The sequence below is a fragment of the Hyla sarda genome, chromosome 8 (genome assembly GCF_029499605.1).
Source record: "Hyla sarda isolate aHylSar1 chromosome 8, aHylSar1.hap1, whole genome shotgun sequence".
NCBI lineage: Eukaryota > Metazoa > Chordata > Amphibia > Anura > Hylidae > Hyla > Hyla sarda.
Window position 1 is genome coordinate 225223094 of NC_079196.1, and position 144179 is coordinate 225367272.

The following is a 144179-nucleotide window of genomic DNA, read 5'->3' on the forward strand; positions in this document are numbered from 1 at the left end:
GGAGAATCATGAAAAGGTCAAGTTCATTGACATGCGCGATCACAGGAGACGTGATAGGCCCAAAGGCAGATCACAAGCAGGAATCATTCTTTAGCAAGTGACGTACAGATGATGTGGAGTATGGGGAATGGATGTTTAGGACACCAAGTAATTAAGGATATTTAAGGAAGTTGACAGAAGCTCGTCCTGACATGCCTCGCGCCTTTGAAAAAGCCAAGTTACTGGTGAAACTTTAGGAGGGAGGAAAGATGCTTTAGCTCGACACTGTGTCATTGTTCTAAAAATCTAATAGCTTGCTGGTTATCACTAGTCTGTGACAGAGAGAGTAGTTAATCATCCTATTATAAAGTAGTCTGTTTCTCAGACGCTAAGAAAATTCATTGTCTGAACCTTAAAGGGGTACTCCGGTGGAAAACGTTTTTTTTTAAATCAACTGGTACCAGAAAGTTTAAACAGATTTGTAAATTACTTCTATAAAAACATTTTTTATCCTTCTAGTACTTTTAAGCATCTGTATGCTCCTCAGGAAGTTCTTTTCTTTTTGAATTTCCTTTCTTTCTGACCACAGTGCTCTCTGCTGACACATCTGTCCATTTTAGGAACTGTCCAGAGTAGGAGCAAATCCTCATAGCAAACCTATCCTGCTCTGGACAGTTCTTGACATGGACAGAGGTGTCAGCAGAGAGAACTGTGGTCAGATAGAAAGGAAATTCAAAAAGAAAAGAACATCCTGTGGAGCATACAGTAGCTAATAAGTACTGGAAGGATTAAGATTTTTTAATAGAAGTAATTTACAAATCTGTTTAACGTCATCAGTTGATTTACAAACAAAATGTTTTCCAGTGGAGTACCCCTTTAATGAACACAGGAGTCATCATTTTAATACACCACTACCATCTAGTGGCCACTGAGCACTATATCACCACATTATTTTATCTATAGGAATAAGGGGGTCTTTAGTCAGGGTTATCCCTGAGGGGATTCATCCCCAAGGAGTGTTGTTATTGTTAATTGGCTCTGGGATCCTCAAGGGAACTTCTGTTATTTAAAATTCTGTAACATGCTCCCCATTTACGTTAGCATCACATTCTAGAAAAACAAGCCCTTATAGGTCAATGGAAAAAGTTAATTCTCTTAGAATGTGGTGACACAAGAATAACTAGAACAAAGGCCAACAGGTGACTACGTTTTTCTGATTTCTTCAATGCATGTACTTTCCATGACTAAAAATGAGGTGTGCTGCATTTCTAAACATATACACTGGCCCTCATTTACTTAGAAAATCGGGTTGTAAGTCTATGCTGCTTTCTTACCCGACTGCTTTTTTCCCCTGGTATTTATTATTATTATGTTGCATCCTGTTTGTCGCACGTGGGTTTTGTTGGTTTTGGTTTCCAACTCCTCTGAGTTGTCAGGAAAAAATCCACAACAATTCAACAAATTCGGGTTGGAAACCTTTATAAATACGTGGGAAAGCTCAGAAATGTCGGGTTACGCCCCTTTTTCGGGTTTCTGAGAATCCACATCGGGTCCGTCGGGAAAAAATGTTGCATCGTGTCGCAGTCTGGCGCACGATGTCTGCGACATGGCGCAGACAAAGATGCGCCAAAAAAACCCGACAAAACAAGTCGGGTTTACAATAGTAAATGAGGGCCATTCTGTAAATGACCCAAATGATATCACAAAATGACTACGTGCAGCCAAATAAAGCCAAAAGGGGCCCATGCCTGTCCGTGCACACATATATTTGGGACCCACATCTCCCATTAGTCTCTGTTCCAGTCATTATTGTTTTGAGAACAGTAACTTTATTTTTTGACGTTGACATAGTTGCCGGGTTCACACAAAGTAACAGCGGCCATTTATCTGCTGATTACTGATGAAAATCTGTACATAGTATTGTATTATATGTCAAATAAAATATCTCAGGTGTAAGAACACAATTCCGCGGCACTCATCTAAGATCCAAACTTTATTAGCAGCTTTGACAGAACACAGGCCTGTGTTCTGTCAAAGCTGCTAATAAAGGTTGGATATTAGATGAGTACCACGGACGTGTGTTCTTACACCTGACATAATTACCTCTACTGCTGCTGGTCCGCTGAAGCATCATCCGGATACTGTCGGGCGTTCCCCCGTGTACCTGCCATACCCCACATAAGAGGGCTTCTAAGCAACGTAGTGCCAGCGTTATTTCCTTTTCCGCTATTGGTAAAATAAAATATGTTGCTGTTTTTTTCTATTAGTTTTTGCGGTACATATAATTATTCAAACGAGCAGACATTCTAATTGCAATAATTATAATTATTATTGTTTATATAGCCCACACAGATTCCGTAGTACAGTACACTAAAATTTGTCCCTGTCCCCATTGGGGCTCACTATCTAAATTCACTTATCAGTATGTTTTGATGTGTGGTAGGAAACCGGAGAACCCAGAGGAAACCCGCACAAACACAGGGATAACATACAAACTCCTGAGCCACTGTTCTTATTGGATCTTTTATATGATCTTTGTAAGTGATCAAATAGATGTTCCAGCATGTATCTACACATTACATTATAGGCTTAATAATTATTAAAAAAATGTTTTTAGCCGCTATAAACAATGTCACATGTCAGCCATCACTCACCCAATAGTTCAATGTTAGATCAAGCAACAAAAATAGCGTTCACCTAAACCATTATTTGCGCCATCAAGGAATCTTTTAGTCCTCCAGTCACTTTACTGATTTATATGAAGTGGCTATTGTACACGCTCGCTCATCATAATGTGTTATTGCATCCCAGAGACATGAGAGCCATTAAAAGCCATGTACACCCAGAGGCAGGTCTGAAAGAGATTGATGGGCAGCGTTCAAATAACATGTCACGGGCAGGGTCACGGAGATCAAAGGATCCTCTCCTTGATCCAGTCATGGCCCCACACACGCGCATGCAGAGTCGTATTGAGGAGAGCTGAGCAAGTGTCTCCAACTTTGTTTGGGTTCGAATTATTCAGATTGTCCGTCCGATTCTTTTCTAATTAAAAGTGCCCCAATCACCCTAAAAAAGTAAGGTGTGACACTTGGAGGTCTCCTATATTTCAGGTTTGTTAAATTTACTATGTGCTAGGTAGGGTAACATAGTTTATAGAGTTTCTAAAAAGACAAGAGTCCATCAAGTCCAACCTATAATTCTACTGTGCTGATCTAGCAGAGGTTCCAAGCAGCGAAAGTACAATATGGAACATGAAGGACAACGGCACCTGGGGTCATGTGATCCTCCTATGGAACCCAAAGCACAACGGCACCTGGGGTCAAGTGATCCTCCTATGGAACCCAAAGCACAACGGCACCTGGGGTCAAGTGATCCTCCTATGGAACATGAAGGACAACGGCACCTGGGGTCAAGAGATCCTCCTATGGAAAATGACGGACAACGCCGCCTGGGGTCAAGTGATCCTCCCATGAAACACGACGGACAACGGCACCTGGGGTCAAGTGATCCTCCTATGGAACACGATGGACAACGCCGTCTGGGGTCAAGTGATCCTTCTACGGAACATGATGGGCAGCGCCACCTGAGGTCATGTGATCCTCCTATGGAACATGATGGGCAGCGCCACCTGGTGTCATGTGATCCTCCTATGGAACGTGATGGACAATGTTGTCTGGGGTCATGTGATCCTTCTTTTGATGCCAGATGGCCTTTTGAGCAATTTCTCTTTATTAAATCCTACAAACTTTAGATCTGCTGAATCAGGAACTTGCGCCAAACTGATTCACCAATGTCTTTAAGTGACCTATTACACCACGCAAAGATTCAGTTCACCCTCTGGGTATTCATAACAGGCAGAGTAGCTTGTTGGTGCCCTCTACATAGAGTTGCCACCCAGCCGGTAATTTACCAGCGCAGCCGGCATTTCTATGTTGCCTCCGGTAATTTTCTATGAAAAATACTGGCTATGCAAAGTTCAGTAAGGAGCGCCCAGGAGACATCTTAACACTAGGTCAGCTACAGGAGACATCTCGCTGCAGAAGATCCTGACAGGACACGCTGAGACGTAGTTTCATGTGAGGCTGTTGTACACTGGTAATACCGCACCTTCCGGAGAAGGAATCGGCTGCAACACACCATGCTTCTAATGTGTACAACACAAACAGCAGCACAGTACAGGATACTGGAGGGCACCTATCTACCTATTGGGGAGCACCTAGCTGCATAAGGGGCACCTACTTATCTATTGGGGAGCACTAAACTATACTGGGGTACTTATCTACCTATTGGAAAACACCTACCTTCTACTAAGGTGTCAGGCCCAAGGCCTGATTATTAAAATCCTATATGTGTATAAGTTATGACTGTGTGTGATGAATTGTCCAGGACATGGGTGAGAGGTCATTCGGACGGTGTGTCCTTTTGTGTATTGCATTTTATTGGGGGTCTGGCTGTTTGTTTGTATCTCCTTAGAAGTCAGAGACTCTTTTTGAAGCAGCAGGATGTAAGGGACACTCTGGTCCCATCATATAATCAACCAGATAAGAGGGCCAGGAAGAGAGAAGACCACCTGGTGGGATGAGAGGGGAGGGGGGAATGGAGTCTCCCTCCAAAAAGGCAGATATATGATATTTAAAACAATGCTAGACTCAGGTGACAAGACCATCCTAAGAACAGCACTCTCACTGAAGGACTGCTATACCATCATGCTGTAAGAACTTCATCTTTTGTTTTCTGAACTTGCCTTGCTAAACTCTTTCATATTTTTGTACCTGTATGTCATTTGTTTATTTTTACATATATAGCACTGTTATACCTTTTATCAGATTAAATGTTTCATTAATCAGCTCTGGTCTTTGATCTCTAAATATATGAGCTCACCTTTCTGAAGGCAGCTGTGGTGGAAACACGTTTATCTCAGGGTTAAGTTGGTGACTTGCTGGGACTAGTAGTGGATTCCCAGAGGTCTGGCGGCTTTAACACTTGCACCATCACTCTCTAGCGTCTTAGCTGGACCGATAGGGTGTGATCGTGACATAAGGGCACCTCTATCTACCTGTTGGGGAGCACCTCTGTTCCCACTGTGGCATTTCTATTGCCCCTCCTCTGATCCCCACCATGTGCCATTTTAATCCATTTCTTATCCCCGTGCCATCCCGTGACGTGTATGGACATGGGCGGAGCTTCCTGTGATGTCACCCATATATAATTAATTATGCAAAGTATTTTTTTTACCTCCCTGCCGGCCCCTCACATTACGAGTGTTTTTCTGATCAATGTTTCCTTTCCTCTTGCTGCGTCCGTTCGTGGTGATCAATGTACGATGCGCTTTCATTCACCTCACACGGTCTTCCACCATTATCCCAGAGTAATATGAGAAGAGGTGGCCTTAAACCACTAAAATAACTTTTATTACATTTTTCCACAATAAATTGTGGTTTTGGAGGTTACGATGAATTATTAATATACAACAAAAACATGGCATCCGAACACCTCACATAACCGGGAACCATGAGCAAAACCACACAGTGTATATGTAAATTATCCCTCTTTGTATGTATACAAATGTATACATCGAGAACAGCTCCGTCAGCCGCCACATTTACCTCAGGGAATATTCCTGTCAGAACGAGTTTGGCGCCAACACGTCCCGCCCACTGCAAACTGACGAGCCTAACACGCCCCGCCCACTGCAAACTGACGAGCCTAACACGCCCCGCCTACTATATACTGCCAAAAGACGCCACACCTACTGTAACCTAACAAGCAAACAAGCCCCGCCCACTGAACGCTGACGTACCGTCACGTAATTTGACAAGCGTCTAACGCTGTAAACTGATGAGAGTTGCATGCCCCGCCCACTACAAAGCGAACAGGACCTCGCCCTCGATGTCAACACGCCGTCGCCATGGAAACAACGGGGCGTAGCCGCCCTGTTTGCGCCTGCGCAGTATGCCGCCCCGGCTGCGGACCTGCTGCTGTCTCCTGTCACGGGCAGGTAGTGAAGTACTCGGGCTCCGCTCTCAGGGCCATCGCCTGCCAACCAATCAACGAGCTCCTGACACTTCCGGCAGGTAAGTGGGGCGAGATGCCAGGGTGGTTGATTGGCATCGGTGTCGACCAATCACGGCAGGGGGTAATGCTGTGGCAATCTGTGTGCCCGTCTGTATGTGTAGGACGCGGTCACGTGACGCCTTATCACTGTGGACTGAACGATCACGTGATGCACCATGAACATAGATGGCACCCACTTTCGATTTCACTACATCAGTGTTTTCCAAACAGTGTGTCTCCAGCTGTTGCAAAGCTACAACTCCCAGCATGCCCGGACAGCCTTTGGCTGTGCGGGCATGCTGGGAGTTGTAGTTTTGCAACAGCTGGAGACACACTGTTTGGAAAACTCTTCACTACATCAACATCTCTACTTGCTGTCAGTGAATAAAACAATGATATTGTTTAGACAGGACACCACTGTAACAAACCCAGGACACCACTGTAACAAACCCTCAGCTGTGAGTAGTACGAGGCTTTCATCCTGTCGTGTGCTTTTGTTCTTTAACAATTTCAGGATCTCTGCTGGCTGTCACTGAATGGGAACCTTCTAGTTTATGCTCCATGACCTCACGAGCTCCTGGTGCCCACTCCAGCGTTTGGAACAGTTTGTTCCAAACGCTGAGCAGCGGAGTACCCCTTTAAAACCCTGCACAGAGATTTTACCTTTCACAGCTGAGTTGTTGCTACAATTGTATCCAGGCGAAACACATCAACAGCAAAAATCCCACTCCGGGCCCATTTGTGCCGTTACAGTGTATCAGTGCAGGTGAAATGTAACAGGCTGGAGGATTGTCTTGGTCTAGACTGGATACAATGGTAGCAAACCCTCAGCTGTGAAAATGTATTCGCATCTTACAGCATTTTCATTTTCATAAAGGCTCCTATTCACTGACAGCAAGCAGAGATTTTGGAGTAGGTGAAAAGTGAAAGCTCCAAGTAAATTATAAGGTGGCAGAGTCCTCCATCCCGTCCTGTGCCCCTCATAGTCATGGTAGCCCCTTGGCACTGTGCCCGCCCCTGGACCTGTGCCATCTGCTGCCGTTTCTGTATTGTACACAGCAGCACAGAGTGTTTGTGTGTGTGATGCCAAGTGATGTAATAACGTACTGTTTCACCTCTTCCCTTTTGAAGTCTTCACATAAGCCGCAGCTAGGCCGAGTGTGCGCCCGGACGCGCGGATGGTGGGTAGTACCCTGACTCGTCTTATTACCACGGCCTCCATCACCGCTGCGGTAGCCGCACTCGCAAGGTGCGCACGTTACGTCCCATCTTACGTGTACGCAGGAGGGGGGGATGGGTCATTGTCTGGATTATTGTCATAATATGTGTCAGTCCTAACTGTGCTTTAGGATTCTATTCATGACCAGAGATGAGCAAATCTTCACATCCGAATCTATTGAATTGGCGATCGATTAGTTTAGTCTGGAAAAGGGTGTTCTGTTTCCTGTAACAACATAGTTTACTCCAGATGTTACAAAACTAGAATTCCCAGCATGCCCGGGTAGCCAACAGCTGGAGGTCCACACTTTGGAGACCACTGACGAGCCCTCATACATAAGAAAGTCATAGGCAGCAGGCTATACAAGAGGATCACCGAAAAGCAGCACTGAGCAGGTGAGGAGTTCCCCGATCACCATCCTTACTCATCAGACCCCCGCAATCGTGCTGCGGCTTCTCCGATGAGTGTCACCAAAGCCCAGCAACTGCTTTAGATGCCATGATCAGTATTGATCACAGCATCTAAAGGGTTAAAGGCGTAAATGTACGTCCTGCTGCATGAAGTCCCAGACATTTAGGTCCGGCATCCTCTAGGGGTTAAAGGGGTGCTCTGGTGGAAAAAAAAAATTTCAGATAAACTGGGGGCAGAAAGTTCTAAATTACTTCTATTTAAAAATCTTAAAGGGGTACTCCGGTGAAAAACTTTTTTTTTTTTTTTTTTTTTTTTTTTTTTTTTTTTTAAATCAACAGGTGCCAGAACGCTTAACAGATTTGTAAATTACTTCTGTTAAACAGAATGTTAAATACCAGAAGTTCCCTAGAGGATCCCAGAGCCAATTAACAATAACAACAGTCCTTGGGGATGAATCCCCTCAGGGATAACCCTGACTAAAGACCCCCTTATTCCTATAGATAAAATAATGTGGTGATATAGTGCTCAGTGGCCACTAGATGGTAGTGGTGTATTAAAATGATGACTCCTGTGTTCATTAAAGGGGTACTCCACTGGAAAACATTTTTTTTTTGTAAATCAACCGATGACGTTAAACAGATTTGTAAATTACTTCTATTAAAAAATCTTAATCCTTCCAGTACTAATCAGCAGCTGTATGCTCCACATGAAGTTCTTTTCTTTTTAAATGTATTTTCTGTCTGACCACAGTGCTCTCTGCTGACACCTCTGTCCATGTCAGGAACTGTCCAGAGTAGGAGCAAATCCCCATAGAAAACCTCTCCTGCTCTGGACAGTTCCTGACATGGTGTCAGCAGAGAGCACTGTGGTCAGCCAGAAAAGAGATTTAAAAAGAAAAGAACTTCCTCTGTAGTATACAGCAGCTGATAACTATAATAAGTCATTTACAAATCTGTTTAACTTTCTGGCCCCAGTTGGTTTAAAAAAAAAAAATAATAATAATTTTTCACCGGAGTACCCCTTTAATCCTTCCAGTACTTATCAGCTGCTGTATGCTCCAGAGGAAGTTGTGTAGTTCTTTCCAGTCTGACCACAGTGCTCTTTGCTGACACCTCTGTCCATATCAGGAACTGTCCAGAGCAGGAGAGGTTTGCTATGGGGATTTGTTCCTGCTCTGGACAGTTCCTGACACGGACAGAGGTGTCGGCAGAGAGCACTGTGGTCAGACTAGAAAGAACTACACAACTTCCTGTGGAGCATACAGCAGCTGATAAGTACTGGAAGGATTAAGATTTTTACATAGACGTAATTTACAAATCTGTATAACTTTCTGGCACCAGTTGATTTAAAAAAATAAATAGATAAAAATAAAAACATTTTCCACCGGAGTACCCCTTTAAGGTTATGGGAACATTTGAAAAAAAAAATGAACACCTTTTTTAAGACTGAACGAATCGATGGCCGACTCATTAGCTTACTGTAGAGTATCTCCTCTATTGGCGGAGCAGGTAGTATTGTGTAGTATCATGGATTACGTGTCGCCGCTCTGATCTAAGTGTTTTCTTTTCCCACAGTATTTTCTTGTCTTACCGGTACCGTAACCGCAGCAGCCGCCCACCTCTTACCATGACCCATGTCAAGGCGCTGACCTCTCCGTACCCCGGCTCCCAGGTGGAGAGGTGGCCTGTTCCTCCGGAGAAGGTCAGCTGGTCAGTAGAGTGGCCGGAATACCAACCGGTCGAGTACACCGCCCCCTCCGTTCTTGCCCGGCCCATCTGGGCCGACCCTCCGCAAAGGTGAGAGATGCACCGACACTGTCAGACCTGTTCGTCTGGTTCAATCTACTGTAGCAGTGGTCTCCAGCCTGCGGACCTCCAGATGTTGCAAAACTACAACTCCCAGCATGCCCGGACAGCCAACGGCTGTCCGGGCATGCTGGGAGTTGTAGTTTTGCAAAAGGGAAGCCTTGATTTACCTTTCATGATCAGTGTGGATCCTCTGGAAGAGGCAGACAAGTGTTTGGCTGTCCCGGCATGCTGGGAGTTGTAGTTTTGCAAAAGGGAAGCCTTGATTTACCTTTCATGATCAGTGTGGATCCTCTGGAAGAGGCAGACAAGTGTTTGGCTGTCCCGGCATGCTGGGAGTTGTAGTTTTGCAAAAGGGAAGCCTTGATTTACCTTTCATGATCAGTGTGGATCCTCTGGAAGAGGCAGACAAGTGTTTGGCTGTCCCGGCATGCTGGGAGTTGTAGTTTTGCAAAAGGGAAGCCTTGATTTACCTTTCATGATCAGTGTGGATCCTCTGGAAGAGGCAGACAAGTGTTCGGCTGTCCGGGCATGCTGGGAGTTGAAGTTTTGCAACATCTGGAGGTCCGCAGGTTGAAGACCACTGCACTATAGTCTAGATATCTTCTGGGTGTGTTCACATGCAGGGGAAATGTTGTCGCTTTTTTTCCTCAAAAGTGACTAAACTGCTTCCCTGTGAAGTAAACTCCTCCGGCAGCCATTGGATGACAGCATCACATGATCTTCCATTGCGTCACAGAGGAGAAAAAGATCACATGACCCCCCCCCCCCATAAGTGTCAGCTATAGGGAACGTCACACAATTTCTATTCTATTATACTATTACATGTATCACTATTTCAATATCTCTGTTTGCTGTCAATGAAAAGAAGCATTTATTAGTTTACATCCGGGGGCTGAAAACGTGTTATGACTTAGTACTTCACAGCAGAGGGTTTGTTACAAATATGTGCAGTTTTGGACCGATACATTGTAACAAGAATTCTGCTGTTGTGCTTAGCTCCAAGATAACTGTCCTAGATCATTGTTTCCCAACCTCTGGTCGGTCGATTGTTGCAAAACTACAGCCACGGGCTTCAGTTCTTCACCTATTCCAAGATCTCTGCTTGCTATCAGTGAATTCTAGAGAGAGGGAGGAAGGCGCCTCATGTGCGGGATCAGTAGATCTTGTAGGTGGGGGTAGGGGACGGTAATTCCCAAGCCGCTTACCAAAGTTGGTTGTGCGCCCACACACAACAAGGTAAAGTGCAGAAGAGATATAAAAGAAGGTCCACTGCAGCCCTTCTGGGTAGAAGTAAAATCAAAACCAAATGACCATGGATTCAGGAGTTTGTCTGGCGCAGAGAGGAACCATCAGGAAGCCAAGTAAAATCAATGGATTTATTAAATGCAACGCGTTTCGCTGCGCATGCGCAGCTTCATCAGGCCTGATGAAGCTGCGCATGCACAGCAAAACGCGTTGCATTTAATAAATCCATTGATTTTACTTGGCTTCCTGATGGTTCCTCTCTGCGCCAGACAAACTCCTGAATCCATGGTCATTTGGTTTTGATTTTGCTATCAGTGAATGGGAACCTTCCTGAAGATTTAAAAAAAAAGAATTTGTGCAAACCAAACCCATTTTCACAGCTGAGTGTTTGCTACCATTGTATCCGGTTTAGACAACCATTTGTGGAATCCTGCCTGTTAAGTTTTACCTGCACTGATACAATGTAACAGCGGACTATCCTTGATACAGATGTAGTGGACACTCACCGGTGAGAAGTCGGGCTGCACAATATGTGGCAATCGCTATTGTTGTGAATTGGTGCATGTCTTCATATAAAATAGAGATAGGTATAAGGCTATCCTTCATATAAGATAGAGATAGGCATAAGGCTATCCTTCATATAAGATAGGGATAGGTATAAGGCTATCCTTCATATAAGATAGGAATAGACATAAGGCTATCCTTCATATAAGATAGGGATAGGTATAAGGCTATCCTTCATATAAGATAGGAATAGACATAAGGCTATTCTTCATATAAGATAGGGATAGACATAAGGCTATCCTTCATATAAGATAGAGATAGGTATAAGGCTATCCTTCATATAAGATAGGAATAGGTATAAGGCTATCCTTCATATAAGATAGGAATAGACATAAGGCTATCCTTAATATAAGATAGGGATAGGTATAAGGCTATCCTTCATATAAGATAGGGATAGGCTTAAGGCTATGCTTCATATAAGATAGGGATAGACATAAGGCTATCCTTCATATAAGATAGAGATAGGTATAAGGCTATCCTTCATATAAGATAGGGATAGGCATAAGGCTATCCTTTATATAAGATAGGGATAGGCATAAGGTTATCCTTCATATAAGATAGGGATAGACATAAGGCTATCCTTTATATAAGAGTGGGATAGGCATAAGGTTATCCTTCATATAAGATAGGGATAGGTATAAGGCTATCCTTCATATAAGATAGGGATAGGTATAAGGCTATTCTTCATATAAGATAGGGATAGGTATAAGGCTATCCTTCATATAAGATAGGGATAGGTATAAGGCTATTCTTCATATAAGATAGGGATAGGTATAAGGCTATCCTTCATATAAGATAGGAATAGGTATAAGGCTATCCTTCATATAAGATAGGAATAGACATAAGGCTATCCTTCATATAAGATAGGAATAGACATAAGGCTATCCTTCATATAAGATAGAGATAGGTATAAGGCTATCCTTTATATAAGATAGAGATAGACATAAGGCTATCCTTCATATAAGATAGGGATAGACATAAGGCTATCCTTCATATAAGATAGGGATAGACATAAGGCTATCCTTCATATAAGATAGGGCCAGGGACTATTCTGCTGACACCTTCTATGTATGACACTGATCAGTATGAGGTTAGTGAAATAAAATATCTCCATGTAATTGGCAGCGATGAGAACTTCTCCCCCCGATACAACGCTCTGGACGGGCAGGTGCAGAGAACCAGTTTTGAGGGAACATACGAAGTGAAGAACGGGTCACCGAGGTGAGTGCGGACGACATGGAGCGGGTCTCATAGGGGTCTCCTATCACCTCTGCACTTAGATCTCATTAGAATTAATATCTTCAATTCCCAGGAACCCCTCAGGGCGGAGCGGGGTAATAGGAAGAGGATTATTAGGGCGATGGGGACCCAACCATGCAGCGGACCCCATCCTAACAAGGTGAGTGCCGCCACTACTCTCATGCTGCAGGTATTGTGTCGGAATCTGTTTGACACCATGCGCCCTCTACAGGTGGAAACGGGACAGTGCAGGGGAGAAGGTGGCACACCCTGAGTCTGGGAAGCACTTGTTACAGTTCGTGGCCATACAGAGGAAGGACTGCGGGCAGTGGGCCATCCCTGGGGTGAGTAAAGGGAAATTCTTCCTTCAAGTGCAGTGTGACATTTTATACAAGGTATTTAACCCCTTAAAGCAGTATTTCCCAACCAGAGTGCCTCCAGCTGTTGCAAAACTACAACTCCCAGCGTGCCCGGACAGCCAAAGGCTGTCCGGGCACGCTGGGAGTTGTAGTTTTGCAGTTCACAGTGCGATTTATGGATAAAATGACCCATTATTTGTATTCTGTAGGTCCATATGATCATAATACTCAATTATTAGGTTTCGTTTTCCCTTACTACTAAATTAGGATACTTAAAATGTACCTGGTCTGCTAGAAGGCAGACCAGAAAAGACTGGTGCAGGTGAGTAGAGGTTCGGCGGCCATCTTAACACATCGGACCCCCGCGATTACCCTGCTGGTGGTCTGATTTGTCTGTACACCCCAGTATTGATCACAGTATCGGGAGGGCTGATGCCCGCCATCAACCCTTCCAATGCAGAGATTAATTCTGAATAATGCAGGGGTGGACAGACTCATCAGACCACCCGCGGTGCAATCGTGGGGGTCCGATGTGTTGATGGCCGCCGAAGCTCTACTCACCTGCTGTGCTCTTCCAATCGCCGTGTTTAGCGATGCAGTGACGGTGGAACCACGCGACGTACATGTGTGCTAAGTACCAGGGCACATCGACGTACTTGTATGTCGTGTGTCGTCCTAGGAGTAAAAATTTGTATTTAAAGAAAATATATATATATATTTTTTTTTATTCTTTTTTCTCATTTTTAAGTTAAGAGTAGTGTAGTGAAAGATAACTTATCCCAGGGGGTCTCTCCGCGATCTCCTGAACGGGGCCCTGGCAGTCTGCAGGAAGGGGGCGTGCTGACCCCCACGCGGAGCGGCGGCCGACACGCCCCCTCCATGTATCCCATATAGATACATGGAGGGGGCGAGTCGGCTGTGGCTTCCTGCATGGGTCGGAACGGGAGCATCCGACAGACTGCCAGGGCCCCGTTCAGGAGATCGCGGGGAGGTCCCACCGGTCGGACCCCCCGCGGTCTATAACTTATCCCCTATCCTTAGGATAGGGGAGAAGTTATTTTTCACTGCACTACTCCTTTAAGGATCATTAAAGGAGTAGTCCAGTGGTGAACAACCTATCCCAAGGATAGGGGATAAGTTGCAGATCACAGGGGGTCCGACCACTGGGGTCCCCCACGATCTCCTGTATGGGGCCCCGACAGCCCGCGGGAAGGGGGCGTGTTGACCACCGCACGAAGCAGCGGCTGACACGCAGAGCCGGAGCGCTACCTTCGGCAATCTCCGGCTCTGCCATAGCGATGTATTGAGGGGGAGTGTCAGCCGCCGCTTCGTGCGGTGGTCGACACCCGCTATCTGGCTGGAGAGCCTGGCCCCCGTACAGAGAGATCGCAGGGGACCCCAGCGGTTGGACCCCCCGCGATCTCAAACTTATCCCCTATCCTTAGGATAGGGGATAACACTTTCACCACTGGACTACTCCTTTAAGCATAACACTGGTCAGTTATATTGGCCATCTGCTTGTACAGGCTAACTAAGGGAAATTGTGCAAGAAGATTCCTCAAGCCGACATCTTCACTCATCGGACCCCTGCCATTGTAACCCAAACCCCCCTGGCAACAGTATTTCCAAGCTTTACATGCCGAGATCAGCATTAAAGGAAATCTGCAGCGAAAAAAAAACGTATCCCCTATCCACAGGATAGGGGATAAGTGTCTGATCTGGGGGGGGGGGGGGGGGGTCCGAACACTGGGACCCCCTGCAATCTGCTGCATGGGGCCGCGGCTCTCCCATGCAGGAGACGTATCGGCCGCAGCATGACGTTGCAGCCAAACGCCACCCTACATGTATATCTATGGGAGAGGCGGGGATGCAGCGTTCATGCCTCTCCCATAGAGCCGTATGGAGTGTGGCGTGTCCGTCGAGCTCACTGAGCTCGACGCTGCGCGCGTTTGCCGGCACATAGCGCGGCATTGCTAGGGGGCCCCGTTCGGCAGATTGCGGGGGTTCCCAGTGTTTGGACCCCCCCCCCACGATCAGACACTTATACCCTATCCTGTGGATAGGGGATAAGTTTTTTTTGCTGTAGATGTCCTTTAATCAAGGAATCTAAAGGACTAAATGCCAGACATCAACGTTATGGCTGATGTCCGGCATTAGCGGTGAGTCCCGGCTGCAGTTAACAGCCATTACTCACCAGCTTTGGAGCGAGCGCTGAACTCTCTTCAAAGTCACTAAGCACTACACTATCCTGTGTTGCCTTGACATGATCTATGTTGGTCGGGCATTCTTGGAGGGGAATGGTGTTTCCCTACCAGGGTGCCTCCAGCTGTTGTAAAACTACAACTCCCAGCATGCCCGGACAGCCAAAGGCTGTCCGGGCATGCTGGGAATTGTAGTTTTGTAACATCTGGAGGTGAAAGGTTTGGCAGCTGGAGGCACACCGGTTGGGAAACACTGCTCAGTAAAGATGGTTTTGTAACCTTTTTCAGCCTGATGTGCGCACATTCCATACATTTGCTCGATCCGGCGGGTACTAGGACCGCTCAGAAATGTGCCATCTCATAGACGGCAATGCATTTCCTTGCCGAGTCCGCAGAAAGAATGGACATGTCGGAATCGGAATTTCTGCGGCAGAAGCATCCAGCGCGGAAATTCTGCTGTGTGAAGAGTGCAGCAGAATCCCAGTAAAATCAATGGCACTCATGCGACCGTGAACAAACTCCCACATACTTGTGTTGTGAAGATCAGACTTTGATAAGTTCCTGTTTGGATAAAAACCGTCGCCCGCTCACTCCTGAATGTTATCCCACTGATCGGAAACATCCGACTCTAATTTTACCTTCAAAGTATACCTAATCCTGAGCGCTCTCCTACACATTTTGCTGCGGCTAATGTGTTAGAGGTAACTACAGGCGGGACCTCAAATTGCTACGATAAACATTGGTAAGTCCAATTACAACCCTAAATTACCAGTAATTACCGGCTAAACCTGGACCTGCCAATGTTTAAAGAGTACCTGTCATTATCTTGTTAACTACTATAATACTGCTCTTATATACAAGAATATAAATACTATAATACTGCCTCCTATATATACAAGAATATAACTACTATAATACTGCCTCCTATATATACAAGAATATAACTACTATAATACTGCTCCTATATACAAGAATATAACTACAATAATACTGCCTCCTATATACAAGAATATAACTACTATAATACTGCTCCTATATACAAGAATATAACTACTATAATACTGCTCCTATATACAAGAATATAACTACTATAATACTGCTCCTATATACTAGAATATAACTACTATAATACTGCTCCTATATACAAGAATATAACTACTATAATACTGTCTCCTATATACAAGAATATAACTACTATAATACTGCCTCCTATATACAAGAATATAACTACTATAATACTGCTCTTATATACAAGAATATAAATACTATAATACTGCTCCTATATACAAGAATATAACTACTATAATACTGCCACTATATACAAGAATATAACTACTATAATACTGTCTCCTATATACAAGAATATAAATACTATAATACTGCTCCTATATACAAGAATATAACTACTATAATACTTCCTTCTATATACAAGAATATAACTACTATAATACTGCCTCCTATATACATGAATATAACTACTATAATACTGCCTCCTATATATACAAGAATATAACTACTATAATACTGCTCCTATATACAAGAATATAACTACTATAATACTGCTCCTATATACAAGAATATAACTACTATAATACTGTCTCCTATATACAAGAATATAACTACTATAATAATGCTCCTATATACAAGAATATAACTACTATAATACTGCCTCCTATATATACAAGAATATAACTACTATAATACTGTCTCCTATATACAAGAATACAACTACTATAATACTGCTCCTATATACAAGAATATAACTACTACAGTACTGCTCCTATATACAAGAATATAACTACTATAATACTGCTCCTATATACAAGAATATATCTACTATAATACTGCTCCTATATACAAGAATATAACTACTATAATACTGCCCCTATATACAAGAATATAACTACTATAATACTGCTCCTATATACAAGAATATAACTACTATAATACTGCCTCCTATATACAAGAATATAACTACTATAATACTGCTCTTATATACAAGAATATAAATACTATAATACTGCTCCTATATACAAGAATATAACTACTATAATACTGCCACTATATACAAGAATATAACTACTATAATACTGTCTCCTATATACAAGAATATAAATACTATAATACTGCTCCTATATACAAGAATATAACTACTATAATACTTCCTTCTATATACAAGAATATAACTACTATAATACTGCCTCCTATATACATGAATATAACTACTATAATACTGCCTCCTATATATACAAGAATATAACTACTATAATACTGCTCCTATATACAAGAATATAACTACTATAATACTGCTCCTATATACAAGAATATAACTACTATAATACTGTCTCCTATATACAAGAATATAACTACTATAATAATGCTCCTATATACAAGAATATAACTACTATAATACTGCCTCCTATATATACAAGAATATAACTACTATAATACTGTCTCCTATATACAAGAATACAACTACTATAATACTGCTCCTATATACAAGAATATAACTACTACAGTACTGCTCCTATATACAAGAATATAACTACTATAATACTGCTCCTATATACAAGAATATATCTACTATAATACTGCTCCTATATACAAGAATATAACTACTATAATACTGCCCCTATATACAAGAATATAACTACTATAATACTGCTCCTATATACAAGAATATAACTACTATAATACTGCTCCTATATACAAGAATATAACTACTATAATACTGCCCCTATATACAGGAATATAACTACTATAATACTGCTCCTATATACAAGAATATAACTACTACAATACTGCTCCTATATACAAGAATATAACTACTACAATACTGCTCCTATATACAAGAATATAACTACTATAATACTGCTCCTATATACAAGAATATAACTACTATAATACTACCTCCTATATACAAGAATATAACTACTATAATACTGCCCCTATATACAAGAATATAACTACTGTAATACTGCTACTATATACAAGAATATAACTACTATAATACTGCCCCTATATACAAGAATATAACTACTATAATACTGCTACTATATACAAGAATATAACTACTATAATACTGCCCCTATATACAAGAATATAACTACTATAATACTACCTCCTATATACAAGAATATAACTACTATAATACTACCTCCTATATACAAGCATATACTCTGTTCTCGCTCTCGCAGGGTATGGTGGATCCGGGGGAGCTGGTGACGGCCACGCTGCGCAGGGAGTTCTGCGAGGAGGCGTTGAACTCCCTGGAGAGCACAGGAGAGGATCAGGACACGGAGGAGCGCATCCGCAGCCTCTTCTCTCAGGAACACTTGCCGGTAATGATGCTAATTATGAGAGGTCTCCAAACTGTAGACCTCCTGTTGTTGCAAAACTACAACTCCCAGCATGCCCGGACAGCCAACGGCTGTCCGGACATGCTGGGAATTGTAGTTTTGCGACATCTGGAGGTCCACAGTTAGAAGACCAAGGGTCTCGCTTGTCTTGTAGACCTGCGTCATGCTTATGTTTTTGGTGGGTCTTCACTTGGCAGGTCTACAAGGGCTATGTGGATGACCCCCGTAACACGGATAACGCCTGGATGGAGACCCAAGCGGTCAATTACCACGATGAGTCAGGTGGGTATCTGCCTGTTTAATACTGATTATACAACCTTCTTCTACTCCTCTCTTGATGCCACTCTCCGCCATCTTTCTTCAGGGCACATCTTGGACAAGTTGGCATTACAAGCCGGTGACGACGCGGGCAAGGTGCAGTGGGTGGACATGAGCAGCAGCTGCAGCCTGTACGCCAACCATGCCCAGTTTATTCAGGTTGTAGCGGAGAAGAGGGGCGCCCACTGGTAGTCATCGGCACAGCTTGGCCGTCTCGCTAAAGTCATGTTCTGCCCATAGGTCACTGTATACGACGATCCGCCATGACGGTACAACCACTGCCAGTGGACAACATGGACTATCTGGTGACAATGGCGTCGGTTGGGGGGGAGGTAGGATATATTGGGCAGTTCTTGATGATGGAAATATACGCATATGTGTTGTGCGTTGTGTGCACCTAAAATGTAGTGGTATTTATTAAAAGTGCCTTCCACCCATGTGACCCCTGTCCGCTACCGTAAGTGTCTGCAATGGCCACATCAGAACTGGAGCAATGGAAGAATGGCTGGGTGCATGTGCGTCATTTACCTGGGGATGAGATGGCACCAGGATGCACTATGGGAAGAAGACAAGATGGCGGGGGCAGTGTGATGGGCTATGTTCTGCTGGGGACCTTGTGTCCTGGCATCATGTGTAGGTCACTGTGACACGTACCACCAACCGACCACTGTACAGACCAAGTCCTCCCTCTTCATGGCAGCGGGACCCCCTAATGGCAGCGGCCTCTATCAGCAGGATAATGCCCCCCCCCCCCCTCCCCCCTCCGGACACACTGCAGACATCGTTCACGAATGAGAAACATGAAACATAGATCAAGGTGGTGACTCGGTCTCCAGGCTTCTCAGATCTCATCTGATCGACCATCTGTGGGATGTGCTGGAGAAAAAAGTCCTATCCATGGAGGCCGCACCTCACACTTTACGGGATCTGATACCACAGGACACAGCACAGGGGTCAGGGACTCGGGTCAAATCATGGGGCTATGGGGACCGGGTCTCGGTGGTAACATCACAGGGCTCTGGGGTCGGGGTCTTAGGGGTCACATCAGAGAGCTTTGGGGTCCAGGCCACATGGGGTTAATGTTACAGGGTTTTGGAGTTCAGGCCTGAGGGGAGCACATCACAGGGCAATGAGGTCACATCGCAGGGTTATGGGTTCCTGGTCTCGGGGGGTCACATCACAGAGCTATGGGGACTGGGCCTCAAGGGGTCACAGCACAGAGCAATGAGGAATGGGCCTCAGGGGGTTACATCACAGGGTTATGGGGTCAGGGCCTCAGGGGGTCACAGCACAGAGCAATGGGCCTCAGGGGTTACATCACAGGGTTATGGGGTCCGGGCCTCTGGGGTTTACATCACAGGGCAATGGGGACTGGGCCTCAAGGGGTCACAGCAATGAGGAATGGGCCTCAGGGGGTTACATCACAGGGTTATGGGGTCAGGGCCTCAGGGGGTCACAGCACAGAGCAATGAGGAATGGGCCTCAGGGGGTTACATCACAGGGTTATGGGGTCAGGGCCTCGGGGTCACAGCACAGAGCAATGGGCCTCAGGGGTTACATCACAGGGCAATGGGGACTGGGCCTCAAGGGGTCACAGCAATGAGGAATGGGCCTCAGGGGTTACGTCACAGGACTATGGGGTCCGGGCCTCAGGGGGTCACATCACAGGGTTATGGGGTCCGGGTCTCAGGGGTCACATCACAGGGCTATGGGGTCCGGGCCTCAGGGGGTCACATCACAGGGTTATGGGGTCCGGGTCTCAGGGGTCACATCACATGGTTATGGGGTCCGGGCCTCAGGAGGTCAGAGCACAGGGGCAGTGACACTATAGGTGGAGGATTGTTTTGCCTGAGCGGTATATACCGTGCTCTGTGAGATTATTACAGATCTTACGTGGCCTCTCCAGTGTATTTTCCATCTGTTCTTGGCTCAGGGAGGAGACGACTTATTTCCAACCTTTGGAATGTAATAAAATAAGAATTTCCTTATTGTCGGTGAAGTTCAGGTCTCCGGCAGAAGAAAGATTGTGCAGCCAACACATTGGAGAAGTGACCCCACCCCAAGTCTACTGCACCCCCCGATGTGCCGCCTCCGGAGATTATACCGGAGTCACTTATTAACCCTTTATGTGAATGAGAAGTTGTCACAGTCCGACGCTCTTCACATGGACGGTTTTTGTGCTCAGGGCTTAAACCATAAGTACTTACCTGAAGCATCTTACACTAATACATAAGTATCATATACATAACGGCTGAGGCCATGACCGCGATCGAGGGCAAAAAGCAAGACCTACAATCCAAAAAGGAATGAAAGTCGGCAACTCAACGGTCTTCTTTATTAGATACTCACATCAATGGTTACAGGAGAGGGGTGATAAGTGGGGGGGTACAGCAGGCAAGTGGGGTGATAAGTGGGGGGTACAGCAGGCAAGTGGGGTGATAAGTGGGGGGGTACAGCAGGCAAGTGGGGTGATAAGTGGGGGGTACAGCAGGCAAGTGGGGTGATAAGTGGGGGGTACAGCAGGCAAGTGGGGTGATAAGTGGGGGGTACAGCAGGCAAGTGGGGTGATAAGTGGGGGGTACAGCAGGCAAGTGGGGTGATAAGTGGGGGGTACAGCAGGCAAGTGGGGTGATAAGTGGGGGGTACAGCAGGCAAGTGGGGTGATAAGTGGGGGGGTAAAGCAGGCAAGTGGGGTGATAAGTGGGGGGGGGGGGGGTAAAGCAAGACGAGTATTAATAGTATTAATGTCTTGTTGGAGAGGCTTAAGCACACTACATCTATACCAGTGTATGTTAGCTAGAGTGCCTCCAGCTGCTGCAAAACTACAATTCCCAGCATGCCCGGACAGCCAACGGCTGTCCGGGCATGCTGGGAGTTGTAGTTTTGCAGCAGCTGAAGGCACCCTGGTTGAAAAACACTGATCTACAGTATACTCTAAACCCTATGGTGACTACTCCAAAGGTAGTTTGGGGCTGTTTCTTGTATGAGGCTTAGATACACTGGCACATCTATATAATGAGTAGGTTTATGTGGTGTGCTGTATCACACATAAGAGGCTTAGATACACTGGCACATCTATATAATGAGTAGGTTTATGTGGTGTGCTGTATCACACATAAGAGGCTTAGATACACTGGCACATCTGTATAATCAGTAGGTTTATGTGTGTACTGTATCACACATAAGAGGCTTAGATACACTGGCACATCTATATAATCAGTAGGTTTATGTGGTGTGCCGTATCACACATAAGAGGCTTAGATACACTGGCACATCTATATAATCAGTAGGTTTATGTGGTGTGCTGTATCACACATAACAGACTTAGATACACTGGCACATATATATACTCAGTAGGTTTATGTGGTGTGCTGTATCACACATAAGAGGCTTAGATACACTGGCACATCTGTATAATCAGTAGGTTTATGTGTGTACTGTATCACACATAAGAGGCTTAGATACACTGGCACATATATAATCAGTAGGTTTATGTGGTGTGCTGTATCACACATAAGAGGCTTAGATACACTGGCACATATATAATCAGTAGGTTTATGTGGTGTGCTGTATCACACATAAGAAGCTTAGATACACTGGCACATCTATATAATGAGTAGGTTATGTGTGTGCTGTATCACACATAAGAAGCTTAGATACACTGGCACATCTATATAATGAGTAGGTTTATGTGGTGTGCTGTATCACACATAAGAGGCTTAGATACACTGGCACATCTATATAATGAGTAGTTTTATGTGGTGTGCTGTATCACACATAACAGACTTAGATACACTGGCACATCTGTATAATCAGTAGGTTTATGTGGTGTGCTGTATCACACATAACAGACTTAGATACACTGGCACATCTATATAATCAGTAGGTTTATGTGGTGTGCTGTATCACACATAAGAGGCTTAGATACACTGGCACATCTGTATAATCAGTAGGTTTATGTGGTGTGCTGTATCACACATAAGAGGCTTAGATACACTGGCACATCTGTATAATCAGTAGGTTTATGTGTGTACTGTATCACACATAAGAGGCTTAGATACACTGGCACATCTATATAATCAGTAGGTTTATATGGTGTGCCGTATCACACATAAGAGGCTTAGATACACTGGCACATCTATATAATCAGTAGGTTTATGTGGTGTGCTGTATCACACATAACAGACTTAGATACACTGGCACATATATATACTCAGTAGGTTTATGTGGTGTGCTGTATCACACATAAGAGGCTTAGATACACTGGCACATCTGTATAATCAGTAGGTTTATGTGTGTACTGTATCACACATAAGAGGCTTAGATACACTGGCACATATATATAATCAGTAGGTTTATGTGGTGTGCTGTATCACACATAAGAGGCTTAGATACACTGGCACATATATAATCAGTAGGTTTATGTGGTGTGCTGTATCACACATAAGAAGCTTAGATACACTGGCACATCTATATAATGAGTAGGTTATGTGTGTGCTGTATCACACATAAGAAGCTTAGATACACTGGCACATCTATATAATGAGTAGGTTTATGTGGTGTGCTGTATCACACATAAGAGGCTTAGATACACTGGCACATCTATATAATGAGTAGTTTTATGTGGTGTGCTGTATCACACATAACAGACTTAGATACACTGGCACATCTGTATAATCAGTAGGTTTATGTGGTGTGCTGTATCACACATAACAGACTTAGATACACTGGCACATCTATATAATCAGTAGGTTTATGTGGTGTGCTGTATCACACATAAGAGGCTTAGATACACTGGCACATCTGTATAATCAGTAGGTTTATGTGGTGTGCTGTATCACACATAAGAGGCTTAGATACACTGGCACATCTATATAATCAGTAGGTTTATGTGGTGTGCTGTATCACACATAAGAGGCTTAGATACAATGGCACATCTATATAATCAGTAGGTTTATGTGGTGTGCTGTATCACACATAAGAGGCTTAGATACAATGGCACATCTATATAATCAGTAGGTTTATGTGGTGTGCTGTATCACACATAACAGACTTAGATACACTGGCACATCTATATAATGAGTAGGTTTATGTGGTGTGCTGTATCACACATAAGAGGCTTAGATACACTGGCACATCTATATAATCAGTAGGTTTATGTGGTGTGCTGTATCACACATAAGAGGCTTAGATACACTGGCACATATATAATCAGTAGGTTTATGTGGTGTGCTGTATCACACATAAGAGGCTTAGATACACTGGCACATCTATATAATGAGTAGGTTTATGTGGTGTGCTGTATCACACATAATAGGCTTAGATACACTGGCACATCTATATAATGAGTAGGTTTATGTGGTGTGCTGTATCACACATAAGAAGCTTAGATACACTGGCACATCTATATAATCAGTAGGTTTATGTGGTGTGCTGTATCACACATAAGAGGCTTAGATACACTGGCACATATATAATCAGTAGGTTTATGTGGTGTGCTGTATCACACATAAGAGGCTTAGATACACTGGCACATCTATATAATGAGTAGGTTTATGTGGTGTGCTGTATCACACATAAGAAGCTTAGATACACTGGCACATCTATATAATGAGTAGTTTTATGTGGTGTGCTGTATCACACATAATAGGCTTAGATACACTGGCACATCTATATAATGAGTAGGTTTATGTGGTGTACTGTATCACACATAAGAGGCTTAGATACACTGGCACATCTATATAATCAGTAGGTTTATGTGGTGTGCTGTATCACACATAAGAAGCTTAGATACACTGGCACATCTATATAATGAGTAGGTTTATGTGTGTGCTGTATCACACATAAGAAGCTTAGATACACTGGCACATCTATATAATGAGTAGGTTTATGTGGTGTGCTGTATCACACATAAGAAGCTTAGATACACTGGCACATCTATATAATGAGTAGGTTTATGTGGTGTGCTGTATCACACATAATAGGCTTAGATACGCAGATAAATGGGCCATTTCCTGGAATGTCTTAGCTGCAGGTCATGGTAAGGTTGGGCATGGGAGGTCCGAGCTCCTTGCCCCCAGGTCGCTGCCCAAACTGGTTCTGGTCATGTGTGTAAGGCTTCAGGTAGATACCTGCCTGGAATGCAGGTAGGTGTGTCGTATAGGGAATTAACCTCTTACCTGCCAGAGCGGCTGCAGCACAGTCAGGGATTAGAGGTCCCTCCATCAAGCAGCAGGTGAGTCTCCTACGAGATTAGACACGTGACACCGAGCTGTCATGCCAGGGGGCACAACCTGCACCCATCCCTGTGAGCAGCGGCCGCCAACCTTTATCTAAAACTGCTGATCGTCAGCTCTCTGTTTGCTGATTACAACATTCCCTTCCAGTCCGCAGAGCAGGTAGAAAGAGGGCGCAGCCCGGGGGGCAGGGTGCCAACTACTGAAAGGCTGCGGTGTCTACAGCGCACAGGGGGGACGAGGACTCGGTGCCCAAATACTGTCCTGTACGGCTAACCACTCCGTGCCAAGAGAGAAGATCCATCATCGGATACAGGTGTACAGATCGTGTGCCAAACCAGACGGGCAAAGACCGCGCCAGAACAGGAGTAGAGGCTGCGTGCCAGGTAAGGAGCAAATTACCTGCGGTGGGATGGGGACGGGAGGGCACTACTCTGTGCCAAAGAGATCGTATCTAAGCTAGAAGTGAGACAGATACATTTATCTAGGAGACGACCCAATATTTGTAGTAGACCAAGTGCCAGGAGAAGAAAGAGCAGTAGAAAGGTAAGGGTTAATGCCTTGTGCCATAGGAAGAGGAGACGTTGAGTACCAGGGCAGTGCCTGGAGGTATCATATGCCAGGAAAACATAAAACACTAACAGTTTAGATAAAAGAACGGAGAATACTTTGTAGGAGTAGTACAGGATGTAGTACAGGACACAGGACCGTTTCACGCTTCACCACTTCTTTCAGTGGCTGGAAGAAATGGTGAAAACGTGAAACGGTCCGTAGCCCTCAGTAGCTCAGTCAGTCTGGGCTGAATGCATTTCTCTCTGCCCCCTGGTGAGTTTTGTGGGTTGATTGAATAAGGGACTGAAGTTGTTAAAGGGATAAGTGCCGCTATGTATCTCCCTGTCTCTCACCAGACTTGGCTGTATACTAGCGTTGAATAGATATTATCCTGTGGCGGTAGAATAGATATTTCTTTGTAGCAGTAGAGTAGATATTTCTCTGTAGCAGTAGAATAGATATTACCCTGTGGCAGTAGAATAGATATTTCTTTGTAGCAGTAGAATGGATATTTCTCTGTAGCAGTAGAATAGATATTACCCTGTGGCAGTAGAATAGATATTATCCTGTAGCAGTAGAATAGATATTACCCTGTGGCAGTAGAATAGATATTATCCTGTGGCGGTAGAATAGATATTACCCTGTGGCAGTAGAATAGATATTATCCTGTGGCAGTAGAATAGATATTACCCTGTGGCAGTAGAATAGATATTACCCTGTGGCAGTAGAATAGATATTATCCTGTGGAAGTAGAATAGATATTATCCTGTGGCAGTAGAATAGATATTACCCTGTGGCGGTAGAATAGATATTACCCTGTGGCGGTAGAATAGATATTATCCTGTGGCAGTAGAATAGATATTATCCTGTGGCGGTAGAATAGATATTACCCTGTGGCAGTAGAATAGATATTACCCTGTGGCAGTAGAATAGATATTACCCTGTGGCAGTAGAATAGATATTACCCTATGGCAGTAGAATAGATATTACCCTGTGGCAGTAGAATAGATATTACCCTGTGGCAGTAGAATAGATATTACCCTGTGGCAGTAGAATAGATATTATCATGTGGCAGTAGAATAGATATTACCCTGTGGCAGTAGAATAGATATTACCCTGTGGCAGTAGAATAGATATTACCCTGTGGCAGTAGAATAGATATTACCCTGTGGCAGTAGAATAGATATTACCCTGTGGCAGTAGAATAGATATTACTCTGTGGCAGTAGAATAGATATTATCCTGTGGCGGTAGAATAGATATTACCCTGTGGCAGTAGAATAGATATTACCCTGTGGCAGTAGAATAGATATTATCCTGTAGCGGTAGAATAGATATTACCCTGTGGCGGTAGAATAGATATTACCCTGTGGCAGTAGAATAGATATTATCCTGTGGCAGTAGAATAGATATTACCCTGTGGCAGTAGAATAGATATTATCCTGTGGCAGTAGAATAGATATTACCCTGTGGCAGTAGAATAGATATTACCCTGTGGCGGTAGAATAGATATTATCCTGTGGCGGTAGAATAGATATTACCCTGTGGCAGTAGAATAGATATTACCCTGCTGCAGTAGAATAGATATTATCCTGTGGCAGTAGAATAGATATTATCCTGTGGCAGTAGAATAGATATTACCCTGTGGCAGTAGAATAGATATTATCCTGTGGCAGTAGAATAGATATTACTCAGTGGCAGTATAATAGATATTATCCTGTGGCAGAAGAATAGATATTACCCTGTGGCAGTAGAATAGATATTACCCTGTGGCAGTAGAATAGATATTACCCTGTGGCAGTAGAATAGATATTACCCTGTGGCAGTAGAATAGATATTACCCTGTGGCAGTAGAATAGATATTATCCTGTGGCAGTAGAATAGATATTACCCTGTGGAGGTAGAATAGATATTACCCTGTGGCAGTAGAATAGATATTACCCTGTGGCAGTAGAATAGATATTATCCTGTGGCAGTAGAATAGATATTACCCTGTGGAGGTAGAATAGATATTACCCTGTGGCGGTAGAATAGATATTACCCTGTGGCAGTAGAATAGATATTACCCTGTGGCAGTAGAATAGATATTACCCTGTGGCAGTAGAATAGATATTATCCTGTGGCAGTAGAATAGATATTACCCTGTGGCGGTAGAATAGATATTACCCTGTGGCGGTAGAATAGATATTATCCTGTGGCAGTAGAATAGATATTACCCTGTGGCAGTAGAATAGATATTACCCTGTGGCAGTAGAGTAGATATTACCCTGTGGCAGTAGAATAGATATTATCCTGTGGCAGTAGAATAGATATTATCCTGTGGCAGTAGAATAGATATTACCCTGTGGCGGTAGAATAGATATTATCCTGTGGCGGTAGAATAGATATTACCCTGTGGCGGTAGAATAGATATTACCCTGTGGCAGTAGAATAGATATTATCCTGTGGCGGTAGAATAGATATTACCCTGTGGCGGTAGAATAGATATTATCCTGTGGCAGTAGAATAGATATTACCCTGTGGCAGTAGAATAGATATTACCCTGTGGCAGTAGAGTAGATATTACCCTGTGGCAGTAGAATAGATATTATCCTGTGGCAGTAGAATAGATATTATCCTGTGGCAGTAGAATAGATATTACCCTGTGGCGGTAGAATAGATATTATCCTGTGGCGGTAGAATAGATATTACCCTGTGGCGGTAGAATAGATATTACCCTGTGGCAGTAGAATAGATATTACCCTGTGGCAGTAGAATAGATATTACCCTGTGGCAGTAGAATAGATATTATCCTGTGGCAGTAGAATAGATATTATCCTGTGGCAGTAGAATAGATATTACCCTGTGGCAGAACATTTCCTCTGATTATTTCTGGGCAGTGCCCATGGCAGACACATGAGGAGGCGGCATCTTCCCTCCTCCCAGCCTCTGTACCTTTCCTATCCTGCAATGTCTCCTGGTTCATGGTTTCCCTCTCCTCCTCAGGCCCTGCTCCCCGGCTCCTCACATCATGCTGCCCCCCTTATACTACCTGGTGCCCGTCCTGGGGGGCTATGCTGCAACCTCCTATTATTTGCTGAAGCATCCTCTCATCCTGCAGAAGAGGAAGAGACTGGCATTCCACTGCCGCCACATCTCCCACCGAGGGGGTAAGTCCTGGTACCACCTCAACATTTAACCCTTCATTATGGGGAGCAAATGTGTCCCCCCCAAACCTATAAATTGTGGGTGATGTAATAAATAGCAGTAGGTATATTATTATATTTATTATTATTATATTTATTATTATAATTATTATTATTATTATGTTTATTATATTTATTATTATATTTATTATTATTATGTTTATTATATTTATTATTATTATATTTATTATTATTATTATTATATTTATTATTATTATTATGTTTATTATATTTATTATTATATTTATTATTATGTTTATTATATTTATTATTTATTATTATTATTATTATATTTATTATTATTATTATTATTATGTTTATTATATTTATTATTATTATGTTTATTATATTTATTATTATTATTATGATTATTATTTTATTATATTGTTATTATATTTATTATTATTATTATTATATTTATTATTATTATTATGTTTATTATATTTATTATTATTATTATGTTTATTATATTTATTATTACATTTATTATTATTACGTTTATTATAATATTTATAATTATTATTATTATTATGTTTATTATTATAGGTGCATCAGGTGCATCCATGGTCACTTTGTTTAGAACTCTTAATTTCTCAGCCTTGTCTGTTTGCGGGAAAGCTGGGTGACAACCACTGAGGCTGCAGCCACAGCGCCCACAAGGCTGGGCACTCAGCTTTTTCAGAGTTCTGAATGGCAAGTCAGCCTGTTTTTGCTGCAGTCTGCTCAACTAGGGAGAAAGGGGGGATTGGGAAAGCTAGGAGGGATAGCCGCAATTTTTTTTGCAACTCACTTTCCCAGACTTCTGAATGGCAAATATGAAGTCACCAATCAGATGATGTGCAATGATGTAACCGTCTTATAACTTTGTCCTCCAGGAGCCGGAGAGAAGATTGAGAACACAATAGAGGCGTTTGAGAAGTAAGTGCAGCAATGTCCTGTAGGGGGCGGTGTTGTCCTGTAGGGGGCGGTGTTGTTCTGTAGGGGGCTGTGTTGTCCTGTAGGGGGCAGTGTTGTCCTGTAGGGGGCAGTGTTGTTCTGTAGGGGGCAGTGTTGTTCTGTAGGGGGCAGTGTTGTTCTGTGGGGGGCGGTGTTGTTCTGTAGGGGGCAGTGTTGTCCTGTAGGGGGCAGTGTTGTTCTGTGGGGGGCAGTGTTGTCCTGTAGGGGGCAGTGTTGTCCTGTAGGGGGCAGTGTTGTTCTGTAGGGGGCAGTGTTGTCCGGTAGGGGGCAGTGTTGTTCTGTAGGGGGCAGTGTTGTTCTGTAGGGGGCAGTGTTGTTCTGTGGGGGGCGGTGTTGTTCTGTAGGGGGCAGTGTTGTCCTGTAGGGGGCAGTGTTGTTCTGTGGGGGGCAGTGTTGTCCTGTAGGGGGCAGTGTTGTCCTGTAGGGGGCAGTGTTGTTCTGTAGGGGGCAGTGTTGTCCGGTAGGGGGCAGTGTTGTTCTGTAGGGGGCAGTGTTGTTCTGTAGGGGGCAGTGTTGTTCTGTAGGGGGCAGTGTTGTACTGTAGGGGGCAGTGTTGTTCTGTAGGGGGCGGTGTTGTCCTGTGGGGGGCAGTGTTGTTCTGTAGGGGGCAGTGTTGTACTGTGGGGGGCAGTGTTGTTCTGTAGGGGTCAGTGTTGTACTGTGGGGGGCAGTGTTGTTCTGTAGGGGGCAGCGTTGTTCTGTAGGGGGCAGTGTTGTTCTGTAGGGGGCAGTGTTGTTCTGTAGGGGGCAGTGTTGTCCTGTAGGGGGCAGTGTTGTTCTGTAGGGGGCAGTGTTGTTCTGTAGGGGGCAATGTTGTTCTGTAGGGGGCAGTGTTGTTCTGTAGGGGGCGGTGTTGTTCTGTAGGGGGCAGTGTTGTTCTGTAGGGGGCAGTGTTGTTCTGTAGGGGGCAGTGTTGTTCTGTAGGGGGCGGTGTTGTTCTGTAGGGGGAAGTGTTGTCCTGTAGGGGGCAGTGTTGTTCTGTAGGGGGCAGTGTTGTTCTGTAGGGGGCAGTGTTGTTCTGTAGGGGGCAGTGTTGTTCTGTGGGGGGGCAGTGTTGTTCTGTGGGGGGGCAGTGTTGTACTGTGGGGGGCAGTGTTGTACTGTGGGGGGCAGTGTTGTTCTGTAGGGGGCAGTGTTGTTCTGTAGGGGGCAGTGTTGTTCTGTAGGGGGCAGTGTTGTTCTGTAGGGGGCAGTGTTGTACTGTAGGGGGCAGTGTTGTACTGTAGGGGGCAGTGTTGTCCTAGGGGGCAGTGTTGTTCTGTGGGGGGCAGTGTTGTCCTGTGGGGGCAGTGTTGTTCTGTAGGGGGCAGTGTTGTTCTGTGGGGGGCAGTGTTGTACTGTAGGGGGCAGTGTTGTCCTGTAGGGGGCAGTGTTGTTCTGTAGGGGGCAGTGTTGTACTGTAGGGGACAGTGTTGTTCTGTAGGGGGCAGTGTTGTTCTGTAGGGGGCAGTGTTGTCCTGTAGGGGGCAGTGTTGTTCTGTAGGGGGCAGTGTTGTACTGTGGGGGGCAGTGTTGTTCTGTAGGGGGCAGTGTTGTTCTGTAGGGGGCAGTGTTGTACTGTGGGGGGCAGTGTTGTCCTGGGGGGCAGTGTTGTTCTGTAGGGGGCAGTGTTGTACTATGGGGGGCGGTGTTGTTCTGTAGGGGGCAGTGTTGTTCTGTAGGGGGCGGTGTTGTTCTGTAGGGGGCGGTGTTGTCCTGTAGGGGGCGGTGTTGTCCTGTAGGGGGCGGTGTTGTTCTGTAGGGGGAAGTGTTGTCCTGTAGGGGGCAGTGTTGTTCTGTAGGGGGCAGTGTTGTCCTGTAGGGGGCAGTGTTGTCCTGTAGGGGGCGGTGTTGTTCTGGGGGGCAGTGTTGTCCTGTAGGGGGCAGTGTTGTTCTGTGGGGGGCGGTGTTGTTCTGTAGGGGGCAGTGTTGTTCTGTAGGGGGCGGTGTTGTTCTGTAGGGGGCAGTGTTGTTCTGTAGGGGGCAGTGTTGTTCTGTGGGGGGGCAGTGTTGTTCTGTGGGGGGGCAGTGTTGTCCTGTAGGGGGCAGTGTTGTCCTGTAGGGGGCAGTGTTGTTCTGTAGGGGGCAGTGTTGTTCTGTAGGGGGCAGTGTTGTTCTGTAGGGGGCAGTGTTGTTCTGTAGGGGGCAGCGTTGTTCTGTAGGGGGCAGCGTTGTCCTGTAGGGGGCAGTGTTGTTCTGTAGGGGGCAGTGTTGTACTGTGGGGGGCAGTGTTGTTCTGTAGGGGGCAGTGTTGTCCTGTAGGGGGCAGTGTTGTCCTGTAGGGGGCGGTGTTGTTCTGGGGGGCAGTGTTGTCCTGTAGGGGGCAGTGTTGTTCTGTGGGGGGCGGTGTTGTTCTGTAGGGGGCAGTGTTGTCCTGTAGGGGGCAGTGTTGTTCTGTAGGGGGCGGTGTTGTTCTGTAGGGGGCAGTGTTGTTCTGTAGGGGGCAGTGTTGTACTGTAGGGGCAGTGTTGTTCTGTAGGGGGCAGTGTTGTCCTGTAGGGGGCAGTGTTGTTCTGTAGGGGGCGGTGTTGTTCTGTAGGGGGCGGTGTTGTTCTGTAGGGGGGCAGTGTTGTCCTGTAGGGGGCAGTGTTGTTCTGTGGGGGGCGGTGTTGTTCTGTAGGGGGCAGTGTTGTTCTGTAGGGGGCAGTGTTGTACTGTAGGGGGCAGTGTTGTTCTGTAGGGGGCAGTGTTGTTCTGTAGGGGGCAGTGTTGTTCTGTAGGGGGCAGTGTTGTTCTGTAGGGGGCAGTGTTGTACTGTGGGGGGCGGTGTTGTCCTGTAGGGGGCAGTGTTGTTCTGTAGGGGGCAGTGTTGTTCTGTAGGGGGCGGTGTTGTTCTGTAGGGGGCGGTGTTGTTCTGTAGGGGGCAGTGTTGTCCTGTGGGGGGCAGGGTTGTTCTGTAGGGGGCAGTGTTGTTCTGTAGGGGGCGGTGTTGTTCTGTAGGGGGCAGTGTTGTTCTGTAGGGGGCGGTGTTGTACTGTAGGGGGCGGTGTTGTTCTGTAGGGGGCAGTGTTGTTCTGTAGGGGGCAGTGTTGTCCTGTAGGGGGCAGTGTTGTCCTGTAGGGGGCGGTGTTGTTCTGTAGGGGGCGGTGTTGTTCTGTAGGGGGCGGTGTTGTCCTGTAGGGGGCGGTGTTGTCCTGTAGGGGGCGGTGTTGTTCTGTAGGGGGCAGTGTTGTACTGTAGGGGGCAGTGTTGTTCTGTAGGGGGCAGTGTTGTTCTGTAGGGGGCAGTGTTGTCCTAGGGGGCAGTGTTGTTCTGTAGGGGGCAGTGTTGTTCTGTAGGGGGCAGTGTTGTTCTGTAGGGGGCAGTGTTGTCCTAGGGGGCAGTGTTGTTCTGTAGGGGGCAGTGTTGTTCTGTAGGGGGCAGCGTTGTTCTGTAGGGGGAAGTGTTGTCCTGGGGGGCAGTGTTGTACTGTAGGGGGCAGTGTTGTCCTGTAGGGGGCAGTGTTGTTCTGTAGGGGGCAGTGTTGTTCTGTAGGGGGCAGTGTTGTCCTAGGGGGCAGTGTTGTTCTGTAGGGGGCAGTGTTGTTCTGTAGGGGGCAGTGTTGTCCTGTAGGGGGCGGTGTTGTTCTGTAGGTGGCAGTGTTGTCCTGGGGGGCAGTGTTGTTCTGTAGGGGGCAGTGTTGTACTGTGGGGGGCGGTATTGTTCTGTAGGGGGCAGTGTTGTTCTGTAGGGGGCGGTGTTGTCCTGTAGGGGGCAGTGTTGTCCTGTAGGGGGCGGTGTTGTCCTGTAGGGGGCGGTGTTGTCCTGTAGGGGGCGGTGTTGTTCTGTAGGGGGCGGTGTTATCCTGTAGGGGGCGGTGTTGTCCTGTAGGGGGCGGTGTTGTACTGTAGGGGGCGGTGTTGTTCTGTAGGGGGCGGTGTTGTTCTGTAGGGGGCGGTGTTGTCCTGTAGGGGGCGGTGTTGTCCTGTAGGGGGCGGTGTTGTCCTGTAGGGGGCGGTGTTGTTCTGTAGGGGGCGGTGTTGTTCTGTAGTGGGCGGTGTTGTTCTGTAGGGGGCTGTGTTGTTCTGTAGGGGGCGGTGTTGTCCTGTAGGGGGCGGTGTTGTCCTGTAGGGGGCGGTGTTGTCCTGTAGGGGGCTGTGTTGTCCTGTAGGGGGCGGTGTTGTTCTGTAGGGGGCAGTGTTGTTCTGTAGGGGGCGGTGTTGTTCTGTAGGGGGCGGCGTTGTTCTGTAGGGGGCAGTGTTGTTCTGTAGGGGGCAGTGTTGTTCTGTAAGGGGCAGTGTTGTTCTGTAGGGGGCAGTGTTGTTCTGTAGGGGGCAGTGTTGTCCTGTAGGGGGCGGTGTTGTTCTGTAGGGGGCGGTGTTATCCTGTAGGGGGCGGTGTTGTCCTGTAGGGGGCGGTGTTGTACTGTAGGGGGCGGTGTTGTTCTGTAGGGGGCGGTGTTGTTCTGTAGGGGGCGGTGTTGTCCTGTAGGGGGCGGTGTTGTCCTGTAGGGGGCGGTGTTGTCCTGTAGGGGGCGGTGTTGTTCTGTAGGGGGCGGTGTTGTTCTGTAGTGGGCGGTGTTGTTCTGTAGGGGGCTGTGTTGTTCTGTAGGGGGCGGTGTTGTCCTGTAGGGGGCGGTGTTGTCCTGTAGGGGGCGGTGTTGTCCTATAGGGGGCTGTGTTGTCCTGTAGGGGGCTGTGTTGTCCTGTAGGGGGCGGTGTTGTTCTGTAGGGGGCAGTGTTGTTCTGTAGGGGCGGTGTTGTTCTGTAGGGGGCGGCGTTGTTCTGTAGGGGGCAGTGTTGTTCTGTAGGGGGCAGTGTTGTTCTGTAAGGGGCAGTGTTGTTCTGTAGGGGGCAATGTTGTTCTGTAGGGGGCAGTGTTGTCCTGTAGGGGGCGGTGTTGTCCTGTAGGGGGCGGTGTTGTTCTGTAGGGGGCTGTGTTGTTCTGTGGGGGGCAGTGTTGTCCTGTAGGGGGCAGTGTTGTTCTGTAGGGGGCAGTGTTGTCCTAGGGGGCAGTGTTGTCCTAGGGGGCAGTGTTGTCCTAGGGGGCAGTGTTGTTCTGTAGGGGGCAGTGTTGTACTGTAGGGGGCAGTGTTGTTCTGTAGGGGGCAGTGTTGTCCTGTAGGGGGCAGTGTTGTTCTGTAGGGGGCAGTGTTGTCCTGTAGGGGGCAGCGTTGTCCTGTAGGGGGCAGCGTTGTCCTGTAGGGGGCAGCGTTGTCCTGTAGGGGGCAGCGTTGTTCTGTAGGGGGCAGCGTTGTTCTGTGGGGGGCAGTGTTGTTCTGTAGGGGGCAGTGTTGTTCTGTAGGGGGCGGTGTTGTTCTGTAGGGGGAAGTGTTGTCCTGTAGGGGGCAGGGTTGTCCTGTAGGGGGCAGCGTTGTCCTGTAGGGGGCAGCGTTGTTCTGTAGGGGGCAGTGTTGTTCTGTGGGGGGCAGTGTTGTTCTGTAGGGGGCAGTGTTGTTCTGTAGGGGGCGGTGTTGTTCTGTAGGGGGAAGTGTTGTCCTGTAGGGGGCAGCGTTGTTCTGTAGGGGGCAGCGTTGTTCTGTAGGGGGCAGTGTTGTTCTGTGGGGGGCAGTGTTGTTCTGTAGGGGGCAGTGTTGTTCTGTAGGGGGCGGTGTTGTTCTGTAGGGGGAAGTGTTGTCCTGTAGGGGGCAGTGTTGTTCTGTAGGGGGCAGTGTTGTTCTGTAGGGGGCAATGTTGTCCTGTAGGGGGCAGTGTTGTTCTGTGGGGGGGGGGCAGTGTTGTCCTGTAGGGGGCAGTGTTGTTCTGTAGGGGGCAGTGTTGTTCTGTAGGGGGCAGTGTTATTCTGTAGAGGGCAGTGTTGTCCTGTAGGGGGCAGTGTTGTTCTGTAGGGGGAAGTGTTGTCCTGGGGGGCGGTGTTGTTCTGTAGGGGGCAGTGTTGTTCTGTAGGGGGCAGTGTTGTTCTGTAGGGGGAAGTGTTGTCCTGGGGGGCGGTGTTGTTCTGTAGGGGGCGGTGTTGTTCTGTAGGGGGAAGTGTTGTCCTGTAGGGGGCAGTGTTGTTCTGTAGGGGGCGGTGTTGTTCTGTAGGGGGAAGTGTTGTCCTGTAGGGGGCAGTGTTGTTCTGTAGGGGGCAGTGTTGTTCTGTAGGGGGCAGTGTTGTTCTGTAGGGGGCAATGTTGTCCTGTAGGGGGCAGTGTTGTTCTGTGGGGGGGCAGTGTTGTCCTGTAGGGGGCAGTGTTGTCCTGTAGGGGGCAGTGTTGTCCTGTAGGGGGCAGTGTTGTTCTGTAAGGGGCAGCGTTGTTCTGTAGGGGGCAGCGTTGTCCTGTAGGGGGCAGTGTTGTCCTGTAGGGGGCAGTGTTGTTCTGTAGGGGGCAGTGTTGTACTGTGGGGGGCAGTGTTGTCCTGTAGGGGGCAGTGTTGTTCTGTAGGGGGCAGCGTTGTTCTGTGGGGGGCAGTGTTGTTCTGTAGGGGACAGTGTTGTTCTGTAGGGGGCAGTGTTGTCCTGTAGGGGGCAGTGTTGTACTGTGGGCGGCAGTGTTGTTCTGTAGGGGGCAGTGTTGTTCTGTAGGGGGCAGTGTTGTTCTGTAGGGGGCAGTGTTGTTCTTTAGGGGGCAGTGTTGTCCTGTAGGGGGCAGTGTTGTTCTGTAGGGGGCAGTGTTGTACTGTGGGGGGCAGTGTTGTTCTGTAGGGGGCGGTGTTGTTCTGTGGGGGGCAGTGTTGTCCTGGGGGGCAGTGTTGTTCTGTGGGGGGCAGTGTTGTTCTGTGGGGGGCAGTGTTGTTCTGTAGGGGGCAGCGCTGTCCTGTAGGGGGCAGCGTTGTTCTGTAGGGGGCAATGTTGTTCTGTGGGGGGCAGTGTTGTCCTGGGGGGCAGTGTTGTTCTGTGGGGGGCAGTGTTGTTCTGTGGGGGGAAGTGTTGTTCTGTAGGGGGCAGTGTTGTTCTGTAGGGGGCAGTGTTGTTCTGTAGGGGGCAGTGTTGTTCTGTAGGGGGCAGTGTTGTCCTGTAGGGGGCAGTGTTGTCCTGCAGGGGGCAGCGTTGTTCTGTAGGGGGCAGCGTTGTTCTGTAGGGGGCAGTGTTGTTCTGTAGGGGGCAGTGTTGTTCTGTAGGGGGCAGCGTTGTTCTGTAGGGGGCAGTGTTGTTCTGTAGGGGGCAGTGTTGTTCTGTAGGGGGCAGTGTTGTTCTGTGGGGGGCAGTGTTGTTCTGTAGGGGGAAGTGTTGTACTGGGGGGCAGTGTTGTTCTGTAGGGGGCAGTGTTGTACTGTGGGGGACAGTGTTGTTCTGTAGGGGGCAGTGTTGTCCTGTAGGGGGCGGTGTTGTTCTGTAGGGGGCGGTGTTGTTCTGGGGGGCAGTGTTGTCCTCTAGGGGGCAGTGTTGTTCTGTAGGGGGCAGTGTTGTTCTGTAGGGGGCAGTGTTGTTCTGTAGGGGGCAGTGTTGTTCTGTAGGGGGCAGTGTTGTACTGTGGGGGGCAGTGTTGTTCTGTAGGGGGCGGTGTTGTTCTGTAGGGGGCGGTGTTGTTCTGTAGGGGGGCAGTGTTGTCCTGTAGGGGGCAGTGTTGTTCTGTGGGGGGCGGTGTTGTTCTGTAGGGGGCAGTGTTGTTCTGTAGGGGGCAGTGTTGTACTGTAGGGGGCAGTGTTGTTCTGTAGGGGGCAGTGTTGTTCTGTAGGGGGCAGTGTTGTTCTGTAGGGGGCAGTGTTGTTCTGTAGGGGGCAGTGTTGTTCTGTAGGGGGCAGTGTTGTACTGTGGGGGGCGGTGTTGTCCTGTAGGGGGCGGTGTTGTTCTGTAGGGGGCAGTGTTGTACTGTAGGGGGCAGTGTTGTACTGTAGGGGGCGGTGTTGTCCTGTAGGGGGCAGTGTTGTACTGTAGGGGGCGGTGTTGTTCTGTAGGGGGCAGTGTTGTACTGTAGGGGGCAGTGTTGTTCTGTGGGGGGCACTGTTGTTCTGTGGGGTATAGATTTGTTCTGTGGGGTATAGATTTGTTCTGTGGGGTATAGATTTATTCTTTGGGGTATAGATTTGTTCTGTGGGGTACAGATTTGTTCTGTGGGGTATAGATTTGTTCTCTGGAGTACAGCATTGTTCTGTGGGGTATAGATTTGTTCTGTGGGGTATAGATTTATTCTTTTGGGGTACAGCATTGTTCTGTGGGGTATAGATTTGTTCTGTGGGGTATAGATTTGTTCTGTGGGGTACAGCATTGTTCCAGTGGTCTCTGTCAAAGTGAAACCTGAGCTGTGATTGGTTGTTATGGGTGAAATCTCAGCCGCATTGCCCATAGCAACCAAATCCATTCCCAGGCTACATTTTCCAAAGGGCCTATGAGAAATGAAAGCTGCGATCTGATTGGTTGCCAAGGGCAACACCTTATCACCTACTGCAAGTACACTCCATCTGCTGCAAATCTACCACTCCCAGCATCCCCCTAACAGACTGAAGCATGCTGGGAGTTGTAGTTCTGCAACATCCGGAGAGCCACAAATTGGGAAACATCGATCCAGACTATGATTGTATGATGTCTGAGCCGCACCGTACGGGTCACTGCGACATATTCCTCTCATTGCAGCGCCGTCGCCCATCACACCGACCTCCTGGAGCTGGACTGTCACATGACCAAAGATGGCCGCGTCGTTGTGTCGCATGATGGCAATCTATTAAGGCAGACGGGACACAATGTCAACATACAAGACGTCACATACGAGGTAATATCACGAGCTAATACATCTCACAGCTGAGGGTTTGCTACAATTTATTAAATCTAGACAATCCTCTCAGACTGTGTTTCCCAACTGGTGTGCCTCCTGCTGTTGCAAAACTACAACTCCCAGCATGCCCGGACAGCCTTTGGCTGTCCGGGCATGCTGGGAGTTGTGGTTTTGCAATGGCCCAATGCATCCTGGTTATGAAGCACTGCTGAAATGCAAAAAATTTGTTACAATGTGTCAGTGCAGGAGGACACAAATCTCTTTATATTGGAATATATATTAATTTTTTAAAATTTTTGTTGGTCCCTAGGAGCTGCCGCGGTATAAGGAGTCTCTGGAGGTCACCTTCTTCCCAGGTAGGTTGGGGTTGAGGATCGGCCTCCGTGGTGTCGTAGAACTATAAGTCCCAGCGCACACTCTGTACCTTGTTGTCTATCACTGTATGGGGTGTCGCAGGTCACATGTCGACGGGCACAGACCACCGAATCCCGCTGCTGGAGGAGGTCTTCCAGAGATTCCCCGGTAAACCCATCAATGTGGAGATTAAGGAGGACAGCGACGAGCTGATAAAGAAGGTAAGTGCGGAGCGGGGCTGCGTACAGTGAGCGGTGACCTCTTGTGTGACCTCGCCCCAGTGATTTCCCCGTCTTTGTGTCATAGGTATCGGAGCTGGTAAAAAGGTACCAGCGCGTGGACAGGACCATCTGGGCCAGCACCAGCGACAGAGTCATGAAGAAATGTCGGAAAGAGGTAACAGGAATGTGGCCTGAGATCAGACTGTAATACTACTACTCACCACACTGTGTGTACTACTACTTCATCATCATCCTCTGTACTACCACTACTCACTGCAGTGTATACTACTACTACTCACCACACTGTGTCTACTACTACTCATCATCCTCCTCTGTACTACCACTACTCACTGCGGTGTATGCTACTACTCACCACACTGTGTCTACTACTACTCCATCATCCTCCTCTGTACTACCACTACTGACTGCGGTGTATGCTACTACTCACCACACTGTGTATACTACTACTACTCACCACACTGTGTGTACTACTACTCCATCATCCTCCTCTGTACTACCACTACTCACTGCAGTGTATACTACTACTATTCACCACACTGTGTATACTACTACTCCATCATCCTCCTCTGTACTACCACTACTCACTGCGGTGTATGCTACTACTCACCACACTGTGTATACTACTACTACTCACCACACTGTGTGTACTACTACTTCATCATCCTCCTCTGTACTACCACTACTCACTGTAGTGTATACTACTACTACTCACCACACTGTGTGTACTACTACTCATCATCCTCCTCTGTACTACCACTACTCACTGTAGTGTATACTACTACTACTCACCACACTGTGTGTACTACTACTCATCATCCTCCTCTGTACTACCACTACTCACTGTAGTGTATACTACTACTACTCACCACACTGTGTGTACTACTACTCCATCATCCTCCTCTGTACTACCACTACTCACTGTAGTGTATACTACTACTACTCACCACACTGTGTGTACTACTACTCATCATCCTCCTCTGTACTACCACTACTCACTGCAGTGTATACTACTACTACTCACCACACTGTGTCTACTACTACTCCATCATCCTCCTCTGTACTACCACTACTCACTTCAGTGTATACTACTACTACTCACCACACTGTGTGTACTACTACTCATCATCCTCCTCTGTACTACCACTACTCACTGCAGTGTATACTACTACTACTCACCACACTGTGTGTACTACTACTCATCATCATCCTCTGTACTACCACTACTCACTTCAGTGTATACTACTACTACTACTCACCACACTGTGTCTACTACTACTCCATCATCCTCCTCTGTACTACCACTACTCACTGCAGTGTATACTACTACTACTCACATCACTGTGTGTACTACTACTACTACTCACCACACTGTGTGTACTACTACTCCATCATCATCCTCTGTACTACCACTACTTACTGCAGTGTATACTACTACTCACCACACTGTGTGTACTACTACTCCATCATCCTCTGTACTACCACTACTCACTGCAGTGTATACTACTACTACTACTCACCACACTGTGTATACTACTACTCCATCCTCCTCCTCTGTACTACCATTACTTACTGCAGTGTATACTACTACTACTCACCACACTGTGTGTACTACTACTCCATCATCATCATCCTCTGTACTACCACTACTCACTCCAGTGTATACTACTACTCACCACACTGTGTGTTCTACTACTCCATCATCATCCTCTGTACTACCACTACTCACTCCAGTGTATACTACTACTCACCACACTGTGTGTACTACTACTCATCATCATCCTCTGTACTACCACTACTCACTGCAATGTATACTACTACTAACCACACTGTGTGTACTACTACTCCATCCTCCTCCTCTGTACTACCACTACTCACTGCAGTGTATACTACTACTACTCACTACACTGTTTCTACTACTACTCCATCATCTTCCTCTTCAATACCACTACTTACTGCAGTGTATAATACTACTACTCACCACACTGTGTGCACTACTACTTCATCATCATCCTCTGTACTACCACTACTCACTGCAGTGTATACTACTACTACTCACCACACTGTGTGTACTACTACTCCATCGTCCTCCTCTGTACTACCACTACTCACTGCAGTGTATACTACTACTCACCACACTGTGTATACTACTACCCAATCCTCCTCCTCTGTACTACCACTACTCACTGCGGTGTATGCTACTACTCACCACACTGTGAATACTACTACTACTCACCACACTGTGTATACTACTACTCCATCATCCTCCTCTGTACTACCACTACTCACTGTGGTGTATGCTACTACTCACCACACCTTGTGTACTACTACTACTCACCACACTGTGTATACTACTACTCCATCATCCTCCTCTGTACTACCACTACTCACTGTGGTGTATGCTACTACTCACCACACTGTGTGTACTACTACTACTCACCACACTGTGTATACTACTACTCCATCCTCCTCCTCTGTACTACCACTACTCACTGCGGTGTATGCTACTACTCACCACACTGTGTATACTACTACTCACCACACTGTGTATACTACTACTCCATCCTCCTCCTCTGTACTACCACTACTCACTGCGGTGTATGCTACTACTCACCACACTGTGTATACTACTACTCCATCCTCCTCCTCTGTACTACCACTACTCACTGCGGTGTATACTACTACTCACCACACTGTGTGTACTACTACTACTCACCACACTGTGTATACTACTACTCCATCATCCTGCACTATACTACCACTACTCACTAAGGTGTATACTACTACTACTCACCACACTGTGTGTACTACTACTCCATCATCATCCTCTGTACTACCACTACTACATGTGGTGTATGCTACTACTCACCACACTTTGTATACTACTACTCCATCATCCTCCTCTGTACTACCACTACTCACTGCGGTGTATACTACTACTCACCACACTGTGTGTACTACTACTACTCACCACACTGTGTATACTACTACTCCATCATCCTGCACTATACTACCACTACTCACTGCAGTGTATACTACTACTCACCACACTGTGTGTACTACTACTACTCACCACACTGTGTATACTACTACTCCATCATCCTGCACTATACTACCACTACTCACTGCAGTGTATACTACTACTCCATCATCTTCTACTGTACTACCACTACTCACTGCAGTCTATACTACTACTGCTCTATCCTTCTCTGCTGTACTACCACTGCTATGTGTACTACTCCATCATCATCCTCGGTACTACCCCTATACTATCATACTCTATTCTCCTCCTCTGTACTTTTATTACCTCTATCCTCCTCCTGTGCACTATAACAACTCTCTCATCCCTGTATCTACAGTTACTACTACTCCATCCTCCTCCTATGAACTACTAATATTCTCTCATCCCTTTATCTACTACTTCTCCATCATCCTTCTCTGTACTACCACTACCGTCTCATCCCTTTATCTACTACTACTCCATCATCCTTCTCTGTACTACCACTACCGTCTAATCCCTTTATCTACTACTACTCCATCATCCTTCTCTGTACTACCACTACCGTCTAATCCCTTTATCTACTACTACTCCATCATCCTTCTCTGTACTACCACTACTGTCTAATCCCTTTATCTACTACTACTCCATCATCCTTCTCTGTACTACCACTACCGTCTAATCCCTTTATCTACTACTACTCCATCATCCTTCTCTGTACTACCACTACCGTCTCATCCCTTTATCTACTACTACTCCATCATCCTTCTCTGTACTACCACTATCGTCTAATCCCTTTATCTACTACTTCTCCATCATCCTTCTCTGTACTACCACTACTGTCTAATCCCTTTATCTACTACTACTCCATCATCCTTCTCTGTACTACCACTGCCGTCTAATCCCTTTATCTACTACTTCTCCATCATCCTTCTCTGTACTACCACTACCGTCTCGTCCTTTTATCTACTACTACTCCATCATCCTTCTCTGTACTACCACTACCGTCTCATCCCTTTATCTACTACTACTCCATCATCCTTCTCTGTACTACCACTACCGTCTCATCCCTTTATCTACTACTACTCCATCATCCTTCTCTGTACAACCACTATCGTCTAATCCCTTTATCTACTACTTCTCCATCATCCTTCTCTGTACTACCACTACTGTCTAATCCCTTTATCTACTACTACTCCATCATCCTTCTCTGTACTACCACTGCCGTCTAATCCCTTTATCTACTACTTCTCCATCATCCTTCTCTGTACTACCACTACCGTCTCATCCCTTTATCTACTACTATTCCATCATCCTTCTCTGTACTACCACTACCGTCTAATTCCTTTATCTACTACTATTCCATCATCCTTCTCTGTACTACCACTACCGTCTAATCCCTTTTTCTACTACTACTCCATCATCCTTCTCTCTACTACCACTACCGTCTAATCCCTTTATCTACTACTTCTCCATCATCATCCTCTGTACTACCACTACCGTCTAATCCCTTTATCTACTACTACTCCATCATCCTTCTCTGTACTACCACTACCGTCTCATCCCTTTATCTACTACTACTCCATCATCATCCTCTGTACTACCACTATCGTCTAATCCCTTTATCTACTACTTCTCCATCATCCTTCTCTGTACTACCACTACCGTCTCATCCCTTTATCTACTACTACTCCATCATCCTTCTCTGTACTACCACTATCGTCTAATCCCTTTATCTACTACTACTCCATCATCCTTCTCTGTACTACCACTACCGTCTAATCCCTTTATCTACTACTTCTCCATCATCATCCTCTGTACTACCACTACTCTGTCATCTCCTCAGCGACAATCTTATTTCCTCTCTACTACTATTCCATCATCTCCTCTCTCCGTAGTCCTTCTCCAATATGTCCTTCTGTGCCGCTACCTCTACTTCATCAGCTTTGTCTGTACTACTGTTATTTTTACTACTACTACCCTCATCTTCCTGTCCCGCTTTTGCTCCTTTATCCCCTTTCTCTTTGCTGTTGTATATTTGAACACTCACTGTGCACATTATGGTGCTATATAAGTACAGGTAGTGTCTAATGAAACTTTTACTACTACTACTCTCATCATCTTCGACCTATTTCCTATCAGAATCCACAGATGCCGTTCATGTTCACTCCACGCCGGGGGATCTTCGTCCTCCTCCTCTATTACACAGGGCTGCTGCCGTTCGTGGATTTACCGGAGTCTGTGGTGGAGACATACATGCCGTCCATTATAAACAGGTGGGTGTATGTTATACACAGGCTGGGGGCGGGTCATTGCTGTATACAGAGGTCTCACTCTCTGTCTCTCTATAGGACGTATTTTCCAAAAAGCTCTTTGATGAGGAATCGCTTCCTGGTCTATCTGCAGGACAAGTAAGTGCAGAGCGGAGCCGTAGCGGTTCTTTAAGGGGAACTCCACACTGCAGCACATGTTACAGCTCCCACAATGCACTGCTGTCTAACTGCGGAGCCGTACAATATAATATGATTACAATACACTGTATCATTATATTATATTACATGACTTGTTTCCCTCACAGGCTGATGGTGAGGAGGAGTCTGTTCCAGCATCTCCAGGCCAGAGGCATCCAGGTAACATTATCATACATGGGATATCCCAGAGCGGCCATGTAATGTACGGAATACTCTGGATCGGTCCTATGATGTGGACCAGTTATGTAATGTGTGTATTGGAACTAAACCAAAAAAGGGAGGGAAAAAAGCAAATAGGACATAATGTCACCAAACTCCAAAATTGGACTGGACAAAATTATTGGCCCCTTAACTTAATATTTGGTTGCACACCCTTTGGAAAAAATAACTGAGATCAGTGTCTTCCTATAACCATCAATAAGCTTCTTACACCTCTCAGCCGGAATGTTGGACCACTCTCCCTTTACAAACTGCTCCAGGTCTCTTATTGGACGGCGCCTTTTCCCAACAGTAATTATAAGATCTCTCCACAGGTGATCAATGGGATTTAGATCTGGACTCATTGCTGACACTTCAGAACTCTCCAGCACTTTGTTGTCATCCATTTCTGGGGCTTTTTGATGTATGTTTGGGGTCATTGTCCTGCTGGAAGACCCAAGATCTCGAACACAAACCCAGCTTTCTGACACTGGGCTGTACAGTGCGACCCAAAATCCATTGGTAATCCTCAGATTTCATGATGTCTTGTACACATTCAAGGCCCCCAGTGCCAGAGGCAGCAAAACAACCCAAAACATCACTGACCTCCCCCATATGTCACTGTAGGTTCTGTGTCCTTTTCTTTGTAGGCCTCATTACGTTTTCGGTAAACAGTAGAATGATTTGCTTTACCAAAAAGCTCTATCTTGGTCTCATCTGTCCACAAGACGATTTCCCAGAAGGATTTTGGTTACTCAAGTTCATTTTGGTAAAATGAACAAAATGTCTTGCTTTTTTCTGTCTCTGTGTCAGCAGTGGGGTCCTCCTGGGTCTCCTCCATAGCGGGGTCCTCCTGGGTCTCCTCCATAGCGGGGTCCTCCTGGGCCTCCTCCATAGTGGGGTCCTCCTGGGTCTCCTCCATAGCGGGGTCCTCCTGGGTCTCCTCCATAGCGGGGTCCTCCTGGGTCTCCTCCATAGCGGGGTCCTCCTGGGTCTCCTCCATAGTGGGGTCCTCTTGGGTCTCCTCCATAGTGAGGTCCTCCTGGGTCTCCTCCATAGTGAGGTCCTCCGGGGTTTCCTCCATAGTGGGGTCCTCCTGGGTCTCCTCCATAGTGGGGTCCTCCTGGGTCTCCTCCATAGCGGGGTCCTCCTGGGTCTCCTCCATAGCAGGGTCCTCCTGGGTCTCCTCCATAGTGGGGTACTCCTGGGTCTCCTCCATAGTGGAGTTCTCCCGGGTCTCCTCCATAGTGGGGTCCTCCTGGGTCTCCTCCATAGTGGGGTCCTCCTGGGTCTCCTCCATAGTGGGGTCCTCCTGGGTCTCCTCCATAGTGGGGTCCTCCTGGGTCTCCTCCATAGCATTTCATTTAAATGTCGACTGATAGTTAACGCTGACACTGATGCTCCCTGAGCCTGCAGGACAGCTTGAATATCTTTGGAACTTGTTTGGGGCTGCTTATCCACCATCCGGACTATCCTGCATTGACACCTTTCATCAGTTTTTCTCTTCCGCCCACGCCCAGGGAGATTATGTACAGCGCCATGGGTTGTAAACGTCTTGATAATGTTGCGCACTGTGGACAAAGGAAAATCTAGATCTCTGGAGATGGACTTGTAACCTGGAGATTGTTGATATTTTTCCACAATTTTGGTTCCCAAGTCCTCAGACAGTTCTCTTCTCCTCTTTGTGTTGTCCATGCTTAGTGTGGCACACACAGACACACAACGCAAAGTCTAAGTGAACTTCTCTCCTTTTTATCTGCTTTCAGGTGTGATTTTTATATTGCCCACACCTGTTACTTGCCCCAGGTGAGTATAAAGGAACATCACATGCTTGGAACAATCTTATTTATCCACAATTTTGAAAGGGGGCCAATAATTGTATCCAGACCATTGTTGGAGTTTGGTGACATTATGTCCAATTTGCTTTTTTTGCTCCTTTTTTGGTTTAGTTCCAATACACACAAAGGGAATAAACATGTGTATAGCAAAACCTGTGTTACTGCAATATATATATATACAGAGGAGAGGAGATCTATATATATAAACAGAGGAGAGGAGATCTATATATATATACAGAGGAGAGGAGATCTATATATATACAGAGGAGAGGAGATATATATATATATATATATACACACAAAGGGAATAAACATGTGTATAGCAAAACCTGTGTTACTGCAATATATATATATACAGAGGAGAGGAGATCTATATATATATATACAGAGGAGAGGAGATCTATATATATAAACAGAGGAGAGGAGATCTATATATATATACAGAGGAGAGGAGATCTATATATATATACAGAGGAGAGGAGATATATATATATATATATATATATACACACAAAGGGAATAAACATGTGTATAGCAAAACCTGTGTTACTGCAATCCTTTCCTGTGAGAAATACTTCATTTTCTAGAAAAATTTCAGGGGTGCCAACATTTACGGCAATGACTGTATATGATTCCCACACCAATCATATAATGTATAGAATAATCCATACCAATTATATACTGCATATGTGATACTTCAGACCAGTTATGTAATGTATATGTTACTCACACCAAGCATATAATGAGATACTTCGGAACGTTTATGTAATGTTTGTAATACTATGAACTACACCCTGTTCCAAAATATTATGCAAAAGTGTCACAAATGATTAAATATTTCTTTTTTTTCCGTTTAACTCATGGATACATTGTGTCTCTTTTGATCACTGAAAACAATCTCGGACACCTGTCATAGCCCCGCCCCCTCATGATGTCGTTATGTCATAGTCCCGCCCCCTCATGATGTCACGCCCTGCCCCCTCAATGCAAGTCTATGGGAGGGGGCGTGACTGCCGTCACGCCCCCTCCCATAGACTTGCACTGAGGGGGCGGGGCATGACATCACTGACTCTGGCATTTGGAACAGTTTGCTCCAAACGCTGAGCAGCAGAGTACCCCTTTAAGCCGAGCACCATTTTCAAGCAATATGGGGAAGAAAAAGGATCTCTCTGCTGCCGAAAGAGTGAAATAGTTCAATGCCTTGGACTAGATATGAAAACATTACATATTTCATGAAAACTTAAGCGTGATCATCGCACTGTTAAGAGATTTGTGGTTTATTCAGAGCTTCTTTTAAGGAAGATTTCTGCCAGATCTATGCATCGGATCAAGAGAGCAGCTGGTAAAATACCATTACATAGCAGCAAACAGATATTTGAAGCTGCTGGTGCCTCTGGAGTCCCACGGACATCAAGGTGTAGAGTCCTCCAGAGTCTTGCAACTGTGCATAATCCTTCTATTTGGCCACCACTAACCAATGCTCACAAACAGAAACGGCTGCATTGGGCAGAAAAATACATGAAGACTAATTTTCAAACAGTCCTGTTCACTGATGAGTGCCGTGCAACCCTGGATGGTCCAAATGGATGGAGTAGTGGATGGTTGGTGGATTGCCACCCTGTTCCAACATGGCTGCGATGTCAGCAAGGCGGTGGTGGAGTCATGGGAGTAGAGCTGGTCGGCCCTTTTAGGGATCCCGAAAGTGTAAAAAATGACCTCTGCAAAGTATGTGGAGTTTCTGACTGAACACTTACTTCCCTGGTACAGAAGTAAGAACTATGCTTTCCGTAATAAAATCATCTTCATGCATGACAATGCACCATCTCATGCTGCAAAGAATACCTGTACCTGCTATGGGGATAAAATGAGAGAAAGTCATGGTGTGACCCCCATCCTCCCCTGACCTCAATCCTATTGAGAACCTTTGGACCATCCTCAAGCAAAAGATCTTTGAGGGTGGGAGGCAGTTTACATCCAAACAGCAGCTCTGGGAGGCTTTTCTGACATCTTGCAAACAAATTCAGGCAGAAACTGTCCAAAATCTCACAAGTTCAATGAATACAAGAAATGTGAAGCTGCTATCAAATCAGGGTCCTATGTTACAATGTAATGAGACTTTTCAGTAAATGCTGCAAACACAACAAATGACAATTTTCAGTTCTTTACAACCTACAAAGTGAAACTTACGGTAAATAATAATTTGGAACAGTGCATTGTAAGTTTATGTTTAAAAAAAATCCTGTTATCATTAGGAGGTTTGTTCAATACAATTTGAATTGTTCTCTTAATAGTTGATAACATGAGAATTATGCTGACTATTATTTTTCATCAGTTTGTTAAGTAAAAAATACAAATATAATTTGCATAATAATTTGAAACAGGGTGAAGTTATATGAGACTCCAGACCGGTAATATAATCTATACAATACTTCAGACAGGTCATGTTTGTGATGTGTGTATATATATATATATATATATATATATATTCTCATGTATCATGTATGTGATGTGTATATATATGTATATTATCATGTATGTGATGTGTGTATATATTCTCATGTATCATGTATGTGATGTGTATATATATATATATTCTCATGTATCATGTATGTGATGTATATATATATATACGTATATTATCATGTATGTGATGTGTGTATATATATATATATATATATATATATATATATATTCTCATGTATCATGTATGTGATGTGTGTATTTATATATATATATATATATATATTCTCATGTATCATGTATTGCTCCCCCTGCAGGTTTACCTCTGGGTGCTGAACCAGGACACAGATTTCCGTCGAGCCTTTGATTGTGGTGTCACCGGCGTTATGACTGACTACCCTTCTAAGCTTCATACCTTCCTGCAGGAATATGAGGGGGGGCAGAGGACTCAGGGGGTAGATGCCCAGGACACGGCATCAGGAGACGACCAGCAGAGGACGCACATGTGAGCCCAAGACTCCTGTATATAAACCTATAGGGACGTCTGATCATGTGATCCCAGGACTCCTGTATATAAACCTATATGGACGTCTGATCATGTGAGCGCAGGACTCCTGTATATAAACCTATAGGGACGTCTGATCATGTGAACCCAGGACTCCTGTATATAAACCTATATGGACGTCTGATCATGTGAGCACAGGACTCCTATATATAAACCTATAGGGACGTCTGATCATGTGAACCCAGGACTCCTGTATATAAACCTATATGGACGTCTGATCATGTGAGCCCAGGACTCCTGTATATAAACCTATATGGATGTCTGATCATGTGAGCCCAGGACTCCTGTATATAAACCTATATGGACGTCTGATCATGTGAGCGCAGAACTCCTGTGTATAAACCTATAGGGACGTCTGATCATGTGAGCGCAGAACTCCTGTATATAAACCTATAGGGACGTCTGATCATGTGAGCGCAGAACTCCTGTATATAAACCTATATGGACGTCTGATCATGTGAGCCCAGGACTCCTGTATATAAACCTATAGGGACGTCTGATCATGTGAGCGCAGAACTCCTGTGTATAAACCTATAGGGACGTCTGATCATGTGAGCGCAGAACTCCTGTATATAAACCTATAGGGACGTCTGATCATGTGAGCCCAGGACTCCTGTATATAAACCTATAGGGACGTCTGATCATGTGAGCCCAGGACTCCTGTATATAAACCTATAGGGACGTCTGATCATGTGAGCGCAGGACTCCTGTATATAAACCTATAGGGACGTCTGATCATGTGAGCCCAGGACTCCTGTATTTAAACCTATATGGACGTCTGATCATGTGAGCCCAGGACTCCTGTATATAAACCTATATGGACGTCTGATCATGTGAGCCCAGGACTCCTGTATATAAACCTATAGGGGCGTCTGATCATGTGAGCGCAGGACTCCTGTATATAAACCTATATGGACGTCTGATCATGTGAGCCCAGGACTCCTGTATATAAACCTATAGGGACATCTGATCTTGTGAGCCCAGGACTCCTGTATATAAACCTATATGGACGTCTGATCATGTGAGCCCAAGACTCCTGTATATAAACCTATAGGGACGTCTGATCATGTGATCCCAGGACTCCTGTATATAAACCTATATGGACGTCTGATCATGTGAGCGCAGGACTCCTGTATATAAACCTATAGGGACGTCTGATCATGTGAACCCAGGACTCCTGTATATAAACCTATATGGACGTCTGATCATGTGAGCGCAGGACTCCTATATATAAACCTATAGGGACGTCTGATCATGTGAACCCAGGACTCCTGTATATAAACCTATATGGACGTCTGATCATGTGAGCCCAGGACTCCTGTATATAAACCTATATGGATGTCTGATCATGTGAGCCCAGGACTCCTGTATATAAACCTATATGGACGTCTGATCATGTGAGCGCAGAACTCCTGTGTATAAACCTATAGGGACGTCTGATCATGTGAGCGCAGAACTCCTGTATATAAACCTATATGGACGTCTGATCATGTGAGCCCAGGACTCCTGTATATAAACCTATAGGGACGTCTGATCATGTGAGCGCAGAACTCCTGTGTATAAACCTATAGGGACGTCTGATCATGTGAGCGCAGAACTCCTGTATATAAACCTATAGGGACGTCTGATCATGTGAGCGCAGGTCTCCTGTATATAAACCTATATGGATGTCTGATCATGTGAGCCCAGGACTCCTGTATATAAACCTATAGGGACGTCTGATCATGTGAGCCCAGGACTCCTGTATATAAACCTATAGGGACGTCTGATCATGTGAGCGCAGGACTCCTGTATATAAACCTATAGGGACGTCTGATCATGTGAGCCCAGGACTCCTGTATTTAAACCTATATGGACGTCTGATCATGTGAGCCCAGGACTCCTGTATATAAACCTATATGGACGTCTGATCATGTGAGCCCAGGACTCCTGTATATAAACCTATAGGGGCGTCTGATCATGTGAGCGCAGGACTCCTGTATATAAACCTATATGGACGTCTGATCATGTGAGCCCAGGACTCCTGTATATAAACCTATAGGGACATCTGATCTTGTGAGCCCAGGACTCCTGTATATAAACCTATATGGACGTCTGATCATGTGAGCCCAGGACTCCTGTATATAAACCTATATGGACGTCTGATCATGTGAGCGCAGAACTCCTGTGTATAAACCTATAGGGACGTCTGATCATGTGAGCGCAGAACTCCTGTATATAAACCTATAGGGACGTCTGATCATGTGAGCGCAGAACTCCTGTATATAAACCTATATGGACGTCTGATCATGTGAGCGCAGGACTCCTGTATATAAACCTATATGGATGTCTGATCATGTGAGCCCAGGACTCCTGTATATAAACCTATAGGGACGTCTGATCATGTGAGCCCAGGACTCCTGTATATAAACCTATAGGGACGTCTGATCATGTGAGCGCAGGACTCCTGTATATAAACCTATAGGGACGTCTGATCATGTGAGCCCAGGACTCCTGTATTTAAACCTATATGGACGTCTGATCATGTGAGCCCAGGACTCCTGTATATAAACCTATATGGACGTCTGATCATGTGAGCGCAGGACTCCTGTATATAAACCTATAGGGGTGTCTGATCATGTGAGCCCCGGACTCCTGTATATAAACCTATATGGACGTCTGATCATGTGAGCCCAGGACTCCTGTATATAAACCTATATGGACGTCTGATCATGTGATCCCAGGACTCCTGTATATAAACCTATAGGGACGTCTGATCATGTGAGCGCAGGACTCCTGTATATAAACCTATATGGACGTCTGATCATGTGAGCCCAGGACTCCTGTATATAAACCTATAGGGACATCTGATCATGTGAGCCCAGGACTCCTGTATATAAACCTATATGGACGTCTGATCATGTGAGCCCAGGACTCCTGTATATAAACCTATAGGGACGTCTGATCATGTGAGCCCAGGACTCCTGTATATAAACCTATAGGGACATCTGATCATGTGAGCGCAGGACTCCTGTATATAAACCTATAGGGACGTCTGATCATGTGAGCCCAGGACTCCTGTATTTAAACCTATATGGACGTCTGATCATGTGAGCCCAGGACTCCTGTATATAAACCTATATGGACGTCTGATCATGTGAGCGCAGGACTCCTGTATATAAACCTATAGGGGCGTCTGATCATGTGAGCTCCGGACTCCTGTATATAAACCTATATGGACGTCTGATCATGTGAGCCCAGGACTCCTGTATATAAACCTATATGGACGTCTGATCATGTGATCCCAGGACTCCTGTATATAAACCTATAGGGACGTCTGATCATGTGAGCGCAGGACTCCTGTATATAAACCTATATGGACGTCTGATCATGTGAGCCCAGGACTCCTGTATATAAACCTATAGGGACATCTGATCATGTGAGCCCAGGACTCCTGTATATAAACCTATATGGACGTCTGATCATGTGAGCCCAGGACTCCTGTATATAAACCTATAGGGACGTCTGATCATGTGAGCCCAGGACTCCTGTATATAAACCTATAGGGACATCTGATCATGTGAGCGCAGGACTCCTGTATATAAACCTATAGGGACGTCTGATCATGTGAGCGCAGGACTCCTGTATATAAACCTATAGGGACGTCTGATCATGTGAACGCAGGACTCCTGTATATAAACCTATAGGGGCGTCTGATCATGTGAGCCCAGGACTCCTGTATATAAACCTATAGGGACGTCTGATCATGTGAGCGCAGGACTCCTGTATATAAACCTATAGGGACGTCTGATCATGTGAGCCCAGGACTCCTGTATATAAACCTATATGGACGTCTGATCATGTGAGCCCAGGACTCCTGTATATAAACCTATAGGGGCGTCTGATCATGTGAGCGCAGGACTCCTGTATATAAACCTATAGGGACGTCTGATCATGTGAGCCCAGGACTCCTGTATATAAACCTATAGGGACGTCTGATCATGTGAGCCCAGGACTCCTGTATATAAACCTATATGGACGTCTGATCATGTGAGCGCAGGACTCCTGTATATAAACCTATATGGACGTCTGATCATGTGAGCGCAGGACTCCTGTATATAAACCTATATGGATGTCTGATCATGTGAGCGCAGGACTCCTGTATATAAACCTATAGGGGCGTCTGATCATGTGAGCCCAGGACTCCTGTATATAAACCTATAGGGACGTCAGATCATGTGAGCGCAGGACTCCTGTATATAAACCTATAGGGACGTCTGATCATGTGAGCCCAGGACTCCTGTATATAAACCTATATGGACGTCTGATCATGTGAGCCCAGGACTCCTGTATATAAACCTATAGGGGCGTCTGATCATGTGAGCGCAGGACTCCTGTATATAAACCTATATGGACGTCTGATCATGTGAGCCCAGGACTCCTGTATATAAACCTATAGGGACGTCTGATCATGTGAGCCCAGGACTCCTGTATATAAACCTATAGGGACGTCTGATCATGTGAGCGCAGGACTCCTGTATATAAACCTATAGGGACGTCTGATCATGTGAGCCCAGGACTCCTGTATATAAACCTATATGGACGTCTGATCATGTGATCCCAGGACTCCTGTATATAAACCTATAGGGGCGTCTGATCATGTGAGCGCAGGACTCCTGTATATAAACCTATATGGACGTCTGATCATGTGAGCCCAGGACTCCTGTATATAAACCTATATGGACGTCTGATCATGTGAGCGCAGGACTCCTGTATATAAACCTATAGGGACGTCTGATCATGTGAGCCCAGGGCTCCTGTATATAAACCTATATGGACGTCTGATCATGTGATCCCAGGACTCCTGTATATAAACCTATAGGGGCGTCTGATCATGTGAGCGCAGGACTCCTGTATATAAACCTATATGGACGTCTGATCATGTGAGCCCAGGACTCCTGTATATAAACCTATAGGGACGTCTGATCATGTGATCCCAGGACTCCTGTATATAAACCTATATGGACGTCTGATCATGTGAGCCCAGGACTCCTGTATATAAACCTATAGGGGCGTCTGATCATGTGAGCGCAGGACTCCTGTATATAAACCTATATGGACGTCTGATCATGTGAGCCCAGGACTCCTGTATATAAACCTATATGGACGTCTGATCATGTGAGCGCAGGACTCCTGTATATAAACCTATAGGGACGTCTGATCATGTGATCCCAGGACTCCTGTATATAAACCTATAGGGACATCTGATCATGTAAATAAACAGTTTATTTTACAGTAAGTTTACAAGTTGTCCATCTGGAGTGACCTCCTTTATAGGGGAGACTCATGTCTACACCGTGACCATATACTATATACCAGTGGTCTTCAACCTGCGGACCTCCAGATGTTGCAAAACTACAACTCCCAGCATGCCCGGACAGCCGTTGGCTGTCCGGGCATGCTGGGAGTTGTAGTTTTGCAACATCTGGAGGTCCACAGATTGAAGACCACTGCTATATACACTCAAAGAGACTGTCCATATAGCACCGCCTGTGTCCATAGTAACTTTGTCCTCTCTGCTGCAGAACATCTTCCGGTTCCTCTTGGCTATGGATGTCTTGGTCCTCATCCTCCTCTGCTCAGTCAGGCACCATGTGACTTGTCCTTGATTCACCATTCGTCCTTATGCAGTCCATGTTGGGTTGTCCATCAGAGACCCCTGGCGGTCTCATTAAGAGGGCAGATACCAGGGGGAAGTGCACATCTGCTGCAGGAATGATGGATGCAACGCAGAAAGGGGGTAACTCAGTCTAACTGGTGGCGAAGCCCAGGACCCCATAAAATAGGGGACGACTGTGGGAAAATTAGAGATCGAGGAGGGAAATGGAGCCAATGCGGAAGGGGATGGATGTGCAAATCTGTAAAGAAAGAGGAGCAATAAGATAGTGCAGAGCCAGGCAGAGGAGCAGTCAGATAGTGCAGAGCCAGGCCAGAGGAGCAGTCAGATAGTGCAGAGCCAGGCCAGAGGAGCAGTCAGATAGTGCAGAGCCAGGCCAGAGGAGCAGTCAGATAATGCAGAGCCAGGCCAGAGGAGCAGTCACAGAGAACATGATGGGGAGCTTACCTGTGACCTAATGGGCAGGCGGGAGAAGGATAGGCCGGCAGCGGAGAGATGGCAGAGGGGGGCGCCCACACTGGTCTCTGTGTTATGGGGTCCCACTGCACCAGACTGTCCGTCCTGTGGGAGGTCTCTTCTCTGTCCTCTATACAATCCCTATGTCTCCGGTCTCTGCTGTGTGGTGGGGATGTGGTGTCTGCCATGTGCCTGATACCCCTGGGACTCTGTCTCTTCTCTCCTTCCTCCTCTTTCTGTTCTGTCACCTCTTCAGCTGCGCTCTCTTCTGAGACAGACAGCCTCTCATGTCTCTCTTCAGTATCCTCATCTACGACAAGTGGCCCTTCCCCTCTGATGTCTCTATCAGGACTTGTCATTTCGGCTGCGCTCTCTTTATGTCTCTTACACTCTAAAACAAGACGGAAATCATATCACAAAATGTACACAGTGACTCCACCAGCAGAATAGTGAGTGCAGCTCTGAAGTATAATACAGGATATAACTCAGGATCAGTACAGGATAAGTAATGTAATGTATGTACACAGTGACCTCACCAGCAGAATAGTGAGTACAGCTCTGGGGTATAATATAGGATATAACTCAGGATCAGTACAGGATAAGTAATGTAATGTATGTACACAGTGAGCTCACCAGCAGAATAGTGAGTACAGCTCTGGAGTATAATACAGGATATAACTCAGGATCAGTACAGGATAAGTAATGTAATGTATGTACACAGTGATCTCACCAGCAAAATAGTGAGTACAGCTCTGGAGTATAATACAGGATATAACTCAGGATCAGTACAGGATAAGAAATGTAATGTATGTACACAGTGATCTCACCAGCAGAATAGTGAGTACAGCTCTGGAGTATAATACAGGATATAACTCAGGATCAGTACAGGATAAGTAATGTAATGTATGTACACAGTGATCTCACCAGCAGAATAGTGAGTACAGCTCTGGAGTATAATACAGGATATAACTCAGGATCAGTACAGGATAAGTAATGTAATGTATGTACACAGTGATCTCACCAGCAGAATAGTGAGTACAGCTCTGGAGTATAATACAGGATATAACTCAGGATCAGTACAGGATAAGTAATGTAATGTATGTACACAGTGATCTCACCAGCAGAATAGTGAGTACAGCTCTGGAGTATAATACAGGATATAACTCAGGATCAGTACAGGATAAGTAATGTAATGTATGTACACAGTGACCTCACCAGCAGAATAGTGAGTACAGCTCTGGAGTATAATACAGGATATAACTCAGGATCAGTACAGGATAAGTAATGTAATGTATGTACACAGTGACCTCACCAGCAGAATAGTGAGTACAGCTCTGGAGTATAATACAGGATATAACTCAGGATCAGTACAGGATAAGTAATGTAATGTATGTACACAGTGATCTCACCAGCAGAATAGTGAGTACAGCTCTGGAGTATAATACAGGATATAACTCAGGATCAGTACAGGATAAGTAATGTAATGTATGTACACAGTGACCTCACCAGCAGAATAGTGAGTACAGGTCTGGGGTATAATACAGGATATAACTAAGGATCAGTACAGGATAAGTAAAGTAATGTATGTACACAGTGACCTCACCAGCAGAATAGTGAGTACAGCTCTGGAGTATAATACAGGATATAACTCAGGATCAGTACAGGATAAGTAATGTAATGTATGTACACAGTGACCTCACCAGCAGAATAGTGAGTGCAGCTCTGCAGTATAATACAGGATATAACTCAGCTCACACACTCAGACTCACCTGGAGACCCATCTTCATCTATTCCCGTCCTGTTCTGCTTTTTTCTCGGGGTGTTGCTGAAATAGAGAATTTGGATAAAGTGACGCTGTTCCTGACATTACCCCGCCCTGTCACTAGGGGGAGATATATATCACACTTACTGTTCCTGCTGACTCTTAAAATACTTGATTCCTTTGGCGAATGGGTTTTCTTCAATTTTCAACAATGAGAGCTGTAGGGGGGGGGAAACGGTAAGAGGAGGGGCTAGTGTAAGTGGGAGGAGCTATGAACTACCATATATATATAGAGGTCATAGGGAGCTCTGCGGGTGCTTTTGGCATGCTGGGAGTTGTAGTTCTGCAACAGCTGAAGGCACCCTGGACGTATCCTCACCTTAGGGTTCTGGTAGCTGGTGACCGCTATAAAGGACGTCTCAGAGAAGGAGATGGAGGATGCGGGGCGCGGGTGGGCGCCATTACCTGAGGTGGGGATGACGTACAATCGCAGGTAGTAGCGGTGCATGGACTGCAGGACGATCTAAAGAAAAGACATCATTAGGGACCATGGATGACCCAGACTGGCACATGTGGGCCACCCATTGTTACAAAACTACAACTCCCAGCATGCCCGGACAGCCAACGGCTGTCCGGGCATGCTGGGAGTTATAGTTTTGCAACAACTAAAGGCCCACAGTTTGGAGACCACTGCCGTAGTGTGATAACTCTCCATTTTTTTATGACTTTTCGACCACAGGGGGGCGCCATTCTGTAACGATCTACCACAGAACCAGACCGTACCTGTCCGCCCTGGCTCAGGGTGTTGTTGGTCAGTCGGATCTTGTTGAAGCAGATGGGTCTCTCCATCCATCGGTGACCGGGGGCCGGGGATTCGGGGTGGAGGTAGAGGCGAGTTGGGGGTCCAGGCTCGGCTCTGCCGCTCATATTCCATGCACCATCGCGCCACTTGTACCGGTTCTCGCCATCGGGGACGGCCTGGACGCAGAGGGAGTAGAGGGTGTGGGGGTCCAGGCCCGACAATGAGACCGACAGCTCCGGGAACATCCGCCTATCAGGACAAGTGGGATGGTCCAGATTAACATTGCCAAGATACACAGTGTCCAGATAGATAAACAGTGCCCAGATAAACAGTGCCCAGATAGACAAACAGTGCCCAGATAAACAAACAGTGCCCAGATAAACAGTGCCCAGATAAACAGTGCCCTGATAAACAAACAGTGCCCAGATAAACAAATAGTGCCCAGATAGATAAACAGCGCCCAGATAGATAAACAGTGCCCAGATAAACACATAGTGCCCAGATAGATAAACAGCGCCCAGATAAACAGCACCCAGATAAACAGTGCCTAGATAAATAGTGCCCAGATAGATAAAGTGCCCAGATAAACAATACCCACCCAGATAAACAGTGCCCAGATAGATAAACAGTGCCCAGATAGATAAACAGTGCCCAGATAAACAGCACCCAGATAAACAGTGCCCAGATAAATAGTGCCCATATAGATAAACAGTGCCCAGATAAACAGTGCCCAGATAGATAAACAGTGCCCAGATAAATAGTGCCCAGATAAACAGTGCCCAGATAGATAAACAGTGCCCAGATAAACAATACCCACCCAGATAAACAGTGCCCAGATAAACAGCACCCAGATAAACAGTGCCCAGATAGATAAACAGTGCCCAGATAAACAGCACCCAGATAAACAGTGCCCAGATAGATAAACAGTGCCCAGATAGATAAACAGTGCCCAGATAAACAGCACCCAGATAAACAGTGCCCAGATAGATAAACAGTGCCCAGATAAATAGTGCCCAGATAGATAAACAGTGCCCAGATAAATAGTGCCCATATTAACAGTGCCCCGATAAATAGTATAAACAGTGCCCATATTTACAGTGCCCAGATAAACAAAAAGTGCCCAGATAGATAAACAGTGCCCAGATTAACAGTGCCCAGATAAAAAAAAAAAACAGTGCCCAGATAAACAATTCCCAGATTAACAGTGCCCAGATAAACAGAGTTCAGATAGACACTACTGGCCATCATTACAGTGCCCATAAAATAAACAGTGCCCAGATAAACACTACTGCCCATCATTACAGTGCCCATAAGATAAATAGTGCCCAGATATACAGTATCCAGATAAATAGAGTCTAGATAAACAGAGCCCATATAAACGCCATCATTACGGTGTCAGCGTCACACACATCCCCCATTGTGAACCAGGAGGCTCAGGATGGAAGCCCCGCGCTTACTGTACCTTCCGTTTTTGGTGAGTATCATCTCCGTTCCCACAGCATTAAACTTCTCCCATAATTCCCTGTTCTCCAGCCGAGCGCTGATGTGCGGAGGGGATTCTGGAGGAGGACAATATGGCGGAGACAGATGATATCCAGCGGGATGAGGGAAATCTGCACCTGAAAGAAGTGGAAGAAGAATAAGAGGACCTCACCCTGATGTCACGTGACGCCGCCCTCCATCGACACCCGGCCTGGCAAATATTGACTCAAGGACAAATGGGCAGCAACAAAGTGACCCCCAGGTTACCCACAATTCACAGGTAGACGCGACGTCTGGTCAAGGAGAGAAATCCACAACAGCTGGGAACTACTACTCCCAGCCGAACCACCTGCCAGGAGAGACCCTCCCACAGGGATCATCACTCAGCTTTCCTATGGTCCTGAATGGCAAACAATCAAACCTGTATTGTCTGTATATACCCCACACAATACGGAGTCCACAAATACTTTCCTGCTGTTAACACTAATACACGGGATGTTCTATCTAAAATTATTTCCATTATCATCTGTGGTGTTACATAGGACTGCAGGTCACATCTACTACATTATCTGTACTCAGAGAGTTATCACTGTGTTATCTGTGGTGTTACATAGGACTGCAGGTCACATCTATACATTATCTGTACTCAGAGAGTTATCACTGTGTTATCTGTGGTGTTACATAGGACTGCAGGTCACATCTATACATTATCTGTACTCAGAGAGTTATCACTGTGTTATCTGTGGTGTTACATAGGACTGCAGGTCACATCTATACATTATCTGTACTCAGAGAGTTATCACTGTGTTATCTGTGGTGTTACATAGGACTGCAGGTCACATCTATACATTATCTGTACTCAGAGAGTTATCACTGTGTTATCTGTGGTGTTACATAGGACTGCAGGTCACATCTATACATTATCTGTACTCAGAGAGTTATCACTGTGTTATCTGTGGTGTTACATAGGACTGCAGGTCACATCTATACATTGTCTGTACTCAGAGAGTTATCACTGTGTTATCTGTGGTGTTACATAGGACTGCAGGTCACATCTATACATTATCTGTACTCAGAGAGTTATCACTGTGTTATCTGTGGTGTTACATAGGACTGCAGGTCACATCTATACATTATCTGTACTCAGAGAGTTATCACTGTTATCTGTGGTGTTACATAGGACTGCAGGTCACATCTATACATTATCTGTACTCAGAGAGTTATCACTGTTATCTGTGGTGTTACATAGGACTGCAGGTCACATCTATACATTATCTGTACTCAGAGAGTTATCACTGTGTTATCTGTGGTGTTACATAGGACTGCAGGTCACATCTATACATTATCTGTACTCAGAGAGTTATCACTGTTATCTGTGGTGTTACATAGGACTGCAGGTCACATCTATACATCATCTGTACTCAGAGAGTTATCACTGTGTTATCTGTGGTGTTACATAGGACTGCAGGTCACATCTATACATTGTCTGTACTCAGAGAGTTATCACTGTGTTATCTGTGGTGTTACATAGGACTGCAGGTCACATCTATACATTATCTGTACTCAGAGAGTTATCACTGTGTTATCTGTGGTGTTACATAGGACTGCAGGTCACATCTATACATTATCTGTACTCAGAGAGTTATCACTGTTATCTGTGGTGTTACATAGGACTGCAGGTCACATCTATACATTGTCTGTACTCAGAGAGTTATCACTGTGTTATCTGTGGTGTTACATAGGACTGCAGGTCACATCTATACATTATCTGTACTCAGAGAGTTATCACTGTTATCTGTGGTGTTACATAGGACTGCAGGTCACATCTATACATTATCTGTACTCACAGTTATCACTGTTATCTGTGGTGTTACATAGGACTGCAGGTCACATCTATACATTATCTGTACTCAGAGAGTTATCACTGTGTTATCTGTGGTGTTACATAGGACTGCAGGTCACATCTATACATTATCTGTACTCAGAGAGTTATCACTGTGTTATCTGTGGTGTTACATAGGACTGCAGGTCACATCTATACATTATCTGTACTCAGAGAGTTATCACTGTGTTATCTGTTGTGTTACATAGGACTGCAGGTCACATCTATACATTATCTGTACTCAGAGAGTTATCACTGTGTTATCTGTGGTGTTACATAGGACTGCAGGTCTCATCTATACATTATCTGTACTCAGAGAGTTATCACTGTGTTATCTGTGGTGTTACATAGGACTGCAGGTCACATCTACTACATTATCTGTACTCAGAGAGTTATCACTGTGTTATCTGTGGTGTTACATAGGACTGCAGGTCACATCTATACATTATCTGTACTCAGAGAGTTATCACTGTTATCTGTGGTGTTACATAGGACTGCAGGTCACATCTATACATTATCTGTACTCAGAGTTATCACTGTGTTATCTGTGGTGTTACATAGGACTGCAGGTCACATCTATACATTATCTGTACTCAGAGAGTTATCACTGTGTTATCTGTGGTGTTACATAGGACTGCAGGTCACATCTATACATTATCTGTACTCAGAGAGTTATCACTGTGTTGTCTGTGGTGTTACATAGGACTGCAGGTCACATCTATACATTATCTGTACTCAGAGAGTTATCACTGTGTTATCTGTGGTGTTACATAGGACTGCAGGTCACATCTATACATTATCTGTACTCAGAGAGTTATCACTGTGTTATCTGTGGTGTTACATAGGACTGCAGGTCACATCTATACATTATCTGTACTCAGAGAGTTATCACTGTGTTATCTGTGGTGTTACATAGGACTGCAGGTTACATCTATACATTATCTGTACTCAGAGAGTTATCACTGTGTTATCTGTGGTGTTACATAGGACTGCAGGTCACATATATACATTATCTGTACTCAGAGAGTTATCACTATGTTATCTGTGGTGTTACATAGGACTGCAGGTCACATCTATACATTATCTGTACTCAGAGAGTTATCACTGTGTTATCTGTGGTGTTACATAGGACTGCAGGTCACATCTACTACATTATCTGTACTCAGAGAGTTATCACTGTGTTATCTGTGGTGTTACATAGGACTGCAGGTCACATCTACTACATTATCTGTACTCAGAGAGTTATCACTGTTATCTGTGGTGTTACATAGGACTGCAGGTCACATCCACTACATTATCTGTACTCAGAGAGTTATCACTGTTATCTGTGGTGTTACATAGGACTGCAGGTCACATCTACTACATTATCTGTACTCAGAGAGTTATCACTGTTATCTGTGGTGTTACATAGGACTGCAGGTCACATCTACTACATTATCTGTACTCAGAGAGTTATCACTGTTATCTGTGGTGTTACATAGGACTGCAGGTCACATCTATACATTATCTGTACTCAGAGTTATCACTGTGTTATCTGTGGTGTTACATAGGACTGCAGGTCACATCTATACATTATCTGTACTCAGAGAGTTATCACTGTGTTATCTGTGGTGTTACATAGGACTGCAGGTCACATCTACTACATTATCTGCACTTAGAGAGTTATCACTGTGTTATCTGTGGTGTTACATAGGACTGCAGGTCACATCTATACATTATCTGTACTCAGAGAGTTATCACTATTATCTGTGGTGTTACATAGGACTGCAGGTCACATCTATACATTATCTGTACTCAGAGTTATCACTGTGTTATCTGTGGTGTTACATAGGACTGCAGGTCACATCTATACATTATCTGTACTCAGAGAGTTATCACTGTGTTATCTGTGGTGTTACATAGGACTGCAGGTCACATCTATACATTATCTGTACTCAGAGAGTTATCACTGTGTTATCTGTGGTGTTACATAGGACTGCAGGTCACATCTATACATTATCTGTACTCAGAGAGATATCACTGTTATCTGTGGTGTTACATAGGACTGCAGGTCACATCTATACATTATCTGTACTCAGAGAGTTATTACTGTGTTATCTGTGGTGTTACATAGGACTGCAGGTCACATTTATACATTATCTGTACTCAGAGAGTTATCACTGTTATCTGTGGTGTTACATAGGACTGCAGGTCACATCTATACATCATCTGTACTCAGAGAGTTATTACTGTGTTATCTGTGGTGTTACATAGGACTGCAGGTCACATTTATACATTATCTGTACTCAGAGAGTTATCACTGTTATCTGTGGTGTTACATAGGACTGCAGGTCACATCTATACATTATCTGTACTCAGAGAGTTATCACTGTGTTATCTGTGGTGTTACATAGGACTGCAGGTCACATCTATACATTATCTGTACTCAGAGAGTTATCACTGTTATCTGTGGTGTTACATAGAACTGCAGGTCACATCTACTACATTATCTGTACTCAGAGAGTTATTACTGTTATCTGTGGTGTTACATAGGACTGCAGGTCACATCTATACATTATCTGTACTCAGAGTTATCACTGTGTTATCTGTGGTGTTACATAGGACTGCAGGTCACATCTATACATTATTTGTACTCAGAGAGATATCACTGTTATCTGTGGTGTTACATAGGACTGCAGGTCACATCTCTACATTATCTGTACTCAGAGAGTTATCACTGTGTTATCTGTGGTGTTACATAGGACTGCAGGTCACATCTATACATTATCTGTACTCAGAGTTATCACTGTGTTATCTGTGGTGTTACATAGGACTGCAGGTGACATCTATACATTATCTGTACTCAGAGAGTTATCACTGTGTTATCTGTGGTGTTACATAGGACTGCAGGTCACATCTATACATTATCTGTACTCAGAGAGTTATCACTGTGTTATCTGTGGTGTTACATAGGACTGCAGGTCACATCTATACATTATCTGTACTCAGAGAGTTATCACTGTGTTATCTGTGGTGTTACATAGGACTGCAGGTCACATCTATACATTATCTGTACTCAGAGAGTTATCACTGTGTTATCCGTGGTGTTACATAGGACTGCAGGTCACATCTATACATTATCTGTACTCAGAGAGTTATCACTGTTATCTGTGGTGTTACATAGGACTGCAGGTCACATCTATACATTATCTGTACTCAGAGAGTTATCACTGTTATCTGTGGTGTTACATAGGACTGCAGGTCACATCTATACATTATCTGTACTCAGAGAGTTATCACTGTGTTATCTGTGGTGTTACATAGGACTGCAGGTCACATCTATACATTATCTGTACTCAGAGAGATATCACTGTGTTATCTGTGGTGTTACATAGGACTGCAGGTCACATCTACTACATTATCTGTACTCAGAGAGTTATCACTGTGTTATCTGTGGTGTTACATAGGACTGCAGGTGACATCTATACATTATCTGTACTCAGAGAGTTATCACTGTGTTATATGTGGTGTTACATAGGACTGCAGGTCACATCTATACATTATCTGTACTCAGAGAGTTATCACTGTGTTATCTGTGGTGTTACATAGGACTGCAGGTCACATCTATACATTATCTGTACTCAGAGAGATATCACTGTGTTATCTGTGGTGTTACATAGGACTGCAGGTCACATCTATACATTATCTGTACTCAGAGAGATATCACTGTTTTATCTGTGGTGTTACATAGGACTGCAGGTCACATCTACTACATTATCTGTACTCAGAGAGTTATCACTGTGTTATCTGTGGTGTTACATAGGACTGCAGGTCACATCTATACATTATCTGTACTCAGAGAGTTATCACTGTTATCTGTGGTGTTACATAGGACTGCAGGTCACATCTATACATTATCTGTACTCAGAGAGTTATCACTGTGTTATCTGTGGTGTTACATAGGACTGCAGGTCACATCTATACATTATCTGTACTCAGAGAGTTATCACTGTGTTGTCTGTGGTGTTACATAGGACTGCAGGTCACATCTATACATTATCTGTACTCCGAGAGTTATCACTGTTATCTGTGGTGTTACATAGGACTGCAGGTCACATCTACTACATTATCTATACTCAGAGAGTTATCACTGTTATCTGTGGTGTTACATAGGACTGCAGGTCACATCCACTACATTATCTGTACTCAGAGAGTTATCACTGTTATCTGTGGTGTTACATAGGACTGCAGGTCACATCTACTACATTATCTGTACTCAGAGAGTTATCACTGTTATCTGTGGTGTTACATAGGACTGCAGGTCACATCTATACATTATCTGTACTCAGAGTTATCACTGTGTTATCTGTGGTGTTACATAGGACTGCAGGTCACATCTATACATTATCTGTACTCAGAGAGTTATCACTGTGTTATCTGTGGTGTTACATAGGACTGCAGGTCACATCTATACATTATTTGTACTCAGAGAGATATCACTGTTATCTGTGGTGTTACATAGGACTGCAGGTCACATCTATACATTATCTGTACTCAGAGAGTTATCACTATTATCTGTGGTGTTACATAGGACTGCAGATCACATCTATACATTATCTGTACTCAGAGAGATATCACTGTTATCTGTGGTGTTACATAGGACTGCAGGTCACATCTATACATTATCTGTACTCAGAGAGTTATCACTGTGTTATCTGTGGTGTTACATAGGACTGCAGGTCACATCTATACATTATTTGTACTCAGAGAGATATCACTGTTATCTGTGGTGTTACATAGGACTGCAGGTCACATCTCTACATTATCTGTACTCAGAGAGTTATCACTGTGTTATCTGTGGTGTTACATAGGACTGCAGGTCACATCTATACATTATCTGTACTCAGAGTTATCACTGTGTTATCTGTGGTGTTACATAGGACTGCAGGTGACATCTATACATTATCTGTACTCAGAGAGTTATCACTGTGTTATCTGTGGTGTTACATAGGACTGCAGGTCACATCTATACATTATCTGTACTCAGAGAGTTATCACTGTGTTATCTGTGGTGTTACATAGGACTGCAGGTCACATCTATACATTATCTGTACTCAGAGAGTTATCACTGTGTTATCCGTGGTGTTACATAGGACTGCAGGTCACATCTATACATTATCTGTACTCAGAGAGTTATCACTGTTATCTGTGGTGTTACATAGGACTGCAGGTCACATCTATACATTATCTGTACTCAGAGAGTTATCACTGTTATCTGTGGTGTTACATAGGACTGCAGGTCACATCTATACATTATCTGTACTCAGAGAGTTATCACTGTGTTATCTGTGGTGTTACATAGGACTGCAGGTCACATCTATACATTATCTGTACTCAGAGAGATATCACTGTGTTATCTGTGGTGTTACATAGGACTGCAGGTCACATCTACTACATTATCTGTACTCAGAGAGTTATCACTGTGTTATCTGTGGTGTTACATAGGACTGCAGGTGACATCTATACATTATCTGTACTCAGAGAGTTATCACTGTGTTATATGTGGTGTTACATAGGACTGCAGGTCACATCTATACATTATCTGTACTCAGAGAGTTATCACTGTGTTATCTGTGGTGTTACATAGGACTGCAGGTCACATCTATACATTATCTGTACTCAGAGAGATATCACTGTTTTATCTGTGGTGTTACATAGGACTGCAGGTCACATCTACTACATTATCTGTACTCAGAGAGTTATCACTGTGTTATCTGTGGTGTTACATAGGACTGCAGGTCACATCTATACATTATCTGTACTCAGAGAGTTATCACTGTTATCTGTGGTGTTACATAGGACTGCAGGTCACATCTATACATTATCTGTACTCAGAGAGTTATCACTGTGTTATCTGTGGTGTTACATAGGACTGCAGGTCACATCTATACATTATCTGTACTCAGAGAGTTATCACTGTGTTGTCTGTGGTGTTACATAGGACTGCAGGTCACATCTATACATTATCTGTACTCCGAGAGTTATCACTGTTATCTGTGGTGTTACATAGGACTGCAGGTCACATCTACTACATTATCTATACTCAGAGAGTTATCAGTGTGTTATCTGTGGTGTTACATAGGACTGCAGGTATACATTATCTGTACTCAGAGAGTTATCACTGTTATCTGTGGTGTTACATAGGACTGCAGGTCACATCTATACATTATCTGTACTCAGAGAGTTATCACTGTGTTATCTGTGGTGTTACATAGGACTGCAGGTCACATCTATACATTATCTGTACTCAGAGAGTTATCACTGTGTTATCTGTGGTGTTACATAGGACTGCAGGTTACATCTATACATTATCTGTACTCAGAGAGTTATCACTGTGTTATCTGTGGTGTTACATAGGACTGCAGGTCACATATATACATTATCTGTACTCAGAGAGTTATCACTATGTTATCTGTGGTGTTACATAGGACTGCAGGTCACATCTATACATTATCTGTACTCAGAGAGTTATCACTGTGTTATCTGTGGTGTTACATAGGACTGCAGGTCACATCTATACATTATCTGTACTCAGAGAGTTATCACTGTGTTATCTGTGGTGTTACATAGGACTGCAGGTCACATCTATACATTATCTGTACTCAGAGAGTTATCACTGTGTTATCTGTGGTGTTACATAGGACTGCAGGTCACATCTACTACATTATCTGTACTCAGAGAGTTATCACTGTTATCTGTGGTGTTACATAGGACTGCAGGTCACATCCACTACATTATCTGTACTCAGAGAGTTATCACTGTTATCTGTGGTGTTACATAGGACTGCAGGTCACATCTACTACATTATCTGTACTCAGAGAGTTATCACTGTTATCTGTGGTGTTACATAGGACTGCAGGTCACATCTATACATTATCTGTACTCAGAGTTATCACTGTGTTATCTGTGGTGTTACATAGGACTGCAGGTCACATCTATACATTATCTGTACTCAGAGAGTTATCACTGTGTTATCTGTGGTGTTACATAGGACTGCAGGTCACATCTATACATTATTTGTACTCAGAGAGATATCACTGTTATCTGTGGTGTTACATAGGACTGCAGGTCACATCTATACATTATCTGTACTCAGAGAGTTATCACTATTATCTGTGGTGTTACATAGGACTGCAGATAACATCTATACATTATCTGTACTCAGAGAGATATCACTGTTATCTGTGGTGTTACATAGGACTGCAGGTCACATCTATACATTATCTGTACTCAGAGAGTTATCACTGTGTTATCTGTGGTGTTACATAGGACTGCAGGTCACATCTATACATTATCTGTACTCAGAGTTATCACTGTGTTATCTGTGGTGTTACATAGGACTGCAGGTCACATCTATACATTATCTGTACTCAGAGAGTTATCACTGTGTTATCTGTGGTGTTACATAGGACTGCAGGTCACATCTATACATTATCTGTACTCAGAGAGTTATCACTGTGTTATCTGTGGTGTTACATAGGACTGCAGGTCACATCTATACATCATCTGTACTCAGAGAGTTATTACTGTGTTATCTGTGGTGTTACATAGGACTGCAGGTCACATTTATACATTATCTGTACTCAGAGAGTTATCACTGTTATCTGTGGTGTTACATAGGACTGCAGGTCACATCTATACATTATCTGTACTCAGAGAGTTATCACTGTGTTATCTGTGGTGTTACATAGGACTGCAGGTCACATCTATACATTATCTGTACTCAGAGAGTTATTACTGTTATCTGTGGTGTTACATAGGACTGCAGGTCACATCTATACATTATCTGTACTCAGAGTTATCACTGTGTTATCTGTGGTGTTACATAGGACTGCAGGTCACATCTATACATTATTTGTACTCAGAGAGATATCACTGTTATCTGTGGTGTTACATAGGACTGCAGGTCACATCTCTACATTATCTGTACTCAGAGAGTTATCACTGTGTTATCTGTGGTGTTACATAGGACTGCAGGTCACATCTATACATTATCTGTACTCAGAGTTATCACTGTGTTATCTGTGGTGTTACATAGGACTGCAGGTGACATCTATACATTATCTGTACTCAGAGAGTTATCACTGTGTTATCTGTGGTGTTACATAGGACTGCAGGTCACATCTATACATTATCTGTACTCAGAGAGTTATCACTGTGTTATCTGTGGTGTTACATAGGACTGCAGGTCACATCTATACATTATCTGTACTCAGAGAGTTATCACTGTGTTATCTGTGGTGTTACATAGGACTGTAGGTCACATCTATACATTATCTGTACTCAGAGAGTTATCACTGTGTTATCCGTGGTGTTACATAGGACTGCAGGTCACATCTATACATTATCTGTACTCAGAGAGTTATCACTGTTATCTGTGGTGTTACATAGGACTGCAGGTCACATCTATACATTATCTGTACTCAGAGAGTTATCACTGTGTTATCTGTGGTGTTACATAGGACTGCAGGTCACATCTATACATTATCTGTACTCAGAGAGTTATCACTGTGTTATCTGTGGTGTTACATAGGACTGCAGGTCACATCTATACATTATCTGTACTCAGAGAGTTATCACTGTGTTATCTGTGGTGTTACATAGGACTGCAGGTCACATCTATACATTATCTGTACTCAGAGAGTTATCACTATTATCTGTGGTGTTACATAGGACTGCAGATCACATCTATACATTATCTGTACTCAGAGAGATATCACTGTTATCTGTGGTGTTACATAGGACTGCAGGTCACATCTATACATTATCTGTACTCAGAGAGTTATCACTGTGTTATCTGTGGTGTTACATAGGACTGCAGGTCACATCTATACATTATCTGTACTCAGAGTTATCACTGTGTTATCTGTGGTGTTACATAGGACTGCAGGTCACATCTATACATTATCTGTACTCAGAGAGTTATCACTGTGTTATCTGTGGTGTTACATAGGACTGCAGGTCACATCTATACATTATCTGTACTCAGAGAGTTATCACTGTGTTATCTGTGGTGTTACATAGGACTGCAGGTCACATCTATACATCATCTGTACTCAGAGAGTTATTACTGTGTTATCTGTGGTGTTACATAGGACTGCAGGTCACATTTATACATTATCTGTACTCAGAGAGTTATCACTGTTATCTGTGGTGTTACATAGGACTGCAGGTCACATCTATACATTATCTGTACTCAGAGAGTTATCACTGTGTTATCTGTGGTGTTACATAGGACTGCAGGTCACATCTATACATTATCTGTACTCAGAGAGTTATTACTGTTATCTGTGGTGTTACATAGGACTGCAGGTCACATCTATACATTATCTGTACTCAGAGTTATCACTGTGTTATCTGTGGTGTTACATAGGACTGCAGGTCACATCTATACATTATTTGTACTCAGAGAGATATCACTGTTATCTGTGGTGTTACATAGGACTGCAGGTCACATCTCTACATTATCTGTACTCAGAGAGTTATCACTGTGTTATCTGTGGTGTTACATAGGACTGCAGGTCACATCTATACATTATCTGTACTCAGAGTTATCACTGTGTTATCTGTGGTGTTACATAGGACTGCAGGTGACATCTATACATTATCTGTACTCAGAGAGTTATCACTGTGTTATCTGTGGTGTTACATAGGACTGCAGGTCACATCTATACATTATCTGTACTCAGAGAGTTATCACTGTGTTATCTGTGGTGTTACATAGGACTGCAGGTCACATCTATACATTATCTGTACTCAGAGAGTTATCACTGTGTTATCTGTGGTGTTACATAGGACTGTAGGTCACATCTATACATTATCTGTACTCAGAGAGTTATCACTGTGTTATCCGTGGTGTTACATAGGACTGCAGGTCACATCTATACATTATCTGTACTCAGAGAGTTATCACTGTTATCTGTGGTGTTACATAGGACTGCAGGTCACATCTATACATTATCTGTACTCAGAGAGTTATCACTGTGTTATCTGTGGTGTTACATAGGACTGCAGGTCACATCTATACATTATCTGTACTCAGAGAGATATCACTGTGTTATCTGTGGTGTTACATAGGACTGCAGGTCACATCTACTACATTATCTGTACTCAGAGAGTTATCACTGTGTTATCTGTGGTGTTACATAGGACTGCAGGTCACATCTATACATTATCTGTACTCAGAGTTATCACTGTTTTATCTGTGGTGTTACATAGGACTGCAGGTCACATCTACTACATTATCTGTACTCAGAGAGTTATCACTGTGTTATCTGTGGTGTTACATAGGACTGCAGGTCACATCTATACATTATCTGTACTCAGAGAGTTATCACTGTTATCTGTGGTGTTACATAGGACTGCAGGTCACATCTATACATTATCTGTACTCAGAGAGTTATCACTGTTATCTGTGGTGTTACATAGGACTGCAGGTCACATCTATACATTATCTGTACTCAGAGAGTTATCACTGTGTTATCTGTGGTGTTACATAGGACTGCAGGTCACATCCACTACATTATCTGTACTCAGAGAGTTATCACTGTTATCTGTGGTGTTACATAGGACTGCAGGTCACATCTACTACATTATCTGTACTCAGAGAGTTATCACTGTGTTATCTGTGGTGTTACATAGGACTGCAGGTCACATCTATACATTATCTGTACTCAGAAAGTTATCACTGTTATCTGTGGTGTTACATAGGACTGCAGGTCACATCTACTACATTATCTGTACTCAGAGAGTTATCACTGTGTTATCTGTGGTGTTACATAGGACTGCAGGTCACATCTATACATTATCTGTACTCAGAGAGTTATCACTGTTATCTGTGGTGTTACATAGGACTGCAGGTCACATCTATACATTATCTGTACTCAGAGTTATCACTGTTATCTGTGGTGTTACATAGGACTGCAGGTGACATCTATACATTATCTGTACTCAGAGAGTTATCACTGTTATCTGTGGTGTTACATAGGACTGCAGGTCACATCTATACATTATCTGTACTCAGAGAGTTATCACTGTGTTATCTGTGGTGTTACATAGGACTGCAGGTCACATCTATACATTTTCTGTACTCAGAGAGTTATCACTGTGTTATCTGTGGTGTTACATAGGACTGCAGGTCACATCTATACATTATCTGTACTCAGAGAGTTATCACTGTTATCTGTGGTGTTACATAGGACTGCAGGTCACATCTATACATTATCTGTACTCAGAGAGTTATCACTGTGTTATCTGTGGTGATACATAGGACTGCAGGTCACATCTATACATTATCTGTACTCAGAGAGTTATCACTGTGTTATCTGTGGTGTTACATAGGACTGCAGGTCACATCTATACATTATCTGTACTCAGAGAGTTATCACTGTGTTATCTGTGGTGTTACATAGGACTGCAGGTCACATCTACTACATTATCTGTACTCAGAGAGTTATCACTGTTATCTGTGGTGTTACATAGGACTGCAGGTCACATCTATACATTATCTGTACTCAGAGAGATATCACTGTGTTATCTGTGGTGTTACATAGGACTGCAGGTCACATCTACTACATTATCTGTACTCAGAGAGTTATCACTGTTATCTGTGGTGTTACATAGGACTGCAGGTCACATCTATACATTATCTGTACTCAGAGAGTTATCACTGTGTTATCTGTGGTGTTACATAGGACTGCAGGTCACATCTATACATTATCTGTACTCAGAGAGTTATCACTGTGTTATCTGTGGTGTTACATAGGACTGCAGGTCACATCTATACATTATCTGTACTCAGAGAGTTATCACTGTGTTATCTGTGGTGTTACATAGGACTGCAGGTCACATCTATACATTATCTGTACTCAGAGAGTTATCACTGTGTTATCTGTGGTGTTACATAGGACTGCAGGTCACATCTATACATTATCTGTACTCAGAGAGTTATCACTGTGTTATCTGTGGTGTTACATAGGACTGCAGGTCACATCTATACATTATCTGTACTCAGAGAGTTATCACTGTGTTATCTGTGGTGTTACATAGGACTGCAGGTCACATCTACTACATTATCTGTACTCAGAGAGTTATCACTGTTATCTGTGGTGTTACATAGGACTGCAGGTCACATCTATACATTATCTGTACTCAGAGAGATATCACTGTGTTATCTGTGGTGTTACATAGGACTGCAGGTCACATCTACTACATTATCTGTACTCAGAGAGTTATCACTGTTATCTGTGGTGTTACATAGGACTGCAGGTCACATCTATACATTATCTGTACTCAGAGAGTTATCACTGTGTTATCTGTGGTGTTACATAGGACTGCAGGTCACATCTATACATTATCTGTACTCAGAGAGTTATCACTGTGTTATCTGTGGTGTTACATAGGACTGCAAGTCACATCTATACATTATCTGTACTCAGAGAGTTATCACTGTGTTATCTGTGGTGTTACATAGGACTGCAGGTCACATCTATACATTATCTGTACTCAGAGAGTTATCACTGTTATCTGTGGTGTTACATAGGACTGCAGGTCACATCTATACATTATCTGTACTCAGAGAGTTATCACTGTGTTATCTGTGGTGTTACATAGGACTGCAGGTCACATCTATACATTATCTGTACTCAGAGAGTTATCACTGTGTTATCTGTGGTGTTACATAGGACTGCAGGTCACATCTATACATTATCAGTACCTGGGACACGCTCAGCTCTGCTCCATACATACACTCGGGGGTCTCACCATTACTCACCTATGTCTCTCGGGGTGGGCCGGCAGCAGCCCAGTATTCCTGTTGAGTTCATGATGTGATGTGACACCCAGGCCCTGGGCGAGAGCTTTATACAGGGGGAGGAGAGACCCCCATACACTCAGGGGAGGGGGCACCATTCCCATCACTGTCTCATTCCATTCACACCAGGGGCAGTAGATTGCAAGCTCTTGTGACAAGATGCACACCCTGGAGGTCATTACTGGTCATTGTGACCCTGCACATGGATGAGGGGGGCGCTGTCTGTACACAGTGTAATCCTATGTTTAGATTCACCTAATCTCCATCATTACGCAATTAACACCTTGTTGCCCGCCCTCCCCCTATAATGTAGTCACCTCTATCCCCCACCCCCAGCTGTTGTCACCACATCTGCTACGGGGTCCTTGTGCCTGAACCATAGCCGCACCGATACAAGGGGGTTTATATAAGGGGGTACATTATAGATACATTGTATAAGGGGATACATTATAGATACAATGTAAAAGGGGATACATTATAGATACATTGTATAAGGGGATACATTATGGATACATTGTATAAGGGGATACATTATGGATACATTGTATAAGGGGATACATTATAGATACATATTATAAGGGGATACATTATAGATACAGTGTATAAGGGGATACATTATAGATACCTTGTATAAGGGGATACATTATAGATACCTTGTATAAGGGGGATACATTATAGATACATTGTATAAGGGGATACATTATAGATACATTGTATAAGGGGATACATTATAGATACATTGTATAAGGGGATACATTATAGATACATTGTATAAGGGGATACATTATAGATACATTGTATAAGGGGATACATTATAGATACCTTGTATAAGGGGATACATTATAGATACAATGTATAAGGGGATACATTATAGATACCTTGTATAAGGGGATACATTATAGATACAATGTATAAGGGGATACATTATAGATACCTTGTATAAGGGGATACATTATAGATACAATGTATAAGGGGATACATTATAGATACCTTGTATAAGGGGATACATTATAGATACCTTGTATAAGGGGATACATTATAGATACATTGTATAAGGGGATACATTATAGATACATTGTATAAGGGGATACATTATAGATACAATGTATAAGGGGATACATTATATATACAATGTATAAGGGGGTACATTATAGATACATATTATAAGGGGATACATTATAGATACAGTGTATAAGGGGATACATTATAGATACCTTGTATAAGGGGATACATTATAGATACCTTGTATAAGGGGGATACATTATAGATACATTGTATAAGGGGATACATTATAGATACATTGTATAAGGGGATACATTATAGATACATTGTATAAGGGGATACATTATAGATACATTGTATAAGGGGATACATTATAGATACCTTGTATAAGGGGATACATTATAGATACAATGTATAAGGGGGATACATTATATATACAATGTATAAGGGGGTACATTATAGATACATATTATAAGGGGATACATTATAGATACAGTGTATAAGGGGATACATTATAGATACCTTGTATAAGGGGATACATTATAGATACCTTGTATAAGGGGGATACATTATAGATACCTTGTATAAGGGGATACATTATAGATACAGTGTATAAGGGGATACATTATAGATACAGTGTATAAGGGGATACATTATAGATACCTTGTATAAGGGGATACATTATAGATACCTTGTATAAGGGGGTACATTATAGATACAATGTATAAGGGGGATACATTATAGATACAGTGTATAAGGGGATACATTATAGATACATTGTATAAGGGGATACATTATAGATACCTTGTATAAGGGGATACATTATAGATACAGTGTATAAGGGGATACATTATAGATACCTTGTATAAGGGGATACATTATAGATACAATGTATAAGGGGATACAGTATAGATACAGTGTATAAGGGGATACATTATAGATACATTGTATAAGGGGATACATTATAGATACATTGTATAAGGGGATACATTATAGATACCTTGTATAAGGGGATACATTATAGATACATTGTATAAGGGGATACATTATATAAGGGGGATACATTATAGATACATTGTATAAGGGGGGGGGGATACATTATAGATACATTGTATAAGGGGATACATTATAGATACATTGTATAAGGGGATACATTATAGATACCTTAAATAAGGGGGTACATTATAGATACAATGTATAAGGGGATACAGTATAGATACATTGTATAAGGGGATACATTATAGATACATTGTATAAGTGGGATACATTATAGATACATTGTATAAGGGGATACATTATAGATACATTGTATAAGGGGGATACATTATAGATACCTTGTATAAGGGGGTACATTATAGATACATTGTATAAGGGGGATACATTATAGATACATTATATAAGGGGATACATTATAGATACCTTGTATAAGGGGGATACATTATAGATACAATGTATAAAGGGATACATTATAGATACATTGTATAAGGGGGATACATTATAGATTCATTATATACGGGGATACATTATAGATACAGTGTATAAGGGGATACATTATAGATACAATGTATAAGGGGATACATTATAGATACCTTGTATGGGGGGGGGGGGTACATTATAGATACATTGTATAAGGGGGATACATTATAGATACATTGTATAAGGGGATACATTATAGATACCGTGTATAAGGGGATACATTATAGATACATTGTATAAGGGGATACATTATAGATACATCGTATAAGGGGATACATTATAGATACATCGTATAAGGGGATACATTATAGATACAGTGTATAAGGGGATACATTATAGATACATTGTATAAGGGGATACATTATAGATACATTATATAAGGGGATACATTATAGATACAGTGTATAAGGGGATACATTATAGATACAGTGTATAAGGGGATACATTATTGATACAGTGTATAAGGGGATACATTATAGATACATTGTATAAGGGGATACATTATAGATACATTGTATAAGGGGATACATTATAGATACATTGTATAAGGGGATACATTATAGATACATTATATAAGGGGATACATTATAGATACAGTGTATAAGGGGATACATTATAGATACAGTGTATAAGGGGATACATTATTGATACAGTGTATAAGGGGATACATTATAGATACATTGTATAAGGGGATACATTATAGATACATTGTATAAGGGGATACATTATAGATACATTGTATAAGGGGATACATTATAGATACATTGTATAAGGGGATACATTATAGATACAGTGTATAAGGGGATACATTATAGATACATTGTATAAGGGGATACATTATAGATACATTATATAAGGGGATACATTATAGATACATTATATAAGGGGATACATTATAGATACATTGTATAAGGGGATACATTATAGATACATCGTATAAGGGGATACATTATAGATACAGTGTATAAGGGGATACATTATAGATACATTGTATAAGGGGATACATTATAGATACATTATATAAGGGGATACATTATAGATACATTGTATAAGGGGATACATTATAGATACCTTGTATAAGGGGATACATTATAGATACCTTGTATAAGGGGGATACATTATAGATACATTATATAAGGGGATACATTATAGATACAGTGTATAAGGGGATACATTATAGATACAGTGTATAAGGGAATACACTATAGATACATTGTATAAGGGGGATACATTATAGATATCTTGTATAAGGGGATACATTATAGATACATTGTATAAGGGGATACATTATAGATACATTATAGATACAGTGTATAAGGGGATACATTATAGATACATTGTATAAGGGGATACATTATAGATATCTTGTATAAGGGGATACATTATAGATACATTGTATAAGGGGGATACATTATAGATACAGTGTATAAGGGGATACATTATAGATACATTATATAAGGGGGGGGGATACATTATAGATACATTGTATAAGGGGGATACATTTTAGATACCTTGTATAAGGGGGATACATTATAGATACAGTGTATAAGGGGATACATTATAGATATCTTGTATAAGGGGATACATTATAGATACATTATATAAGGGGATACATTATAGATACCTTGTATAAGGGGATACATTATAGATACCTTGTATAAGGGGATACATTATAGATACAGTGTATAAGGGGATACATTATAGATATCTTGTATAAGGGGATACATTATAGATACATTATATAAGGGGATACATTATAGATACATTGTATAAGGGGGATACATTATAGATACAATGTATAAGGGGATACATTATAGATACATTGTATAAGGGGATACATTATAGATACCTTGTATAAGGGGATACATTATAGATACAATGTATAAGGGGATACATTATAGATACATTGTATAAGGGGATACATTATAGATACATTGTATAAGGGGATACATTATAGATACATTGTATAAGGGGATACATTATAGATACCTTGTATAAGGGGATACATTATAGATGCAGTGTATAAGTGGATACATTATAGATACCTTGTATAAGGGGATACATTATAGATACACTATATAAGGGGATACATTATAGATACATTGTTTAAGGGGATACATTATAGATACATTGTATAAGGGGATACATTATAGATACCTTGTATAAGGGGATACATTATAGTTACCTTGTATAAAGGGATACATCATAGATACAGTGTTTAAGGGGGGGGGATACATTATAGATACATTGTATAAGGGGATACATTATAGATACCTTGTATAAGGGGGATACTTGTATAAGGGGGATTATATAAGGGGATACATTATAGATACCTTGTATAAGGGGGATACATTATAGATACCTTGTATGAGGGGGATACATTATAGATACATTGTATAAGGGGATACATTATAGATACAGTGTATAAGGGACTACATTATAGATACATTGTATAAGGGGATACATTATAGATACCTTGTATAAGGGGATACATTATAGATACAGTGTATAAGGGAATACATTATAGATACCTTGTATAAGGGGAATACATTATAGATACCTTGTATAAGGGGGAAACATTATAGATACCTTGTATAGGGGGGGGGGAAACATTATAGATACATTGTATAAGGGAGGATACATTATAGATACCTTGTATAAGGGGATACATTATAGATACCTTGTATAAGGGGGATACATTATAGATACCTTGTATAAGGGGGATACATTATAGATACATAGTATAAGGGGATACTTTATAGATACCTTGTATAAGGGGATACATTATAGATACATTGTATAAGGGGATACATTATAGATACATTTTATAAGGGGGATACATTATAGATACAGTGTATAAGGGGATACATTATAGATACATTGTATAAGGGGATACATTATAGATACATTTTATAAGGGGGATACATTATAGATACAGTGTATAAGGGGATACATTATAGTACCTTGTATAAGGGGATACATTATAGATACATTGTTTAAGGGGATACATGATAGAATGGGATACATTATAGATACCTTGTATAAGAGGGATACATTATAGATACCTTGTATAAGGGGGATACATTATAGATACCTTGTATAAGGGGATACATTATAGATACATTGTATAAGGGGATACATTATAGATACATTGTATAAGGGGATACATTATAGATACATTGAATAAGGGGATACATTACAGATACATTGTATAAGGGGATACATTATAGATACCTTGTATAAGGGGATACATTATAGATACCTTGTATAAGGGGATACATTATAGATACCTTGTATAAGGGGGATACATTATAGATACATTGTATAAGGGGGGATACATTATAGATACATTGAATAAGGGGATACATTATAGATACAATGTATAAGGGGATACATTATAGATACATTGAATAAGGGGATACATTATAGATACCTTGTATAAGGGGGTTACATTATAGATACCTTGTATAAGGGGATACATTATAGATGCATTGTATAAGGGGATACATTATAGATGCATTGTATAAGGGGATACATTATAGATACCTTGTATAAGGGGATACAGTATAGATACCTTGTATAAGGGGATACATTATAGATACATTGTATAAGGGGGATACATTATAGATACATTGTATAAGGGGGATACATTATAGATACATTGTATAAGGGGATACATTATAGATACATTGTATAAGGGGATACATTATAGATACAGTGTATAAGGGGATACATTATAGATACAGTGTATAAGGGGATACATTATAGATACATTGTATAAGGGGATACATTATAGATACAGTGTATAAGGGGATACATTATAGTACCTTGTATAAGGGGATACATTATAGATACATTGTATAAGGGGGATACATTATAGATACAGTGTATAAGGGGATACAGTATAGATACCTTGTATAAGGGGATACATTATAGATACATTGTATAAGGGGGATACATTATAGATACATTGTATAAGGGGGATACATTATAGATACATTGTATAAGGGGATACATTATAGATACATTGTATAAGGGGATACATTATAGATACAGTGTATAAGGGGATACATTATAGATACAGTGTATAAGGGGATACATTATAGATACATTGTATAAGGGGATACATTATAGATACAGTGTATAAGGGGATACATTATAGTACCTTGTATAAGGGGATACATTATAGTACCTTGTATAGTAACCTGTAGTTCCTGGACCTGACTGCACAATCTGTCCCAGGGCCACAATCTATGTTGTCTCCTTTTTAATACTGGACCCTCTAATAAAGCAGAAGGGCATTGGGTCTTTTGCTTCCTCTATAGTTGTGGCCCCTGGTGGTGGACGGGATGTGTATCATATAGCAGTATATATATATACCGGGCACATAACATGGCGCAATGAGACCATGAGGGCGGATGTTACTAGACATCTGGACACCAAAGGGTGAACAGAACCGGACGGGGTCATCAAGAGGAAGATGTTATTCCAGCAGGTCACCAAGGAACGTAGGATCTTACTGATCCACCAGGGCTGTTGGGGACCACTAGAATGGGACAGTATTTCATTGGACCTGCAGGGACTGGGTGTGATCCCAATAAGGTCCCCAAGAATGGATTATATGACAGAATCATCAGAGAAGGGGATGAGGTGGACGGTCACCCGGGTCCAGTGGACATTAACCTACTAGATCACCAGGAAGTAATTTAGGGGTTTCGGTCGGGGCATCTTAGGACTGTGGTCGGGGCATCTTGGGACTGTGATCTGGACATCTTAGGACTGTGGTCTGGGCATCTTAGGACTGTGGTCTGGGCATCTTAGGACTGTGGTCGGGGCATCTTAGGACTGTGGTCTGGGCATCTCAGGACTGTGGTCGGGGCATCTTGGGACTGTGATCTGGACATCTTAGGACTGTGGTCTGGGCATCTCAGGACTGTGGTCGGGGCATCTTGGGACTGTGGTCGGGGCAACTTAGGACTGTGATCTGGACATCTTAGGACTGTGATCTGGACATCTTAGGACTGTGGTCTGGGCATCTTAGGACTGTGGTCTGGACATCTTAGGACTGTGATCTGGACATCTTAGGACTGTGATCTGGACATCTTAGGACTGTGATCTGGACATCTTAGGACTGTGATCTGGACATCTTAGGACTGTGATCTGGACATCTTAGGACTGTGGTCTGGGCATCTTAGGACTGTGGTCTGGGCATCTTAGGACTGTGGTCTGGGCATCTTAGGACTGTGGTCTGGGCATCTTAGGACTGTGGTCTGGACATCTTAGGACTGTGGTCTGGGCATCTTAGGACTGTGATCTGGACATCTTAGGACTGTGATCTGGACATCTTAGGACTGTGGTCTGGGCATCTTAGGACTGTGGTCTGGGCATCTTAGGACTGTGGTCTGGGCATCTCGGGACTGTGGTCTGGGCATCTTGGGACTGTGGTCTGGGCATCTTAGGACTGTGGTCTGGATATTTTAGGACTGTCGTCCGGGCATCTTAGGACTGTGATCTGGCCATCTTAGGACTGTGATCTGGGCATCTTGGGACTGTGGTCTGGGCATCTTGGGACTGTGGTTGGGGCATCTTAGGACTGTGGTCTGGACATTTTAGGACTGTGGTCGGGACATCTTAGGACTAAAGTCCAAACATCCTGAAATATCTGACCATGAACTCCCCAGAAGAGTAGAAATACCTATTAATAATGGATCATACCAAGAAAGAACCTGGGGAGGGAGACATCACTGATTCTATACTTTATGTATCTATTATTGTATCATGTCCAGTTTATCTCCTGAGGTGATGTCCTGTGAACGTCCCCAGCGAGCCCCATAAACCCCGGGGTGTGGGCCCCTGCAGCCTGTGTAAACAGAGGTGTTGACCATTTGCTCAGATCTCTTGGTGTCCTCTCTCCTCGGCTTCCTCTTGGTGTTTTACTTTCTCCGTTCCTCCTGTTATCCCGGCCTGTAATCAGAGCCCACCCTCCCCTGGGACATTGCTGGGTGCTCAGGGCCCTTTAATCTGCATCACACCCCATGTGTCACATTCTGCACCTGCTCAGCAAGTGTGGGAACCTCAGGTGTCCCATCCCCACAGCAGCCATGACACCAGCGGATCCCAGGATCCCTCTGATCTCTACTTTATGTCCTTCCCATCCCTCAAAATACCAACCTGATGGTGTCATACCATGACCATGAGGGGTTCTGTAGAGAACATGGTATGGTCCATTATGTAGTGTTCTTTACAGAACCTGGTATGGCCCATGATGTAGTCTTCTGTACAGAACATGGTATGATCCATTATGTAGTGTTCTGTACAGAACCTGTTATGGTCTATTATGTAGTGTTCTTTACAGAACCTGGTATGGCCCATGATGTAGTCTTGTGTACAGAACATGGTATGGTCCATTATGTAGTGTTCTGTACAGAACCTGTTATGGTCCATGATGTAGTGTTCTGTACAGAACCTGTTATGGTCCATGATGTAGTGTTCTGTACAGAACCTGTTATGGTCCATTATGTAGGGTTCTGAACAGAACATGGTATGGTCCATTATGTAGTGTTCTGTACAGAACCTGTTATGGTCCATTATGTAGTGTTCTGTACAGAACCTGTTATGGTCCATGATGTAGTGTTCTGTACAGAACCTGTTATGGTCCATTATGTAGGGTTCTGAACAGAACATGGTATGGTCCATTATGTAGTGTTCTGTACAGAACATGGTATGGTCCATTATGTAGTGTTCTGTACAGAACATGGTATGGTCCATTATGTAGTGTTCTGTACAGAACATGGTATGTTCCATTATGTAGTGTTCTGTACAGAACATGGTATGTTCCATTATGTAGTGTTCTGTACAGAACATGGTATGGTCCATCATGTAGTGTTCTGTACAGAACCTGGTATGGTCCATCATGTAGTGTTCTGTACAGAACCTGTTATGGTCCATTATGTAGGGTTCTGAACAGAACATGGTATGGTCCATTATGTAGTGTTCTGTACAGAACATGATATGATCCATTATGTAGTGTTCTGAACAGAACATGGTATGGTCCATTATGTAGTGTTCTGTACAGAACATGGTATGGTCCATCATGTAGTGTTCTGTACAGAACCTGGTATGGTCCATCATGTAGTGTTCTGTACATAACCTGGTATGGTCCTTGATGTAGTGTTCTGTATAGAACCTTGTATGGTCCATTATGCAGTGTTCTGTACAGAACCTGGTATGGTCCATTATGTAAATAAAAACAGTCACATCTAAAAATGGTAAGTAAAAACAGTCCGAGTGAATTGTAAACCAAAGGAATTGAGGTTGATAAAGGCAAAAAAAATTTGTAAAAGATCCTGAGGTCGTTGCCAAATAAAAAAAATATAATCAATAAAGCGTTTGTAAAACAGACAATGTTGGAATAAAACATGAGGGTATATAAAACGCTCTTCAAACAGTCCGACAAAGAGGTTGGCAAAACTTGGTGCTACTTTCGAACACATTGCGGTCCCAGTGTGTTGTGAGTAAATTTGTCCCTGGAATTCGAAGTAGTTATGGGTCAAAATATATCTAAGACCCTTCAAGATGAAATCACGCTGTGCTTGTGGCAAATTCGGATCATTCTGTAGGAAGTGTGCGACTGCATCGATCCCTTGGTCATGGTTGATGACTGTATAGAGAGAAGTGACATCCATTGTGATTGGAAGACAACCTGTTTTCCATTCAGCCTTTAGAATTGAGTTGATGAAATCCTTGTGATTTTTAATTGAGTACGTTGTCTGTGTTACAAACGTTTTATTGATGATATATTTTTTATTTGGCAAGAACCTCGGGATCTTTTACATGAATTTTTAGCCTTTATCAACCTCAATTCCTTTGGTTTACAATTCTCTCAGACTGTTTTTACTAACCATGAATTTTTACATGTGACTGTTTTTATTGATGACAATGAGTTAATTCTTAAAGGGGTACTCCACCCCTAGACATCTTATCCCCTATCCAAAGACTTGCATTGAGGGGACGGGGCGTGAAGTCACACGGGGGCGGAGTCGTGACATCACGATCTTCCGTTCTCGTGGTCGGGATGGTATTACCCTGAGGGTCTCCAGCGGTTCCGGAAGCCATTACAGGTGGGTGCCGCATGGTAGAATGCGGGGGTTCCCAGCAGCGGGACCTCCGCCATCAGATATCTTATCCACTATCCTTTGGATAGGGGATAAGATGTCTAGGGGTGTAGTACCCCTTTAAGAGATCCTTTCCTGCGCGAAGTTCTCCCACCTAAGCCAGGAATAACATTTCGTAGAGGAAGAACCCTGTGCAATATCATTGCCCCCAGTAGGCTCAGATTCTTGAGAAAGGACTCGACCACCTTCCTTTCCACCACTGGATCATACAAACACTCTATCCCGAGGTGCAAATGCTGCGATAACATCACCAATAAGTGCAAAAACATCTCCTCCAAGAAAACAGGGGAAACATTCAACATCAAGTCCTTCATCAGTTGCTCTTCTCAATATATTATGTATCTACTCGAATGCCCCTGCGGACCTCAATATGTGGGCCGTACCACCAGATGTTTGAGAACAAACAAATTAACAAACACAGAAATAACACAGTCAACGGTTTTTAATTACATAGTATATCTAGACATCTCACATAGCACCACAATCAGAATGTTTTTATAATGGTATGGTCCATTATGTAGTGTTCTGTATAGAACCTGGTATGGTCCATTTGTAGTGTTCTGTATAGAACCTGGTATGGTCCATTATGTAGTGTTCTGTACATAACCTGGTATGGTCCATTATGTAGTGTTCTGTACAGAACCTGGTATGGTCCATTATGTAGTGTTCTTTACAGAACCTGGTATTGTCCATTATGTAGTGTTCTGTACAGAACCTGGTATGGTCCATTATGTAGTGTTCTTTACAGAACCTGGTATTGTCCATTATGTAGTGTTCTGTACAAAACATGGTATGGTCCATTATGTAGTGTTCTGTACAGAACCTGGTATGGTCCATTATGTAGGGTTCTGTACAGAACATGGTATGGTCCATTATAGTGTTTTGTACAGTACCTGGTATGGTCCACTATGTAGGGTTATGTACAGTACCTGGTATGGTCCATTATGTAGTGTTCTGTATAGAACCTGGTATGGTCCATTATGTAGTGTTCTTTACAGAACCTGGTATGGTCCATTATGTAGTGTTCTGTACAGAACCTGGTATGATCCATTATGTAGTGTTCTGTACAGAACATTGTATGGTCCATTATGTAGTGTTCTGTACAGAACCTGGTATGGTCCATTATATAGTGTTCTGTACAGTACCTGGTATGGTCCATTATATAGTGTTCTGTACAGTACCTGGTATGGTCCATTATGTAGTGCTCTGTATAGAACATGATATGGTCCATTATGTAATGTTCTGTACAGAACCTGGTATGGTCCATTATGTAGTGTTCTGTACAGAACCTGGTATGGTCCATTATGTAGTGTTCTTTACAGAACCTGGTATTGTCCATTATGTAGTGTTCTGTACAGAACCTGGTATGGTCCATTATGTAGTGTTCTTTACAGAACCTGGTATTGTCCATTATGTAGTGTTCTGTACAGAACCTGGCATGGTCCATTGTGTAGTGTTCTGTACAGAACCTGGTATTGTCCATTATGTAGTGTTCTGTACAGAACCTGGTATGGTCCATTATGTAGTGTTCTTTACAGAACCTGGTATTGTCCATTATGTAGTGTTCTGTACAGAACCTGGTATGGTCCATTGTGTAGTGTTCTGTACAGAACCTGCTATGGTCCATTATGTAGGGTTCTGTATAGTAATGTATCCGGTGAGGAATGGATAAGATTGATTATGAGTAGGCGAACGCAGTGAAGTTGTGCGTGACTCGTACGCTTGTAAAAAAGGGATAAAAGACGGACTGAAGTCCCATCTTGGTTCTACGAACCACCGCAAAAGGAACACCCTCCGGTGAGAATTGCCATCTCGAGATGTCCAGAGCTCTAACATCTGACACCCGTTTAATGGAAACTAAACATAAAAGAGTAGTCAGTTTCCAAGACAAAAGTTTCAAAGAGAGGACATCATTACCGTCCCAGGAGGAAAATAAATCTAACACTCGGGAGACATCCCAAGTAGATTGGTATCTAGGACGTGGAGGACGCTTAAATTTCACTCCACGTAATAACCTACATACCAGAGGATGTTTGCCCACTGGTAGAGAGTCCACCGGGCAATATGATATGCCGATATGGCGGATCTATAAACATTAAGTGAACTGTAAGATTTCCCAGACTCAAAAGAGTCTGCCAAATAGTTCACTACGGTTGGAACAGGTGCTTGAACGGCATCAATTTGCCGTTGATCACACCAACGAACCCACCGGGCCCAGGCTGATCGGTATGCCAATCTAGTCCCTGGGGCCCAGGCCAAGGCGAGGAGGTCTCTAGCTGATCATGAAAGGTCACCACCGGCATCCGGGACCCCGAAACCAACCACGCCAGGAGTGGAAGGGTGCCTTGCAGCATCAATGGGTGAAAGCCCATGGTCGGGTTTGTGAGAAGATGAGGAGAATGGGGAATCAGTCGAGGGTAGTCGACCGACATCCCCAGAAGAAGGGGAAACCACGGTTGCGTCGGCCACCAAGGGGTGACCAACCCCACCGTCGCCCTCTGACTCGCTACTTGGAGGAGAACTCTGGTAATCATATTTAATGGGGGGAACGCATAGTGCGTCCCCAGAGGCCACCATTGGAGGAATGCGTCCACTGCTGACGCTTCCGGGTCCGGCCTCCAACTGTAAAAACGGGGTAACTGCTGATTGAGGCGGGAGGCAAAGAGATCTGTGTGCAACGGACCCCAAAGGTCTCGTAATGCTAGAAAAATAGGACGATCCAGCGTCCAATCACTGGAGTCTGTCAAAAAAAACGGGAATTCCAGTCTGCCACAGAATTGGACACACCTGGAAGGTATTCCGCCACCGGGAAGATCTCCCTGGCCAGACAGAAATGCCAGAATTCGGATGCAATGTCCGCTAGGATCCTGGATCTCGTGCCTCCCAGGCGGTTGACATATTGTACCGCCGCCACATTGTCCATGCGTAAGAGAACGCAACAATTGGAACTGTGGGGAAGGAAACTTCGGAGAGCAAAGAACGCCACCAGAAGTTCCAGGGTGTTGATGTGGAGAAAAGATTCCTCTGCGGACCATCTCCCTCCTGTGGTGTCTCGCCTGCAGAGGCTCCCCAACCTTGGCGACTCGCGTCCGACTCTATGATAACGTCCGGACAGGAGTTGAAAATCGTCCTGCCGTTCCATTCGACGGCATGACGAAGCCACCAGTGCAACCCTTCCACTGCTTCCGGACAGAGAGAAACCTCGTCCGCATAGCGGAGACCCTGGCGCAGATGGAGAGCCTTGAGTCGTTGAAGGGCCCGGTAGTGAAGTGGGGCCGGAAAAATCGCTTGGATAGAGGCCGACAACAGGCCAACTATGCGAGCGATCATCCGCAAGGACACTCGACCTTTGCGTAAAGTCGCTCTGATTTCTTTGCGAATCAGAGCTAATTTGGATTTTGGTAACATCAGTATGGAGCGTTTGGTATCCACAAGGAAACCTAGGAACTCCATCTCCTGCGAGGGGGTTAGCACGGATTTTTTGTGGTTGATGAGGAAACCCAGTTCCTCCAACAAAGAAACTGCCCATTGACTGTGCAGAAGGGCTTGTGCTCTGGACCGTGCCATGATTAGCAGGTCATCCAGGTAGATGATGAGTCGTACCCCCCTGCTCCGGAGAGCAGCTACCACCGGTTTCAGTAACTTGGTGAAACACCAAGGGGCCGATGACAATACGAATGGCAGGCAGGTGAACTGCCACATTCGATCCCTCCATAGAAATCTCAGGAAAGGTTGGGAGGTGTGATGTATGGGAACGGTAAGATACGCGTCCTTCAAATCGATCTTCACCAACCAGTCTTCTGGCCAGAGAAGGTCGCGCAGCAGATGGATCCCTTCCATCTTCAAATGACGGTAAGTCACATGTTGGTTCAGTTCCCAGAGATTTATCACCAGGCGGAACCCACCATCTTTCTTCTTGACCAAGAATATGTTGCTGACAAAACCTGGCGATAGGGGATCTACTTTCCGTACCACTTTTTTGGACAAGAGCTCTTGGAGTTCGTTGTCTATGAGTTCTGCGTTTTGGGCGGAACGTTCAACTCGGGAAGAGATAGGAATTCTATCTGGTAACCCGCTACCGTATTGAGAATCCAGACGTCTGCCGTAATCGTGGACCAGACGTGGATAAAATGCATTAGTCTGCCCCCCACTAGGGTGTATGGGAGATGAAAAATACTTACCGGTCAATGGGCGTGTTCTAGGGAATCCGCGACCTCCACGACCCCTCCAGGGGCGCCCTCGAGGGGGGAAGAAAGGGGCCGGTTGGGCCACTGGCATTGTGTACGGTTGAGGAGCGGGAGCAAAATGCTGGTTTGTCGGTCTGGGATAGGGCCTATATGGAACATTTTGGCCGGCAGATCGGCCTCTGCCTCTACCGGCCTTGCCAAAAACCTTATTAGGTTGTCCTGCCTTTTTTAGCAAAGTTTGCGCCTTGTCCAGGCTGGAAAAAAGGCTAACAAACTTGTTAATATTTTTTATAAGGTCTTCTCCGAATAAGAGACCTTCGGCGGAGGGGCCTGGCTCGTTCTCCACTAGATGGCTGAGTTGTAGCTCTAGCTTCATTAAAATTGAACGTCGCCGTTCAATCGAACACGTCGTGTTCGCACTGCCCAGCATGCATATCGCACGCTGGGCCCAGCCCCTTAGCTGTTCGGGATCCACCGGTTGGGCAGCTGAAGCAGCTTGCTCAGAAAGATTTAATATCTTTGTGAGCGGGCCGTGTCCAGTATGCGGTCTTGGAACAGTTTAAATGACCTCCCAATGCCCTTCTTTGAGTATTTCCTGACCCTGTCAGGTATTTGAGAAGCACCGGGTCTATCTGTGACCGCAACTTTTTTGGCCACATAGGGCCTAGGGCATTCAGCCCTCAGTTTATTGCGGTTCACTCTGTCCAGCGACCGTCTCGTCCAGTACTCTATATACTGCGCCACGTGTGGCAATGGTGCCCAGTCACCAGAGCGTGGATGCGTGATCGCATCTGGGCAGAAAAATGGCTGCCCAAGCGAGTCTAGAATGGTTTCGCTCGGCACACCTGGGTCGGCATCAGGATAGTCAGCCGTAAACCCTACATCTCTTTCAGATTCGGAGTCCGTGGCCTCTGCCACATCAGACTCGCTGGATGATTCGTCAGTAGAGGTATTGTACGTATCCGGCTTAGTCCGCCTGTCGGACTTCTGCCCCTTTTTATTCTCCTTGAGGCCCAAGGGTGCGACAGGCTGGTTCAGGTTCTGTCTGGGGCACATTATAAACTTCCTCTGCCGGGGAGTCGGAGTGCTCATTCATGTGCTTATGTTTATGTGACACCTTGCCCCGTGGTGGGAGCGTCACTGGATGGGGATGGTAGAGGCACATCAGAACGTACATTTGCAGCCAAAGCTGCTTTAATAGATTTGTTTATCAAATCTTGAATCTGGGCTGCAGACATGAGCTGAGAGGCATCAAGTTCCGCAGCTTCATTAGCCAGACCAGGGAGCCCAGAAAAAGCGATGGCATTTTTGTCTCCAGCCATAGTAGACAAAATATAATGTATGGAATATATGATAAATATCAGTGAGGCTACAAGTAGCACTGAACTAAGGAAGCAATAGAGGCTGTAAGGATGACTACCGTATATACTCGAGTATAAGCCGACCCGAATATAAGCCGAGGCCCCTAATTTCACCCCAAAATCCCAGGAAAAGTTATTGTCTCGAGTATAAGCCTAGGGTAGGAAATACATCATCCCCCCAGTCATCATCCAGACCCCCGTCATTAACACCCTCATCATCATCACCTTGTCATCATCCCCCCTTCATCATCACCGCCTGTCATCATCCCACACGCCCCCTTCATCATCCCCTGTCATCATCCCACACCCCCCCTTCATCATCCCCTGTCATCATCCCACTCCCCCCTCATCATCCCCTGTCATCATCCCACTCCCCCCCTCATCCCCTGTCATCATTCCACTCCCCCCCCTCATCATCCCCTGTCATCATCCCACACCCCCCTTCATCATCCCCTGTCATCATCCCCTGTCATCATCCCACACCCCCCCTCATCATCCCCTGTCATCATCCCACTCCCCCCCTCATCCCCTGTCATCATTCCACTCCCCCCCCTCATCATCCCCTGTCATCATCCCACACCCCCCTTCATCATCCCCTGTCATCATCCCACACCTCCCCTTCATCATCCCCTGTCATCATCCCACACCCCCCCTCATCATCCCCTGTCATCATCCCACACCCCCCCTTCATCATCCCCTGTCATCATCCCACACCCCCCTTCATCATCCCCTGTCATCATTCCACACACCCCCCCTTCATCATCCCCTGTCATCATTCCACACACCCCCCCTTCATCATCCCCTGTCATCATCCCACACCCCCCCTTCATCATCCCCTGTCATCATCCCACTCCCCCCCTCATCATCCCCTGTCATCATTCCACACACCCCTTCATCATCCCCTGTCATCATCCCACACCCCCCTTCATCATCCCCTGTCATCATCCCACACCCCCCTTCATCATACCCTTGTCATCATCACCACATGTCATCAGGCCCCCCCCCCCACCTTCATCATCACCGCTTGTTAATGTCTGATACAGTGGTCTTCAACCTGCGGACCGCCGGATGTTTCAAAACTACAACTATCAGCAAGCCCGGGCAGCCATCGGCTGCTGGGAGTTGTAGTTTTGAAACATCTGGAGGTCCGCAGGTTGAAGACCACTGAGGGCGGAGAGTTCACTCGAGTATAAGCCGAGGGGGGGTGTTTTCAGCACGAAAAATCGTGCTGAAAATCTCTGCTTATACTCGAGTATATACGGTAGATTACAGCACTTGAGTGGGCTGGAAACACTAAGAGAAAGCGTCCAAGTATATGCAGCTGAATGACTATAGCACCTAGTAGGTATGTACTAGATTACCAAAACGCTGAATACCTGGAGTAAGCACAGAAAGACAAGACTGTAAACCGTATGCTGGCGCTCCTCTCACCGCTCGCGCAACACTGGCGACGGTGAGAGGAGGAGGAACCAGCAAACAGTGCTCTCAGCCGTAGTCTCGCGCGACTATGGCCGAGAGCGTTGTGATAGGCTGCGCCGGGACACTGAGGGCGCGTCGCAGGGCGCGCGTCACAAGACTGTGCCCCTTGATGTCAGCAAGACCGCGAAAACGACGAGCGCGGCGGGAAGAAGAGCAAGGGGAAGGCGCGAATCAGGTAAAAGGAGATGTCAGTGAAGCCCAGCAGAAAAGAAGCAAACAATATAAATATATATCAGGAGAGTGAAATATATATAGATAAGATTAACACAGAATGAAAAGAAAATTAGAATAAAGAATAATAGAAATAAAAGTTGAACAATAGAGATAAGATGGAAAGAATAATGAAATAACAAGCAGGGTATATAGTAAACAACCATATAACCTCAAGTCACAAGGTAACACACACAAGCCACATATACTTACCTGCAGAAAGAAAGAGGAGGAGGAGGTCCAGACAGCCCCTTATATAGGGTCACCTGACCCAGGGGAGGGGAGGATCCAGGGGCTGCTGGGAGTTGTAGTTTTAATGAAAAACTTTTTCTATCACACTGAAGTGAATAAATTGTCTGTAGTTTTCTGCTATGGGCATTAAAAAGAAAGTTTAATGCAAGATATGAGCCTCCTGTCTGATATATAAATACAGTTACTGACCATATCCTGTATACTGAGACCAATATTACCAATAATACCAGTATACATGGAGGAAATATTATCATCATACATATTACCATCATACTGTCACTGACCAAATCCTGTATACTGAGACCAATAATACCAGTATACATGGAGGAAATATTACCATCATACTGTCACTGACCAAATCCTGTATACTGAGACCAATAATACCAATAATACCAGTATACATGGAGGAAATATTATCATCATACATATTACCATCATACTGTTACTGACAAATCCTGTATACTGATGCCAATATTATCAATAATACCAGTATCCAAGGAGGAATATTATCACCATACATATTACCATCATACTGTTACTGACCAAATCCTGTATACTGAGACCAATATTACCAATAATACCAGTATACAAGGAGGAATATTATTACCATACATATTACCATCATACTGCTACTGAACAAATCCTGTATACTGAGATCAATAATACCAGTATACAGGGGGGAATATTATTGCCATACATATTACCATCATACTGTTACTGACCAAATCCTGTATACTGAGACCAATATTACCAATAATACCAGTATACAAGGAGGAATATTATTACCATACATATTACCATCATACTGTTACTGACCAAATCCTGTATACTGAGACCAATATTACCAATAATATCAGTATACAAGGAGGAATATTATTACCATACATATTACCATCATACTGTTACTGACCAAATCCTGTATACTGAGATCAATAATACCAATAATATAAGTATACAAGGAGGAAAATTATTACCATACATATTACCATCATACTGTTACTGACCAAATCCTGTATACTGAGATCAATAATACCAGTAAACAGGGGGGGGGGGGGGGGGATATTATTACCATACATATTACCATCATACTGTTACTGACCAAATCCTGTATACTGAGACCAATAATATCAGTATACAAGGAGGAAATATTCCCCACATACACATGGTATATATTGACCATATAGTGGTAGATATTCGCTCTACACAGGCTCTGCAGACTATATTAGTGATTACAGTGCAGCCACATTGAGTGACTCACAGGTGACGCCTTCTCTGATCGGAGTCGGTCACTTTCCTTTTTCTTCTCCATCAGGCCCAGACCGTCATGCCATTTCTCCCAGCCACCACTCTTCTCCACAGAACCTGCCAGACAAACATTTTAGGCTCCGCACTTTTCCAGCACCTATAGTGCCCCAAACAGTACGATACAAACAAAACCCCCCTTAGTGTCCCACACAGTAAAGTAAGTAGATAAGTGGTTTGGGAAAGAGTAGGTAGTGCCCCCCATTAAGTAGTTAGGCTGCTCCACTAGATACACAGGTCCCTTAACGTAGTTTTCTTCATTATGCAGGTGCCCCAGGTAGGTCTGTACCACGTGTAGGTTGGACCCCTGTAGATAGTATCTCCCTATATAGAGTTACAGTCCCCTCCATATAGCTGCAGCCCCCTGGTATATAGTAATAGGAGCAGCCTCTATGGAAATAGTAGCAGTAGCCCCCCATTAGGTAGAAGTAATAGCAGCCCCCTTTAGGTAGTAGCAGCAGCCCCTTTTAGGTATTAGTAGCAGCTCCCTTTAGGTAGTAGTTGCAGCAGCCCCCTTTAGGTAGTAGTAGCAGCCCTCTCTAGGTAGTAGTAACACCAGCCCCATTAGATAGTAGTAGTAACAGCCCCCTTTAGGTAGAAGTTACCACAGCCCTCTTTAGGCAGCAGTAGTAGCAGTAGCCCTCTTTAGATAGTAGTAGCAGCAGCCCCCTAAAGGGGTACTCCGGTGATAAACTTTTTTTTTTTTTTTTAAATCAACTGGTGCCAGAAAGTTAAACAGATTTGTAAATTACTTCTATTAAAAAATCTTAATCCTTCCTGTACTTATTAGCTGCTGAATACTACAGTGGAAATTCTTTTCCTTTTGAAACACAGAGCTCTCTGCTGACATCATGAGCACAGTGCTCTCTGCTGACATCTCTGTCCATTTTAGGAACTGTCCAGGGTAAAAGGAAATCCCCATAGCAAACATATGCTGTTCTGGACAGTTCCTAAAATGGACAGAGATGTCAGCAGAGAGCTGTGTGTTTCAAAAAGAGAAGAATTTCCGCTGTAGTATTCAGCAGCTAATAAGTACAGGAAGGATTAAGATTTTTTAATAGAAGTAATTTACAAATCTGTTTAACTTTCTGACACCAGTTGATTTACTTTCTGACTCCAGGACCTTGAGATGCTTCTTCAGAGCCACTCCTTAGTTGCCCTGGCTGTGTGTTTCGGGTCGTTGTCATGCTGGAAGACCCAGCCACGACCCATCTTCAATGCTCTTACTAAGGGAAGGAAGTTGTTGGCCAAGATCTCATGATGGCCCCATCCATCCTCCCCTCAATACGGTGCAGTCATCCTGTCCCCATTGCAGAAAAGCAGCGCCAAAGAATGATGTTTCCACCTCCATGCTTCACGGTTGGGATGGTGTTCTTGGGGTTGTACTCATCCTTCTTCCTTCAAACACTCTATTTTTGTCTCATCAGACCACATGACCTACTCTCATTCCTCCTCTGGATCATCCAGATGGTCATTGGCAAACTTCAGACGGGCCTGGACATGCGCTGGCTTGAGCAGGGAGACCTTGCGTGCATTGCAGGATGTTAATCCAGGACAACGTAGTGTGTTACCAATGGTTGACTGTGGTCCCTGCTATCTTCAGGTCATCGACCAGGTCCTGCCGTGTAGTTCTGGGATGATCCCGCACCTTCCTCATGATCATTGATGCCCCACGAGGTGAGATCTTGCATGGAGCCCCAGACAGAGGGAGATTGTCCGCCATCTTGAACTTCTTCCATTTTCTAATAATTGCACTTCTCACCAAGCTGCTTGTCTATTGTCCTGTAGCCCATCCCGACCTTGTGCAGGTCCCCAATGTTATCCCTGATGTCCTTACAGAGCTCTGGTCTTGGCCATTGTGGAGAGGTCGGAGTCTGTTTGATTGAGGTTGTGGACAGGTGTCTTATATACAGGTAACGAGTTCAAACAGGTAATGAGTGAAGAACAGGAGGGCTTCTTAACCCCTTAACGACCAAGGACATATATTTATGTCCTTGGCCAGCTCCCGTGATATAACGCGGGGTCACGCGTCATATCGGGTCGATTCTGGCATGTATCTGAAGCCGAGACCCGGGGCAAATAACGCGCGGCAGTGATCACGGTGCCGCACGCTATTAACCCTTTAGACGAGGCGTTCAAAGTTGAACACTGCGTCTAAACCGAAAGTGAAAGCTGCCCAGCTGCTCAGTGGGGCTGATCGGGACCAACACAGTGAAAATGCGGTGTCCCGATCAGCTGGGACACGAGCGGAGGTCCTCTTACCTTCCTCCAGCGTGTCCCTTCGGCGATTGATTGCTCCAAGCCTGAGATAAAGGCTTGAGCAATCGACCGCCGATAACCCTGATCAATGCAAAGCTATGGCTTTGCAGTGATCAGTGTAAAAGATCAGTGTGTGCACACACTGATCAGTATAAGATATCAGTGTGTGCAGTGTTATAGGTCCCTATGGGATAACAATGATCAGTATAAGAGATCAGTGTGTGCAGTGTTATAGGTCCCTATGGGATAACAATGATCAGTATAAGAGATCAGTGTGTGCAGTGTTATAGGTCCCTATGGGATAACAATGATCAGTATAAGAGATCAGTGTGTGTAGTGTTATAGGTCCCTATGGGATAACAATGATCAGTATAAGAGATCAGTGTGTGCAGTGTTATAGGTCCCTATGGGATAACAATGATCAGTGTAAGAGATCAGTGTGTGCAGTGTTATAGGTCCCTATGGGATAACAATGATCAGTGTGTGCAGTGTTATAGGTCCCTATGGGATAACAATGATCAGTGTAAGAGATCAGTGTGTGCAGTGTTATAGGTCCCTATGAGATAACAATGATCAGTGTAAGAGATCAGTGTGTGCAGTGTTATAGGTCCCTATGGGATAACAATGATCAGTGTAAGAGATCAGTGTGTGCAGTGTTATATGTCCCTATGGGATAACAATGATCAGTGTAAGAGATCAGTGTGTGCAGTGTTATCGGTCCCTATAAGATAACAATGATCAGTGTAAGAGATCAGTGTGTGCAGTGTTATAGGTCCCTATGGGATAACAATGATCAGTGTAAGAGATCAGTGTGTGCAGTGTTATAGGTCCCTATGGGATAACAATGATCAGTGTAAGAGATCAGTGTGTGCAGTGTTATAGGTCCCTATGGGATAACAATGATCAGTATAAGAGATCAGTGTGTGCAGTGTTATAGGTCCCTATGGGATAACAATGATCAGTATAAGAGATCAGTGTGTGTAGTGTTATAGGTCCCTATGGGATAACAATGATCAGTATAAGAGATCAGTGTGTGCAGTGTTATAGGTCCCTATGGGATAACAATGATCAGTGTAAGAGATCAGTGTGTGCAGTGTTATAGGTCCCTATGGGATAACAATGATCAGTGTGTGCAGTGTTATAGGTCCCTATGGGATAACAATGATCAGTGTAAGAGATCAGTGTGTGCAGTGTTATAGGTCCCTATGAGATAACAATGATCAGTGTAAGAGATCAGTGTGTGCAGTGTTATAGGTCCCTATGGGATAACAATGATCAGTGTAAGAGATCAGTGTGTGCAGTGTTATATGTCCCTATGGGATAACAATGATCAGTGTAAGAGATCAGTGTGTGCAGTGTTATCGGTCCCTATAAGATAACAATGATCAGTGTAAGAGATCAGTGTGTGCAGTGTTATAGGTCCCTATGGGATAACAATGATCAGTGTAAGAGATCAGTGTGTGCAGTGTTATAGGTCCCTATGGGATAACAATGATCAGTGTAAGAGATCAGTGTGTGCAGTGTTATAGGTCCCTATGAGAGCTATAACACTGCAAAAAAAAGTGTAAAAAAAAGTTAATAAATGTCATTTAACCCCTTCCCTAATAAAAGTTTGAATCACCCCCCTTTTCCCATAAAAAAAAAAACATGGAAATAAAAATAAATATAAACATATGTGGTATCGCCGCGTGCGTAAATGTCCGAACTATAAAAATATATTGTTAATGAAAGTGCATGATCAATGGCGTACGCGCAAAAAAATTCCAAAGTCCAAAATAACATATTTTTGGTCACTTTTTAAAACATGAAAAAATGAATAAAAAGCGATCAAAAAGTCCGATCAATACAAAAATGGTACCGCTAAAAACTTCAGATCACGGCGCCAAAATGAGCCCTCATACCGCCCCATACACGGAAAAATAAAAAAGTTATAGGGGTCAGAAGATGACAATTTTAACCATATACATTTTTCCTCATGTAGTTATGAGTTTTTACAGAAGTCCGACAAAATCAAACCTATACAGAATAAAGATAAGGTGTTATTTTTACTGAAATATGCACTGCGTAGAAACGGAAGCCCCCAAAAGTTACAAAATGGTGTTTTTTCTTCAATTTCGTCGCACAATGATTTTTTTTTTTTCGTTTCGCCGTCGATTTTTGGGTAACATGACTGATGTCACTGCAAAGTAGAATTGGTGGCGCAAAAAATAAGCCATCATGTGGATTTTTAGGTGCAAAATTGAAAGGGTTATGATTTTTAAAAGGTGAGGAGGAAAAAACGAAAGTGCAAAAATGGAAAAACCTGTGGTCCGTAAGGGGTTAAAGGGGTACTCCACCCCTAGACATCTTATCCCCTATCCAAAGGATAGGGGGACAAGATGTCTGATCTCGGCTGCGGCACCCCAGACATCCAGTGCATGGAGCGAACTTCGCTCCGTGTCAGATGACTAGCGATGCGGGGCGGAGGCTCGTGAGGTCACGGACACGCCCCACTCATGATGTCACGGCCATGCCCCCTCAATGCAAGTCTATAGGAGGGGGCGTGACGACAGTCACGCCCCCTCCTATAGACTTGCATTGAGGGGGCATGGCCGTGACGTCACTAGGGGGGCACGGGCGTGACGTCACGAGCCTCCGGCGCGGCACCCGACGCTATAAACGAACGTCAGGTGCAGGAAGGAGATCACGGGGGTCCCCAGCGGCGGGCCCCCCACGATCAGACATCTTATCCGCTATCCTTTGGATAGGGGACAAGATTTCTAGGGGCGGCATACCCCTTTAAAGAAAAAAATACCAGGTCCGTGACCGCCGGAATTCTTACCGGTTGGTAGGTGATCAAATTCTTATGTCATGCAATAGAATGCTAATTATTTATTTATTTTTTTAAATCATACAATGTGATTTTCTGGATTTTTCTTTTAGATTCCGTCTCTCACAGTGGAAGAGAAACTAGGATAAAAATGACCGACCTCTACATGCTTTGTAAGTAGGAAAACCTGCAAAATTGCCAAAATTCCCATTTCATCTAAAAGCAATGTTATCATTTAAACACCAGAGGGCGCTGTGGCCAGATGTAATTACTGCAATGTAAGAAACCTTCTACTATATCTTATTATAGATAAAAGCTGATATAACTATAACTATTAGGACAGTGTTCAGCTGTCACCTTTATCTGTCAGGGCATGATGGGCCCCCCACAGCAGGGCACACCCCGGGCATTGTACCGCACTGTTGTGAGGTCTCCGGGTGTCGCCGTAATAATATAAAGTAATTAGCACTAATACAATATAAAGGGTCTAATGATGTGTGAGGTCCCTATGGCAGCGCCGCAGGTACAGGAGGGCGCCACCTGTCGTCTGGACAGCGCTATACACCCCACACACTCAGCTGCCCCCCATACAACCAATATGGCCGCCATTACAGCTCCAGAGAAGGTCATAACCCACCCAGCTTTCCTAAAGTCCTGACCGGTCTGCCCTGTTACACAGTGGCCGTAAATGTTGGCACCCCTGAAAAGTATTTCTCACAGGAAAGGATTGCAGTAACACCTGTTTTGCTATACACATGTTTATTCCCTTTGTGTGTTTTGGAACTAAACCAAAAAAGGAGCAAAAAAAAGCAAATTGTACATAATGTCACCAAACTCCAAAATGGTCTGGACAAAATTATTGGCCCCTTTTGAAATTGTGAATAAATAAGATTGTTTCCAGCCTGTGATGCTTCTTTATACTCACCTGGGGCAAGTAACAGGTGTGGGCAATATAAAAATCACACCTGAAAGCAGATAAAAAGGAGAGAAGTTCACTTAGTCTTTGCATTGTATGTCTGTGTGAGTCACACTAAGCATGGACAACAGAAAGAGGAGAAGAGAACTGTCTGAGGACTTGGGAACCAAAAATGTGGAAACATAATTTCAAGATTACAAGTCCATCTCCAGAGATCTAGATTTGTCTTTGTCCACAGTGCGCAACATTATCAAGACGTTTACACCCCATGGAACTGTAGATAATCTCCCTGGGGGTGGACGGAAGAGAAAAACTGATGAAAGGTGTCAACACAGGATAGTCCGGATGGTGGATAAGCAGCCCCAAACAAGTTCCAAAGATATTCAAGCTGTCCTTCAGGCTCATGGAGCATCAGTGTCAGCGCGAACTATCCGTCCACATTTAAATTAAATGAAACGCTATGGAGGAGACCCAGGAGGACCCCACTATGGAGGAGACCCAGGAGGACCCCACTATGGAGGAGACCCAGGAGGACCCCACTATGGAGGAGACCCAGGAGGACCCCACTATGGAGGAGACCCAGGAGGACCCCACTATGGAGGAGACCCAGGAGGACCCCACTATGGAGGAGACCCAGGAGGACCCCACTATGGAGGAGATCCAGGGGGACCCCACTATGGAGGAGACCCAGGAGGACCCCGCTATGGAGGAGACCCAGGAGGACCCCACTATGGAGGAGACCCAGGAGGACCCCACTATGGAGGAGACCCAGGAGGACCCCGCTATGGAGGAGACCCAGGAGGACCCCGCTATGGAGGAGACCCAGGAGGACCCCGCTATGGAGGAGACCCAGGAGGACCCCGCTATGGAGGAGACCCAGGAGGACCCCACTATGGAGGAGACCCAGGAGGACCCCACTATGGATGAGACCCAGGAGGACCCCACTATGGAGGAGACCCAGGGGGACCCCACTATGGAGGAGACCCAGGAGGACCCCACTATGGAGGAGACCCAGGAGGACCCCACTATGGAGGAGACCCAGGGGGACCCCACTATGGAGGAGACCCAGGGGGACCCCACTATGGAGGAGACCCAGGAGGACCCCACTATGGAGGAGACCCAGGAGGACCCCACTTTGGAGGAGACCCAGGAGGACCCCGCTATGGAGGAGACCCAGGAGGACCCCGCTATGGAGGAGACCCAGGAGGACCCCGCTATGGAGGAGACCCAGGAGGACCCCGCTATGGAGGACCCCACTATGGAGGAGACCCAGGAGGACCCCACTATGGAGGAGACCCAGGAGGACCCCACTATGGAGGAGACCCAGGAGGACCCAACTATGGAGGAGACCCAGGAGGACCCCACTATGGAGGAGACCCAGGAGGACCCCGCTATGGAGGAGACCCAGGAGGACCCTGCTATGGAGGACCCCACTATGGAGGAGACCCAGGAGGACCCCACTATGGAGGAGACCCAGGAGGACCCCACTGCTGACACAGACTACATTTTACCAAAATGAACTTGAGTAACCAAAATCCTTCTGGGAAAACGTCTTGTGGACAGATGAGACAAGATAGAGCTTTTTGGTAAAGCAAATCATTCTACTGTTTACCGAAAACGGAATGAGGCCTACAAAGAAAAGAACACAGGACCTACAGTGACATATGGGGGAGGTCAGTGATGTTTTGGGTTGTTTTGCTGCCTCTGGCACTGGGGGCCTTGAATGTGTACAAGACATCATGAAATCTGAGGATTACCAATGGATTTTGGGTCGCACTGTACAGTCCAGTGTCAGAAAGCAGGGTTTGTGTCCGAGATCTTGGGTCTTCCAGCAGGACAATGACCCCAAACATACATCAAAAAGCCCCAGAAATGGATGACAACAAAGCGCTGGAGAGTTCTGAAGTGTCAGCAATGAGTCCAGATCTAAATCCCATTGATCACCTGTGGAGAGATCTTATAATTACTGTTGGGAAAAGGCGTCTTCCAATAAGAGACCGGGAGCAGTTTATAAAGGAACAGTGGTCCAACATTCCGGCTGAGAGGTGTAAGAAGCTTATTGATGCTTATAGGAAGAGTGGTCCAACATTCCGGCTGAGAGGTGTAAGAAGCTTATTGATGCTTATAGGAAGAGTGCTCCAACATTCCGGCTGAGAGGTGTAAGAAGCTTATTGATGGTTATAAGAAGAGTGGTCCAACATTCCGGCTGAGAGGTGTAAGAAGCTTATTGATGGTTATAGGAAGACACTGATCTCACTTATTTTTTCCAAAGAGTGTGCAACCAAATAAGTTAAGGTGCCAATAATTGTGTCCGGACCATTTTTGGAGTTTGGTGACATTATGTCCAATTTGCTTTTTTTCCTCCTTTTATTGGTTTAGTTCCAATACACACAAAGGGAATAAACATGTGTATAGCAAAACCTGTGTTACTGCAATCCTTTCCTGTGAGGAATACGTCATTTTCAGGGGTGCCAACATTTACAGCCATGACTGTATCTATCTATCTATCTATCTATCTCTCTCATATCTATCTATCTCATATCTATCTATCTATCTATCTCATATCTATCTATCTCATATCTATCTCTCATATCTATATCTCATATCTATCTATCTATCTATCTCTCATATCTATCTATCTCATATCTATCTATCTCATATCTATCTCTCATATCTATATCTCATATCTATCTATCTCATATCTATCTCTCATATCTATATCTCATATCTATCTATCTCATATCTATCTATCTATCTCATATCTATCTATCTCATATCTATCTCTCATATCTATATCTCATATCTATCTATCTATCTATCTATCTATCTCATATCTATCTATCTATCTATCTCATATCTATCTCTCATATCTATATCTCATATCTATCTATCTATCTATCTCATATCTATCTCATATCTATCTATCTATCTCATATCTATCTATCTATCTATCTATCTCATATCTATCTATCTATCTATCTATCTCTCATATCTATCTATCTGGGGATGTGTTTAGAATCCACCAATCATATCCATGTTCAATAGAAATCATTACACTCCGACAATCATATAAAGTTCCGCTGTTCTCGTAGGATTTCCCTGACATTTCCTCGTTCTATCTCAGAGCAGCAGCCATGGTCCGCAGAGAACTTCCAAACCATCAGAGGGGTCTCATTGGTGAAAGATATCGGTCCGGAGAAGGAATCAAAGAATGTCCAAAGCATCAGATCTACAGATCTACCATGGGACGCAGTGAGGCGATCATCTTCATGTGGAGAAAATACGGCACAAAAGAGACATTACTAAGATCTGAACGTTCCTACAAAAGTCATAAAAAGACGAGAAGAAAACTGGTCAGGGAGGCTTCCAAGAGGCCTTCTGCAACATTAAAGGAACTGCAGGCATTTCCGGCAAGTACTGGCTGTGCTTCATGAGAGAACAATCTCCCGTATTCTTCATATGACTGCGCTATGGGCTATTCTCTCTGCTGCCACCTCTGTTTGTATCAGGAACTGTCCTGAGCAGAAGAGGTTTTCTATGGGGATTTGCTCCTGCTCTGGGCAGTTCCTGACATGGACAGGTGTCAGCAGAGAGCACTGTGGTCAGACTGGAAAGAGCTACACAACTTCTGTGGGGTGCACAGGAGAGGGCCTCACAATCTGATCTGGAATGGCTGATAACTGCGAGCAATAGCTCTAAATATTTTGCCTTCAGAAGGTGCTTTCTCTTGCATTAGGGGTCTGTGGTCCAATGGCGCCCCCTAGGAGGGGCAAAATCAACGCACTGTATGCGCCACTCCAGAAAAAGAAAGAATTATTTTATATTATGTCTTATAGAGAGGAACCTGTACGGAGAAGCAGAGCTGCAGTGTAAAGCATAGAGGAAAAGGCAGAGACGCAGCCTAAGCCACCGCAACGTTTATGACTACCAGTTACAAAACTACAACTCCCATCATGCCCGGACAGCCGAAGGCAGCTCAGCAGACAGTATTATATATGAAATGCTTAGATACACTGGTTTATCTGAGTTGTATGTAGGATTTCCAATTCACTGCCATGTATCTAAGCACATGCCCCCGAATATACTTCTCGATCCTCTCCAACCTGCCCCGTGGGGTGACCCCTGGTGATTCGGGGCAGGTGCTGAGATACGGGTGGTCACTCCTCATTCTCTGCTCCATTACTGGAGGTTGTTGCCCCCCTGTGTTGGAGGGTGAGGGGTTAATGGTCGCACCTATCTGTGAAATGAGAACAAAGAGAAGGTCTGAGGCCGCAGCCACATGTCACCTGACCGCAGGGACATCTGTGGGGACGGCCATGGGGGGCTGGGGGTGTACTGGGGGCACCCGAGGAGGAAGTCCTCAATATAATATGTGATACTGTCTGTGGAGCAGTGTATCTAAGCATATCATGTCTGATATTGTGTTATGAGCAGTGTATCTAAGTGTGATACTGTCTTCTCAGCTGGTGTACTTACCCCTCTTGTGTGATCCCATCTTGACCCCATTTTGATGTAAGGTTGGATACACCTTCTTCTATTGACAGAATAGAGGGATCGGATACACTTTCTATTGAGAGAATAGAAGGATCGGATACACCTTCTTCTGTTGACAGAATAGATGGATCGGATACACCTTCTTCTATTGACAGAATAGATAGATCGGATACACCTTCTTCTATTGACAGAATAGAGGGATCGGATACACTTTCTATTGAGAGAATAGAAGGATCGGATACACCTTCTTCTGTTGACAGAATTGATGGATCGGATACACCTTCTGTTGACAGAATAGATGGATCGGATACACCTTCTATAGACAGAATAGAGGGATCGGATACACCTTCTTCTGTTGACAGAATAGATGGATCGGATACACCTTCTATAGACAGAATAGAGGGATCGGATACACCTTCTTCTGTTGACAAAATAGATGGATTGGATACACCTTCTGTTGACAGAATAGATGGATCGGATACACCTTCTGTTGACAGAATAAAGGGATCGGATACGCCTTCTATAGACAGAAAAGAGGGATTGGATACACCTTCTGTTGACAGGATAGATGGATCGGATACACCTATTGACAGGATAGATGGATCGGATACACCTTCTGTTGACAGAATAGAGGGTTTGGATACACCTTCTGTTGACAGAATAGAGGGATCGGATACACCTTCTATAGACAGAATAGAGGGATCGGATACACCTTCTTCTATTGACAGAATAGAGGGATCGGATACACCTTCTGTTGACAAAATAGATGGATTGGATACACCTTCTGTTGACAGAATAGATGGATCGGATACACCTTCTGTTGACAGAATAAAGGGATCGGATACGCCTTCTATAGACAGAAAAGAGGGATTGGATACACCTTCTGTTGACAGGATAGATGGATCGGATACACCTATTGACAGGATAGATGGATCGGATACACCTTCTGTTGACAGAATAGAGGGTTTGGATACACCTTCTTCTGTTGACAGAATAGAGGGATCGGATACACCTTCTTCTGTTGACAGAATAGAGGGTTTGGATACACCTTCTATTGACAGAATAGAGGGATCGGATACACCTTCTTCTATTGACAGAATAGAGGGATCGGATACACCTTCTATTGACAGAATAGAGGGATCGGATACACCTTCTTCTATTGACAGAATAGATGGATCGGATACACCTTCTGTTGACAGAATAGATGGATCGGATACACCTTCTTCTGTTGACAGAATAGAGGGATCAGATACACCTTCTGTTGACAGAATAGATGGATCGGATACACCTTCTGTTGACAGAATAGATGGATCGGATACACCTTCTGTTGACAGAATAGATGGATTGGATAAACCTTCTTCTGTTGACAGAATAGATGGATCGGATACACCTTATACTGACAGAATAGATAGATCGGATACACCTTCTTCTGCTAACAGAATAGATGGATCGGATACACCTTCTGTTGACAGAATAGATGGATCGGATACACCTTATACTGACAGAATAGATAGATCGGATACACCTTCTGTGGACAGAATAAATCGGATACACCTTCTTTTGACAGAATAGAGGGATCGGATACAGCTTCTTCTGTAGACAGAATAGATGGATCGGATACACCTTCTTCTATTGAGAGAATAGAGGGATCGGATACACCTTCTGTTGATAGATTAGAGGGATCGGATACACCTTCTATTGACAGAATTGATGGATCGGATACACTTTCTTCTATTGAGAGAATAGAGGGATCGGATACACCTTCTGTTGACAGATTAGAGGGATCGGATACACCTTCTATTGACAGAATCGATGGATCAGATACTCTTTGTTCTGTTGACAGAATAGATGGATCGGATACACCTTCTTCTATTGACAGAATAGATGGATCAGATACACCTTCTGTTGACAGAATAGGTGGATCGGATACACCTTCTATTAACAGAATAGATGGATCGGATACACCTTATACTGACAGAATGGATGGATCGGATACACCTTCTATTAACAGAATAGATGGATCGGATAAACACCTTCTTCTGTTGACAGAATGAATGGATCGGATACACCTTCTTCTGTTGACAGAACAGATGGATCGGATACACCTTCTTCTGTTGACAGAATAGATGGATCGGATACACCTTATACTGACAGAATAGATAGATCGGATACACCTTCTGTGGACAGAATAGATCGGATACAACTTCTTTTGACAGAATAGAGGGATCAGATACTCCTTGTTCTGTTGACAGAATAGATGGATCGGATACACCTTCTATTGACAGAATAGAGGGATCGGATACACCTTCTATTGACAGAATAGAGGGATCGGATACACCTTCTTCTGTTGACAGAATAGATGGATCGGATACACCTTCTATTGAGAGAATAGAGGGATCGGATACACCTTCTGTTGACAGATTAGAGGGATCGGATACACCTTCTATTGACAGAATTGATGGATCGGATACTCCTTGTTCTGTTGACAGAATAGATGGATCGGATACACCTTCTATTGACAGAATAGAGGGATCGGATACACCTTCTATTGACAGAATAGAGGGATCGGATACACCTTCTTCTGTTGACAGAATAGAGGGATCGGATACACCTTCTATTGAGAGAATAGAGGGATCGGATACACCTTCTGTTGACAGATTAGACGGATCGGATACACCTTCTATTGACAGAATTGATGGATCGGATACTCCTTGTTCTGTTGACAGAATAGATGGATCGGATACACCTTCTATTGACAGAATAGAGGGATCGGATACACCTTCTATTGACAGAATAGATGGATCGGATACACCTTCTGTTGACAGAATAGAGGGATCGGATACACCTTCTATTGACAGAATAGATGGATCGGATACACCTTCTTCTAATGACAGAATAGAGGGATCGGATACACCTTCTGTTGACAGATTAGAGGGATCGGATACACCTTCTTCTATTGACAGAATAGATGGATCGGATACACCTTATACTGACAGAATAGAGGGATCGGATACACCTTCTGTTGACAGAATAGAGGGATCGGATACACCTTCTTCTGTTGACAGAATGGATGGATCGGATACACCTTCTTCTGTTGACAGAATAGATGGATCGGATACACCTTCTTCTATTGACAGAATAGAGGGATCGGATACACTTTCTATTGACAGAATAGAGGGATCAGATACACCTTCTTCTGTTGACAGAATAGAGGGATCGGATACACCTTCTTCTATTGAGAGAATAGAGGGATCGGATACACCTTCTGTTGACAGATTAGAGGGATCAGATACACCTTCTATTGACAGAATTGATGGATCGGATACACCTTCTGCTATTGAGAGAATAGAGGGATCGGATACACCTTCTTCTGTTGACAGAATAGATGGATCGGATACACCTATTGACAGAATAGATGGATCGGATACACCTTCTATTGACAGAATAGATGGATCGGATACACCTTCTATTGACAGAATAGATAGATCGGATACACCTTATACTGACAGAATAGAGGGATCGGATACACCTTCTGTTGACAGAATAGATGGATCGGATACACCTTCTATTGACAGAATAGATGGATCGGATACACCTTCTTCTGTTGACAGAATAGATGGATCGGATACACCTTATACTGACAGAATAGATGGATCGGATACACCTTATACTGACAGAATAGATGGATCGGATACACCTTATACTGACAGAATAGATGGATCGGATACACCTTATACTGACAGAATAGATGGATCGGATACACCTTATACCGACAGAATAGATGGATCGGATACACCTTCTATTGACAGAATAGAGGGATCGGATACACCTTCTTCTGTTGACAGAATAGATGGATCGTATACACTTTATACTGACAGAATAGATGGATCGGATACACCTTATACTGACAGAATAGATGGATCGGATACACCTTCTTCTATTGACAGAATAGATGGATCGGATACACCTTATACTGACAGAATAGATGGATCGGATACACCTTCTTCTGTTGACAGAATAGATGGATCGGATACACCTTCTTCTGTTGACAGAATAGATGGATCGGATACACCTTCTTCTGTTGACAGAATAGATGGATCGGATACACCTTCTTCTCTTGACAGAATAGAAGGATCGGATACACCTTCTTCTGTTGACAGAATAGAGGGATCGGATACACCTTCTTCTGTTGACAGAATAGAGGGATCGGATACACCTTCTGTTGACAGAATAGATGGATCGGATACACCTTATACTGACAGAATAGATGGATCGGATACACCTTCTTCTGTTGACAGAATAGATGGATCGGATACACCTTCTTCTGTTGACAGAATAGATGGATCGGATACACCTTCTTCTGTTGACAGAATAGATGGATCGGATACACCTTCTTCTCTTGACAGAATAGAAGGATCGGATACACCTTCTTCTGTTGACAGAATAGATGGATCGGATACACCTTCTTCTGTTGACAGAATAGAAGGATCGGATACACCTTCTTCTGTTGACAGAATAGAAGGATCGGATACACCTTATACTGACAGAATAGATGGATCGGATACACCTTATACTGACAGAATAGATGGATCGGATACACCTTCTTCTATTGACAGAATAGATGGATCGGATACACCTTATACTGACAGAATAGATGGATCGGATACACCTTCTTCTGTTGACAGAATAGATGGATCGGATACACCTTCTTCTATTGACAGAATAGATGGATCGGATACACCTTCTTCTCTTGACAGAATAGATGGATCGGATACACCTTCTTCTGTTGACAGAATAGAAGGATCGGATACACTGTACCCCTCTTGTCCCTTCTCCCCCCTCCTCCTTCTCCATGAATTCTGCATTTCCTGACAACTGGTCAAACTGAGGCCCAGAGCGGCCATAAAGACCCTTAATAAAGTTTAATTCAGTCCTAATGTGTGAAGATCCCTCCCCCGCTGCCCCCTCTCACCTAGCAGGAGGGTCCCACATCAAAAGGTGCAGGGCGGACTTTAAGGAAGAGCCCATGTGTCCTCTGGGCACCACATCACTAGGACCTTCGCTCCTTGCTGGACCCTCCATGAAGCGCTCACTCTGATCCTCCCGACCATGTATCACTCGGATCTATTCCAGCAATACGGACCGTCCTACGCCGTGAGACCACCCCATGCCCTGCCGCCAACCTACCCGACTGCCAGCGGGCACCATGAACCCTACAGATACCCAGGTACATATCATACTTGTCCTCAGTGCAGTGTTTCCCAACCAGGGTGCCTCCAGCTGTTGCAAAACTACAACCCCCAGCATGCCCGGACAGCCAACGGCTGTCCGGGCATGCTGGAAGTTGTAGTTTTGCAACAGCTGGAGGCACCCCGTCTTGGAAACACTGCCTTAGTGACTTAACCAAGACCCCCATGGAGGTTCCTCATGTCCACCACGTTTTCGCAATACAGTTACAATCTGAAAACCGTACGGAACCGTATTGAAAAACGTACGACAAAAGATGCATCAGGTTGTGTCCGTTTTGCATCCTGTACGGTTTTATCAGTTTTTTTTTCCCCCGTACCCAAAACTGTAGCCTACCACGGTTTTCGGTCCAGGTTAAAAAAAAAAAAAACGTTTTGAAACGTATAAGTTTTCAATGTAAACCGTACAGAAGCGTATGTGCGTACAGTTCCATACAGTTTTTGACTTTGCACAGTTTTTTTTCTTGGAATTTCAATCAAACAAGTGAAACTTTATTCATAACGGAGTGAAAAGTTAAAAACCTATACGTTTTTTTTTTTTCTTATAAAAAAACGATGCGACCGGACACCATTTTTCAAACCGTAAACGGATTCAAATTTGTACACGTGTTTTGATACAGTTTAGTCCGGTTTTGAGGAATCAGTTTTGTCATTAGTCCAGTTGTGATGGTGGGAGGGGGTCCCTACGGTCCGTCTCATGGTCCTGATTACACCCATGTGGTTTATCTCCATTATCAAAACCTGTCCTGAGGAAAAGTTGCCCAGTTGCCCATAGCAACCAATCAGATCGCTGCTTTCACTTTGCAGAGGCCTTGTTAAAAATGAAAGTAGTGATCTGATTGGTTGCTATGGGCAACTGGACAACTCCATTTTGATAAATCTCCCCCTTTTTAAATGTTTTCAGGGTGGGAGACCTCAACATTCTGTGACATCATTTGATTTTTATGGGGGGGGGGGGGGGGGGGGTGTCTTCAGGTGTTTTGGGGCCAGTTAGGGTTGCCCCAAAATACCGGGCATCCTAATTTGCATAATTAATTATATATGCGTGACATCACAGGATACATATATGCGGCAAAAATGTTGTCCTATTCTGACCCCTATAACCTTTTTATTTCTCCTTATACGGGGCCTGTATGAGGGTCATTGTTTTGATGGGACTTATTGATCACTTTTTTTTTTATTATTAAATTCGGGAGTTGCAGTTAGTTACTAACTACAACTCCCAGCATGTTGGACTATATAATAGTATATAGAATAGGTCAGTGTTTCCCAACCAGGGGCGCCTCCAGCTGTTGCAAAACTACAACTCCCAGCATGCCCTGATACAGCCTGTGGCTCAGCAGCTGCTTCAAGAGAAAACTACAACTCCCAGCATGTTGGACTATATAGTAGTATATAGTAGAGGTCAATATTTCCCAACCAGGGTGCCCCCAGCTATTGCAAAACTACAACTCCCAGCATGTTGGACTATATAGTAGTATATAGTAGAGGTCAATATTTCCCAACCAGGGTGCCTCCAGCTGTTACAAAACTACAACTCCCAGTATGTTGGACTATATAATAGTATATAGAATAGGTCAGTGTTTCCCAACCAGGGGCGCCTCCAGCTGTTGCAAAACTACAACTCCCAGCATGTTGGACTATATAGTAGTATATAGTATAGGTCAGTTTTTCCTAACCAGGTGGTGCCTCCAGCTGTTGCAAAACTACAACTCCCAGTATGTTGGACTATATAATAGTATATAGAATAGGTCAGTGTTTCCCAACCAGGGGCGCCTCCAGCTGTTGCAAAACTACAACTCCCAGCATGTTGGACTATATAGTAGTATATAGTATAGGTCAGTTTTTCCTAACCAGGTGGTGCCTCCAGCTGTTGCAAAACTACAACTCCCAGCATGTTGGACTATATAGTATAGGTCAGTTTTTCCCAACCAGGGGTGCCTCCAGCTGTTGCAAAACTACAACTCCCAGCATGCCCGGACAGCCGTTGGCTGTCCGGGCATGCTGGGAGTTGTAGTTTAGCAACAGCTGGATGCGCTCTGGTTGGCAAACACTGGTATAGTATATAGTGCAACATTCCGGGAGTTAAAGGACTGGTTGGATAAATACCGGCCCGGTGGCAACCCTAGGACCTGTCAATAAGTTATAGTTCTGATATATTTGGATCTTCAAGCTTCTGATATAGAAAGAGGTTCTGCTGGGTCATAAAGTCCTGACGATCTTACAAGGGAATGATCTGAGGTTCTGGTGTTGCTGGGTCAGTGCGGGTCCAGTATATTTGGGAGGTTCTGGTCTGGTATAACTAAGATGGTGTCCTCTCTTTGTGGATAATTCTTGAGGTCCTCTCTTTGTGGTTCTGGTTCTGAGTGGGACTGGCTTCTGGTATTCCTCAGATTGTGGGTACAGAACTGTTGCGAGGTTCTGGTGGTTCAAAGACCATGAGGGTTGAGTATAGTGCAGGAGCCCGAAATGGTAGTGAGGTTCTGATGTTCTTCGGTCCAGTATAGTGGCGGTTCTGGTGGCCTGAGGACTATGTAGGACTGGTCTAGATGAAAGGTTCTGGTTTCCCTTAAAAATTGTGGGTGGTGAAGATCTGGTGCTCCTAGGATCTTATGGACCAGTATAGTGGTGGTTCCGGTGGCTTCAGGATTCTACAAGTCCAGTGTAGTAAAGAGGTTCTGATGTTCTTCAGTCCAGTATAGTGGTGGTTCTGGTGGTTTCAGGATTCTACAAGTCCAGTGTAGTAAAGAGGTTCTGATGTTCTTCAGTCCAGTATAGTGGTGGTTCCGGTGGCTTCAGGATTCTACAAGTCCAGTGTAGTAGTGAGGTTCTGATGTTCTTCAGTCCAGTATAGTGGCGGTTCTGGTGGCTTCAGGATTCTACAAGTCTGATATAGTAGTGAGGTTCTGATGTTCTTCAGTCCAGTATAGTGGTGGTTCTGGTGGTTTCAGGATTCTACAAGTCCGGTGTAGTAGTGAGGTTCTGATTTTCTTCGGTCCAGTATAGTGGCGGTTCTGGTGGCTTCAGGATTCTACAAGTCCGATATAGCAGTGAGGTTCTGGTGTCATCTTTAGGATCTATGTACTGGTTTGTACATTTAGTATTTTCCCATATTTCACATTCACTTACAACTAGGACTTTATGGTTCCAGTGTGGTGGTTCTGGTGCCTTGCGGACTCCAGTGTAGTAGTGAAGTTCTGGTTCTTCTAAGACATTATGGCTCCAGTATGGTTACGAGGTTCTGGTGTTGTCTTTGGGATGTAGATTTTGGTTTGTGCATTTAGGATCTGCCCATATTTGTTATTCTAATACTGCAAGGACTTTATGGGTCCAGTAATGCGGTGGTTCTGGTGGCCTAAGGACTATGCAGATCCAGTCTAGATGTCAGTTTGCCGTTTCCTATAAAATTAATGGGTAGTGCGGTTCTGGTGCTCCTAAGATTTTATGGATCAGGAATAGCGGTGATTCTGCTGGCGTGAGGACTCTGCAAGTGAAATGTAGTAGTGAGGTTCTGGTACTTCTAGGCCATTATGGGTTTAGAATAGATCTAAGGTTCTGGTGTTATGATGTAGGTCCTGTTTGATGGCTAAAGGATCTCCCTGTATATAATACGGGTCTAGTATAAACCTACAATGGTAGGACATTGTAGATCCAGTCTAGATATGAGGTTCTGGTTTCCCTTAAAGGTTATGGATAGTGAAGTTCTGGTGTTCCTAAGACTTTATGGATGGACTCTAGTGGTGGTTCTGGTGACTTGAGGACTCTGAGTCTAATTTAGTAGTGATGTTCTGTTACTTCCAGGAGATTATGGCTACATTATAGTTCTGAGGTTGTGGTGTTGTCTTATGATGTAATTTATGGGTCATGTATTTAGGGTCTCCATTGGTTCTGCTCGTTCTTTGTGGTCCAATGTTCTGTATTTAGAGGTTCTGGTCTTAGGCTCCCTAGTAGTTGTAGCGTCTGATACTTGTGAGGGTTTGTCTTGTTTGTTGGTGCTGGTCTCATTATTTTGTGGGTGCTGCTCTTATTTTTTGGGTCCTGGTCTTGCTATTTTGTGGGTGCTGCTCTTATTATTTTGAGGGTGCTGGTCTCATTATTTTGTTGGTGTTGCTCTTATTATTTTGTAGGTCCTGGTCTTGTTATTTTGTGGGTGCTTCACTTATTATTTTGAGGGTGCTGCTCTTATTATTTTGTGGGTGTTGGTCTTATTTTGTGGGTGCTGCTATTATTATTTTGTGGGTGTTGGTCTTATTTTGTGGGTGCTGCTCTTATTATTTTGTGGGTGCTGCTCTTATTATTTTGTGGGTGTTGCTCTTATTATTTTGTGGGTGCTGCTCTTATTATTTTGTGGGTGCTGCTCTTATTATTTTGTGGGTGCTGCTCTTATTCTGTGGGTGCTTCTCTTATTATTTTGTAGGTCCTGGTCTTGTTATTTTGTGGGTGCTGCTCTTATTATTTTGTTGGTGCTGCTCTTATTATTTTGTGGGTGCTGCTCTTATTATTTTGTGGGTGTTGCTCTTATTATTTTGTGGGTGCTGCTCTTATTCTGTGGGTGCTGCTCTTATTATTTTGTAGGTCCTGCTCTTATTATTTTGTGGGTGCTGCTCTTATTATTTTGTGGGTGTTGCTCTTATTATTTTGTGGGTGCTGCTCTTATTCTGTGGGTGCTTCTCTTATTATTTTGTAGGTCCTGGTCTTGTTATTTTGTGGGTGCTGCTCTTATTATTTTGTGGGTGCTGCTCTTATTATTTTGTGGGTGTTGCTCTTATTATTTTGTGGGTGCTGCTCTTATTCTGTGGGTGCTTCTCTTATTATTTTGTAGGTCCTGGTCTTGTTATTTTGTGGGTGCTTCACTTATTATTTTGTGGGTGTTGGTCTTTAATAGTGTTCTAGTTGGAGGTTAACTGGTGACGGTTCAGGCGTTTCCCGCACATCTGGCTCATGTTGGTCCCTCCCCTGTCGTTTCCATCGCTCTCCGCAGGGGTCCACTTAGCAGGACTCAGCCACCATTTAGCACCTACTTGTCAGGCAGAGCAGCTTGTGAGTGACCTGAGGCCGGACCACCACTCACATCCTCATCTACATTTCCCCTCAGGACAGACACATCCCCAGTTGTCACCCAGATCTCTGTACACCAGCCAAGATGGTAGCCACCGGATTGACCACCAGACGTATATATGTGGGTCCACGTTCCTTGTGTAATATGTCACATTCTTTGTTTCCTACAGAGCTTGAAGTTCCCCCCGGTCAGCGATACGATGGTCTCTTCGCAGCGCTGGATACTTCCCAAAGGATTCTGGGAGCAGCACCCCTCACCCCCCTGTCCCTGCCCCCAGGTCCAGCTCTGGGGTTCGGCCAGCCACAGCCCCCTTGTGATGCTCCGAGACTTCCCGGGAACGTAAAGATGAACCTGGAAAACCGAGATCTCTGGAAACAGTTTCACGCCATCGGGACCGAAATGATCATCACAAAGTCTGGGAGGTAAGAAGTGTTGTGGGGGGGGGGGGGGGTGTTCACTGTGATGACACCAAGGAGATGGAAGTGCCATCCACAAAGTTGGGCCCTATTCACCAACTGGCCCATAGCGTATCATCCCAATAAGAGGATACAGCTGTGCCCACTTGTCATTCTTTAGTTTAATGGCTTGGTACTGGTGACCTCAAGGGCCCTCGAATCCTGACGCAGGGGCCCAGTGTGGTCCTCATGCCTGCACAATCTTGTCCCTCATCCACCATGTTTCGTCGTCTCTTGCAGGAGAATGTTTCCCCAGTGTAAGGTCAGCATCACCGGCCTGGAGCCTGACGGTAAATACGTCCTCCTCGCTGACATTGTCCCAGTGGACAACTCTCGATACAAGTGGCAAGAAGATCACTGGGAGCCAAGCGGGAGGGCAGAGCCGAGGTTACCCGAGAGGGTCTACATCCACCCGGATTCTCCAGCCCCCGGGTCCCACTGGATGAAGCAACCCATCTCCTTCCACAAGATCAAGCTAACCAACAATACCCTGGACCAGATGGGTCATGTGAGTATGGGATATGGCGGCCATCATAGTGGCCATCGCAGGGGCCTCACCAATTCATGGAGTGGCCCCTCGCTAGCTATTGGGGGTGAGGATGCATTTCCCATCACGGTATACAGAACCTATATATTGTATTTTTGCCTCCCCCACAGATCATCCTGCACTCCATGCACCGCTATCAGCCCCGCTTCCACATTGTCCGGGCCCAGGATGTGTTCAGCCGCCGGTGGGGGGGCTGCTCCTCCTTCACCTTCCCGGAGACCATGTTCCTGACTGTCACCGCGTACCAGAATGAGAAGGTCAGAAAAAGAAAGGGTTGTACTGTGGGTATTATGGTGGGGGTGAGAGTGCCCCTTTTAGAGGGCAGCAACATTTAGTGATCTCCATTTAAAGTAATGGAATAGAGTTCTGCACTGTTGGGGCTCAGGAGGACGTGGGCTGTCATGTGACTGTTCTTGGGAGGACGTGGGCTGTCATGTGACTGTTCTTGGGAGGACGTGGGCTGTCATGTGACTGTTCTTGGGAGAACGTGGGCTGTCATGTGACTCTTCTTGGGAGATGACTATATATACTTGTAGGAAGCTTCTGTAACCAAATATGGCCGATATTGGTGGACAAAGATGGCGGCACATGGAAGGGGGTCGGCAGATCATGTGTTTTATATAATATTGTTATGGTCTCTCACAGATAACGCAGCTCAAGATCCAGACAAACCCGTTTGCAAAAGGATTCCGGGAGGACGGGCTGAAGAGCAAGAGGTGAGAGGGGTCACCGGATATGGGGGGGAGGGGGGCGGCAGCTGTGGGATGTGGTGCCATGTATACAGACCAGAGACTATGGCGCCATCTCATGACCAATAGATCAGAGGCTATGTGCCAGTGTATAACATACAGACCAGAAGTTATGGCATCAGTTATGGCACACAGATCAAACTTTATGGTACCGGTTATGGCACACTGACAAGAGGTTATGGCACCAGTTATGGCCTACAGATCAGGGGGTTATGGCATCAGTTAAGGCACACAGACCAAACTTTATGGTACCAGTTATGGATCAGAGGTTGTGGCATACAGACCAGAAGTTATGGCACACAAACAAGAGGTTATGGCACGTTATGGAATACAGACCAGACTTTATGGCACCAGCTATAAAATACAGACCAGAAGTTATGGCACCAGTTATGACATACAGATCAGAGGTTATGGCACACAAACAAGAGGTTACAGCACCAGTTATGACATACAGACCAGACTTTATGGTACCAGTTATGGCACACAGACAAGAGGTTATGGCACCAGTTATGGCATAAATATGAAGTTATGGCATACAGATAAGAAGTTATAGCATACAGACCAGACTTTATGGTACCAGTTATGGCACCAGTTATGGCATAGATATGAAGTTCTGGCATACAGATCAGGGGTTATGGCACCAGTTATGGCATACAGACCAGAAGTTATGGCACCAGTTATGGCATACAGACCAGAAGTTATGGCACCAGTTATAACATACAGATAAGAAGTTATGGCATACAAAAAAGAAGTTATGGCACCAGTTATGGCATACAGACCAGAAGTTATGGCACCAGTTATGGCATACAAAAAAGAGGTTATGGCACCAGTTATGGCATACAGACCAGAAGTTATGGCACCAGTTATGGCATACAAAAAAGAGGTTATGGCACCAGTTATGGCATACAGATAAGAAGTTATGGCACACAGACCAGACTTTATGGTACCAGTTATGGCACACAGACAAGAGGTTATGGCACCATTTATGGCATATATATGACGTTCTGGCACACAGACAAGAGGTTATGGCACAAAGATGAAAGGATTTGGCACCAGTTACGGCATACAGACCAGAAGTTATGGTACCCATTAGAGATGAGCAAACTTACAGTAAATTCGATTCGTCACAAACTTCTCGGCTCGGCAGTTGATGGCTTTTCCTGTGTAAATTAGTTCAGCTTTCAGGTGCTCCGGTGGGCTGGAAAAGGTGGATACAATCCTAGGAGAGAGTCTCCTAGGACTGTATCCACCTTTTCCAGCCCACCGGAGCACCGGAAAGCTGAACTAATTTATGCAGGATAATCATTAACTGCCGAGCCGAGAAGTTTGTGACGAATCGAATTTACTGTAAGTTCGCTCATCTCTAGTACCCATTATGGCATACAGATCAGAGATGATGCCAACAGGTTATGATAAATAGATAAGAAATGATGGCACAGTTTTATGACATATAGATCCGAGGTTATGGCATATAAATCTGAAGTGTTTTTTTTAATAGCACCAGTTATGGTATACAGATCATAAGTAAAGGCACCAGTTACGGTATACAGATCATAAGTAAAGGCACCAGTTACGGTATATAGAGAAAAAGCTATGGCACCAGTTATGGCATATAAATCAGACGTTATGGAATATAGAGTAAAAGTTACGGCACCAGTTATGGCATATATATTAGGGGTAATAGAACCAGCTTATGGTGCCAGGTTATAGTAACTAAGTTCTGGCACCAGTTATGGAATATATATATATTTATTAGGGGTAATAGCACCAGCTTATGGCAATAGATTATGGTGCCAGGTTATGGTAAATAAATGATGGCACCAGTTGGTCATATAGAGATTATGGCGCCAGTTTATAGCATACAGATCAGAGGTAACGGCATCAGTTTATGGCATATAGATCAGAGACGATGGCATCAGTTTATGGCATATAGATCAGAGAAGATGGCATCAGTTTATGGCATATAGATCAGAGACGATGGCATCAGTTTATGGCATATAGATCAGAGACGATGGCATCAGTTTATAGCATACAGATCAGAGGTAACGGCATCAGTTTATGGCATATAGATCAGAGACGATGGCATCAGTTTATGGCATATAGATCAGAGACGATGGCATCAGTTTATGGCATATAGATCAGAGACGATGGCATCAGTTTATGGCATACAGATCAGAGGTAACGGCATCAGTTACGGCATATAGATCAGAGACGATGGCATCAGTTTATGGCATACAGATCAGAGACGATGGCATCAGTTTATGGCATATAGATCAGAGACGATGGCATCAGTTTATGGCATATAGATCAGAGACGATGGCATCAGTTTATGGCATACAGATCAGAGACGATGGCATCAGTTTATGGCATATAGATCAGAGACGACGGCATCAGTTTATGGCATATATATATTTTTAGCGGTTATAGCACCAGTGACGGCATACAGAGGTATAACCCCAATCTACAGGGACACAACCTGTATTTGATGTCATGTGTTTCCTCAGCAGGGAACGTTCCGTCCGATGTGAAGAGGAAGCTGAGCAGTGCGGAGCTGGAGGAGGAGCAGGAGCCGTATCCACCAGGTTTGTGCCGCTGATCCTATGTCTTATCCCAGTTTATTACCTCCAGGTGGCGCTGTAGCTCTGTGTGCACCCACATCAGACAACATGGCAGCTACACGTCTATGCCTTGGTCTCCAAACTGCAGACCTCCATCTGTTGCAAAACTAACGGCTGTCCGGGCATACTGGGAGTTGTAGTTTTGCAACAGCTGTAAGACGCCAGGTTTACGGCCTTCATTATTTACCATCTACTGTTTTATTCCCCCCCTCACAGCCGAATGTAAGAGGCCACTGTACTCCGGACCATGTGACTCACCCTGGACATAGCTGGGGGTCTTGCTCTGCCCCCCGCTCCCCAGTCCGGACTGCTCTTTCCATCTCATCACTCCACCAAACCAGACACCCCCCTCAGCTGAGGCGGCGGACCCCCTCCCCGCTCCCGATTACAGCCAACCAGGAGCAAGCGGCCAACCTGGAGATGGACCCCCAGACTACAGACAACTACATGCGGCCGGAGAGTCAGGCCTACCCACAGATGCCAGCCGGCCAAGATGGCGGCCTGTACACATGGTGGGTACAACCCTACTGAAATCCGTTCTATGTATACAGCTCCTATGCTAAGCATTTCCTATATTATACTCCTTTCCACTAATCTAGTTTGTAGTCGGTTACCATGGAAACAGTAGATCTTTAGTACAGAATTACAATCTAACCTTCCCGTCTTATTTTTCTTACAGCCAAAGTGACCCACAGGCTGCAGGGGTCAACCGCCCACCCAACTACCAGCGCTTCCCGTCAGTGTTCCCGGCCCCGCAGGATCCCCCTCAACTCTACAATGGCCAATCAGAATACAGGCTTTACGCACAGGACATGGCCTGCCCGGGGGACTACGGCCCCGCCTCCTGCGCCATTCCTCCTCCACCACCAGGCCAGAAGAAGTAGATGGCGGCATCATCAGAGGTTACCCTAAGAACTCCGACCTCCGGTTCCAGCATTTTCTGCCCAATTCGGGACCCAAGCTCGGACTGCAATTCTCCGGTGCTCAGATTCAGCGTCTGTATACCGGTGGCGGCTGATTGTGACCGGTCAGGACCCCCCCCCCAATCATTATTCGGGAGGACATGTTTGTACAGGACTGACTTGTGTGTGTAGAGGGGCAGAGATATCGGACATTAAGAAGGAACCCCGATAGAGACTAAAGAGGACGATTGCTTTTCCCATGTTCGTCCCCCTAGATGTTGCTTTACTTTGGGGTTACATTTTTTTTTTGGGGGGGGGGGGTCAGACCCGTCTATCAGCAAATTGCTACTGCCCCATCTACGGAAGTGGTCTGCATACTGTAGACCTCCAGCTGTTGCAAGACTACAACACCCAGCATGCATTGGTCACCAGCTATATGATCCAGAACAGTGGATGCAGCCCCCGGATGCCATTATTGTTCCCTCCCTTACCTGTGTGAAACTACAACTCCCAGCATGCCCTGAGAGAAGTAGAGGCACAGGTTAGGTATAACCGCTTTAGGAGTGGATGTGACACCCCCCCCTAAAATGTTGTACAGATTATATTTTTGATACATTTTTTTGTAAATTGAAGAAAAAAAAAAATCCCAGACCGATCAATACCGGACCTCTGGAGACACTCAGCCAGGGGATTAAAAAATTAATAATTAGATTTTTTTTTAGAAACAGCGCCGCTCTCTTCTTCAGGTTGTGTGCGGTACTGCAGATCAGTTCAAATTAAATAGTCGTAATACCACATGCTACCTAAGGACAGGGGGACGGCGCTGTATTGTTATTCCTGAACACCCTCTTAAAGAGACATCGCCACTATTGTCTGTAGTCATGTGACCAGTAGTATGAACTATATGTTGTATTTACTCCCTGTCCCCAGTCTGAAACGGCTGATAACAGGGAGCACTAGCCTGCATTCACTGTGTGCGCCTTTGAATATCTTCCTCTTTGAGTTGTTATTCTCTCCAGTCTATTTCTGTCTTTTTTTTGTGTATTTTAATTTATCAGATTTTTTTTTTTCACTTTTTGTTCACATTTTTGCATTAAAATATGTTAAAACGAGTCTGACGCTTTTTAGTACAAGGAAGGCGAAGACAACAATGGCTGCCGTTCGCTTCGACACTACAGAGAGCGAAGTTTTACATTTTTTTTTTAATGCAATGTGCAGCATGCTGGGAGTTGTAGTCTCTGTGGTCAGTTATGTAACTCCTGGCAGTGCAGGCCCGCACCCCCCTCCACATGTCATCCTGTTTACACCTGCAGCCTCCCCCTGTATACAGACACCATTTGTCTCGTCCCAGCGTCTGTTTTCACACCCCCCCCCCCCCCCTCCACCATACCCTGCTGCCGGACCCCCACTTCACAAGGAGATGTAAACTTCCCTCCTCACACCTCCAGGAGGATCATAGACCGCAGGGAACATGGACAGGGATCTAATTGATCTTAGAAGAGACTAGGAAGGAAGAAAAAAATAAAATAAAAAAAGAGGGGGGTCCCTTGTAAAGTAGGAGTCACCCTAAGCCCCCTCCATAGTGCATTTCCTAATGAGGGAGCCTCCAGCTGTTGTAAAACTACAACTTCCAGCACACCCAGACTGCCGTTGGCTCTATACCGGGGCTCTGGATTAGTGTTTTCCAACCAGTGTGCCTCCAGCTGTTGCAAAACTACAACTCCCAGCATGCCCGGACAGCCTTTGGCTGTGCGGGCATGCTGGAGTTGTAGTTTTGCACAGCTGGAGGCACCGTGGTTAGGAAACACTGCCTCCCCAGAACACACAGCACTTTTATAGTTCTATTCAGGCTTGTTGGGTGTGAACCTTGTCAGATGCTGCCATCTAGTGGCCAAAAGAAAGAAGGCAGAAGCAGGTTATTCAGTATATTTAGATGCAGATGGTGCCATTATCGCTGCCTGCATCGACCTGCGCCTGACAAGACGACGCCAAAACAGCGGGACCCAGCACAGAACAGCGGCGGGTGACGTCACTAAGCTCCGGCTGTGCCCCAAAAGCTGGGCCTGGGGCTGAAGTTTACCAAAGATTATTACCAGAGATCCCCTGCACGGAACAAGGTAAGTACCGTTGTAATCAGTGTCACCTGCACTGTCTGTACTGAAAGGTTAGTGCAGGTTGACACAGATTTTAAGTGAACAGTACATATTGGGGGGGCTTAGTGGGGGCCAAAAGGTTGTCCGGGCATGCTGGGAGTTATAGTTTTTGCAACAACTGGGGGACACAAGAAAAATAAATGGAGAACTTTGACAAGATAAAACTTAAAGGGGTACTCTGGTGGAATTTTTTTTTTAAATGAACTGGTGCCAGAAAGTTAAAAAGATTTGTAAATTACTTCTATTAAAAAATCTTAATCCTTCCAGTACTTATTAGCTGCTGAATGCTACAGAGGAAAATTATTTTCTTTTAGAACACCGAGCTCTCCGCCGACATCATGACCACAGTGCTCTCTGCCGACATCATGACCACAGTGCTCTCTGCCGACATCATGACCACAGTGCTCTCCGCCGACATCATGACCACAGTGCTCGCCGACATCATGACCACAGTGCTCTCCGCCATCATGACCACAGTGCTCTCCGCCATCATGACCACAGTGCTCTCTGCCGACATCATGACCACAGTGCTCTCTGCCGACATCATGACCACAGTGCTCTCTGCCGACATCATGACCACAGTGCTCTCTGCCGACATCATGACCACAGTGCTCTCTGCCGACATCATGACCACAGTGCTCTCTGCCGACATCATGACCACAGTGCTCTCTGCCGACATCATGACCACAGTGCTCTCTGCCGACATCATGACCACAGTGCTCTCTGCGACGACATGACCACAGTGCTCTCCGCCGACATGACCACAGTGCTCTCCGCCGACATGACCACAGTGCTCTCTGCCGACATCTCTGTCCATTTTAGAACTGTCCAGAGCAGCATATGTTTTCTATGGGGATTTTCTCCTGCTCTAGACAGTTCTTAAAATAGACCGATGTCAGCAGAGAGCACTGTGTTCCAAACAGAAAAGAATTTCTTATAAAAAAAAAAAAATCTTAATCCTTCCAGTACTTATTAGCTGCTGAATACTGCAAAGGAAATTATTTTCTTTTTGGAACACAGAGCTCTCTGCTGACGACATGACCACAGTGCTCTCTGCTGACATCACGACACAAGAACTGTCCAGAGTAGGAGAAAATCTCCATAGCAAACATATGCTGCTCTGGACACATCCTATAATGGACAGAGGTGTCAGCAGAGAGCACTGTGTTCCAAACAGAAAAGAATTTCCTCTGTAGTATTCAGCAGCTAATAAGTACTGGAAGGATTAAGATTTTTTTTTTTTTAATGGAAGTAATTTAGAAATACTGTAACTTTTCTGGCACCAGTTGATAAAAAAATAAACACCTTTTCCACAGGATGGGGGATAAGTAGCTGATCATGGGGAACCCGACTGCTGGGATCCCCGCGATCTCTGGAACCGGACCCCGCTTTGAGTGAGGAGAGAGCGCTGCAGATGGCACGTGCGCCATTCATTTCTACGGGAGCGCTGAAGAGACAGGAGTACAGCTCTAGGGCATCATTGGCGCTCCCATAGAAATGAATGGAGCGCGCGCCATCTACCGGTAGGCGACACTCTCCTCAGCGAGTGCTGTGGTCCCAGCGGTCAGACCCCCGAGGACCTGCTACTTATCCCCTATTCTGTGAATAAGGGATAAGTAAACTTCTGCCGGAGTCCTCCTTTAAACAGCCCTTCTATACAGTTCTATCCAGGCTTGTAGGGTGCCCACCTTGTTACCGTTAGGGAGGTATTCACACCTACAAGCTGATATCCCTTCGTCTTTATAATACATTTACAATAGGCTTGAATTGCAGATTTTTATTATAGAAAACTAAGAAGTTGTAGTTAAACATAAATAGCTCCTTCTAGATCCATCTCCCCTCCCCCATATAAACACGATGCCACAGACACTACACGCCACACATTTTGCCATCTTTACAGTTTTTTTTATTTTTTTTTTCTCTTGTTTTATTAGCAGACGTCTGTGGCTTTTATCTACCAAAAAAAAAAAAGTAAAATTAAAAATAATAAAAACCTGACTGATAGATGCGCATGGTCAACGGGAATCTACTAGGGAGGGGGGGGGGGGGTCACATGTAAAGAGTGGGATAGAAAAGAGGGAGGAGGGGGGAAAAAAATAATAAATTACAAAAAAAATACAGGAGGGTCCCGGAGAGGCGGAATCCCTGGTGGCGAACGATCTCCGGAGTTGTGGGAACGTGAAAAGGCGAATTATGCGGCTTGAGAAAGAAAAAAAAAAAACCTCATATGGCAACGTGTCGTGGGGGGGGGGGGGGGGGGGGGAGCGCGCATCCATGTCAGTCCTGCTGGGGTTGTAGGGCCCAGGGTCTGCTTGCACTAAGGCACTCCGAACTAACGTCAGACCACCACCAGCCGAACGTGGGGGACGCGGAGGAATGACTGGATTCAGGGATTTTTTTTGTTTTAAGGAATTTATAAAATCAGGGGGGGGGGGGGGGGGGGGGGGGAAGTAAAAAAAGAAAATTTCTAAAAGGATTTTGGTTTCCTTGCATAACACTGCCCTGACGTACCCCCCCCCCACCCCCTTCCTCCCGGTCTGGTACCGCGGTCTTCACCCCCACCCCCAATGAAAAAAAGTCTTACAGAGCATTGGGATAACCCTTTTCCTGAGACACACACAGCACGTTGCTCCGTTCTGCAGAGCGTTCCCTCCCACCCATAGACAAGAACACAGAGCACAGCCCCCTCCCTTTAGGGTCAGGGTACCCCCCCCCCTCAGCACATTAACCCTTATAAGACTTAAACAAGGAGGGGGGGAGGGAAGAGAGGCAAAGTCTGCGAGCTCTTCTGCCCCCCATATTGTGTATTCGGTCCCACCGTGAGCAAGAAGGAGGAGGAGGGAGGAAGAGAGGCCTTTGGAGAAGTTCGAGACACATCAGGAGGAAATAGTGGAGAGGCCCTGGCATGGAAACACGGGGGCAAGGTCACAGGAAGTAGTCGGCGACAGGTTTCTTGGAGGGAATGCCTCTGGTCTCTTGAGGAGCCGCTTCAAAGATGATGAATTCCTTCTGAAGATGCTCGTCCAGCTCAAGAATGGCGGCGACGTTCCCACATCTGGAAGAGGAGGCATAAAAAAAAGCGGGGTCAGAGGGATTGCAATGCACCAGTGAGCCTTCAGTTGTTGCAAAACTACAACTCCCAGCATGCCCGGACAGCCGTTGGCTGTCCGGGCATGCTGGGAGTTGTAGTTTTGCAACAGCTGGAGGCACACTGGTTTGGTAAAACAGCCCTTGAGGCTTGTTTGTTGTGAATCTTGTCAGATGCTGCCATCTTGTGGCCAAAGGACAGTACGCAGATGCATGTTTTACAGTAGTGTGTGCCTCCAGCTGTTCCGAAACTAGAATGATTGCACTACACTAGTGTTGCCCAAGCAGGGTGCCTCCAGCTGTTGCAAAACTACAGTCGAAGGCTGTCCAGGCATGCTGGGAGTTGCATTTTTTGCAACAGCTGGAGACGCCCTGGTTGGGAACAACATGCAGCCTTTTTTATATAGTTCTGTTCAAGCTTGTTGGTAGAGATGAGGGAACTTACAGTAAATTCGATTAGTCACGAACTTCTCGGCTCGGCAGTTGATAACATCCTGCAGAAATTAGTTCAGCTTTCAAGTGCTCCGGTGGGCTGGAAGAGGTGGATACAGTCCTAGGAAAGAGTCTCCTAGGACTGTATCCACCAGAGCACCTGAAAGCTGAACCAATTTATGCAGGAAAAGTCATCAACTGCTGAGCCGGGAAGTTCGTGACGAATCGAATTTACTGTAAGTTCCCTCATCTCTACTTGTTGGCTGTGAACCTTGTCAGACGTTGCCATCTAGTGGCTAAAGGAGAGAAGGCAGGAGTATGTTTTACAGTATACTGGGGAGTCCAGGCATGCTGGGAGTTGCAATTTTTGCAACAGCTGGAGACGCCCTGGTTGGGACAACATGCAGCCTTTTTATATAGTTCTGTTCAAGCTTGTTGGCTGTGAACCTTGTCAGATGCTGCCATCTAGTGGCTAAAGGAGAGAAGGCAGGAGCATGTTTTACAGTATACTGGGCAGTCCAGGCATGCTGGGAGTTGTAGTTCTGCAACCAGGCAGAACAGAAGAAGAGGTACTGACCTATAGCAGTAGTTTGGCGCAGACCACACGGTCAGGACCGTCTCGTTGAAGTGCCATTTATATCCTTCCATCACCAGCTGGTGCGCGCGGCAGATCATGTCGATGTTGTTGGCCGCGTTGAACTGCGCTACCACGTCGCTGCCAAACAGGTAACCGGCTCCGCGAGGGCTGACTCCCCACCCGGTGGTATCTAGACAGGGTCAAAACAAAGACTCAGCAGAAGGCTCAGATACATGGACTTAGATACCCGAGAGAAAGGCGATAATGGGCTTTTACCTTCTGGATCGGACCACAGCAGGTCGCACATGGGGCCGTCGTGAGGGACTTCCTGTTTGCGGTCGATGGTTCGTATCTGGTCTAGGGTTTGTATTGACGGGGAGAGTCCGCCATGTACACAGAAGATCTAGGACAGGGTTAGGACATCGTGTAAGTGTACAGTAAAAGCGGCAGAATCAGACGCTGTCAGCTCGGCTGTTGATTGCTTTGGTCTGTAGGAGTCAGTGCTTGGTTAGGATAACTGTCTCAGGTCTCATAGGGCCTCATAGCAACTCATAGGCACCAACTCATCCAGACAAAGAATCATAAGGCCAAGTTCTGGACGAAAGGGGGGAGGGGGGGGGGGGGGGGTCTCACCTTTCCATCGATAATGGCAGACAGGCTAAGGTAGTCGAAGATTTCCGTACAGTACCGCCATACTGTCACGGAGCCGTATTTGCGCAGGCACTCGTCGTAGAAACCGTAAACTTGTGTGATCTGTCGGCTTTCGTGGTTCCCGCGAATGAGTGTGATCCTGTCAGGATAGCGAACCTGGATAGACAAGGGAATCAGTCTTTACTGCAGTCTCTCTCAACCAGGATGCCTCCAGCTTTTGCAAAACTACAACTCCCAGCATGCCCAGACAGCCGTTGGCTGTCCGGGCATGCTGGGAATTGTAGTTTTGCAAAAGCTGGAGGCACCCTGGTTGAGAGAAACCAGACAATTCATGGATTTGTCCCCCCCATCTCTCGCTGCATCACAGTCATTTGCGTCCCCCCCATCTCTCGCTGCATCACAGTCATTTGCGTCCCCCCCATCTCTCGCTGCATCACAGTCATTTGCGTCCCCCCCATCTCTCGCTGCATCACAGTCATTTGCGTCCCCCCCATCTCTCGCTGCATCACAGTCATTTGCGTCCCCCCCATCTCTCGCTGCGTCACAGTCATTAGCGTCCCCCCCATCTCTCGCTGCGTCACAGTCATTAGCGTCCCCTCTCCTCCTGTGTCACAGTCATTAGTGTCCCCTCTCCACCTGTGTCACAGTCATTAGTGTCCCCTCTCCACCTGTGTCACAGTCATTAGTGTCCCCTCTCCACCTGTGTCACAGTCATTAGTGTCCCCTCTCCACCTGTGTCACAGTCATTAGTGTCCCCTCTCCTCCTGTGTCACAGTCATTAGTGTCCCCTCTCCTCCTGTGTCACAGTCATTAGTGTCCCCTCTCCTCCTGTGTCACAGTCATTAGTGTCCCCTCTCCTCCTGTGTCACAGTCATTAGTGTCCCCTCTCCTCCTGTGTCACAGTCATTAGTGTCCCCTCTCCTCCTGTGTCACAGTCATTAGTGTCCCCTCTCCTCCTGTGTCACAGTCATTAGTGTCCCCTCTCCTCCTGTGTCACAGTCATTAGTGTCCCCTCTCCTCCTGTGTCACAGTCATTAGTGTCCCCTCTCCTCCTGTGTCACAGTCATTAGTGTCCCCTCTCCTCCTGTGTCACAGTCATTAGTGTCCCCTCTCCTCCTGTGTCACAGTCATTAGTGTCCCCTCATCTCTTCACTAGTCATTAGCTGGATGCATCATTTTTATAGAAAACACCAACAATCCACGGATTACAATGGGCACCATGTAATACTCCATGTCCCCTGGGGGGGCGAAGCAGGGAAATGGGACGTTTTCTAATCCACATTACTGAGCGATTGAGCAGTAAGAGAAATGTTCAGGATATGACCGCACATAAGACATCAGCTCCAGGGGGAACACAATCAATTGTCGCCCCAATAGTTAGGGACCTGACCTTTAGATCCCTTATAACAATTCAGATGACCCCCCCCCCCCCACTAAAGGGAATATTCAAGAAGTAAAGTGTTGCAAGTCATACAGCAGATTCCTTACCTTTAATGCGAGGAGGAGGAGGAATGTTTCGACACTGTAAAAGCCGCGATCCACAAAGTCTCCCATGAACAGGTAGTTTGTTTCCGGGACATCACCGCCAACCTGAGCGCAGAATAAAAGAGATTAATAAATCACTTCATCAGCAGCGGGGGACACATCTTCCCTGCTGCACCACTGAATCCCAATATGGGAGGGTTCTGCAGATAGTTCACTATAGAGGGATAGGGGGGGGGGGGGGGGGGGGTTCCGCCGCAGACAGTCCTCTATAGTGGGGGTTCCGCCGCAGACAGTCCTCTATAGGGGGGGTTCCGCCGCAGACAGTCCTCTATAGGGGGGGTTCCGCCGCAGACAGTCCTCTATAGGGGGGGTTCCGCCGCAGACAGTCCTCTATAGGGGGGGTTCCGCCGCAGACAGTCCTCTATAGGGGGGGTTCCGCCGCAGACAGTCCTCTATAGGGGGGTTCCGCCGCAGACAGTCCTCTATAGGGGGGGTTCCGCCGCAGACAGTCCTCTATAGGGGGGTTCCGCCGCAGACAGTCCTCTATAGGGGGGTTCCGCCGCAGACAGTCCTCTATAGGGGGGTTCCGCCGCAGACAGTCCTCTATAGGGGGGGTTCCGCCGCAGACAGTCCTCTATAGGGGGGTTCCGCCGCAGACAGTCCTCTATAGGGGGGGTTCCGCCGCAGACAGTCCTCTATAGGGGGGGTTCCGCCGCAGACAGTCCTCTATAGGGCCCACCCTGTGATGGTCACTCACCCTAAACAGCTCCTTCAAGTCATAGAACTGGCCGTGGATGTCACCGCAGACCTGAGAAGACACAAGAGTCAGACATTAATGTAAACTCTTCCATAACACTTCCCCGGTGTAGACCGGACGCTCCAAGGAGGAGTTTTATAACACTAGATAACGTTGATAATTGACGCCACTCACTGTGACCGGAGAGTCCACCCTCTGGACATTGCTCTCTTCAACCAGGATCTCCCTGCAGAAGAAGAAAGGATATTGTTGTGGGCACGGTCACACACAGCGCCACCCTCCATCACTGCCAGCACCAACACTCACCGGGCCTTGGCACAAAGGGCTTTGACTTCGCTCTCCTTGATGAGTTCACAGCGTCTCAGCTGCTCGATCTGTCGGTCCAGGTCACTGATTTCAGTCATGGCTCCTCCTTACCGAGCCTCTGATGGGGGAAAAGACGGGGAGAATTCATAAGTACGAGGGAATATCCAATATGGCTCCTGTCGTCATGTGACAGTTGGCTGAGGTGTCATGTGACCAACGGTTAAGGGGATCTATAAGCTTTGCCTGACTCAAATGTCTGTGGACCAACTTACTGTTGCAAAACTACAACTCCCAGCATGCCTGGACAGCCAACGGCTGTCCGGGCGTGCTGGGAGTTGTAGTTTTGCAATATCTGGATGGCCGCAGTTTGGGTGACCCCTGCTGTAAAGCTTTAAAATAAGTCTCTTACATAACTTCTCTCTAAATTTTACTAAATAGGAAGACCAATCTACCAATCTAGAGACAGGAAGTGTTATCATAGGGACATCAGAGTAAATGTATAAAATAAAAATTATTATATATATATATATATATATATATATATATATATATATATATATATATATATATATATATATATTAAAATAAAAATATAAATGTGAGCAAATAAATATATTTACTTACATTTATATTTAAATACTTCTATTTTGTTTATATTAATATATAGAATAAATAAAATATAAAGAGTATAAATAAATGAGTAAATATATTTATTTTATTTATATTTACATTTATTTAATATCTATCAAATAAATAAAAATATAAATGTAAATAAATACAAAAGTGTATACACTAATCGAGAATATATATCTATCTATATCTATCTATATCTCAATCACACACTATATACATACACACGCACACAGTCAGGTAGTTTTCCCCATTCTAATCCATAGTAGTGACCCAAGATTAAATCCTCTGTCTTTCTATACAGCCTATGACTGCAGAGCGTCTCTCCCCGTGTTCCGGTAAGGTTGGTGCAGGTACATCTGGACTGCAGAACGTCTACACAGATAGTAAAAGTTGTGATTGGGTCGAAGGAGGAAGGAAATGAAGCTGAAGACTGAGCGGGGAGTCTGCAGGTAACAGTACGTCAGCGCTGACCCTCCGGATAATCGGCGGCCCCGTGTCACAGCACGCTCCGGTTATATAAGCCGTCACATGGTGGGATGACTACCCTGTAAACACCGCCGCGGCCTGGGAGGGGTGGAGGGACTAATCCACTGACATCTCCTTAATACACCAGACAGCAAATCCTGCAAGGTACACAGCGCGAGCAACGGGGACAACCTCCGAGCCCTCGTGGGCACCACGGCCGTCTATGGCACCAGACGAACATAATATTTCATTAATTAATTATTTATTTATATTTATTATATAAATTAATTGTATTATTAAATTTTATTCATTTTATTATATTATAATTTTTTATTTTTTTTTTTATTCTTTTATTAAACTTTTCTATCAACAAGTCCCCCACATGGGCCGATCTTGTCCCCTCGGTGACAGAGCTCAAACCGTCCCCATCCAATTTATGGTTATAAAAATTAGGGATGTCAAATGGGTGCGCCATCGGGGGGGGGGGGGGGGGGGTGGATTCGAGCGCCCATGCAGAATCCATTTAATTATTGGGACCTGAGCTGATAAACCAAAAACTATCAAATAAAAACCAGAAACCACACTACAAGCAGCGATTGTTTAGTCCGATCCTGGACACAGCGATTCTTTGTGGTTCCCCGTTTGTCCTCCTCGCCTTTTAATAGTCTTAAGTCCTTATATTCAAAAGGATAGAGGATAAGATGCCTGATCGCAGGGGACCCGCCGCTGGGCCCCCCAGGTTCTCCTGCAGCATCCGGAGTTCTAAACAAAGGCCAGGTTCCTGCGCAGAGATTGTGACGCCACGCCCCCTCCATTCATGACTATGGGAGGGGGCGTGTCAGCCAACACCCCCCATAGGCATGAATGGAGGGGGCGTGGCTATGACATCACGATCACTGCCTCAGAGCGTTCTGAAGAAAAATGTTCAGAAGGCTGTATCACTGTATCACCCCCTCCCCCTACAGACCCATATGAGGACTTGTTTTATGCATCACCAATTGTACTTTGTAATGACATCACTTATTTTACCATAAAATGTACGGTGAAACAAAAATTTGTTGGGCAAAATAAAAATTAAACAAAACTATTTAGCAACTTTAGGGGCTTTCGTTGAATCTTTTCCTGTAGGTCCATACGATTACAGCGATACCCAGTTTATATAGGATGTTATTTTACTTTTAAAAAATATATACCGTATTTATCGACGTATAACACGCACTTTTTAGGCTAAAATTTTTAGCCTAAAGTCTACCTGCGCGTTATACGCCGATAAGCCGCTGCAGTTCAATTATTTAAAGCGGGCGCTTTAACTCAATGAACTGCAGCGGCTTTGCAGGCCCAGAGACCGCCAGCGCTGCCAGCTTCTCTCCCCCTGCCTGTCCTGGGGTCTAGAGCCCTGCTGCTGGCCCTTCTCTCCCCCTCGCTATCGGTGCCGCTGCCCCACTGCCGGCACTGCTTCTCTCCCCCTGGCTATCGGTGCCGCTGCCCCACTGCCGGCACTGCTTCTCTCCCCCTGGCTATCGGTGCCGCTGCCCATTCTCTCCCCCTGACTATCGGTGCTGGCGCCCCATTGCCAGCGCCAATAGCCAGGGGGGAGAGAAGCAGTGCCGGCAGAGTTGCCGATAGCCAGGGGGAGAGAAGGGGCAGCGGCACCCATTGCCGGCGCCGATAGCCAGTGGGAGAGAAGCGGCGCCGGCAGTGGGGCAGCCCAATATCCTTGGTAAAATGAGGGTGCATGTTATAGGCCGGTGCGTGGTATACCCCGATAAATACGGTATATATTTTTTGCAATAAAATGAGTATATGCTTAAAATCGTCCTCTTCTGACCCCAATAACTTTCTGTATACAGGGATGTATGTACTTTTTCCTTGGTATATGATGTGACCACCAATTCTGGGCTTTGGTATTTTTTTCACGTTTGTCATTCACATCTGATGTCATTAACCTCCCTGGCGGTATGATTAGGTCAGGAAATTTGAACCAAAAAGCGGTACAATTTTTGGCATGAAAATTTGGCGTTCTGTATTGTAGGCCTACAAATCTTAGTAATTACCTAAACCTGACCAAACAAGACTCTAGTAGACATGATAAAGTTTGAAACACAAAATCATGAATTTTAATCTAATAATAAAATTAAAAAAATCAATAACGTAATGAAAAATGAAATTTGTCAAAGAAAATTCAGTGTGATAAATTTTAACACATGGGACTGCACAATCCGACGTCACAATCGGGACAATGGACCCTGGTTTCTTTTTGGACTTTCTTTCCATTGCCGTCTCTGAGCAGCAAACTACGCACATCCTGGTAGGTGCTGCCTTTTTTGCGGTTGGCGGGATGTAGTCCATGAAGTGACGACCAGTCCGGCGTTCTGGGTTGACAACGTAAACCGCACGATGTCCAGGTCTGTTCACAACTACAGACGGCGTCTGGAGGTTGACAAAAATCCTCTCGGCGACCTTCCAGATGAACTCTGAATGAACAAGATTCTGGTCACCCTGCAGGATATATGAATTCCACAGACATTGCTCCAGAAGACGGCTGAAGATCTTATAACATTTTCTTTTGCTTTTTGCGCACAGCCGGATAAAATGTAATTGCCTGATCGGCTCTGTCAACACCTCCCATGTTTTTGTTATAGTCCACCATGACTTGCGGCTTCAGCACATCTTTCCCACCTTTTGTGTGGACCATGGCAGTGGAGGGGTGGGGTGCCGCAGCAGAGATCACGGGGAGGACCCATCGGCGGGACCCCCACGGTCAGACATCTTATTCCCTATTCTTTGGATAAAGGATAAGATTTCTAGGGACGGAGTACCCCTTTAATGTTATATTTCATTGTTCGGACATTTCCACACACACACGGCGATATCACAAGTTTATTCTGTATTTGAAAAATGGGAAGGGGGGGGGGGGGTTGAACTTTTATTAGGCGAGGGCCTTATTCAAATTAACTTTTTCCCTCCAATCCGACGGAAGGGAGGCAGGGGCTTCACCATGGTGGTCCTGATCAGCCTCAGCAGACAACCGGTGTAATGAAGAAAACTGTGTCCCTGTAGCGTAATGTTACCCTCTGCACTAGGACACTTCTGCTTTACAGCCTGCTCCCTCTAACTCCCCTAATCTTAAAGGGGTACTCCACTGCTCAGCGTTGGGAACAAACTGTTCCAAACGCTGGAGCTGGGAGCTAGTGACTTCATAGCCCCACCCCCTTATGTCACACTCCGCACCCTCAATGCAAGTCTATGGGAGGGGGCGTGACTGCTGTCACGCCCCCTCCCATAGACTTGCATTGAGGGGGCGAGGCTATGACATCACGAGCTCCCAGCGCCGCTATTGTGGCCATGATGTACATTTACATCATGTGTCCACTAGGGGTTAAATAAAGGGACCGGTCGGAGCCCGTGGTGCAATAAAGTGACGCAGAGGCCTTAGGAGTCTATAGAGATGAACACAGCTGCAGCCTGGGACGTGAACAAGACTATTTAATTGGGGATTTATTCTGATGTTGTATTAATAGGACCACGTACGAGAGGTCATTCAGAGTAGGATCGAAGCAGCGTCAACTAGTACAGGCCTGGAATCTACTAACCCCCGGGGGCTTCATGAATATTAATGCAAACAAGTCAGCGGGAAATGAGCGAACGGGACCAGAGGAGAAGCGCTGGTCTATGGCTCCTATGAAGATTACAGGGGGGGGGTTATTCTGCACCTACCCTGAGGATAGACTCCTTGTGCCTGTGATGTAAAGTTCTCTTCGATCTGTAGAAAACTAAGAGCACATGTGCAGCGTTCCGCTTACAGCGTAGGGCTAATGTAGGCAGCGTTAGGAGCGCAGCAGCAGAAGTCGGTATAGAAAGCAGAGCACGTGCGCAGTTTACTACGGCGTCCATGTTCGTAGTTAGCGTAGCAGACAGGGAGAGGGGGAGACCAGCGTAGGGTTAGTGCAGTTTATCATCAATGTAGCTTAGGTTTTAAAGTGAAAGGACGTAGGTTAGGTTTTTAAGTAAAGAGACTACAACTCCCAGCATGCCCAGGCACCTTAGGATGTCCAGGCATGCTGAAAGTTGTAGTTTTGTAGGTTTTACAGTGAAGGGACTACAACTCTCAGCATGCCCAGACAGCTAAAGTGTTTTTCCTAATACAAGTGTTTTAACTTCACTCAGCTTTAACTCATGATCCTTGGGGCTCCTTGGAATTCTTGTGCAATTTAAAGGGGTATTCCAGGAAAAAAAAATTTGACTGTGCTACAGGGGCTGTAAAGTTAGTGTAGTCCATAATATAGTGTCTGTACCTCTGTGTGACGGTTTTCTCACAATTCTGTGATTTTCACCCCAATATTTATTTTTACCAGCATACAAAATTACTTGTCTCAGATTTTTCCCAGGTTGCAATGTGGCCAAGACCTGACATCACTAGTCAGCTGATGACAGGGAGCCTGTCTGCTGCTTCAGTGGGTGGAGAGATCAATCTGCAACTAATGCAACAGCTGTAGGCACCCTGATTGAAAACCACAGGTCTTTTGAATGTAAGCAGCTCATTTATGTTTCAATGGGTGGGGTGGCTGATGTGTGGGAGGGAGAAAAATGGAATTATGGGATTTGTAGGCAAAAGAAGAAAACTCAAACAGGAAATGCCAGTTCACAAAAAGCCACAGTGTTATGGTAATCTCACAACATAGCCATTCAGACCCAAGACAAGCGCAGATCCTTCCTAAGCATGTCCATTACTGTCTGCCAGGTACCTACTAAAAATCACCTTATGGTGGAGAACCCCTTTAACTTTTCATGCATCTGGCTAACATGTCAAGATTTTATTTAAAAGACAGCAACACCACTGCGGCCACCAACAGTCCCACGTGTCAACCCGGACGTCCTGTGCAGAGGGACAGGAGTTCCATGAGAACAATGGAGGAGATGAAGGCAAGTATAGGGTTTTTTTCCTATTTAACACCATCATAAAGCATAATTATAATTTTTTACTAATAAACAAAACATTTACACCATGAAATAGGATGGGGGGGGGGTCGGTAGTAACAACAGTAACACAGGGTGGTGCCTCAGACGGGCACAGAGCAGAAGATCTGGTACAGTTAGATGCCATTAATGCCAGGTTGCTCATCTGGAAACAATTGTGATGAGAAGTAGGTTATGATACCGCGTGCGGCAGCTGGAACCAGTACGGAGTCCTGATATTGGGTCCCATTAAAGTGGTACGCCGGTGGAAAACTTTTTTCTTTTATCAACTGGTACCAGAAAGTTACAGATTTGTTAATTACTTAGATTAAAAAATAAAAATCTAAATTCTTCCAGTACTTATTAGCTGCTGAATACTACAGAGGAAATGATTCTCTGTTTGGAACACAGAGCTCTCTGTTGACATCTCTGTCCATTTTAAGAACTGTCCAGAGCAGCATATGTTTGCTATGGGGATTTTCTTCTACTCTGGACGTGTTCCTAAAATGGACAGAGATGTCAGCAGAGAGCTCCGTGTTCCAAAAAGAAAATAATTTACTCTGTAGTATTCAGCAGCTAATAAGTACTGGAAGAATTTAGATTTTTATTTTTTAATCGAATTTACAAATCTAACTTTCTGGTACCAGTTTAAAAAAAAAAAAGTTTTCCACCGGAGTACCACTTTAATGGGACCCAATATCAGGACTCAATCACAACCGTACTGGTTCCAGCTGCCGCACGCGGTATCTTAACCTACTTCTCACACCACAATTGTTTCCAGATGAGCAACCTGGCATTAATGGCATCTAACTGTACCAGATCTTCTGCCCGTCTGAGGCCCCACCCTGTGTTACTGCTCTTCACTTGTCTGGTTGTATTAGTAGACCGGCCTGTAGTAAGCACCAAGCCGACACTTCACAGCTACATTACTTCTACTTATTACAACATTGGGGCTTATTTAATCAAAAACAAAAAAAGGATCTTAGGGCTCCGGATGTGCCATAAAATGTAAAACTTTATAGATTCCAATAAAAATTAAGAATCAACACTCACGATTAAGGTCTCAAAAAGGAAAAATGTGAAACCTGATCCATATAAAGTGCTGACCGGGCTAAGCTGGGCCCAGCCACCCTGGTCATGCAGATAAACAAACAAACATATCACAAGTACCACCAACGCGTTTCTACCACCTATATTGTGGCCTTCATCAGGGAGGTACGACAACCGTACCACTTTATAAGAGGTTTGCATATAAGAGACCAAAAGCTCTAAAAAAAAAAAAAAAAAAAAAAAAGGTTCCAACTCCATACACTGAGTAAACATAGACCTATATTACAGGGAGTCTATGGGGGGGGGGGGGGGGGGGATATAGAACACATTACCCAATAGTCCTTAAAGGGGTTATCCAGGAAAAAAAAAATGTATATATCAACTGGCTTCAGACAGTTAAACAGATATGTAAATTACTTCTATTAAAAAATCTTAATCCTTTCAGTACTTATGAGCTGCTGAAGTTGAGTTGTTCTTTTCTGTCTAAGTGCTCTCTGATGACACCGGTCTCGGGAACCGCCCAGTTTAGAAGCAAATCCCCATAGAAAACATCTTCTACTCCAGTGGTCTTCAACCTGCGGACCTCCAGATGTTGCAAAACTCCAACTCCCAGCATGCCCGGACAGCCAACGGCTGTCCGGGCAAGCTGGGAGTTGTAGTTTTGCAACATCTGGAGGTCCGCAGGTTGAAGACCACTGTTCTCTGCTTGTCTCGGGAACTGCACAGAGTAGATGTCAGCAGAGAGCACTGTTGCCAGACAGAAAAGAGCAACTCAACTTCAGCAGCTGATAATTATTGGAAGGATTAAGATTTTTTTAATAGAAGTAATTTACAAATCTGTTTAACTTTATGGAGCCAGTTGACACACACACACCCACACACCCACACCCCCACACATATATACACATATATATACACACACACACACATACACTTTTTTTCCTGGAATACCCCTTTAATGATAGAGTCCAGTTTGGCTATAACAGTGGGTAGAAGGACCTGCAGAAAGATAAACAACTGCCCCAACACCATATATTTATTTATAGGCTATTATGGGCATAGTCTGCTTAGTAGAAAGATCCTGTAGGAGAGAACACGCACATTCCCCGGTATATACTGTTTTGCTGATTCCAGGTTCTGTGGATTCACAATACGACCGAGAGAAGAAGCCGGGAGCGGGGGATTACCAGCTAACCTGCAATAATAGTCTGGACTAGATTTTGTTGTTTGTCTAGATGCATTTTTTTTGGCGGTGCTTCTCCAAATTTATCATTGTCGCAGCGTCCATGATAAATTTTTCGCAGATCCGCACATCCACACGCAGATCATTTTCTTGCGCCGCTTTCAGATCAGATCTACCCTGCTTCTGAGGATCATGTTTGTCTGGGTTTAAATGTCTAAAAGAAGGTCTGCAAAAGAGTCTCCCTCAAATTTGAGTGGTTTCCCTTCCGCAGGCCAGGAAAAAAAAATAAAAAATAAAAAAGGTTTTAGTTGAACAGGTTTCTTTTTATACACACACACACACACACGTGATATATAATGTTATATTTTAATAGGTTGTAAAATTACGCACGCAGCAATTCCAAATCCGTTTATTTTTATTATGTTTACTAGAGATGAGCGAACTTACAGTAAATTTGATTCGTCACAAACTTCTCGACTCGGCCGTTGATGACTTTTCCTGCATAAATTAGTTCAGCTTTCCGGTGCTCCCGTGGGCTGGAAAAGGTGGATACAGTCCTAGGATAGAGTCTCCTAGGACTGTATCCACCTTTTCCAGCCCACGGGAGCACCGGAAAGCTGAACTAATTTATGCAGGAAAAGTCATCAACTGCCGAGCCGAGAAGTTTGTGACGAATCGAATTTACTGTAAATTCGCTCATCTCTAATGTTTACATGTTTTTTTTATATAGGAATAAGTGGCAATTTGAACTTTTAATATGGAAGGGGTTAATGTGTCTTAAACTTTTATCAAAACTTTTTTGGCCACATTCTGGCTGTTAGCGGCTGCGGCCCCCGGCTACTGAAAACAGCCGGGGGCTGCAGGGTACGGAGCGGGCAGGAGTCGGGAGTCCGCTCCATACACCCCTCTGAGCCTCGCCGTGCTTGTCGGGTCTTTCAGGTCCGGCCCTGAAAAATTCACCTGCCCGGCACCTGGAACTGCATGTCGCGGATGTCGGGAGATCGGAATTCCACATCCCTGAAAATATCCATTTGAACATATTTTGAATCGATACTAATCTTGCGATATTTGACAGAATGGATTTTTTCGGACACTTCTAGTACTGAGGGGCAGTAGATCCCTGCCGTTCTTTGCACTTTGTTCTGTCTGTGCAGAAGACCCTGCTGTGACGCCTTAAAGGAGCCCCACCTCATTACTATGACCCCCAACGTGGATGAACACCCGGGAGACTTAGCGTCATGTTACATCTGACAACATTCCCTGCAGTAAAGAATTTGGGGTGTGTAAAATCTTTAGATCTCCGAAGCAACAGATTACAGCAATCTCTAGATGCCGAGGTCTCCTGTACATTGCTGCCCGTCAGCAAAACCTGAAGACTCCCTGTAGTTATTTCTCAACCAAGAAAAACTCAGCAGCTGAATACAATACAAGTACAGTAAAGACTGACGTGGTGGGGGGAGAAGATCCCAAATCCCATCCATACACTGTAGACCATTGTTTCCCAACCAAGGTGCCTCCAGCTGTTGCGAAACTACAACTCCCAGCATGCCCGGACAGCCAACGGCTGTCCGGGCATGCTGGGAGTTGTAGTTTTGCAACAGCTGGAGGCCCCCTGGTTGGGGAAACACTGCTGTAGGCCGGCTGCCAGGGCATTTTCTGCTCTCGGAGTCATACTTGTGATGACTGGACGGGTACTGAGAACCACTCACAATGTAGGTCAGAGCGATCAAAGGGCACAACTCATGAGCCAACACACCGACCTAGAAAACCAATCCACCCCCTACATGACAGACACCGAGACCCTGACCAATCATAACTTTTGGACATGTCTGTGAAACGTCACAAGTTTACTTTTTCTTGATACTAATACTTTAAGAACGTGTATTCCAGCCATTAACAGGGGGGGAATATATGACTGCTCCCAAAAAAAAAAAAAAAAAAAGATTAAGGACTCATTAAGATCTTTGAGGGTCCCAGCAGTCGAATACACATACAGTAAGAGTGGAGCTTTAAACGGGTTATCCAGGAAAACACTTTTTTTTTTAAACATAAATCAACTGGCTCCAGAAAGTTAAAACAGATTTGTAAATTACTTCTATTAAAAAAAAAAAATCTTAATCCTTCAGTACTTATGAGCTTCTGAAGTTGAGTTGTTTTCTGTCTATGTGCTCTATGGTGACACCTGTCTCGGGAACCGCCCAGTTTAGAAGCAAATCCCCATAGCAAACCTCTTCTACTCTGTGCAGTTCCTGAGACAAGCAGAGATGTCAGCAGAGAGCATTGTGGCCAGACAGAAAAGAACAACTCAACTTCAGCAGCTGATAATTATTGAAAGGATTACGTTTTTTAATAGAAGTAATTTACAAATCTGTTTAACTTTCCGGAGCCAGTTGCTATAAAAAACTAAGTTTTCCTGGAATACCCCTTTAACTACATATATACTGTATGTCCTATAGGTCACCTTTACTGTGGCCCCCAAAATAACTACCACACAGCCATTAATGCCAGGCAATCACCTTTACCCTCAGCTTCTTCAGCAGGCAGTGGTGGTCCTGCACCCACATCGGGGGACTAATCATGTTACCCGCAGGCGCTGCTCAGCTTCTGATCCGATGTTCTGCAGCGCCCGTGGCTCCCTGGCTTTTAGCGCTTGCAGGGTTAGGCGACAGCTACCATTAGGGCTGGGCGGTATGACCAAATGTGTGTATCACTGTATTTTTGTAACTTTCGGCGGTTCCACGGTATATAACGGTATTTCCTCCTCCTTTATTTTGTTTATTTTTTTTGGCGCCCGGGCATAGGGATACCACACAGTATAGAGCAGTGGTCTTCAACCTGCCGACCTCCAGATGTTTCAAAACTACAACTCCCAGCATGCATGCTGAGAGTTGTAGTTTTGCAACATCTGGAGGTCCGCAGGTTGAAGACCACTGGTATAGAGTGTCAGCGCCGGCGGCCGCAACAAGCAGGAGGATGGGGAAAGCGTTAGGCTGATAATTAGGGGGCAGAACAGCGCTCGTGGGCAACATATGAGTAGTTCCCCGATGTGGGGGCAGCGCAGCGCTGGGCTAATTCATTCATTCCCGAGGGGGCCAAACCGGTATTGCGGTATGGGTTAAAATTCATATCGTGCAGCACAAAAATGTCGGTATTCGGTATGAACCGGTACACCGCCCAGCCCTAGCTACCGCCTGCGGGTAACATGTTTAGTCCCCTGATGTGGGGACAACGCTGCAGCTGATAGTTCATTCGGGGTGTGGGGGGGGGGCAGAGCCCACGGGTCATATGTGATTAGTTCCCATTGGGGCTGATAATTCATTTGAGAGGGGGGGGGGGGGGAAATCAAATACCGTGGATCCACCATAAGTTTGAAAAATATTGTGATACAAATTTTTGGTCCTACTGCCCAGCACTAGTCCCCGGGGCCGCAGCACTTATGGGTCCCCAGACCATGACTCTCCACCACCATTGTGACTGTAGACAGGACTGTACTTGTCTTTGTCCCCACACCCGCCTGACACCATCTGAACCCAATAAGTTTCCCTCGGACTCATCAGACCACAGCACATGGTTCCCGTACTCCGTGTCCTTCATCGCTTGTCTCCAACAAACTGTCCGTGGGCTTTCTAGTGCTCCATCTTTAGAAGAGGCTTCCATCTGGGGCGTCATGCAGACCAATACGATGCAGTGTGTGGTGTATGGTCTGAGCACTGACAGGCTGAAAGCCACCAACCCCTTCAACCTCTGCAGCAATGATGGCAGCACTTATACGTCTATTTCCCAAAGACAGAACTCTGGATATGACGCTGAGTATGTGCACTTATCTTCTTTGATTGACCATGACGAGGCCTGTTCAGAGATGAACCTGTCCCGTTAAAGCTCTCTATGGTCTTGCCCAAGGTTCTGCAGCTCAGTTTCAGGGCTTCGACAATCTTCCTATAGCCCGGGCCGTGTAAAAATATAATTATTTTTCAGACACTCAGTTCTTTGCTATGAGGTGCCATGTTAAACTTCCAGTGACCAGTATTATAGAGTGTGAGAGCGATACCACCACATTTAAGACACCTGCTCCCTTTTAACATTAATGAGTCACATGACACCAGCGAGGGAAAATTTGGACATTTACACTTAGGGGCCCCTTCAAATATAGGAGCCTGTATACACAGAGGCCCCTACACATACAACAGGCTATATACACAGACATATGGTGGGCCTACATATACCAGAGCCTGTATCCTCATACATATAGGGGCCCTACATATACCACAGCCTGTATATACATACATATAGGGGCCCTACATATACCACAGCCTGTATATACATACATATAGGGGCCCTACATATACCACAGCCTGTATATACATACATATAGGGGCCCTACATATACCACAGCCTGTATATACATACATATAGGGGCCCTACATATACCACAGCCTGTATATACATACATATAGGGGCCCTACATATACCACAGCCTGTATACACATACATATAGGGGCCCTACATATACCACAGCCTGTATACACAGAGGCCCCTACAAATACAACAGGCTATATACACAGCCATATGGTGGGCCTACATATACCACAGCCTGTATCCTCATACATATAGGGGCCCTACATATACCAGAGCCTATATACACATACATATAGGGGGCCTACATATACCAGAGCCTGTATCCTCATACATATAGGGGCCCTTCATATACCACAGCCTGTATACACATAGGTACCTATATACCAGAGCCTGTATCCTCATACATATAGGGGCCCTACATATACCACAGCCTGTATACACAGACATATAGGGACCCTACATATACCACAGCCTGTAACCTCATACATATAGGGCCCTACATATACCACAGCCTGTATATACATATAGGGGCCCTACATATACCACAGCCTGTATCATCATACATATAGGGCCCTACATATACCACAGCCTGTATATACATATAGGGGCCCTACATATACCACAGCCTGTATACACATATAGGGGCCCTACATATACCACAGCCTGTATACACATATAGGGACCCTACATATACCACAGCCTGTATCCTCATATATATAGGGGCCCTACATATACCAGAGCCTGTATACATATATAGGGGCCCTACATATACCAGAGCCTGTATACATATATAGGGGCCCTACATATATCAGAGCCTGTATACATATATAGGGGCCCTACATATACCACAGCCTGTATCCTCATACATATAGGGGCCCTACATATACCACATCCTGTATACACATACATATAGGGGCCCTACATATACCAGAGCCTGTATCCACATACATATAGGGGCCCTACATATACCAGAGCCTGTATCCTATATATAGGGGCCCTACATATACCACAGCCTGTATACACATACATATAGGGGCCCTACATATACCAGTCTGTATCCTTATACATATAGGGGCCCTACATATACCACAGCCTGTATACATACATATAGGAGCCCTACATATACCACAGCCTGTATACACATACATATAGGGGCCCTACATATACCACAGCCTGTATATACATACATATAGGGGCCCTACATATACCACAGCCTGTATACACAGACATATAGGGACCCTACATATACCACAGCCTGTATACACAGACATATAGGGACCCTACATATACCACAGCCTGTATCCACATACATATAGGGGCCCTACATATACCACAGCCTGTATCCACAGACATATAGGGGCCCTACATATACCACTGCCTGTATACACATACATATAGGGGCCTACATATACCACAGCCTGCATATACATATAGGGGCCCTACATATACCACAGCCTGTATACACATACATATAGGGGCCCTACATATACCACAGCCTGTATCATCATACATATAGGGGCCTACATATACCACAGCCTGTATACACATACATATAGGGGCCCTACATATACCAGAGCCTGTATCCTCATACATTTGGGGCCCTACATATACCAGAGCCTGTATCCTCATACATATAGGGGCCCTACATATACCACAGCCTGTATCCTCATACATATAGGGGCCCTACATATACCACATCCTGTATACACATACATATAGGGGCCCTACATATACCACAGCCTGTATACACATCACTATAGGGGCCCTACATATACCACAGCCTGTATACACATACATATAGGGGCCCTACATATACCAGAGCCTGTATCCTCCTCATACATATAGGGGCCTACATATACCACAGCCTGTATCCACAGACATATAGGGGCCCTACATATACCACAGCCTGTATCCACAGACATATAGGGGCCCTACATATACCACAGCCTGTATACACATACATATAGGGGCCCTACATATACCACAGCCTGTATCCACAGACACATAGGGGCCCTACATATACCACAGCCTGTATACACATACATATAGGGGCCCTACATATACCAGAGCCTATATACACATACATATAGGGGCCCTACATATACCACAGCCTGTATACACAGACATATAGGGGCCCTACATATACCACAGCCTGTATCCTCATATATATAGGGGCCCTACATATACCAGAGCCTGTATACATATATAGGGGACCTACATATACCACAGCCTGTATACACATACATATAGGGGCCCTACATATACCAGAGCCTGTATACACAGACATATAGGGGCCCTACATATACCAGAGCCTATATACACAGGCATATAGGGGCCCTACA

At 44.7% G+C, this 144179-nt stretch overlaps 5 protein-coding genes and 1 long non-coding RNA gene across 11 annotated transcripts in view; 4 read left to right on the top strand and 2 right to left on the bottom strand.

Moving 5' to 3' along the window:
• Positions 1–5708: 5708 nt before the first annotated feature.
• NUDT9 (nudix hydrolase 9) lies at positions 5709–19198 on the top strand. Of its 3 annotated transcripts, XM_056533338.1 has the most exons (9): positions 5916–6053; positions 7165–7282; positions 9238–9459; positions 12406–12501; positions 12593–12679; positions 12752–12863; positions 18277–18420; positions 18636–18720; positions 18803–19198. In XM_056533338.1, exons 2-9 carry the CDS (start codon positions 7212–7214, stop codon positions 18946–18948), a joined length of 963 nt encoding a protein of 320 aa, XP_056389313.1. In that variant the 5' UTR covers positions 5916–6053; positions 7165–7211; the 3' UTR covers positions 18949–19198. The 3 variants fall into 3 exon arrangements, with proteins under 3 accessions (XP_056389312.1, XP_056389313.1, XP_056389315.1); XM_056533337.1 differs by lacking the exon at positions 7165–7282 and having other exon boundaries at positions 5709–6053; XM_056533340.1 differs by lacking the exons at positions 5916–6053; positions 7165–7282 and adding an exon at positions 7411–7647.
• A 5712-nt stretch (positions 19199–24910) lies between these two features.
• Positions 24911–49527, top strand: GDPD3 (glycerophosphodiester phosphodiesterase domain containing 3). 3 transcript variants are annotated; one of them, XM_056533348.1, is made up of 12 exons: positions 24911–24991; positions 25143–25378; positions 28529–28692; positions 29604–29646; positions 38098–38233; positions 38547–38592; positions 38693–38811; positions 38897–38986; positions 43970–44103; positions 44179–44238; positions 44406–44457; positions 49112–49527. In XM_056533348.1, the coding sequence occupies exons 3-12, from the start codon at positions 28554–28556 to the stop codon at positions 49301–49303; spliced, it is 1011 nt and encodes a 336-aa protein (XP_056389323.1). In that variant the 5' UTR covers positions 24911–24991; positions 25143–25378; positions 28529–28553; the 3' UTR covers positions 49304–49527. The 3 variants fall into 3 exon arrangements, with proteins under 3 accessions (XP_056389323.1, XP_056389325.1, XP_056389326.1); XM_056533350.1 differs by lacking the exon at positions 24911–24991 and having other exon boundaries at positions 25049–25378; XM_056533351.1 differs by lacking the exons at positions 24911–24991; positions 25143–25378 and adding an exon at positions 48716–48742 and having other exon boundaries at positions 28415–28692; positions 49112–49229.
• A 5295-nt stretch (positions 49528–54822) lies between these two features.
• LOC130285495 (T-box-containing protein TBX6L-like) lies at positions 54823–59962 on the bottom strand. The gene is made up of 7 exons (XM_056536967.1): positions 59498–59962; positions 58017–58284; positions 57613–57756; positions 57381–57451; positions 57241–57296; positions 55463–55862; positions 54823–55256 (listed from the first exon to the last, which is right to left on the bottom strand). Exons 1-7 carry the CDS (start codon positions 59518–59520, stop codon positions 55070–55072), a joined length of 1149 nt encoding a protein of 382 aa, XP_056392942.1. The 5' UTR covers positions 59521–59962; the 3' UTR covers positions 54823–55069.
• On the top strand, positions 57585–104228 carry LOC130285496 (uncharacterized). Of its 2 annotated transcripts, XR_008847350.1 has the most exons (4): positions 57585–57703; positions 95296–95605; positions 98874–98933; positions 102801–104228. It is a non-coding gene; the product is annotated as an uncharacterized LOC130285496 (long non-coding RNA). The 2 variants fall into 2 exon arrangements; XR_008847351.1 differs by lacking the exons at positions 57585–57703; positions 95296–95605 and adding an exon at positions 91743–91794.
• A 5040-nt stretch (positions 104229–109268) lies between these two features.
• On the top strand, positions 109269–120975 carry LOC130285494 (T-box transcription factor TBX6-like). Its single transcript, XM_056536966.1, is given in 11 exon segments — positions 109269–109397; positions 114645–114897; positions 115171–115438; positions 115588–115734; positions 116123–116193; positions 118734–118749; positions 118751–118808; positions 119061–119212; positions 119214–119356; positions 119524–119707; positions 119710–120975. Coding segments are annotated over 11 exon segments (1563 nt in total). The 5' UTR covers positions 109269–109279; the 3' UTR covers positions 119863–120975.
• Positions 120976–123675: 2700 nt separating this feature from the next.
• PPP4C (protein phosphatase 4 catalytic subunit) overlaps positions 123676–144179 on the bottom strand; it is a 23125-nt gene continuing 2621 nt past the window's right edge. The window contains exons 2-9 of the mRNA XM_056536969.1: positions 129195–129312; positions 129063–129114; positions 128889–128939; positions 128135–128236; positions 126629–126802; positions 126272–126398; positions 125996–126185; positions 123676–124954 (exon numbers count right to left, since the gene is read on the bottom strand). Coding sequence (XP_056392944.1) covers positions 124825–124954; positions 125996–126185; positions 126272–126398; positions 126629–126802; positions 128135–128236; positions 128889–128939; positions 129063–129114; positions 129195–129292 — 924 coding nt within the window. The 5' untranslated portion in view covers positions 129293–129312 and the 3' untranslated portion in view covers positions 123676–124824. The remainder of the gene's footprint in view (positions 124955–125995; positions 126186–126271; positions 126399–126628; positions 126803–128134; positions 128237–128888; positions 128940–129062; positions 129115–129194; positions 129313–144179) is intronic.

Excerpts from the sequence above, each read along its gene's own strand:
- LOC130285495 (XM_056536967.1), bottom strand. The coding sequence starts at position 59,520 with ATGATACTCACCAAAAACGGAAG. Across the intron at positions 57,297-57,380 it reads TTTAAGAGTCAGCAGGAACA|CAACACCCCGAGAAAAAAGC; the intron begins GTAAGTGTGATA and ends TCTCTATTTCAG. Across the intron at positions 55,257-55,462 it reads GCCTGCCCATTAGGTCACAG|ATTTGCACATCCATCCCCTT; the intron begins GTAAGCTCCCCA and ends CTTTCTTTACAG.
- GDPD3 (XM_056533348.1), top strand. The coding sequence starts at position 28,554 with ATGCTGCCCCCCTTATACTACCTGGTGCCCGTCCTGGGGGGCTATGCT. Across the intron at positions 38,987-43,969 it reads TGAAGAAATGTCGGAAAGAG|AATCCACAGATGCCGTTCAT; the intron begins GTAACAGGAATG and ends ATTTCCTATCAG. Across the intron at positions 44,239-44,405 it reads CTGGTCTATCTGCAGGACAA|GCTGATGGTGAGGAGGAGTC; the intron begins GTAAGTGCAGAG and ends TTTCCCTCACAG.
- NUDT9 (XM_056533337.1), top strand. The coding sequence starts at position 5,932 with ATGCCGCCCCGGCTGCGGACCTGCTGCTGTCTCCTGTCACGGGCAGGT. Across the intron at positions 12,864-18,276 it reads GGCAGTGGGCCATCCCTGGG|GGTATGGTGGATCCGGGGGA; the intron begins GTGAGTAAAGGG and ends TCGCTCTCGCAG. Across the intron at positions 18,721-18,802 it reads CAATTACCACGATGAGTCAG|GGCACATCTTGGACAAGTTG; the intron begins GTGGGTATCTGC and ends ATCTTTCTTCAG.